Source organism: Sphaerodactylus townsendi, linkage group LG06, assembly GCF_021028975.2.
Source record: "Sphaerodactylus townsendi isolate TG3544 linkage group LG06, MPM_Stown_v2.3, whole genome shotgun sequence".
NCBI lineage: Eukaryota > Metazoa > Chordata > Lepidosauria > Squamata > Sphaerodactylidae > Sphaerodactylus > Sphaerodactylus townsendi.
In genome coordinates this window covers 118,044,237-118,188,415 of record NC_059430.1, presented here as the reverse complement: position 1 = coordinate 118,188,415, position 144,179 = coordinate 118,044,237, and the positions used below count along the sequence as shown (strand labels likewise).

Here is a 144,179-nt window from a genome sequence, read left to right as displayed (position 1 = left end):
GGAGGAGGAGGAGGAGTTTGGATTTATATCCCCCCTTTCTCTCCTGCAGGAGACTCAAAGGGGCTTACAATCTCCTTGCCCTTCCCCCCTCACAACAAACACCCTGTGAGGTAGGTGGGGCTGAGAGAGCTACGAAAAGCTGTGACTAGCCCAAGGTCACCCAGCTGGTGTGTGTGGGAGTATACAGGCTAATCTGAATTCCCCAGATAAGCCTCCACAGCTCAGGCGGCAGAGCTGGGAACCAAACCCGGTTCCTCCAGATTAGATACATGAGCTCTTAACCTCCTACGCCACTGAAACAGAGTTTACCAAGGGGAGAGAACAACGGGATTCTGATCCAGGCCAGGCAGGAGAAAGCAACTCCTGATCCCAGGTCTGCAACAAAGAACATGCTTGGAATGATGCTGTAGTTGAGATACCTATGTATTAGAACATGTTCTTATTTTCTGTTTTTCAATAAAATCTTTGGAAAACTCAGTGGTTTTTGAGTATCTGGAAAAAAGAACCCAGGATTATAAAACAGGCATGGACCCTCACATCCCTGGTCTTGTGACAGGGGGTGAGTGCAAACAAAAGGGGGAATTGAAAATGTTTTACAAACGCCTTAGGAGATTTGTGCGGAATGAGCCTACATCTTCTGAAACATTAAGTAGGGTTGCCAGTTCCAGGTTGGGAAACTCTTGGAAATTTGAGGATGAAGCCTGGAGAGGACCAGGGATCTCTGTGAGGTGCGACCCCATAGAGTCCACCCTCCAAAACAGCCATTTTCTCCAGGGGATCTGATCTCTGTTGTTTTGATATCAGGTGTTTCAAGAGATATCTAGGCCCCACCTGGAGGCTGGCAAACCTAGTTAAGAGTTCACCTCCCGAGTACAGAGAGATGGTAAATACACACATTTCCCCCCCAAAGTGGGATCAAAAGTTCACACCGCTTGAGTTATTGCTGGAGGTGCAAACTACACACAGCACAAACACTCGTGAAACCCAGCCCAATAAATCCAAGATGGGATCAGCAGAGGTGTGAGAGGCTGCCAATAAATAGACGTAGCAAGAGAGATCAACAGTGCATGTAAACATCTAAAGAGGGACCATTGCTCTCAGTGGCAAGCAAGAGGTGTTGACAGCAAATTCCACAGTCTCCCAGGTTTTCAGGAGCAAGAGCTCTGCATTATCTGAGGAAGTTCGGCATGATCCCATTATGACCCAACAGCAATAATGGATTCTTCTCAAACTGCAGGTATTAAACCTAACTTTGGACCTAGACATGAAGCTTTCTCGGTGGTTGACAGAGCAGGAGCTTGGGGGCACACATTATGTGCGCCATGATGTTGGTTCCTGGAACCCCAAACGTGATGTAGGGCAAGTGTAGGAACTGATGGAAACTCTGTAGTAAAACCAGTGGCAGAGCAATACAGATTGCCACGAAGAAGCCTGTCAGTCTTAGCAATTGCGCCTCACCTGTGGAACGACTTCTTCCTTAAGACTTGCTCAGCACCTACCCTATAGTCTTTGCGCACCAGACCAAAACATTTCTTTTTACCCTAACTTTTAATTTAGGGGTTCTGAAAAAAACAGGGGTGCCTCTTTTTATGCTCCACTTCTACACTGAGGACTGTTTTTATTAATGCTTGTTCTAATGGGAGCAGCAGTGGCGTAGTGGCTAAGAGCAGTGGCTAAGAGCAGGTGCACTCTGATCTGGAGGAACCGAGTTTGATTCCCAGTTCTGCCGCTTGAGTTGTGGAGGCTTATCTGGGGAATTCAGATCAGCCTGTACACTCCCACACATGCCAGCTGGGTGACCTTGGACTAGTCACAGCTTCTCGGGGCTCTCTCAGCCCCACCTACCTCACAGGGTGTTTGTTGTGAGGGGGGAAGGGCAAGGAGATTGTAAACCCCTTTGAGTCTCCTACTGGAGAGAAAGGGGGGGATATAAATCCAAACTCCTCCTCCTCCTCCTAATGTTGCTCTAATGCTGTTTTTATGTCTCCTGCTTTGTCACTTCAGCTTCTGCAAAGCTTACTTCTGTTCCCCACCGACTCTTCCAAAGCTGGTGGGAGAAAAATGAGGGTACAGCGGCATCGCATTGGTGCACGACATCATTTCTGATGGAAAACCAGAAGTGATGTCATTACAGCAGGGTGATACTCCAGGATTCACCGCAAACTTTAGTAAACAGGTCAGCCTCAGTTCAGTATAGAAAATTCTGTTGCTTTCATGACTTGATGTGATCATTTTTTTACTTCATGAGCCATTCCAAGCAAGTCTCTGAAGAGGCAGCACATACATTTTCCTGAAGGCATAAAATAAACCTAGCCCAATTGTCTTCTTGTTGCCAATTACCGCTGTTGCCGAGTGTCATTCTTATACACAATGCAGCCTTCCATAGAAACGTTCAGGCTGTGTGTTGCATCTCACTGTCTTTTGAGCACACTGTTTACAATTGTTTGCCCTGTGTTCCATATGTATATTCTGAGGATGCCTTTCATGCTTCTGAGGAAATGGGAGGGAGCTAAAACATACCTTGCATTACAGTAACTGCATCAGTCTGTGGCTACTGCTCCATTTGGGTGGCTTCATACTGAGGAATGATGACATCCAAGTCTACCACCAATTCTGGGAGGTCAGCAAGATCTTGCCCGGTTAAGTGGATCTGCAGGAAAAAAAAGTATCCTGTGAAGACTTATAATGGGCAACAGTAGTGGTGTTTCTAGTCAGGGTCCAAGGAAGCCCACTTCATTCCCCAATCCAACAACGCTCCGGCATTACTTCTTTCTTTCAAACAAGGGGACTCGGATTCAAAACCTTACTTAGAAATAAATCAGATTGGGTGCTGTGAGGAAGTCGGTTGTGCTCTCCTTCTCTCTCTCCTCTCTCTTTCTGTTTAGCCAACCCTGCTGGATCGTTGTACGGATAAAATGAGCTTGCCCCATGTTCCAGACCCCTGGGCTTTTAATAAACAGCCTGGCATGCTGAAATTAAAATGTCCGTGCTTTCCTTCTTCTGTTCCTCCATGACAGATGAAACTGAGCTTCAGTCCCTACATTTCAGTGGATCAGGCTGAGGTTAACAGCACAAGAGCAGAGCCAGTAAAAAAAAAGAGTTGGCAAATCCAGCACACAGCAACCGTGAAGCAGAACTTGTGAGGCTGAACATGTTTCAAAGCCCAAACACTTTCTGATAAAGACTTTCGGAGACCCAGGTGCAAATCCGTACATAACAGACATGTCTGCACACCCAATAGGCAGATTTTGCATGCAAAGCGCAATGTTGATCATTCTCAGTTTGGGTACACACAAGCGGATAAGTGGGTTTTGGAGGGTACATGTCTGAACATACAGAAGCTGTACATATATAGTACAACGGGCACATGTATGTCCTACTGGGGGATCACAGTGAGCGCACACTCCTCTTATGTGGAGTTAAGGCCCCAACATTGGACATCTGAAAAGCCACCTTCCATAAGAAATAGGTTTTCAAGTTAACTGTCAATAGGGACAGATAGTTAACCAGCTTTCACGCCAGGGGCTCGGATTTGCAGATAGGTCTCAGCCATGGTGGCATCTTTGGGATGGAAGCGAAAACCAGCATCCCTCAAAAGTGGGGTCTCTGCCCCCACCCATGCCCCTGCTAACCATTTCTTAGCAACTCTCTCTAAAGGCTTCCAAAAGGGGGAAAGGAAGAGGCTGGGGGGGGGGAGGGGGGTGTCAGACTGGGAGGTTTATTCCAAGCCTGAAATAAGTGCCAATCCTTTCGAATGGGGATCCATAGAAAGAGCAATGGATCCCACCCCCCCCTCCTCCCCAAATCATACATACGCTTCTTCTCTGCTGTCCCGTGGGAATGAGAGATAAGCAGGTGGCTTTCAGAGAGATATCCCCCCGCTAAAGCACCTACCTTCCTAGGATGGGGTCGCTGGTCCTGGTCCCTTGCGTATAGAGAGAGACTTTTGCTAGCGCCCGATCCTACCCTCCGATGTCCCTCTCCAGCCCTGTGCGCAGCTGATCCCCTCTTGGCGCGCCCCAGCCTTTGCGCCTCCCCAGCCAGACACCTCGGCCGGCAAAACGCGCTCTGACAACGCGGCTCCAATGCTACTGACTGTCCAGGGGCGGGGCTAGGAACAAAGTGGGCGGGGCTTAAAAGAGTCGTGCGAAACTGAATGGGGCGCACCACGTGCCCAGCCGGATCGGTGTCCTGCTCGCCAGCAGCCGCCTCTCTAGGAGAGGGTTTGGGGAAAGGCGAGCCGGAGCCCTGCCCTGGATTTGCAGTCGTGTCTTCATGCTTCCCTTTTCTCCCCAAGCTTTAGTCTCCCTGATCCTGTCCTGACGTTCGACCACCACCGTTCTTTACCTCTTAGCAGATCTGTCCCCACATGCCAACTCCCCGGGGAAGAAGGTGGAGAGGAAGCAGCCAGTGCTCTTGGGGTTTCTTCAACTGCACCCTAAAGGTGGAGGCATTCCTCACCACCGCAAGTCGCCAGAAGTTCAGTTTCACTAACGTGGTCATCTTTCATCTGACCTGGCTCTTTGCCAGCGGTCTGATTGAGAAACAAAACAGGTGCATTTCTCCTTGCCTGGGAGTTGCCTTTAAATTTTCCCCGCATCGAGCACCCATGCAAAGCAGGGGACCTGGAAGGAAAGGGGGTGACCCTCTAGAAGTGAATGTCGGAAATCAGCCTTTGAGCAGGCAAGACCATATAATGAAGTTCTCTAGAGAGAGCTCTGATCTGGGTGGCCCAAGGTAGCCACACCTGGTTAGTATTTGGATAGGAGCCTTTTTAGAATATGATTTCTATAACTCTGTTGGCCCTCTCTTTTCACTTATAATTTTAATCGAGTTCTTTATCTGCTTTTATATTGTGGTTATCGTGTTACTACAAAACATTTAAAAAATGAGAAAAAAGTATTTGGATAGGAGACCCCCCCAAGGAAGCCCAGAGACTTTACATAAACATAGACAATATCAATGAGAGCCAGTGTGGTGTAGTGGTTAAGAGGGAGGAAAAAAGTTTGTAAGCTGCTTTGAGACTCTTTACTGTTGAGAAAAGTGGATTATAAATCCAAACTCTTCTTCTTCAAACCACCTCTGAAAGCCTGTTGAGCTGACCCCCCCTTTTTTTCCCCTATCAAGTCACAGCTAAATAATGGTGATCACGTCAGGATTTCAAGGAAAGAGATGTTAAGAAGTGGTTCACATTTCCTTCCTCTGCATAGCAGCCCTGGACTTCCTTGGCGGTCTTCCATCCAAACGCTCGCCAGACTGACTTTTCTTAACTTCCAAGATCTGATGAGATCAGGTTAGGAGGAGTTTCAATTTATACCCCGCCTTTCTCTCCTGTAAAGAATCTCAAAGCAGCTTACAAACACCTTCCTTCCCTCTCCCCACAACAGACACCTTGTGAGGTAGGTGGGGCTTGGAGAGCTGAGAAAGCTGTGACCAGCCCAAAGTCACCCAGCAGGCTTCATGTGGAGGAACAGGGAAACAAATCCAGTTCACCAGGTAAGAGTCCGTCGCTCATGTGGAGGAGAGGGGAATCAAACCCAATTCTCCAATGTAGAGTTCCCTTCCCTTAACTACTCTCAGCTGCAATTAATGTTTGATCTTGCAAAGTTGCCTGTAGCATTTTGGAATGAGAAAGCAGCATAAAAGTCCTGGATGTATAGAAGGATTGGTCGTAGTGTCACTAGAGTTCATAGTAGGATTAAAAGTTTCAATGGGTTAACTTCCATTTCACACTCTCCGACGGAAAGAGTAAACTCTCAGACTGAAAAGCCTGAAACAAGGGTCTCACCATCTGACTCCACACACACTCCAAGGTTGATTCCGCACTTGCGTTATAGCCCTAAGTTCGAGCTGTGTTCGACCTAAGTGCTCTGCACAACCACTGGGATCGACGTGGTTTTGTACCAGCTTCACCCCGTGTAACGATCAAATTTCTGACTCCAGTTGGGAACTACTACTTTTTCAGGGAACCACGCTCGAACTCAGCTCGATTCCAGTAAAGTGCAGAATCTCTGGTGCCAGGAGTCCCCCATTCAGCCAATCACAGCTGAGTGTTTCGGGCATGCATACAGCTGGCCAATCAAAAAACGCCACCTTCGTCCCTCCACTCCTGTGGCAGTTTTTTTTATAACGTGTGTGGGGATAGATGGAACATAGCCGTAGAACAGTAGCCAATCGGAACGGAGCGGCGAAGAGGCACAGGATGATTCCACCCTCCGAGCTGGGATCAAGCTGGTTGCAGTGGGGAACAACAATGGCTTTGACCTAGGTTAGTACCCTTCTCAGGGAACTGGGTCGAACCTATTTTACTCATGTGCAGAATCACCCCAAGAGAGCCTACACCTTATGCCCAGTGATGTCTGTACATGTTCAGAGGTTCATTCCCCTTTATTTCACTTCGCATTCTCTGAGTATGTGTGCATTACTAAATCACTGCCCAGAAGCAATCTTGAGGCTTGTGTATACTACTGTACCAGAAAGCTGTGTTTTTCTCCAACTGGGTTCCTGACGTGAAGACAACACTATGACTCCTTTGAGGTCATCAAAGGGCTTCTAGGAAATCATCACCAGACATGTTGGTCTCCAGAGAGCTGTTAATTCAGGAGACTGTTGCTTAAGAAGGAAGACTGCTTCATAGTGTCTGAAAATGCACAGGTTGTCCTCAGCCAGGAGTGAGCCAATGAACCTCAAAGTTCAAATCCCGAAGTCTGTTTGGAAGCCTTTTGTCCTAGCTCTCAGTAATTGAGAGCTTTGTTTTGGTTACTGAATGTTGAAGGAAACAACATAATTTCATATTAAACTGCACATCTGCCATAGATTATTTCAGAATCATCATATCCCAGCCGTCTTCTAGATACCTATGCAGTAGCTTTGTTTTTAATCCAAAAACATGTATTATTTATCTAATACCTTTGTTCCGAGAGCCAGTGTGATGTCATGGTTAGAGTGTCAGACTAGGATCTGGGAAACCTGAGTCTGAACCCACACTCTGCCATGGAAGGTTTCTGGGTTCCCATGGGTCAGTCACACACTGTCCCACTCACCTACCTTATAGGCCAGTGGTGGTGAACCTTTGGCACTCCAGATGTTATGGACTACAATTCCCATCAGCCCCTGCCAGCATGTAGTCCATAACATCTGGGGTGCCAAAGGTTCGCCACCACTGTTATAGGCAGAGGTGGGATCCAGCAGGTTCTCACAGGTTCCCGAGAGTAGGTTACTAATTATCTGTGTGTGCCAAGAGGGGGTTACTAATTGGTGATTTTGCCACATGGTTTTTGCCTTAGTTACCCCCCTCCTCTCAGCAGTAGCAGGCAAAACTTGAAGCAGTCTAGCAGGAGGTGCACCGGTGTGCGTGGCAGCCTGCGCCTGCGTGCATTCGTTTCCCGCCCAAGGACCGGCGCAGCAGCTGTGTCCTTGCCACAGCCCCGCCCAGGAATGCCCCGCCCCCGGAATGCCCGGCCACACACCCGGCGTGCCCCCGCCCAGCCCCATTGGCGCTACACCACAGTTTGAATCCCACCACCATGGGAACCTGTTACTTAAATTTTTGGATCCCACCACTGCTTATAGGGTTGTTGTGAGGATACCGCTTCAGTTCTCCACTGGGGAGAATAAAGTGGTATAAATGAGACAAGAAAATAAATTAAATGATGTTGCTCTTCTCCACAGAGTCTCAAAGAGACACACACGGTTTCCTCCCTCTTCTGTGTTTCCATCACAAGTGCCTCGGAAAGTTGGTTAGGCTGTGTGTGTGAAAGGGTGGGGGGAGAGAGAGAGAGAGAGCACACATCAGGGCCAAGGTCACCCAGTGAATTTCACAGCTGACTGGAGATTTGAATTTCATGGCTGACTGGAGATTTGATCTCTCACATTCAACACTTTAGCCATACTGGCTCTCCTAATTAAACCAAAATGTAGGAGGCGTAGAATACGGAACAGAATGAGGCACAGGGCTGTACAGAAGCTGAACTGGGCAACCTTTTAATCCTTAACGGTTGCCTGACAGATTGGTATAATATCGGCTGGTTGGCAACGCTAATGACTTAGTTCATTTATAGGTGCAGATGTGAGGATGTAGCAACCACTTAGCAGCAAGAGTGGGCCCAGAGCATAGCAAAACAGAGAGAGCGTGGCTCCCCGGAGAGGCTTCGGAGTGGTTGAAAGCGCCACCTGCAAACTTTTCCAGAAGCCACGTGCCCCCTCTAGCCCGGACAGCCACTCCTGTGCCAATATTTGTGCCTCTTTCCTGTTATGTCCAGTAACTTCCTCAATTAAAAAAAACCCTCAATTCCCAGCTCCGAGCAACCTTTTGACTCTAGTCCACCAGCTATCTCCGTCCTTCCCTCTTTTTTATAGTGTGTTCCTGATAGAATTAATAACATGCCATAAACGACGCATGGAGAGGGAAATGGTTACAAGAGAGCTACAGTTCCCAAAGTAACATAGCCTTGAGTTGATGGCACACAAGGAAGGGAGGAACAGGAAGTATCTTAACCATTGTTTCTCTGCCTAATGCATTGTGTCTCACTCTTTAGGCTGATTTGGCTCCCAGAAGCATTTGGCTTCCAGAAGCATTAGTAACAGAATGCTGATACACCGCTGGCATTTATTAGAGACAAAACTTGATGCAATGTTGACTCACTCTGGTTGGCCGGTTTTTTGGAGACTATTATTCTCCATGCAGCGGATAGAGGGTGTGACCGGGCTTCTGGTAACAGGGACACCAGGGGAGAGGGTATGGCGAAATAAAATAGCCCTGGTCCAGGTAGACCTGGGAGAGCCTGAGAAATCCACCTCCATCCTCTTCTCATGAATGTAAAAATTGTCTTGCTGGATCAGACCAGTGGTCCATCTAGTCCAGCATTCTGTTATGCACAATGGCTAACCAGTTACCCGGGAGGACCAACCAATAGGGCTTAGAGACCAAGAACGTTCGCTGATGTTGCCTCCAACTATTGGTATTTGCATATAGAGACCCCCTTTGCATATAGAGACCCCCTTTAGTAGCCATGGCTGGTAACCACAGATGGACTCTGTGTAATGTCCTTTTAATGCTATCTTTGCCAGTGTATGTTACTACACCCACTCACAGTGAATGCCATGGTTGAGTTGCTCATTGAGTGAAGAAGTGAAGAAATGGAGAGCCAGCATGGTGTAGTGCTTAAGAGCAGGTGCACTCTAATCTGGAGAACTGGGTTTGATTCCCTTATCTGCCATTTAAGCTGTGAATGCTTATCTGGTGAACCAGACTAGCTTGTGCACTCCAACACATGCTGGCTGGGTGACCTTGGGCTAGTCACAGTTCTTTGGAGCTCTTTCAGCCCCACCCACCTCACAGGTTGTTTGTTGTGGGGAGGGAAGAAGGGAAAGGAGATCGTAAGCCCCTTTGAGTCTCCTTACAAGAGAGAAAGGGGGGAACTTTACTTATACTGAGGGAAAAATATATATAAACAAAGCAACACTTATATGTTGATATATTTACAATTCATCATTTGGTTACAATTTGGTTATCATAACAAGCATAGTTTATAATATTAAACCTTCAATCAAAGGCTTTTACATAGCTTTACTTAACAGAACATTGAACGACATCTTTCCTCAGTCAGAGTCAGAGAGCTACAGTCCCCACCTGTCACTTTTAGAATGTTTGCTGAGCTCTCCCAGAATTCTGTGCCTGCTGCATGCAAGACTGTCAAATTTAACAATTTGTATCTTGCTGGATCTCAAGGAACCCAGCTTTCTATCCTGGTCAACCAACCATAAATCTTAGTTGTGGCGTAGTGGTTTAGAACAGGTGCACTCTAATCTGGAGAACAGGGTTTGATTCCCTTCTCTGCCACTTGAGCTGTTGAGGCTTATCTGGGGAACTATATTAGCCTGTGCACTCCAACACACCCAGTTGGGTGACCTTGGACTAGTCACAACTCTACAGAGCTCTCTCAACTCCATCCACCTCACAGGCTGTTTGTTGTGGAAGGGGGAAAGGAGATTGTAAGCCCCTTTGAGTCTCCTTACAGGAGAGAAAGGGGGGATATAAATCCAAACTCCTCCTCCTCCTCCTCCTTCTTGAATTGTTCAAACATCAACTTTGTTGGCTGTCCCTGAGTTCTAGCATTATTATTTAAAAAGTTATCTCTGTTGGCTTTCTCTTTCTGCTCCATGAGTCTTTTGGGAAATCTCTATCATGTCCCCGCCCCCCCGGAACATCTTCTCAACCGAAAAAGCCCCAGATTCTTTCATTTCTCCTAGTAGTGGTACTCCATTCCATTCATCATCTTGGTTGTTCTCTTCTATCCTTTTCCAATAGCCTTTTCGAATACAGCAACCAGCCCGGCATCTAGTATTCCAAATGTCCTCATTTGTAGATCTCTACGGATCATGCTGTCTCCCTGTATGAGATCTGTAACCTCAGGCCTTCAGAAAGAACTCAAGTTTCTAGGAATGTGCAATTGTTTATTTTAGCCCCTTTCTTGATTTGAAGTAATGGGAAATTAAGGCTGGCTATGTTTTTTCAACTAAAAAATGGATTAGCTTCCTAAAGAAGGGAATTTTTTTCCCATTAAGAATTGGCATGTTCTTTCTGTTATTTTCCCAGGGTTCTTTGACAGCTCTCAGCAGCACTAACTGTAGTATTTGATCTCCTCCCATACCTGCATATCCATTTCTCTAGTGAGAAGAAGAAGAAGAAGAAGAAGAAGAAGAAGAAGAAGAAGAAGAAGAAGAAGAAGAAGAAGAAGAAGAAGAAGAAGAAGAAGAAGAAGAAGAAGAAGAAGAAGAAGAAGAAGAAGAAGAAGAGAAGAAGAAGAAGAAGAAGAAGAAGAAGAAGAAGAAGAAGAAGAAGAAGAAGAAGAAGAAGAAGAAGAAGAAGAAGAGTTTGGATTTATATCCCCCCCCCTTTCTCTCCTATAGGAGACTCAAAGAGGCTTACAATCTCCTTGCCCTTCCCCCCTCACAACAAACACCCTGTGAGGTAGGTGGGGCTGAGAGAGCTCTGAGAAGCTGTGACTAGCCCAAGGTCACCCAGCTGGTGTGTGTGGAAGTGTACAGGCTAATCTGAATTCTCCAGATAAGCCTCCACAGCTCAGGTGGCAGAGCTGGGAATCAAACCCGGTTCCTCCAGATTAGATATACAAGCTCTTAACCTCCTACACCAGTGCTGCTCCTGTGATAACTAACTTTGTTGTTTTTTTGTAACCCAGTTACTTCCCAAAGGAAGAGTATCTTTTTACTACTGGTCTTGAAAACCCTTCTCCTGTTCTTCCTTCTAAACATGCTCAATGCATTCTCCATGGGGAATATTTAGAGTGTTCTTCTGCTTCACCTAGAGGCAGAATACAATTTCCCTTCTTTGGCCACACAAAGGGTTTTGCAGATACTCAAAACCCTGATTGCTATACCAAGGACTGGATAAAAGGTTTATCTTGTTTTATACTCTCTAGTGGCCCACTATGGACTGGATTGGGTAGGTCTTGTGGGGAGGGTCCTTTTTTCCAGGAATAGTCACAGCTATCTGGTGCCATTTCCTCATGGAAGGTATATCCTGTTTGTGAAAAAGAATGGGTTGGTATAACGCTGGAGAGGATAGTTCCTCATTGAGGTCTAGCAGCTTGAGATCAGGACTTGAGTAAATACTTCATTCCCCATAATAAAAAAGAGTTGTTTTACCCCAGGCCTTATTTTCATGTGTGGGATGTTGTAGGGTATGAATGTGGTTAGCACATTTATTTCCTGTATTGCGTATGCTTTTTAATCCATTTTTTATTATTGTTGTACTGTTGTCTATGCCAATAAAGGCTTGCTGCTACTATGTGGTTAGCAGATCCTTTCTTTCACATCTAATGAAGCAGTCTTCCTTTTATTTCACCAAGCAGGAAACTAAAGTAATAAAAGGGGCTGTTTTCATCATCTGCTAATGGGCTCTTGCAGTGAAGAAGGCCCTATAATTATGGCTCCAAAAACCCTCCAAAAACCCAACCATTTCTTAGAGTAGGTTAGAATGCCTGATTTTCTCCAAGTGACTTCAGTATGGAGGAACATTGCTGCCCTTGTGCCTGCATGGTAAATTAAAGACGGCTTAGGCAAAATAATTTCTGAAGGAAGAGTAGTGCGTTTTGGAGAATTTCAGCCTCTGCTACTTCTTCTGGAATCCAAAGGGCCTTCCCTGTGGTGGCCCTGGTGCTTTGGAACACTCTCCCCCTAGAGTCCACCAGGCACTGACTCTGCAAGAATTTAGGCACCTGCCAAGACCCCCGCTGTACCCAGAAATATGATTCCTCCTGGGTGGTGCCTCCCCACTCCTCTCCCCAGTACACCTTTTTATTTGGTATCTGCTATTGCCATACTGGCACTCCATTGATTCAGCCCCAGATTAAGTTTTTAAGTTACAAAACAGAACATTAGATCTTTGAAAGGATTGGTGCTTCATACTGGAGCTGGTCAGAATCAGACACGATCAGGGCAATCTGAAAAATGAAGCATTTCAAAATGTTGCTTTTGGACCAGAATTCAACCCTGGCAATCTACTATTCAGAGAAGAAGAAGAAGAGTTTGGATTGATACCCCACTTTTCTCTCCAGTAAGGAGTCTCGAAACAGCTTACAAAACTCCTTTCCCTTCTTCTCTCCACAACAGACATCTCATGAGGTAGGTGGGGCTGAGAGAGTTCTGAGAGAGCTGTTACTGGCTGAAGGTCACCCTGCAGGCTTCATGTGCAGGAATGGGAAAACAAATCCAGTTCACCATATAAGAGTCCTTCACTCATGTGGAGGAGTTGGGAATCAAACCTAGTTCTCCAGATTAGGGTCCACCGCTACACCACACTGACTTTTCCAGTAGACTGCCTTTGCATGTTCTCATTCAATTTAGAAAGTACCAGAGGGTGCAGTAGTCCTTGCCAACTAGAGGGAAACTCTGTGGTTCATTAAAAAAAACTGAAGTAATGAATGGGGTTGTCCTAGGCTAATCTAATGAGGTCAGATCATTCAAGAGCAGCAGTGGCATAGGAGGTTAAGAGCTCGTGTATCTAATCTGGAGGAACCAGGTTTGATTCCCAGCTCTGCCGTCTGAGCTGTGGAGGCTTATCTGGGGAATTCAGATTAGCCTGTACACTCCCACACATGCCAGCTGGGTGACCTTGGGCTAGTCACAGCTTCTCGGAGCTCTCTCAGCCCCACCTACCTCACAGGGTGTTTGTTGTGAGGGGGGAAGGGCAAGGAGATTGTCAGCCCCTTTGAGTCTCCTACAGGAGAGAAAGGGGGGATATAAATCCAAACTCTTCTTCTTCAAGATAAATCAGGCTGGCCATGGTGAGTAGTTGGGTGGAACGCCACCAAGGACTTCTACATGAAGGTAGGCTCTGATCATCTCTTGCCATGAAAATTTCACGAGGAGTCACCATGAATTGGTTGAGATTTGATGGCACTTTACACACAGTGAAAGGAGTGGAGAGTGTCAATAAGCAAAGTGAATAAAGTTCAAATCCTTGCCACCCAATGAATCATCTCTTCTCATCTACTCTGGAGTCTGGTGGCTCAAATTTGACCTCTTAACTAGTGGGACAAGTCCAAGAGAACAAGAATCAATATCCAAGACAGGGGAGCTGTCCAACCAGGGCAAGAAGCAGGCTCCAGGCCAACTCTTTGAAACAGCACAGGAGCTGTCCAATCAGAGTTCCAGGTCTGTAGCAATGTAATGCTCTAAAGAGATATGTTGTGAACCGCCCTGAGCCCTCTGGGGGAGGGCGGTCTATAAACCCAATTAATAATAATAATAATAATAATAATAATAATAATAATAATAATAATAATAATAATAATAATAATAATAATAATAATAATAATAATAATAATAATAATAATATTATGTAGGAGCAAACCTCAGACAGCTGTTGAAGAAAATACATGTAGTTCTCCTCCTGGACCCAATTTTAGCCCTGTGTTCGAAGAGCCCCTTATCCAGACACTCCTTCTTCTTTAGAGATCTGTCCTTATCTTAACCTACTGCATCTGTGTATGGTTCTCCAGTTGCACAGTGGCAGATAGGAAGGCGCTCCAAAGGGTGATCACTACTGCGCAGAGGATTATCGGCTGCCCTCTCCCCTCCTTGGAAGAACTCTATAATTCCCGAAGCCTAAAGAAAGCCCAAAATATTCTGAGAGACCCGTCTCATCCAGCACACTCTCTTTTTGAACTGTGTTACCATCCCAATGGCAGAATGATACAGGTCCTATAAAAACTAGGACAAAGAGGCTTAGAGACAGCTTCTACTCTAGAGCTGTGGCTATGCTGAACTCCGGGGCTTCGTGTTGATGTGTTTGGGGCTGTGTAGGGATGGGTGGAGGAAGGGGAAAGTGAGGATGGGGTATGAGTCTGAAATTGTGTGCATCGAGGAAGGCTGCTGTAAATTTCATTGTGCGTGCACAATGACAATAAAATGCTTATGCTTATGCTTATTTCCCCGTTCAGACAATAATTCACTTGATGGGTTCAAGGATTTTATTGAAGACATGAGAAAGACAGCAGAAGACAGTTCCGGTGAAAGGGCGCCAAAACTGTTGATCATATGTTGCAGCAACTCTCCACCCCCACATGTGAATGAGGGCAGTAGAAAGAGTCCAGTCTGAGAGCTCATCCCAGCCACACAGCTCCAAGGCCAGGGAAATAGATAAGCGGCACCTGCAAAAAGTTAAAGCTCTCCTCAACAATTCCCCCTCCCAGCAAATGGCAATCCTGACACTCCTCTTCTATATAATAGCCAAAGAATAGTGCTTTTGGAGTAGTAAATAGGTTATTCTATTCATGGACCCACTTGATAAGGCTGTGTTCACTGTAACAGGTTAGACATTTTGAGGTGGGAAATGCCAATATTTTCAGTCCCTTTTAAAGATTTTGTGTATAGTCAAAGCACTGTAATGATTCTGACAATTGAATACAGAGTTTGGAAATGGCATACACATGACCAGTGGTCGTTATGATCTTTTGGGGCTTTGGCTAATGAATGATTCCAACGTCACACAGCAGATGGTGCTGTTGCAGTAGTTTTGATCACGGTGTGGTGCACAAAGGATTCTGGGAAATTCCTGCAATTCATGTGCAGCCATTTTTAATGGAATTTTATTTCTGATGAGAAAAGCCAAAAACATCTGGGAAAATCTGTACATAATAAGTTACCTGGCTCCTGTGCTCCTGAAATGTGCCCAGCAAAACATGAGCAGGTGGGGAGTCTGTTCCCTGCTACAAGCTATCCAATAGACATGAGTGATCACAGAAATTGATTCAGTGGGGCAGCTTCTTGATTCAATGGGGCAGCATCTATGTGACTGTACTTTATACACCACTAGCGGGGCCCAGCCATGCATTGCTGTGGCAATTGTCCTTCTCATCACAGTCCGCAACCAACACAGATGTCCATGCAGGTCCAATGATCTGCAGTATAGCCTTTTGGAGTGGTCAAATGGAATCCCTTTTTCCCTTTTCAATGCACATCTTATATGGTGCTGTCTTGTTTTTTTAGTATAAGGTAACCCTTTCCATTCCACAACGGAACTGTCCAGAGTGCGAATCCCGCTGTCCATGAGGCTGGTTGACACGCACTTTGAGGAGTCCAGGCTTCAGGTAAAGAGGCAAGGAGACTGGGAGCAAGCAGGCTATCCCAGTCTAGAGCAGCAGAGGCAAGGAGTGGTGAGGCGCTCAGATGAGGCCAGCTCTCTGGGTTCTTGAGGGGCCGACGATGCAAAATGAAGAGCCAGTAGTGTTGAGCCAGTTAAGCCCCCACCCTGTGAATTTTCTGCTTAGAAGAAAAGTAGGAATGAAGAGCTCAGCTCGCTTTTAGCAAAAGAGAGCTGTGGTGAATATGGGTGAGGAAGTGGGTAAGTGGTGGTTGGATGTGAGGGAGGGCAGAGTGGGGTGTGTGAGGATGAGCTGGATGTGCATGTGAGTATGTGTGTGTTGTGTAGTAGTAGCAGTGGGTGAGGGCACAGACAATGGCCAAGAAGATTACCCTGCGTCCTGAGGGGGGGGAACCCCACCTGATGTCTCACACGGCAAAGTGTGTATGTGTTTCACTTCCACTCATATTACCTACCAGTATTACCTATTTACTGTTTTCACTGCTCATTTCTGGCCATCTGTGCGAACATTCTAAGCCCTCATACCAATCCCTCAGGCCACAGACAGACATGCTGCACAAACATTCTAAGGGTGACAGTTAAACACAGCCAGCTTCATGGCCTGGTGCGCCAGCAAAAAGACATTTTACCTGGCTCAGGTATGAACTTTCAGCGATTTGAAGGTCCGATTAACAGGGAGGAACATCATGTGAAAATTTGGGGGCGATCCGTCCAGCCATTTTGGCGTTAGGGCATGACTAACAAAGTCACTGTTAGCTTTATATATATATATATAGATTGGCAACACAACCCACCAATCAGAGGCTATAATATTGTGCTGAAGAGAAACAATAAGAATAGTGGGGAGCTTTCCCTGAAGGTGATTTACTACGCAGTATGCGATTGCACATTTCAGAACTAACCTGTAACAAAGTGCTTTCAGTTCTCAATGCAACAATTACAGGGTAAAGCACTAGGATCACATTCAGCTTTCATTTGTCGAATACATGACAAGATTACGGGATTTGGGGATTCTGAACCCAGTTAAAGTCCTGCTCCTAATGTATTGTCAACAATTTTCATGGCCAGAATCAACTGGCTGTTGTGGGTTTTCCAGGCTGTGTGGCTGGTAGTTTTTGATCCTAGCATTTCGCCTGCATCTGTGGCTGGCATCTTCACAGACATGTCACGATAAGCTGTGTTTCATTCTGTGGTATTTCATAGTTTTTTCATCAGCTCTGCTTGGAGAAGAGGACCTTGGCCAGATCCAAACAAAGAGGAGAAATTTCCTCAGGTCCTTGACAGCTTTTATAAATTAGAAGTACAGAAACTAAAACGTAGTGGGTTATGCTTTTGCCAACATACTACCCACCCATATACTATGGGTTTAGTTTATACTATCAATGTTTGCATAGGATGTCTATATCCTTATGGCTGTTGTTGGATTGATTGATTGATTGATTGATTGATTGATTGATTGATTGATTGATTGATTGATTGATTGATTGATTGATTGATTGATTGATTGATTGATTTTTATTATTTAGACTTTTATACCGTCCCATCCCCGAGGGGCTCCAGGTGGTGTACAACATAAAATCTCAATACAAGTATAAATATAATTAAAACCTTTAAAAAACAGCAGTAAAAATAACAAGAGGCATCCGACAAACCCTAATTTTAAATCCTCTCCAGGAGGGAGGAAGTGGCGAGTCCCATTAGGTGAAAAGAGCCTAGATATTAAGAGCCAAAAAAGGGGGGGCACCTTCAGCGGCTGGTCCCTCCAAAGGCCCGGCGGAACAACTCCGTCTTACAGGCCCTGCGGAACTCACCAAGGTCCCACAGGGCCCGGACAGCTGGAGGGAGAGCGTTCCACCAGGCTGGGGCCAGAGCCGTAAAGGCCCCGGCCCGTTTGGAGGCCAGCCGCATCATTTATCTACTGTCTTTGACATCGCAGAACACATCATCTTGTTAAAGCATCTGGAGGCAGAGACAGGCATGAGGGGTTTATGTTGGACTGGTTGAAGCCATTCCTCATGGACTGAACCCAAAGAGTTGCCAGTCATCAGCAGTGTGGGATGTTCAATTCATCCCCCATGCTCTTCAATCTTTATGTAAAGGCCTTTAGGTCTAATCATTTGTAGTTTTGGGATCGGCTGTCATCAATATACAGACAATACATAGCTATACATATCCCGATCCAAATCTCCTGATGATGAAGTAGAGGTCCTCAGCTAGTGCCTGGCAGCCGTAGTTTAAATACCGTAGCTAAGAGTGAACAAATTGAAACCTTGGTAAAGATAGACATAACACTGGTTGAGACCAGAGGTGGGATCCAGCAGGTTCTCACCTGTTCCCGAGAGTGGGTTACTAATTATTTGTGTGTGCCGAGAGGGGGTTACTAACTGGGTCTGCTTTTCCGTTAGAAATTCCATTAGGTCCAAAAATCATAAAGTCCTGTTGTTTCCTATGTGGCTGGTTAGTGAAGGTAGAAAACGGGATCATTCTCCCTGTTGGGCTGTTTTCAAAACATGTTTTAGAAATAGGGTAAAGTTCTTTGTTTAAGGAAAGTCTCCTTCTTTTTGAGATTTCTAGAAACAAGAATTAAGTCTTTGAGAAAGTATTAGAGTGATTTGACAGGCCAGTCCAATTAGAGGGAGGAAGTAAGTTGTTTCTGTTGGCAGTAGACGATAGGACTTGCTATAATGAGTTTAAATTATGAACAGAAAGATACCAGCTGGAAATAAGGAACTTTTTTTTACAGTAAGAGTTTTTTACAGTAACAGAGAAATTATTAATGCCCCACCCCTGGAATACCCGGCCACGCCCCCGTCGTGCCCCATCCAGCCCCATTGGCATTACGCCACTGTTTGAATCCCACCACCATGGGAACCTGTTACTAAAATTTTTGGATCCCACCACTGGTTGAGACATACTGAAAGACAATAAGTGGCCCACTTTCATCTGATTTTTGCTGATTGGATTAGGAGTCTTGAGGACTCAGCATTACTGCTGGAGAAGCAAATGCAGTTGCCCCCCAAAAGGGTTTGATTCCGACTCAGCCCAGCTTGAAAAATGGCCCTTTACTTTGAAATAGCTGTCTTGACCATCTGGATCCATGCCATGGGGACATCGAGACCAGACTCCCATAATCCACTGCACACTGGTATCCCCTCAACATTAATTCAGAAACTCCAGTTGGAGCAGAATGCTGCTGCTCGGCTGTTATTGGGAGCTAAGTGGAGGGTGCCTATTACTCCCATTCTTCAGTCAGGTTACTAATGCTGACTGCGTTACTAATCAGTTACTAAGCTCGATTTAAAGTATCGGCTTACAAAGTTGTTCAGGGCCTTGGACCCTCATATCTGTGAGAATCTCTTCCCCTTGTGCTCTACCACCACAGCTTCACACATTTGAGCAGGGCCTTTTGCAGGTTCCGAACTGTAAATGGGCACAATTGTCTGTACCTGTTCCTTCTCTGTTGACACTTTGTGGAACTGCTTGCCTTGAGAACGTTAAGAAGACCCCCGCTCTCCTGGCTTTTTGCAAACCATGCAAAACTGGATTATTCAGGAGAGCTTTTCTGCACAGCCAATAGTGCAGCACTGATACAAAAGGCTTTACAAAGTTATTTGAACAAAGTATTAGGAGTCATGGTCTAAACCAGTGTTTCCCAACCTTTTCGATGTCGTGGTACCCTTGACCTCGCTCTTCATATCTCAGGGTACCCTTGAGGTTCGTTAGATTTTTTTTGCATTTTTTTTAGGGTTTTTTCCGTTTTTGGCCTGTAGGTGGGGGGCGTGGCAAGCAGGGTGAAGGGAAGGAAAGCAGCGTTGATAGCCACGTTGTTCGTTTGCCTAAATTTGGCATGGATTAGGGGGATTTAAAGGGAGAGTTCCCTTTAAATCTACCCTCCCAATCCATGCCAAATTTAGGCAAATAAAACAATGCTGTTTTTCAAAGTTGTTTAAAGGGAGCCCATGAGGCTTCCAACCCCAACCCCCCCCCCTTCAAAATCCATTTGATTCTGGTGTGGGAGGGCAGGTGGTAGCATTGTCAGGGTACCCCTGAGACGTGCTCATGGCACCCCAAGGTACCACGGAACCCTGGTTGGGAATCACTGGTCTAAACAACCACATATAATTTTCTGTAAACTGGATCTTGTGTAATTTTGCATAATCTAATGTGTCACGTTAAAACTTATGCTTTGCTTTGGTTCCATTTTTTAGATTTCTGGTTGGTTCTAAAACCCAGATCCTGTTTCATTGTCTCCTGAATGTCCCATTTGGTCAGTTTTATTGACTCATAATGTGTCATCCCCCTTGAGTCCCAGTGGGAAAGGCGGATGATCAATAAACAAAATGTTTGGCCAGGACTAAGCTGCCTTCAGGTCCTCTCAGCTCTCAATAAAAGTGCAGCATCTTGATCTCAAAGCTGGAGCCACATTTGTCCAAGAGTGGTCTCTGAGATCCCTCCATCAGAGCTTATTTCTGTGTGGTTGCAGTCTGTGTGGGTTGTAACCAGTCAGACCCATCCTCCAATGGGGGCCATGAAAACACAAAGACTGGCATAAAAAACTGCTCCTGACAAAAAGGGATGTTTCTGAGGGAGTTTGGGGTCCATATTGTGTGCCCAGCTTGGACAGCATGGACATACTGTGTGCCAAGCTTGGACAGTTGACCGCTGAACTTTTCCCCTGGCCCTGAGGTGAGCCTGGCTGGTAATGGGACCAGTTAATCTGTTTTGTGTCACCTTAAGGCAGTGATGGCGAACCTATGGCACGGATGCCAGAGGTGGCACTCAGAGCCCTCTCTGTGGGCACATGCAAACAGAGTGCCCCCACACACACACGCACATCTAGGCTGGCCTGGGTTGCTGGGCTCGATTATTAGCACTAAACCTAAGACCTAGTTTTGGGGAAGCAGTGTAGGTAACCCTGTTAAGCACTGTTAAACCCCACTGATTTTCATGCAAAGAACTAAAGCGTGATCCTTTATCTGGGAGTAAGCTCGCTTGCTGGAAATGGGGCTTGCTTCTGAGTAAACTCTCCTAGGGTCGTGATTCTCCCGTTCGAAGAATTGCATGGTTGCTTCAAAGCAAAGCCACCTTCTACCACCAAGCTTACTCCCGAGTAACGCACGCCTCCGCGCCAACCATTTTTTCTATACTAAAACCTCAGTATTCAGGTTAAATTGCCATGTTGGCACTTTGCGATAAATAAGTGGGTTTGGGGCTGCAGTTTGGGCACTCGGTCTCGAAAAGGTTCGCCATCACTGCCCTAAGGTGATTCATTCAGTGCTTCAAGAAGACCATTACTTACCGTCTCTGCACCCATCCCAGTAATCAATCCGTATTCGAAAGAATAGTCCAGGCATTCTGACAACTCATCCCATGTTTTTGTTGGAACCCCTGAAAAGCAACCAAATCTTTGTCTCTGGCTCTCCTGCCAGCTTACCTCATACCAGCTCATTTGGGATAATAAATATTGGCTCTTTAGCCATTCATTTTGTCCGTCTGTGTGTGTCTTGGTTCCGTGTATGCAGCCCTATTTGTTTGTGGTCTGTTCCTTTTGCTCCTGTTAATGCTGGTTGTTTCTCTCTTCAGCACTGCTTTCCTTGGACAGGCTGATAGTTATCAAGACTGATAACTATCACCAATTCCTGAAACCCCATCCAGCTTCCTCCCTTTCTCACAATCAGCTCTTACATGCTTCATGTGCATATGTTCATTGCTTGAGTTATATTCCTTCTTTTTATTACATAATTATTTAATAAAAACCCCTTTTAACTGTACAACTACCTGCTTATTTGAGAGTTTTCACCCAGGATAATCCTGGAATCCAGAGGTTATAGATCCCAATTATCCCCCTCTTGTCCTTTGTCTCCAGCAAATTCCCCAACTAAAAGAGATATTTCCTACTTAGTGTAACAGTGTGTTTAAATGAAAATTAAAGGAATACCAAAATTAGGATTCCTGGCGGACAAGCTCCCTCCCTTGCTCCTCCTTCCCTTTGTGGACACCCTTGCAAATGAGGGTTGCCAGATCTGGATTGAGAAATTCCTGGAGATTTGGGAATGGAGTTTGGAGAGGATGTTGGACTGGTTGTGAGAGGGAACTGAAGCCTGGAACAAGCAAGGTTTGGGAAGTGAAGGGATTGCAACAGGTACCGCACAGAATACAAAGCTGCCATTTTCTGTAGGGGAATTGATCAATAGTAATTTTGGCCCCTTCTGCACATGCCAAAAAATGCACATTCAATCCACTTTCACAATTGTTTGAAAGTAGATTTTTGCTTTTCCGCACAGTAAAATCCAGCTTCAAAGTGGATTGAAAGTGCACTATTCTGCATGTGCGGAAGGGGCCTTTGGGAAATCTTCAGGCCCCATCTGGAGACTGGAAATCCTGTTTCTTGGGAAAGGTGGAGGAGAATCCTTTGTAAACCTTTCCTGGCTTTCTGTTAAAGAACCAGCAATGATTTTTTTTAAAAAAAAGAAAGAAAAGCAATCGTGTTAATCTATTGAATGCTCTGTAATCAGTCACCATCTGCATTAAAACAGCACGCAAGGATCCCTTCTTAAGAAATTCAGCAGCTTTTTTGCCCTTGTTTTTAAAATCTATCATTTCGTCAACTTCTCCAAGGTTTGCAGAGTCTGTATTTAGGATAACAGCTTGTCTGATGTATTGTCAAAGGCCTTCATGGCCAGAATCAACTGGGTGTTGTGGGTTTTCTGGACTGGATGGCTGTGGTCTGGTAGTTTTTGCTCCTAACATTTCACCCACATCTATGACTGGCATCTTCAGAAGCATGTTACAATGACAGCCTAGGCAATCGGCCAGGTGTGGCTTAACCTGGAGGAGACATTAAGAAGAAGAAGAAGAAGAAGAAGAAGAAGAAGAAGAAGAAGAAGAAGAAGAAGAAGAAGAAGAAGAAGAAGAAGAAGAAGAAGAAGAAGAAGAAGAAGAAGAAGAAGAAGACGAAGACGAAGACGACGAAGACGAAGACGAAGACGAAGACGAAGACGAAGACGACGACGACGACTTTGGATTTATATCCCCCCTTTCTCTCCTGTAGGAGACTCAAAGGGGCTTACAATCTCCTTGCCCTTCTCCCTCACAACAAACACCCTGTGAGGTGGCTGGGGCTGAGAGAGCTCCGAAAAACTGTGACTAGCCCAAGGTCACCCAGCTGGCATGTGTGGGAGTGCACAGGCTAATCTGAATTCCCCAGAGAAGCCTCCAGAGCTCAGGCGGCAAAGCAGGGAATCAAACCCGGTTCCTCCAGTTTAGATACATGAGCTCTTAACCTCCTACGCCACTGTGAACAGCTTGAACTTCTTCAAAAGTGATACGGGTTCCTTTAAAAATCATAGAAAGCAGACAAAGAGGGGGGAAATGAACACATGAAATGAGAATTTTTTTTAACTGACTGGCTATCTTATTCTTCTGTCTCTCAAGTTGGGCATTATGTAACCCTCAATTTGAAACTGCATGTTTCACATATATACAGGATTTTGCTCACAACCTAATTGATGTACTTTTTCTCTAGCCACTGGTTTGATGTTCCGTGCACCTGCTTGTTTTGTATATTGCAATACACAATTTTGTATTAAACTTTATATTGTACTGGGCACCTAGCAATGTGCGGACGCGCTGATTGTTTCTTTTCTGAGAATACAATTTGCATTTGTTTATTTGTGCCTGTTTGGGTTCAAGATATTTTGTTTATTTGACTTGTTCTGCTGCTTGGAGGCTTCGTTTGTATGTTGGCTCAGTCATATGCCTCTGAAGATGTCAGCCATAGGGGCAGGCAAAACATTAGGAGAAAAACTAACAGCCCAGGACCCCGCAGCCTGGAAAACTCACAGCAGCCAATCAACTGTTTCTTTGTTGAATGTTGTACAAGAAATCCCGGCTCTGGCTTTCCCTGAGGGTTCCAATGGAAGACTCTAACCAACACTGGCCATAAAACTGCATTAGCAGCAGAGGTGGGATCCAGCAGGTTCTCACAGGTTCCCAAGAGTAGGTTGCTAATTATTTGTGTGTGCCAAGAGGGGGTTACTCATTGGTGATTTTGCCATGTGATTTTTGCCTTAGTTACGCCCCTCCTCTCAGTAGTAGCGCACAGAACTTGAAGCAGTCTAGCAGGAGGTGCACTGGCGTGCGTGGCAGCCTGCGCCTGCGTGCATTCGTTTCCCGCCCAAGGACAGGCGCAGTGGCTGCGTCCTTGCCACAGCCCGCCCAGGAATGCCCCACCCCGGAATACCCATCCACGCCCCTGTTGTGCCCCGCCCAGCCCCATTGGCGCTACGTCACAGGTTGAATCCCACCACCATGGGAACCTGTTACTAAAAATTTTGGATCCCACCACTGATTAGCAGTCATCGACCTTGTCAGAATCAACAGATCCCAGAATGATCAGTTGTCACATCAACAGTAGTAGACAAAAGCTAAAGTGCAAGTAGTCAGCTAGGAAGGAGCTACGGCTCTGTGGTAGAACATCCAGTTTGCATGCAGAAGGTCCCAAGTTCATTCCCCGGCATCTCCAGTTGCAAGAACTAGGTATACTCCATCTCAGAAAAAAAGATGCTAGTGTGGTCAGTTGAGGTGCAGCAGTCAAGAAAGTTGTATGCTTCCGCATTAGAATATAGTCCTGAACGAATATGAGAATTACCATTCATTTTTACATGCTACCTTTCTCAAAACCATTATTTTGTGCATTTTTGAACATGGTAGTTTGATACCAGAGCACTCTAGTTCATCATTTATAGTTATTTCAAACTTTCAAATAGATGGAGGAGAGAAAGGCTGGGTAGGCACTAGGCCAGTGGTGGTGAACCTTTTGCAATCCAGATGTTATGGACTACAATTCCCATCAGCCCCTGCCAGCATGGCCAACTGGCTATGCTGGCAGGGGCTGATGGGAATTGTAGTCCATAACATCTGGAGTGCAAAAGGTTCACCACCACGGCACTAGGCCCAGGCAGAGCATTTTACAACAAAGAAGATCCAGAATGTTTAGTTCTGTAGTGGAGGAATAGACAATCCTATTAACATTCTTTTTCTGAGACAAGACTCCGGGACTCTGGAGAGCCACTGCCAGTCTGTGTAGGCACAGCTGGCCTTGATGGACTGATACTTTGATTCAGGGCAGCTTCATGTGTTCAAACGCATGCCGAGATCCCCATTGCAGGCACAAGCTAGCTGAGGATTGTAGAGGGCAAGTTCCCAAGGATTTCCCCTTACATCTCCTTTTGGATGCTGGAGGGGAGAGGTCTTTTGTGTGCAGACCAGCCCAAGCTTTAGGATACAATTCCTTCCATGGCCTTGGCTGATTGTCCTTACTCTCAAGTAAGGTGCTCATCCCATCAGCTGACCATAACAAAAGCCCCATAAACTCTGAAGTTTTTCCTTGTGAGGTAGAGCGGAGCTTTCCGGAGACTATGAGGACCACTCGAGGGCTACGAAGATGGAGATCCTTCAACCCCAGAACAAAGTTCTTATGCACAACCTATGAATGTCTCCAGAAATGCTACCTCCTCATGCCTGTCCTTTCGATCGTCAGCTCCCTCATATTCGAGATGGATGATTTGTCAATTCCGGTGGTGTTGTCTCCCTCAGTTTCACAACAGGTCAAGCACAGCCAGTAACACCGTGGCATGAAGGCCTGGATTTTGCGGCCCACGTTGGCAAAGCATTTGGCAAAAGTCTGCTGGATGGCAGTGGAAGAAAAGTAGAAGATAGCTGGGTCCAAAGAGGCGTTGAGGGTGCTCAGGAGCAAAGCGTACACTCTCCAAGGCGGGCTGTCGTTCTGGATGAAGCCGACAATGTGAGAAATGTTGTACGGTGCAAAACAGATGGCAAAATTGAGCAAAGTGGCCACAGCCAGACCCACAGCCCGTTGCTTCCTGCGGGTCTGGATGTTGGGCAACGAGGACAGGATGCGGATCAAGTTGACATAGCAGAAGAGGGTGATGAGGAATGGGAGACAGAAGAGACAGACGCAGATCTCCAGTCGGACGGGGAGGAGGATCTGGAGCTGGCTGGGGGAAAACTTCTCGTAACATTTGGAGATGTTGGAAGGAGTGGAGTCGGTCTGGTTGACGCCGACCACCCGGTATTGGACGATGTAGACGATGCTGCAGTGGGAACAGGCCAGGAGCCAGAAGAAGACACTGGCCACCACTGCATAGCTGGGCCTGCGGTTCAGCTTGTATTTGATGGGATAAGCCACCCCCAAGTAGCGCTCCACACTGACTCCGGTCAGGAACAGGGTGCTGATGTAGATGCTACTGTAGTAGCAGAAGCCAGTGAGAGGGCAGAGGAAGTCAGGGAGCAACCAAGACATGCCTGAGGCAGCCTCCACCATCTTGAAAGGCAGGAAAAGCAGGAGGATAATGTCTGAAATCGTCAGGTTGAGCAAGAGGATGTCGATGGGGGTCGGCTTTTGGCGGACTTTCAGCAGGAATGTGTACATCGCCAGAAGGTTGGAAGGGAGGCCAGTCAGGAATGCAAAAATGTAGACTGTGAGGACAAGGGTGTTGTGTGGCAACAGATCCATCTTTTAGATTCTGCAAGAGAAGCAAGGGATTGTTACAGTTTGCAGTCATCCGGGATGTTGATTGGGTAGTCCCTCAAATTACCAAAGTTTAAAACCCCGATCTAGTTCCTCTTAAACTCAAGTGCTCATTCACAAATCTACCTCTAGGTGGCGATCTCCCTCTCCAGTTCAGACTTACTAGACAGGTGAGCGTCTTTGTACCATGTTGAATAGTCTCCCTATAAGATACAACAATATTTGAATTAGTGTAGATAGCTATACACAAATGCAATGCACTGTTCATGGCAACAGTGAGAGCAGTGAGTGTCAAGGACAACTTGACATGATGCTGGAGATCCAGGATCAACTTGGAGATACAGGGAGATTTATTTAACTGTATTTGTTTAAAATATTTACATCCCCCTCCCCACAGACTCAAAGCAACTAATACAGCAACACGTTGCAAAGATACCAAGATAATATAGCAATGCATCAAAAAAAATTCTGCAGATTGAAAAATGCAATCAGATTGCTTTCCACCAAATCAAATCAAATCATCGTACACTTTTCCTAAATGCAATTAGCTTGAATCTGATCAATGCACTGTAAGATATATCTGATCAATGCACTGTGGGATACCCTTGCTGGTATCAGTATAATTTCCTATTATAATTTCCTATTCCTAGCAGCAGTGGCGTAGGAGGTTAAGAGCTCGTGTATCTAATCTGGAGGAACCAGGTTTGATTCCCAGCTCTGCCGCCTGAGCTGTGGAGGCTTATCTGGGGAATTCAGATTAGCCTGTACACTCCCACACACGCCAGCTGGGTGACCTTGGGCTAGTCACAGCTTCTCGGAGCTCTCTCAGCCCCACCTACCTCACAGGGTTTTTGTTGTGAGGGGGGAAGGGCAAGGAGATTGTAAGCCCCTTTGAGTCTCCTGCAGGAGAGAAAGGGGTGATATAAATCCAAACTCTTCTTCTTCTTCTTCTTCTTCTTCTTCTTCTTCTTCTTCTTCTTCTTCTTCTTCTTCTTCTTCTTCTTCTTCTTCTTCTTCTTCTTCTTCTCCTCCTTCTTCTTCTTCTTCTATACTATTAGGGATGATTTAAATCAGGAAAATGGTGGGGGGGGGAGCCATCCCTCTCCCACCGACCTATTTATGGAGCTCCCATGACCCTTGGTCCAAAAGTTAAAAAAGGAATGGAAGACACATAAAGAAATCTTTGGCTTAGACAAAAAAAATCTACTTGTGGCACACATAGAAAGCTAGCTTGTCATGGAAGAGACTGAACCCTTTTCCCTGACCTGTTAATTTTCCAGATGCAGGGTGATTTGGTCAGAAACATTCAGTCATCTGAACTACCTTCAGAGGAAGACTGACCTTTTCATCTTCTGGTTGGGGAGCACTGGGTCATCATATTCAGAGTTCAAGTCCCCAGTTGTGATCGATGAGATCGCCTTGAATTTATCAGTATTTATTTAACTCTGCTTCCTGTTCAGATAGAGAGAGGCTGCTGGGGGAGTGGGGAGGAACCGGAGCAGGAAAATGTGCCTAAATTGCAGTATTAAAAACTGTGAGCCAATATATTAGGCAAATAAGAACCCTGGAGCCAAATGGGGGAAGAGCCGACTTCTCAGATGAATAAATGCATAAACAAAAGGATAAGCAAATTCCAGCCAGTAAGACAAAAGGACGGCAGTTCAGAGTTACTGGACAGGATCCAAAAACTAGAGAAACTAAATCTCTGAACCCAAAACAGAGTTTAGACTTGCTCCTCTAGGAACACCAGTCCAAAAAGCCATACAGTGGATAGCTTTTGAAGGATTCTGCTGATTGGAGTAATGTAATCAAAATTTCCATGGGAAATTAATCTGTTTGGATCACCCAATAACATGTGAACCTACCTTACACTAAGCCTGACCCTTAGTATATCAAGGTTCGTAGTAACTACACTGAGGATCAGTGGCTTTTCCAAGGCCTTCCACATCACTTACTGATCTTTTCAACTGCAGATGCCAAGGGTTGAACCCGGGACCTTCTATATGTTTAGAAGATTCTCTACCAATTAGCAGGCTTACCGCCACTGCCACCACCCCTGTGCTGGGTAAACCCCTGCCCACAGCTCATGTCCTCTGCCCTCAAGCAACTGAGGAGCAGGAGGGGGGACTGCTGGACAATGCTTTCCATAGTGACACTCCAGGATTTCCCCCGTTTCTCTGTGGCCTTTCCATAGAGATTAGGGGAGAGTCCTTGTGCTCTAACTGTAAGTAGTAGTTCTTGCCTCAAGGACACAGGTTCCTTGTGTTGTGTCTGCTGGTCCTACAATGCAACAGAATGAGGTCAAAGGCCCCCTTATGGGGTAGAAATAATAATAGAGGATCTTGTCCATTCATTTGTAATAAGTCCCCCCTAGGCAAACTTTTTTGGAGGATTTTCTAGAATGAATAACAACGGGAGACTGAAAATTTACCTTCTGGCTAATACATGCAAATAATGTGACTCACACTTCTTTTGCATTGGTCGCATCATGGCACGCATTAGAAAGAGATACACTGCACAAGTTCTGGGAACCATCTTATCTAATGGTTCATAGCCAAGCTTATCATCTGTTGAGTCTATTATCCATTCATTTGCATTGTGTTGTACAACTTCTGGCTGATTTTATCTAAGAATCGAGATATTACACATATGCCTGTGTTGTGAGCATTGCTTCCATGTCTGGCCATTTTATTTATTTTAGCAGAATTTTGGAGCACCTTTAAGTCATCTCTGATTTTCAAGTCAGTTCACCAAGTCAGTTCACATAGCAATTTTAAAGGTCTCTGATTCTATCTTCTTAAAACAGTGCATAGTGTTTAAGAGGGATGTTGCTTTTCCCTAGAAGTGCTGACATAAAATGGGTTAGATCCAAACAGCTGCTTCATTGGGTCTTGCCTATTTCCCCTTTTTCATCTCACATGCCTTTTGTTCGTGCTGATTCCATGATTCTCAACATAACCTTTCTTTTTGTTGTCCAAGAGTCCCCTCTTTCCTTTCTATTTGAATGCAAGCCAAAATAACCCACCATAGCATACCCTGGGTCTAACTTGAAGGTCTTCCAGATCAAGCCCAATGGCTCTTGAACCTGTGCTAAAGACCCGCTCACCTTTCCCCTTTTAACTTCACAGGCTTACTGTTAAAAAAAAAAGAATGCTGGTAATGAGAGGTTGCAACAATATATCATTAGAATGTTAGCTTATGCAATGACTATCACTCATTTTTTTAAGGTCCTCTAAAAGTTATCCAGTGGCACAGCAGATAAAATGTCAGCCATAGCTGCAAGAAAAGCCAATTGCACTGCTAGAGCAGCAGTGGTGTAGTGGTTAAGAGCAGGTGCATTCTAATCTGGAGGAACCGGGTTTGATTCCCCGCTCTGCTGCCTGAGCTGTGGAGGCTGATCTGGGGAATTCAGATTAGCCTGTGCACTCCCACACACGCCAGCTGGGTGACCTTGGGCTAGTCACAGCTTTTCGTAGCTCTCTCAGCCCCACCCACCTCACAGGGTGTTTGTTGTGAGGAGGGAAAGGAGATTGTAAGTCCCTTTGAGTCTCCTACAGGAGAGAAAGGGGGGATATAAATCCAAACTCTTCTTCCTCTTCTTCTTCTCTTCTTGCACTGTTAGGAAAGAATACAGTGAAGGAATCCGCCAAACAACCACAGATGGATCGACAAACATTTGAACGGATCCATTGTCATGATTGGCAAACAAGAGAGAAGCTAAACTGGCCGTTCGAGCATCCCTCCTTGGAAGGGCAGCAATAATAAGTGTTTGTTGTGATGGTTACATTTCAATGCTGTCTTTCTCTGGTGTTTCATGGCATCTGCTTGACAGCAACTTTATAAGAGGTTTTCAGTACTATTCATCAGTAAGAATGAGACCGCCATTTGTCCAAATGGCCCACTGTTGTCTGGATTTAAAGGGCTTAAAGGAGAAGCAAGGACCAAAAATGAACCAGGTGGACGTAACTGTTTTGTTTTCTGAATGTCTATATTTTCCTCCACATATTTTTGTAAATCCATGGTTAAGCACAGGAGTGACCCAAAGGCCAAGTATTGTTTAGATCTAAAAGAGGCAGGGAAAGTATGATTCATAATGGACCTGGTAGAAATCACTAAGGCTCATTCCGCACACGCAAAATAATGCACTTTCAAGCTGCTTTCACAACTGTTTTTGCCATTCCGCACAGCTTCAAAGAGCCCTGAAAGCAGCTTGAAAGTGCATTATTCTGCGTGTGCGGAATGAGCCTAAGTGTTTTCTCATTTGAATGCAACACAGTCTTTGCCTTGGATTTTCCAAATGTTTATGTAAATCAATAGTTCTTTGTTAAGCACCAACTGGTCTGTTTGTTTGCATTGCTCTCCCAACATTGAGATATTCCATAGGGATAATCACAGTGCTGTGTGGGAGAGAATATATTCTCCATGTTAAATGAAAGTTTAATGCAAGTACTACACAACTTGCATTTAACATGATACAGACAGCTGTGAATCACCCACCGGCTGCGGTTGCCTCTGGGGGGTGGGACGGGTGAAGCCAAGGTGACCGCTTCTGCTTAACTGAGGGCGGAAGCGAAGCCCGGGCCATGTTGGGCAAGGGCTGACGTCACCAGGAGGGGAGGGCGGATTGACTGTTTAAAGGGGAAGCCCTCCTTTGTTCTGGCCATGTGCTTCGGCCAGCCAGCGATTTGCCCACCCACCTCTCCGTAGGTTTATTCGGTTGTTGCATCTTTTCTGTCATAGCCATTCAGCGGTGGCGCATGGGTAATGATCTGGAAGTGCCGATGGCGGCAAGAGGCAACTGCCCCACCGAACCGGCAAATGGGGATCACCTCTTGCCAGGAGCGTCCGCCCGGCAGAGCCCTTCAGCGGAGCGAAGTCCAATACAGGGCATCCTCCCATTGGAGCTTCGCTATGAAGCAGACAGGCCAGATCAAGACCCATGCTACGCCTCACGCTTCTGTTTTTTGGTTGGCTAATAAAATGGCTATGGCCAAAATGTTTATCCCAGCAAGTGTCCAGTGTGGTTATTGGAGAGGATTCACCCTGGAGGTTCCCACCCTCAGAAGACAACTAGGATTCATGGGGGGCATGGTTTCACAAGTATGGTATAACAGCAGGAGGGGCTTCATCGTTCTCTCTCTTTCACCCGGGACACTTTCACTAGCAGAAAAGAGATGTGGAGGGCAAGCTGTTTGGAGGGTGAACTTGATAACAGTAGACTCCATGGAGATCCCTCCCCTCCCCTTCCCGTCCCTCCCCTCCCCTCCCCAACCCTGCCCTCCTCAGGCTTCACCGCCAAATCTCCAAACATTTCCCAACCTGGAGCTGGCAAACCTATTGGGTTCCCACAACCCAGCTCAAGTTTAACATATTATCTAACCAGATTCTCTACACGCTGTAAAAAACCTACAGAGTTCTATACTTCAATATGCTACTGGAAGCGCAAAAGTAAACCAGCTATTTTTGTACTAGTCAATTGTACTGGAAACATTCTGCTTTATCCCTGCTAGTGACCTGGGTGCTCTTGGGCCTGATTTCCCCCGACCTTTCTACCTCTGGGATCTTTTCCCTATTACTGTCTCTTTCTGCAACTGTATTGTCTTCAGTGTAAACAGCGCGTGGGCGAAAAAGGCACGGCTGTCACACAGCAGAGGGGATTATTTATCCATTAGCGTCTCCGAGGGATAAATCATAAGGCAGGAATAATGCAGGCCCTTGGGGGGGAGAGTGAACACGCAGGAGCCGGAGAGTAAACAGAGCCATAGTCGAGCCTCCACCCCCACTCTCTTCCAAATAAAATCCCTGCTTGTAAAAATTGTTCACGGGTATGTGGCCTCTTGCTGTTTTTAGATCCTTCATGAAGTCTGTCTCTGTTCATGCCTGGATTACATTTTCACCTGCTCTTGACAGGGCAAGAAACAGATGCCCGTTGTGTCGTTCAGAGGCATGTAGGACTAACCTTGCCAACTCCAGGTGGGGCCTGGAGATCCCCTGGAGTTGCAGCATTGTCCCCAGTCTACAGAGATCAATTCCCCTGGGAAAAAATTATTGATTTGGAGGGTGGATGCTGTATGGCATTATACCCTACGAAGGTACCACTCCAGGCTCCACCCCCAAATCTCCAGGAATTTGACAGTGTTATACTCTGTTTCGCATAATGATGTTAGTTTGGTCAGTTGAGGTTGAGCAGTCAAGAAAATGGTATGCTTCCGCATTGGAATAAACGAATATGAGAATTATCATTGACTAGCAGGAGAGCCCATTTCAGAATGCAATGAAAAGGGCTCTGGTCAAGGCGTGTGTGGGGAAGAGCGCAGCGGCCTTCCCTGTCCCCCCAACCACTCTCCTAACAATGGCACCGACTACCCACCATTAAGAGAGGGAGATGCCAGGATCCATCTCAATTCTTCAGAACCTGTAAGACAGAGTTGCCGTCCGAGGGTGGAACCCATTCCGGATGAAGTTCCTGTCCAATAACTATACCCCACTTTTGGCTGGGGTAAATCAATGGGCCATAGCCATTCTTTATTAATCAAGCAGAAGTGTGAGGCGTAGCATGGGTCTTGATCTGATCATATAATCATCACAGCGAAGCTCCTGCTGGCGGATGCCCCATACTGGAGCTTCACTCCAGTAGCCCCTTGCCACTATCTGCTGTGCGGTCGCTCCTGGCAAGAGGTGCTCCCCAGACTCCCTGTTCGGCAGGGCAGTAGCCCCTTGCCACTATCTGCTATTCCCGAGGGGAAGAGGTAGCTCGCTATCGTGTTTCCCCGAATATAAGACAGTGTCTTATATTAATTTTTGCTCCCAAAGATGCGCTATTCCTTATTTTCAGGGGATGTCTTATTTTTCTGTGTTCTGTTCGTCGGGCATGCTTCCAAACAAAAACTTTGCCATGTCTTACTTTCAGGGGATGCCTTATATTTCGCACTTCAGCAAAACCTCTACTATGTCTTATTTTTAGGGGATGTCTTATATTCGGGGAAACAGGGTAGCTCCCTTCCCCTGGCCTTTCCAGATCAATACCCATGCGGCAAAACCACGGATGGCTATGACAAGGTAGCATGCATTAACAAAACCAAACAAAGTTAGGGAGAGGTGGGCGGGCAGATCGCTAGCCGGCCCAAGCACATGGCCGGCACAAAGGAGGGCCTGGCCCTTTAAAGGCTCGGGCCCACCCACCCCTCTTCTTGATGTGGCCAGTGGGCAGCCAGCACGCTGACGCTTGCCCTGGCCCAACATGGCCATCCACCTGCTTCCGCCCTCCTTGAGGCCGGAACAAGAAAACTCCGCCGTGCCCACCCTAAGCGGCAACTGCGGCCACTGTGATTCACAGCCATTTTTTACTTCCTCAAAGCCTATGGTTCGGGGCAGTGATGATATTTATCCATCTCCATTTCCCCCTTCCCCTTTCTCTCCTTTCGTCTTCTTGAAGAAGGAGGAGGAAGAGGAGGAGGAGGAGGAGTTTGGATTTATACCCCACCTTTCTCTCCTGTAAGGAGACTCAAGGTGGCTTACAAACTAAGCTTGAATAGGAATTGGCATCCTAATTCTTGCTTGTCCCATCTTCCTTGGGCTTTATCTTAGGATACTATAATAGTTGTATTGATTTTATTAGGCGCTTAATGTTGTAAAATGCTCTGAGCCTATTGGAAGAGGGAAGAGCCATCTAGAAATTCAGTAAACAAACAAACTGTAGAACACATGTTACAGTTGAGATAGCTGAACAGCAACATTATACCTGTAGACCTTTTCTGCTCACTTTGTTTCTGTGCCAGGAAAAGCTTCAGCCGAAATGCTGGAAGTAGTTCAAAAACGAATGCATGCCGCATGTTAGCTTTGCATAATGGGACATCAGGTTTGGAAAATATGAAAATGTTATTTCCCTGATCCATGGAGGCTCTTGGCGTAAAGAGGCAAACTGTAGCCTTGGGCAAAACCTGAGTTGGATGCCCCCCCCCCATGGGCGGCCACCCCAGCACGACCCCAAAAAAATTTTTTGCACCAGGTCATTTCTAAATCATCATTACATTATAGAAAATGCCCCAATTCACAAATCTGAACATAGCAATGGGCCATGCCACACAGCGGAAATAAAAAATGCTTTTAAAATGTTTTTATACTCTTATTGATGCATCCCAGAATTGCATTGGCTTTCTTGGCTGCCATATCACACTGCTGACTCATGTTCAGTTTGTGGTCTACTTAGACTCCCAGATCCCTTCTGCGTGTCGTGTTGTCAAGCCAGGTGTCACCTATCTCATATCTGTGCATTTCTTTTTTTTTCTGCCTAGGTCTACAATCTTACATTTATCTCTGCTGAAAATCATGTTGTTAGTTTTGGCCCAGCTCTCTAATCTGCCCAGATAATTTTGAATCCTGCCCCTGTCCTCTGTGGTATTCTCTGCCCCTCCTAATTTGGTGTCATCTGCAAATTTGATTAACATGCCCTCTATTTCATTCTCTGATTAACACTGCAACACTGGGAAATGTGTTAGCTTACACATGTTGGCCAACATCCAGTTAAAGATCACACCTTTATTTTAAGTACAAGAGTGCTAACCAACCTCACCTCCTGTGGCTGGAAACCCGCAACCCCCAGTTTGCCCACAGAAAACAACTCTTGATAAGGATCACCCTGAGTATGCAAAGTAAAATTCTTTCTCTCATTTGGTGAAAACGGGTCCTTCCTTGTATTGATGTTTGCTCATGGTCTTGGGGGTTACGGAGTAGTGGAATCATTCATTATTATTATTATTATTATTATTATTATTTTATTAGACTTAATAAACCGCCCAGCCCCCGAAGGGCTCATGACACAGAGAGAACGAGACAGGGCAGAGGGCATGCCATCAACTCTGGAGGATACTTCTGAACATTCTCAGGAGACATTCGCTAGGGATTACAGAGTTCCACATTTCTTAGGCTCATTCCGCACACGCAGAATAATGCACTTTCAAGCTGCTTTCAGGGCTCTTTGAAGCTGTGCGGAATGGCAAAAACAGTTGTGAAAGCAGCTTGAAAGTGCATTATTTTGCGTGTGCGGAATGAGCCTTAGCCTCCTTTCTGAAGGGGAACCCAGGCAGTAGGAATTCCCCATTTGTTCATTCCCCATTATGCACAGAACAGGAGTAGGGCCGTAGCTCAGTGGAAGACTGTATGCTCTGCATTCAGAAAGCCTCAGGTTGAAAGGATCATGCTGTATGATGGGAAAGACCTGTACGGTAGACCTTAGAACACTATGTCCAGCTTGACCACAATAATGACCTTCATACCCAAATGATCTCAGTAGAAAACTGCTCAATTGATGCATGTGCAATTGGCCACTGCTTCTAGATCCTTCAGCACATTTTGCATTTTTCTTTCCTGGGTCACCATCAACAAAACACAGCAGGACCATAATTCTGATGTGACCATTTGCATCAAGCATCTTATCCTGTGGGGGATTTTTACCCCTATAGTGGCGTAGGAGGTTAAGAGCTCATGTATCTAATCTGGAGGAACCAGGTTTGATTCCCAGCTCAATTGCACCCCTGACAGCAGGCACCCCCCCCCAAATTTCCCCAGATTCTCCTTTTAAATCCACCCCTTTCGGCATTGATTTAAAGGGAGAATCTGAGGTCCTCAGTTTAGAAGAAGAAGAGTTTGGGTTTTTATCCCCCATTTCTCTCCTGTAGGAGACTCAAAGGGGCTTACAATCTCCTTGCCCTTCCCCCCTCACAACAAACACCCTGTGAGGTAGGTGGAGGTGAGAGAGCTCCAAGAAGCTGTGACTAGCCCAAGGTCACCCAGCTGGCGTGTGTGGGAGTGTACAGGCTAATCTGAATTCCCCAGATAAGCCTCCACAGCTCAAGCAGCAGAGCAGGGAATCAAATCCGATTCCTCCAGATTAGAATGCACCTGCTCTTAACCACTACGCCACATTGAAAGTGATGCTGTTTCAGGGTGGGGGATAATCCACCCCAAAACAGCATCAATTTCAATATTGCTTTAACTGGGGACCCCAGATTCTCCCTTTAAGGTGGATTTAAAAGGAGAATTTGGGCTCTCTAGTTTAAACACCATTGAAAGTGATGTTGTTTGGGGGTGGATTCCAGCATCACAGCGGCTGCCTGGGGGGTGGCGCAAAACTCAGATTTTGCACCAGGTTCCATTTCCCCTCTATGCCTCTGCCCAGAGGGGAGGGCAGAAGGAACTGCCAGCTGCCGGCTGGGAGCCCAGCTGGTGGGGGGCAGGGGAGGGCAGGGCAGGGGAGTCTGCCGTCCCCGGCCTTGGAGAGCTGCTTTTATAACCGCTAGGGCTTGGGGAGGCGTGGCCATGCCCTAGGGGTGGGTGGGGGTGTGGCCCCACCCCCAAATCCCCCCCCCATAAAAATCTATACCTACGTCCCTGGAGGAGGGAGAGATGGATAGTTCTCAAAAGAACTGAAAGTTACAGCAGGACGTTAGTGGTGCTACTCTGGAATTAATTTTAGAAATGCCTCTAGTTAAACCTGAATTCAGGATGAGTCAAATGCAGTGCAGAGTGAAGTTTTGGAACTAATGGAACAGAATACAGTGGGAGAACTTGCTTGTTCCTGTAGCTGGAGAAGGACAACAGCAGTTTCCTACAAAATTCTGCTCTTCAGAAGCACTGGGTTTGGTCATAAATATGGGTATGTCACAGTTGCTGATCATGTGTTGATCTACAGTGAAATGTGTGAATGGACCTGCATGTATACATTTTATTCCACCATTCTTCCAAACATCACATAGTCTCTCCTGTTTTTCTTCCTCACAATAACTTTGTAAAGTAGACTAGGCTGAAAGAGAGTGTTGAGTTGCAGGTCACCTAGGGAACTTTATGGTTCAGTGAGGTGGTTTGCCATCACCTTTTGCTACAGAGTCTTCTTTGGTGGTCTCCCATACAAGTATTAAATGTTATTTAGCTTCCAAGATCTGACAAAATTTGACTATACCATGCTGCCTTCGCTTCCAAGCTCTGACTAGGTGCTATGAAAGCCCTGCCTCAGTTTGATGGCCTACTAACATATTGATTTGAAATCTAATCTTCAGATTTTTAAATCAAAATCAGATGTGGGCGTTCATAGTGCAGCTCCCTTGATTTTTGCCAGCTGGTCAGCAAGGCCCTTCCAGATAAAAGAATGAATGAACCGATCGATGATGCTGGCACAAAAAGTACCAGATACTCTTCAAACACTCTCAGTGGTCCAGAGAGAACTTTCCACTACACAACAATTTAAAAAATAAGATGGCCTAAAACATTAATAAAAAAGAAAAAGATGTGCCTAAAACAAGTGGTGAAAGTTATGAATTGCCGCCAAATTAACAAGGGCCTAAATCTGTTCTCCCGCTTTGAGATTGAGGCCCAGCGCCAACTTTCCTGTTACCTCCTCCATACCATGACTAGCGCTGATGCTGTTGGAAGCTAATGGGCAGTTATGGTACTTGAAATTATGAAACTGTGCAACTTGTATGGCCTTCTAGTTTCTTTCCTGCCACATGTGGCTATCAACATCTGTACTTTCAGCAGAAGGTCATACCCAGTGAGGGATGGCTCTTTGGCAGCATTCAAAACATCCGCATGACTCAAAAAACCTAAAAGATCCCTTTTGCTTCTCCAGGTGTTTTTACTCACCCTCCTCTTCCTCTAAATGCCTTTCCTGCACACAAAGAAAGAAAACTGAGAACCAGACGAGGGAAAGCTGGAATGAGGCACCGTGACGGGTTCTGCCGCACATACCTGTGACAGGTATTTTCCACCTGTCAGACTTCCCCGAGGTTATGCTCAAAGTCTGCAGGTGCTGCCATAGAAAGGAAATTAAAGACAAAAACATGCTCGAGGAAGTGATGACTAAAGTCAATATGCAACACGCCATGAGTATAATGGTCCCTTTGTAAATCTAACCATTGACACAAAGCTCAAATACATCCTCAAGGAGGGACACCGTATTTGTTTTGGTTTAGATTTCTGCTCCAGCTAGAGCCATTGTGATCATTTCTTAGCACTGAAAAGAAGTGCACTGATGTTCCATCTCTCTCTCACACACACACACACACACACACACACACACACACACACACACACACCCACACACACACACCATCCTTTGTACACCACTGCTTGGCAGCCAATGGTTTAAATATGCAGTGAAATCAGTCATATAAATCAGTCATAAACAAATGGTGTCTTTTTAAGAAAGTTGCTACTGTTCAGTGTTCTTCTAAGTATTCCTTACTGACGTTAGCAGCTGCCAATCGGTTTGGGGAGGCAGTGTTTTTATATATGCATCTTTTGTGGGGAGGGGGAGAACCGGGCAAACTTAAACATAGAAGAAGAGTCCTGCTGGATTAGACTAGTGGTCTATCTAGTGGTCCATTGTGTCTGACATGGTGGCCAACCAGGAGGCCAATAGTAGAACATAGAGGCCTGATTTGCCTTCTGGCACTGATATTCTGAGGGTTATTGCCTATCAGTGTGAAGATTCCCTTTAAGCACCATGGATGGTTTGCTCCTCTATGAATATTCTAACCCTCCTTTTAATGCAGTCTGTGCCCATTGACATCACTACATCCTTTGGAAGCAATTTCCACATTTTAATCACTCGTTGAGCAAAGAAATGTTTCATTTTGTCCATCCTGAATCATCGGTCTGTCAATTTCATTGAATGCCCCCAAGTTCTAGTATTTTGGGAGAGGGAGAAAAAGTCCTTCTCCCTGGTCCAGGGGCGTATGTGCCAGAGGGACAGGGGGTATCCTCTGTCCCCAGGCCCTGCCCATCAGGTCACATGGGGGGGTGCAAAATCACCCCTTATGCTCAAAAGCCTGCTGCGGGTCTGCAGGGCACCCCTTGAATCGAGGGGTGCTTGGCAGGCCCACAGCAGGCTGCTGGCTCCCCCACACACACACACACACACTTCTGGTGGGCTCACAGGAGGCTCCTGGCCTGGCACCAGCTTCTGCCAGCCTCCCCATCTCCTAGTGATGTAGGTATATATATTTTTATGTGGTGGGTTTGGGGGTGGGGCTCAGGGGGGTGGGGCCATTCCTCCCCAAGCCCCACCCCCAGCCGGGGATGGCAGTCTCTTCTGCCCCTGCCCCCTCTCCGGCTGGGCTTCCAGCCGGCAGTCATCTCGACCTCGGAGAGCTGCTTTTATAAGCACTGAGGTCGGGGGGGGGCCTTGGGGAGGCGTGGGAAAATGTATGGATTGAAAGGGTTAATACCCTCTTTCCCAGGACCTCTTTCCTGATCTTCAAAGCAGACACCTGCTTTGAAAAACCACAAAAGATCTTAATCAGTGCTTTCCCACCCTGCCCTGTAGCCCACTCCAGGAGTTGCACATGAGGTTGCCCAGTCAAGGCTGATACTTAAATCCTGACAACTCATTGGTTCTCTTTGGTGAGTGAAGTGACACATACAAGGTGGCTGCCATTCCAAGCGACAGAGAACCATGTAACCTTATTGCCTATACACTAAATAAGAGAAAGGGAACCGGCCCAATTCTTGCTGCTGGAATTTGTTTGGGAAAAACAATCTAATGGATTTACTCCTGATCATATGCCCCCCACCCCACCCTTCCACCAAGCCTTCCAAGTGATGATTCATCTGGAAATTCTGGAGCAAAAAATTACAGAGGGTTAAAATAATACAAAACCAACATTGGTTGGAAACCTTCCCAGAACTAGAGTAAAGTGGTTAAGAGTGGCGAACTCTAATCTGGTAAACCAGGCTTGTTTCCCCCCCTCTTCCATAGAAAGCCTGATGGGTGACATTGGGCCAGTCACAGTTCTCTCAGAACTCTCTCAGCCCCATTTACTTCACAAGATGCCTTTTGTAGAGAGATGAAGGGAATGTGATTTGTAAGATGCTTTGAGATTCCGGAAACTAGAAAAAAACAGGGCATAAAAACTCCTCCTCCTCCTCCTTAATGTAAGGGTGGGGGACTGTTCCTCCTGCTCAAATTATGGTTCTTGGGTGGTTCTGACTCAGAGAAGCAGCTCTGTAAACATTAAAAACAATGCCAAAAAGTTCATTTGTCAGAATGGTTTAAGTGAAAGGAAACCTATTATTATGGATTATTATTATTACGGGATCCCCATTATTCCTTTTTTTTATGTTTGTTTATGCATTCCTCGCTTTGAGTATTTTTCACAGACTTTGTTTAAAGAAATCCATTTTATTATTCATCAAATCTTTCCAGATATGATCAGATCTCTCAGTAGATGTTTGGCAATAGGCATCTCCTTTTAAGGCTAAAATTATGTCAAGAGAGCAAGTTATGAATTGGGATGAAATTGATTTCTGTTCCTCTCCTTTTCTTACTCATGAACTCTGTTCCTCTCCTTTTCTTACTCATATCATCACCAACCCAGCGTCAGCTCTCTGCTATTCGCTAATAGCTTTATTGGTGCATTTTATTGTGTATACATTTGATTTGCTTTTGATAGGCAATATGTGCAAGATTTGTACATGTAATGTGTGCATCGCACTGGTTTGTTGATGCACAGGCAACACTGAAACACGCCTATATGTCATGGAAAGGAACAGGAAGCTGAAAAAGCCATCAGAATTAAGAATTATGACAAGTTATTCTGCAGACACACAGAAGGGCTCATAGAAGGTAAAGTGTTAAGTCCCAATGATGTCATAAGCACAGTCTAATAATCTTAATGCCTCGGCCCTTCCATTTGCAAGATTCATAATTCAGTTTCCTCGCAGGCCAGTTTGACTCCTACAATAACTGAATAAAATGACCATATGTTAAGTTACTCAATATATATAACGTCTATGTGTTAGGAAATGGGAGTGTGTGTGTGTGTGTGTGTGTGTGTGTGTGTGTGTGAGAGAGAGAGAGAGAGAGAGAGAAAGAGAGAGAGAGTATATGTGTGTGTGTGTATACTATATATGTATGTGTGTGTATATATTACATGTATATGGATTATATATATATATACACACATACACACAATCTATATACATGTAAATTTTGATGGTGTATATAGGCATACAGCCTGCTGAAAGGCTATTAGATCTTTTATGCCAAATAAAGGCTAAAGAAAGAAAGCTATTAGATCTAGCTGTCATAGGCCCATGCTTAACTATATAACCCGTACTGAGATTGTGATAATGTGTATATACAAGTTATACAAGTTAACTGGCTGCTCCCAGTGGTAGCTATGATATCAGTGTCTGTGCTTATAAGCCAGTGATGGCGAACCTATGGCACGGGTGCCAGAGGTGGCACTTGGAGCCCTCTCTGTGGGCACACGCACACAGAGTTCATCATGTGGGGGGCGGAAAATCACCCCTCCCACACCCCCACACACACTCACATCTAGACTGACCTGGGCCACTGAGCACAACGTGCATGCACAGCAGTGAGCAGGGAGGACTCGGCTGGCTGGCCTGTTGCCTGTGCTCCAGGTGGCTGCTGCCGGGGGCAGGGGGGCGCAGAGGAGGCAGAGATGCTAGAGAGGCACAGAGCGGTGAGCGTGGGACTTGCTGGAGGCTAGAGCAGGCTGGCCCCTGCTCGAGCGGGTGGGGCGGAGGAAGAGGGAGCCAACCGTTTTTTTTCTAAACTAAAACCTCAGCATTCAGGTTAAATTGCCGGGTTGGCACTTTGCGATAAATAAGTGGGATTTGGGTTGCAATTTGGGCACTCGGTCTCAAAAAGGTTAGCCATCACTGTTATAAGCAGTAACTATAGCTGTTAGAATTCACACTCTCTAGGACCCCTTCTGCACATGCAGAATAACGCACTTTCAATCCACTTTCAATGCGCTTTGCAGCTGGATTTTACTGTGCGGAATAGCAAAATTCACTTACAAACAATTGTGGAAGTGGATTGAATGTGCATTATTCTGCATGTGCGGAAGGGGCCTAGGTGGTGATTCTAAGATGCAATAGAGACATGTCGATCTTTATGGATTTTAAGGGTAAAGGCTGCATTTCTATCGGTAAAATATACATGTATGTGCCAGAGGCCTTTGTTGTGGGCTCCTGAAGTTGAACTATTTTTTTCTTTGGTGATGGTGTTCCTTTTTTTGCCATGGTAAACAAATTGTGGTGGTGGTACCCTTCTTTCACTTTCTGTGGTGCCCCCTTAGTGCCGTAAGCAGATGTTTATTATGCTTGATGGTCCAAGGCTGGTCTACCCTTTATCTGAAGACTTCCATCAAGGGGGAATTTACCCCTCCCTTAGGTAACTGGTTTCTTTCTTGATTCATGCTTACTATTAGGAAGTTCCTTCTTACTCTTTTTAGGATTCTACCATGCTGTAATTTTGGTCTGGCATTCTGGCAGAGAAAAAATCTTTGCACTCTTCCACATGACAGCTCTTCTGGTGTTAGAAGAACACAAGAATGTTTCCTGTAGGACCAAACCAAATGTTACATCCACTGCAAGTTGGATTGAGTGTCCTCACATCCTTTACAGACAGACAAGATATTGGGAAAACTGATGTTCCCAAGCATTCTGGGGACAATTCTACACAAAAAACTTAGCAAGAGCTAAGCATGGGCCAAGGAGAAACAGTCTCTCCCCCTCCTCTACCTGTTTTAAACCTGTTTTCTCATGTCAAAGCAGCCACAGAGGGGCCTCATATGAAGAAGAGGAGAAGAAGAATTTGGATTTATACCCCACTTTTCTCACCCATAAAGAGTCTCAAGACACTTTACAAACTCCTTCCCTTCCTCTTCCCACAACACACATCCTATGAGGCAGGTGGGGCTGAGAGAGTTCTGAGATGACTGTCATTAGCCCAAAGTCACCTAATAGGGAAACAAATCTAGTTCTCCAGGCTGTTTCCACACAGCCAGTGGCAGCGGCGCCCCACCGGCTTAAATGAAGCCAGTAGGATGTCAGGACTGCTTGCACGGTCCCACAGGGGCGGCTCCACATGGACTTACCTTGCCATCCTGTTCAGCTCCAGGCAGCACTGCGCGGCAGCCGCCCATGCTGTCACATCCGACCCGGGGGGTCAAGAGAGTGAGTAATGAAGCGTGTCTTCTGTGCAAACTAGGCCAGAGGCTGAACAGAGATGTAATAATCCCTTGATCACTGGAGGGGGTGAAAGTGCCGTCCTCACACCGGTGTGGTTTGCACCATACCGGCCCAAAGATGCCGCTTTTGGAAAACCTCGCTCAGGGTGCTGTTTTCCGCCCGTGCGGAAACAGCCCTAGATAAGAGTCTGCTGCTCATATAGAGGAGTAGGGAATAAAACCCAGTTCTCCAGATGAGAGTTAATCGCTCTTAACCACTATACCACATTGGCTGCTTCATGGTGAGGATCCACATAGTTAATATATCAGTTCAGGTTAGCTGCTTGGTGCCCTGTATAGTGGTAGTGTTACTTGTAGTATAGGACCCCTGTGTAGTGTAGCATAGGAACTGTCAGTGCAAAGTTTAGAAGCCTCCAGGTAAAATCTTGCCATGACCACAATTGGACATGCTCCTGGGAGATCGATGAACCAGCCCTCCTTGTATTTTTATAGGAAATTTGAGAAACCTTTTTTTATTGGGTAACTGGTGCTGGAGCAAAAGATTTTAACTTCCTTTGCCTGAACAATTGCAACAGTCAAAACTGCTCCCCTTGGACTTTTAAACCAGGGAGAGGGGATTCTACATCTTTGAAATATAGCGTGATTTTGTCAGATCTTGGAAGCTAAACAGGGTCAGTACTTGGGTGAGAGTCCACCAACGAAGGCTCTAAAGAGAAAGGCAATGGCAAACCACCTCTGCTTCTCCCTTGCTTTGAAAGCCCCCTTCTGGGGCCACCATAAGTCAGTTGCAAAGTGGCATCACACACATACAATAACACAAACCTTTTCTGTTCCTGTCTTCCCCCATTCCACTGCTAATGATACTACGCAAAGGAGAGGGGATCAGCAAAACTGTGCAAGGAAATTTTAAACCTGCTTTCCCTATTGATTCCATTCTTAACCAGAGCCCACAGGTATTGTTTCTCCCCAGAAGTGCCAGAAGACACATTTCCAGAATGCCCAGAGTTACACATCTAGCCTGACTTTCAGTCACAGACTTACTAGCTGACTTTACAGTAACTATACTCCATTCTAGCATCATCAGCACCCATACTCTAGATATTCCAACACTGACCTACCGTACACACTTGGTGTATTGTCAAGGCAACAGAGATAACATACAGAAACCTCTCTGAATGCTAAAAAACAATTAAAAACAGAGGTGATGCATGACTATGAAAAAAGAGCATCATGAAGAAATGAATGCTACTCGCCTCTCTTGTGAGTTCAGCCTTCCAGCTCCTCGTTCGGCGGTCACTTCCACAAAGGAAGAAAGAGAGAACAGAAACTTGGATAAGTCTAGTCACCTTTCCTCTTCAGGCTGTGCTCGGTTACCCTGCACCGGAAGAGAGTTTGAGATACCTGCCTACAGAAGTGAAAGCAGTCATAGTCTTATGTTAGCTCTGTAATGGGAGGAATAAGCATAGCAAGGAAACAGCCAGCCTCCCCAAGTAGTAAAGGGTTTTTTTCAGGAGGAAATTAACTCATAGGAGGAGGAAGCATCCAATTTCAGAGCGAAGGGCACTGCCCACAGACTTTCGAATGGGCTTTTCCAACTGGAAATGTCCTTAGCTCACGCAGGGGCTGGCCCCTTTCCTTTCCCCGTTGTTAATAGTTCTATGAAAGCTATAAAATCATAAAAGAAAGTTGAAAGTGGATGCGAAAGTTCTGTCTCCCCCCTCTACCCCCCAGTTATAAATGAACAATTAATGACACATTAGATGAGGTTTGTACATTGCAGGCATAAAGGGACTGGATAGTCATTCCAGCTCCCAAGGGAATTATGGGAACTATAAGTCTGCACTAGCAGAGAATTCTCTGCACTGTCACCAAACCAATAATTCCCAGAATTTCTTGGGAAAAGCCTCTCTGCCTGCCTCTCTTTCCTCTCTCATATACATGCCCGTTTATCTGCATGCCCTTCTGGATATACTGTACTATCAGTGAGCATCATCCTGACCTGGTTAGCAGAGTCTACTCTGGTTAGCACTTGGTTGGGAGACTGCCAAGCAGGTCCAGGGTTGTTATGCTGAGGCAGGCAATAGCATGCCACCTCTGTTCTTCTTTCGTCTTGAAAGTGGTCACCACAAGGCTTGGAGATTTGGGTGCAACAAATACCATATTCAGTCTGATTCTGGGCACATTCGGGCCAAAATCAGCCAAATATGCCCTGCCCGAATATGAACGAATCCGAATGCAAGGTATTCGGGCTTTTTTGGCATTTTTGGTGTTTTTCGCGTTTTGACCTGCAGGGGGTGCATTTTTAGAGCTTGAAGCACCAAAATTTCAGAGTATCATCCAGAGACTGTCAAGATGATACCACCTGAGTTTGATGAAGTTTGGTTCAGGGTGGCCAAAATTATGGACTCCCAAAGGGGGCGCCCCATCCCCCATTGTTTCCAATGAGAGCTAACAGGAGATGGGGGCTACCCCTTTGAGGGTCCATAACGAAACATGAAAAAAAAACCCAAACATATAAAAAATCCAAAGGGCCCGAATTTTTCGGATATACCCAAATATTCGAATATATCCAAATATGTTATTCGTCTTATTTGGACATACAGATAATTTTATGCCGAATAAATCCGAATCTGAATTTTTCTGAATTTCTAGGGTATTGATCAAGTCTAGTCACCACAAATCAGTGAAACCCATGAGACTTTTCAGAGTAAATTCTCTGCCATAAAAACCTAGATCAGATTACTGTAAAATATCAACTATGTTCCACAGAAAGATGATAATACAGTCAGATGAGGTGCTGTGGTTGAGAAAATTGTATGCTTCCACATTAGAATATAGTCCCGAACCAATATGACAATTATCATTGATTTTTAACCACTGTCTTTGTCAAAACCATTTTTTGTGTATTATTGAACTTGGTGTTTTGATATAACAGCATTTATAGTTAATCGAACAACTTTCAAACAAATGGGGGGAACAAGGCTAGGTAGGCACTAGGATCCTTCTACAACAAAAAGTTCAGAATGCTATGTTCTGTGGTGGAGAAATATACAACCCAACTATCATCTTTCTGAGCAACAGAAAGTATAGCTGCAGTTGAAGCCGCTTGCTATGCTTTTGGACTGACTGGCTGCTGGGGAGAATCTAGTATTGAACAAGGTGGACCTTTGGTTTCATCCCGTAGAGGTCTTCCTATATGCTTATGCCAGTCTTCAAGGGAGTGCACATGTTGTAACAAAATTCCACTCTACATGTAAACTGTAACAAGTACATTCCCAAGGCTATGCAGCTTTGATCAGTGTGGTGTAGCAGTTAAGAGCAAGTAGACTCTAACCTGCAGAACTGAGTTTGATTCTACACTCTTCCACATGAGCAGCAGACTTCTAACCTGGTGAACCAGGTTTGTTTTCCTGATCCTCCATATGAAGCCTGCTGAATGAGCTTGGGTCAGTCACAGTTTTCTCAGAACTCTCTCAGCCCCACCCACCACACGGGGAGGAGAAAAGAAAGCAATTGTAAGCTGCTATCTGACTCCTTAAAGGTGGAGAAAAGTGGGGTATAAAAACCACTTCTACTTCTTCTCTTAGTGGTCACATATTTTGTTGCTATACATGTTCACTGGGCTATTCTTCACACAAGAAGGAATCATTGCTTGTTCTATAGCCAGCATGGTACAGTAGTTAAGAGTGTAGGAGACCAGAGGTTTGAATCCCTACACTGCCATGAAAGTTGAGAGACCTTGGGCCAATCAGTCTCAGCCTAATTTACTTAACAGGATTGTTGTAAGGATAAATTGGAGGAGAGGAAAACATTGTAGACTACTTTGATTTCCTTTGAGCAGAAAGGCAGGGTACAATGAAGTCAACAAATAAAAATAAATAGTCCGGCAATATGCTCATTTGACGTTATATTGCTAATTATGCTCTTCTGTGCGCTGTGAGTTTTAAAGGCAAAGATGTTGCTCTGTTCTTCCTGTGGTGCATTCTATGTGACATGAACTGCTATATGGATCTAATTCTGGCATTTTTATCTCACATAACTTTAGCAGGAAAGAAGACCACGGCTTATGCCCCCAGATGATCTTTCGATTGATTACACAGTGGGCAGAATTACCCTTTCAAATCTGACAAAGGATTGCATGCTAGCAAGTAGTCCTTTTTGCATGTGTCCTGCAACAGGCTGAAAAATGGAATTTTATATTTTAAAAACCTGGTATTGGATCTCATGCCCATCCTTGTGGGGAATGCCACTGGCTGGCCTGAAAGCCAGACTTAAACCTTGAGCTGAAAGAGGAGGAGATTTTCAATGGAGATAGAAAAGTACAGATTAGAGATGAACATCAACGGTCAAACCCAATTGCCCTGGGTTATTTTAATAACTTCAGTGCAGCTGTTTTGATCACAAAGTATACGTGTTCAGTAATATTCAAATCTGGCCATATTTCTGATGCCTAACTGTTTGTTTATCACATTTGCAGAAGGCAAGAGAAGCAAGGGGGAGAAAAGCGATTTGACGGGTGGACTTCCAACCAGAAGAATTAGCAGATGTTCCCAACAGAGAGGATAATTTCTCTCTGCATGTTTTCCACTGCCCAATAATTCAATGCATTGTACACATGGGCTTAGGGTCGAAAGCATTTTTGTTTGCTTGCTTGTTTGCCTGTTTTTTTCATCTTGTGTTTTTTGCTCTGGTCCAGTGCTGTACCTGCCTGCCAGAGGCAAACATTTTGCTTGCCACTCTGAAGGCAGGCACAGTAGTCTGGGAAAGGGAGACACAGAGGCAGAGGCTAGCCACACTAAATTATCCTCTCTGTGACTAAAGAAGAAGAAGAAGAAGAAGAAGAAGAAGAAGAAGAAGAGGAGAGAAAGAAGAAAAAGGAAGAAGGAAGAAGAGAAGAGAAGGAAGAAGAAGAAGGAAGGAGAGAGAAGAGGGAGGAAGAGGGAAGAGGAGGAGGGAGGGAGGAGGGAGGGAGGAGGAGGAGTTTGGATTTATATCCCCCCTTTCTCTCCTGTAGGAGACTCAAAGGGGCTTACAATCTCCTTGCCCTTCTCCCCTCACAACAAACACCCTGTGAGGTAGGTGGAGCTGAGAGAGCTCCGAGAAGCTGTGACTAGCCTAAGGTCACCCAGCTGGCGGGTGTGGGAGTGTACAGGCTAATCTGAATTCCCCAGATCAGCCTCCACAGCTCAGATGGCAGAACTGGGAATCAAATCCGGTTCCTCCAGATTAGATACATGAGCTCTTTAACCTCCTACGCCACTGCTAAAGAAAAGGTTACTGTAGTCCTCACTCTCAGTATTGAGGATTATTAACGACTAATAGTTAATTATTATGCTATTTAAATTTGTCAGAAGGTATTTGTGTATGTAAAGTACTGTCAGGTTGCAGCTGATTTATGGCAATCCTGTAGGGTTTTCAAAGCAAGACACTAACAGAAGAGGTTTACCATTGCCTTCCTTTGCATAGCATCCCTGCTATTCCTTGCTATTTCTTGATGGCCTCCCATCCAAGTGCTAACCAGGGCTGACCCTAAGAAGCTTCTGAGATCTGGGCCATACAGGTCAGAACCAGAGATATCTAGATAGTGTTTAAAAAAAAGAAAAATAGGATTTTAAACATTGTGAACAATGACGCTAGAGTCAGCCACAGAAGATTCCATCCAAAACATGCCAGGGACTGAACTTGGAACGTTCTGAAGACTGAACCTTCAAGACTGAATTTGAAACAAGTATTCCAGCACTGAGCTATACCCAGTCTCCAAGACCAATAGACCTGGGGGTGCGGGGGTGGTGGTGGTGTAGTTCAATAGCAGAGCATCATCTTTGCTAATGGAAGGTCCCAAGTTCTATCTCAAGTTAAAAAGATCTCAGCAAGGGTTGGAAAGACCTTTCTTTATCTGAGATTCTGGATGTCAAAGGAGACAATATTAAACTCGACAGAACAATTGACCGGCTCAGTGAAAATCAGCTTCATACGTTCTTGGTGTCTGAGCCTAATTTGTCCCTTAATAGACTTTTGGGGAGAAGATTCCTTAAACATTTTTAGGTCATTTCCTCTGTTGAAGAGAAATATCTGAACCCCTGCCTCCTTGTACAGCAGTTAAAGCGGGAGGAAGGGTGAGGTCTAGAGTTGCCAACTCTTAGCTGGGTAATTTCAGGAGATTTGGGGATACAGCCTAGGGGACGTCAAGGTTTGGGGAAATTCCCTTTTCCAGGAGGCATTGGGAAGTGAGTGTAGCTGGAAGAATGGTGGAGCACTAGCAGAGTCCAAGATATGGGGGCTCTGGCAGCTGCCCCATCTCTGGAAATGTCAATGGTGGCCCTGCCATAATGATAAGGTCTGATCTTGCAGGCTTCCCCTGTGAGTAGGTTCCAGGTGGAGTTTGGAGATCTCCCAGAATTCCAGCTGATCTCTAGGGGAACTGACCTCTGTCATCTGGCAATCCTATCCGTGAGATTCAAGCAGTAAATTAGCTCAGTTGCTGGGTTGATAACACCATTCTCTGGGAAACTGTATTCAAGGCAGCCCTCTTGCCTTTGTTCTTTCACTGAAATAAAGGAGATTTCTCTCTCTCTCTCTCTCTCTCACACACACACACACACACACACACACACACACACACACACACACACACACACACACACTGTCCATCCGAAACTGTCTCAATGTTTCCATTGACCAACCCACACAAAAACCGGCAGGCTAAATTCGGATTCCTGGGCTGGGGTCAGTGTCATTCGCTTCCCATCCCTCGTCACCCTGCGGAACCTCAGCTGCTTTGAAGCTAACGATTTTCCTGGCTTCTGAAGAAGCAGCCAGAGCCAAATTCAGTGACTGTATATGCAAAACATCTGCAGTGTTTACATGTCATCTGGTGGCAGCTCCTGACTGCTGGCCAACACTGGAACAAATGTCTCCAGCAGGGGGCACCCTCCCCTTCACAGAAGGTCTCTGTCCAAGTGTGTGGATGAGTTTGCCATGCACAGCCAGGATCAAAAATAATATTTCCTTCCAGCTGTGTCTTTTTGTTTCTTTGTTCTTATTCTTAGCCTCATTGCCCATACATCTGCCTGACTGAAGTCAGTCTCTTCCATACCTGTCTTCCACTTCAACTGTTGATAACCCATACTCTTCCAAAGGAGGAAGGGGCTATGGCTAAGTGGGGAAGCATCTGCTTGGCATGTAGAAGGTCCCAGGTTCAAATCTTGACATCTCCAGTTAAAGGATCAGGCAGTAGGTGACGTGAAAGACCTCTACCTGATACTGTGGAGAGCCACTGCCATTATCAGGACATAAGGTTGCTCTCTCCATGGCACAGGTGTCAAACCAGCAGCCCTCCAGATGTTATGGACTACAGTTCCCATCATCCCCTGCCAGCATGGCTAATTGCTCATGCTGGCAGGGGATGATGGGAACAGTTCATTGATAATAATCTTCTCAGGAAATATACACAGACCATCATTTGCAGTGGTATTCAAGATGCCAATGCACCTGATCAGGTATATCACTTAAAACGATTATTTTAACCCGTATAGAGAACTGTAATGGGAACTGTAGTCCATAATATCTGGAGGGCCGCGGGTTTGACACCTGTGCTCCATGGCAAGCGGCCACTTCTAGCGCAATTTTTAATTTGCTTCATTGCCAGAGCGGGCAGATTTGCCAGTGAGCACAATTTTGCCCCGGACATCTCCCCTCCACCCACAACCAGCCTTCCCACTCCCTCCCACTGCCATTCACACCTTCCCCTTCACCCCTCCCCAAATGGTGACGGCTCCTTTCTGCTTCTCTTAAATGCTCTGATATCAATATATCAATACAATAATAACAGACAGTTGACTTTTGCAAGGAACAGTGCCAGCAGCAGGGGGGGTTGGCTTCACCCTACCTCCCCCCCCCACACACACACACACTTCCATCATCCCTGACAATCAGGAAGGCTTTTAAAAACTTTATTTCAGACAACCCTTGGTGGAGGAGCTGGTTGAGGGTCATCTCCAAACAGATGGCACATTGGTGAGTGGTGGAGGAACCAGGGATGGCAAGAGGAGGAACCAGGGACGGCAAGAGAAGGAACCAGGGACAGCAAGTGCACACTCCACCACCACCACCTGCAATCCATCAGAGGTTCACATCTATCCCACCGGTAGCTGTTTCCCTTCTCTCTTTTCTCTCCTCTCTCCTCCTGCAGCAGGGCTAGGCTCCACAGCCCAAGAGCCAGGGCTCCAGCTTGTCAGAGAGCGCATCAGATACCAGCTCCCCAGTGGTGGGATCCAAAAATTTTAGTAACAGGTTCCCATGGGGGTGGGATTCAAACAGTGGCGTAGCGCCAATGGGGCTGGGCGGGACACGACGGGGGTGTGGCTGGGCATTCTGGGGGCGGGGCATTAATAATTTCTCTGTTACTGTAAAAAAACTCTTACTGTAAAAAAAAAGTTCCTAATCTCCAGCTGGTATCTTTCTGTCCATAATGTAAACTCATTATAGCAAGTCCTATCGTCTACTGCCAACAGAAACAACTACTTCTCCTCTAACTGACTGCCTGTCAAATACTTAATACTTTCAAATACTTAATTTTGTTTCTAGAAATCAAAAGAAGGATACTTTCCTTAAACAAGGAACTTTACCATATTTCTAAAACATGTTTTGAAAACAGCCCAACAGGGAGAATTATCCCGTTTTCCACCTTCGCTAACCAGCCACATAGGAAACAACAGGACTTTATGATTTTTGGACCTAATGGAATTTCTAACAGAAAAGCAGACCCAATTAGTAACCCCCTCTCGGCACACACAAATAACTAGTAACCCATTCTCGGGAACTGGTGAGAACCTGCTGGATCCCACCTCTGCAGCTCCCTGTGCTCACTGGCAGCCTATTCCACTCTCTGATACCAGCTGTCAGCCCCATCCTACAGGTTGGCTTCTTCGTCCCCCAGTTACTCCCTGATAGCCATGCCCTGTCAGAACCACCTCTGCTTCAACATGCTTGTCTTCACCCACAGCGGGTAGCTTTGCTCTCCCTGGTTCATCCATCCCCTCCTCAGAAGCCTTTGCACTATCTCCTACCTCCTTGGGGCACCGAAGAACCACTTCAGGGACTGGCAGGAGTCTGATGAGAAATGCTGTGCAGAGTGGCAAAGATGTGCAAGGAAAAGGGATGCCGTCAGAGCACCACCATCCCCATCCGGGTGTCCGCAAAAAAAAAAAGAGGAAGGGGGCAAAATCCAACCCACAGACAAGCAGACAAGCTTTTATTTTAAATCAAGCCAGAGAATGTGGGGGAAGGAGAAAGGGAAGGGAATATCAGCTCCAGTATTCAGACTTCCCAGTGTGATGAGATCTCTGTCTTTAAGGCTGTTAGAGGGCAGAGTTAAGAGAACTGGGAGAAGCTGAGGCTGACAGACAAAATGCACTGCAGGTTATGGGCTGCCTCCTCACATGGGGGAAAACGCAAAGAGAGCCCACTGGAGGCCCATTGCGCAGTAAAAAGCCCTGAGGTAAGCGTTCCATGCATAGTGGGCCCAAAAGACACATGAGGAGAGGTATTTTTAATGATGAAATGAACTGGGGCTAGATGCTTTATAGTGCTTTCCTAACTCAGTTATGTAAGTTCTCTCCTGTCATGAATGTTCTGTTGCTGGGTCAGCATGGGGTATCCCAAGAGGCAGGTACCCATTCATTTCATCCCCAGCATCTCACCACTGGCCTACATTGCCCAACCACCTTTCCCTGCCCCATCCCCACTCAGAATCAAGGCCACTATCCCCCCCACAACTCTCTTCTCTCACCAGGGGTCCTTAAAGACATCCCATATAATCTATATAAATAAAAAGCAAAGTGTCCATTTGTTTCTTATCGTTGCTCTCTGAAACTACTGGACCAAATGCTGTGAAATTTTCAGACAACGTTGCTCTCTCATCCGAGCGTGTTTTTCACCTTCTCACGTACCTCGCCTATCTCACCTGGCCAAGGTAAACCGTCCTTTCCCACAAAAACAGCGCCATCTGGTGGACGCTGGGCCTGCCGGTAGGACTGTTCTCTTCTTGGGTCAACAGTTGTCATCTGAACTGTTGTCATCATTCTGAGGTAATACCTCATCATTCTGAGGTAACATGCAGGAATTAGCAGAATTATGCGTTCTGAGGTAATATTTTATTCAGGGAGAGGGACAGGAGGGGAGTGCAGCATCATTGGCAGAATCATAAAACCAGTTCACATATACATAGCCACTGTACATATTTGCAGGGGCGGGGGAGTAAAACTAGCTGAATACATTCATTCTTTAGCCTGTGCTTACAATGATTACAGAGAAGAATGCTGCAACAGGTTTTCCCCCTGTATGGCAAGTAATCAGAGAGTACCTTGGTTTTTCTGCAGCATGGTATTTAGTAAAAGCCTAGCCATAGCAGTCCACACACACTGTATTCTACTGTATTTGTTCTTAACTTTTCCGATAGGGAAATGTTCCCAGTTTCAAATTGTAAGGAGGCCCTGCGAGTTAGGCCATAAGAGCATTCTCCCCACCATGCGCTGCATGGCCTGCTCTCCGTGCCATTTACCTCACACATAACTGGGAACTGTGGGCCTTGGGGATGGAGACACAGAGGTCAGGAAGCTAGACTCTGTCTCCTTTCTCCAGCCGCTTATCTCAGTGCAGCCACAGTCACCCACCACTTCTTCACATGATCACATGGCTGGATGTGCGTGACAATTTCACAACACACATGCGCACACTAGGTTTTAGGTAATATTTAGGTAATATTTAGGTTTTAGGTAATATTAGGTAAAGTGATTCTCCTACACCAGTGGTGGCGAACCTTTGGCACTCCAGATGTTTTGGACTACAATTCCCATCAGCCCCTGCCAGCATGGCCAATTGGCAAAGTGCCAAAGGTTCGCCAAAGGTTCGCCACCACGGTCCTACACTGTTTGAACATCATCACCCCATACAGTCCAACACAGTGAACACTCTCACAACTACCCTCTCACCCTCAGTCCACCAAGCACTTGGACAGATGCTAACTCACAACAGAATACCTGTCTACAGGGACTCCTACTCCCTTCGGAAATTTGATCAGCCAGAGCTGCAAGGCTCCCTTCACAAGAAGCCACGTTGGCAGACAACCCAACTCATGCGGGGAGAAGGGAGCTGGGCAGGTAGTTCTAATCCGAGATCTCTGAAGTAACATTGGGTTTGTCCTGACCTTTGAGGAGTGGTTAGATAATGGCTGCTGCCACCAGGCTCTGCCATTGCGTACTCCAAGGTAAATTAGGTCTGAACTGTCAGTGCCAGCCTGTGTTGTACCATCCCTGAATTCTACTAAACAAACTACAAACCATAATACAACATTGTGAATCCAATCTGCTGTTGAAAGGGGAAAGAGGGGTTCTATTTGACCAGCCCAAAAGGCTATGCTGGGGATCATTGGACCTGCATGGACATCTGTGTGGGTTGCGGACTGATGAGGAGGAAATTTGCCACAGCAACGCATGGCCGGGTACCGCTAGTGTATACATAATTTCGCTCTCAGACCACTGTAAAATGTCAATGAAAAGGGCAATAATTTCATTCCTAGGTGCTGAATGGTAGCAATGATTATTTCAGCAAGTAGGTTCCATTTTTCTCTGAGATGCCGTTGAACTCTTGCACAGCTCATATCGATTATGCAACAGAGCTAGGCAGGGCAACTGAATACGCATGCTGCATAATTCAAAGCCTTTGTACCCATTGTGTCATTCCTTCAAAAACCTTATGACAATCTCTCCCATAAGCCTCTGGTATCTTGCACGAAATAGGGAATTTCCAGTAGAAAATATCTTGGAAATACCATACCTGAGACAAAGACTGTTAACCACTGGCATGTATCAATGACGTCAGTTACTCTAGAGCAAGGGGTAATACGGTAATCCACTCTGGAACAGATCCAGGAAAGTTAGGGATGAGGGGGGTTGTTTGTTTGTCTCTCTTGCATGAGTGAGAAACTAATCTGATTAATTCCAGAGCAGATTTGGGCTCTTCCTCCTGAAGCTGAAGGGATGAAGCTGAGTGACACAAAAGGAAACCACCGAAAGAGAGAAACGAGATCCAAAAATAGCAAGCAAAACAGACGAGATGTTTCACAAAGAGGTTGCTTTGTGGTGCAGACAGATCCTATCCTGTTTGTGGTGCAGTTGAGCTGCATTTTGCCATCATTTCATTGGTAAGAGAGCTTCGAAAATGTGAAGTCCCCACGGCAGCTCAGAAAGGAGTCGTCAACATTCACAACCAAACTTTTGACAAAGATTTCCCCTCAAAGAGCATTGTCTGGAGTCGTCTCTTTGTCCTCAGTGTGTGTTTTTCTTTGGGATTCCAGGCTCTTATGACACCTTCACTGGGCCTACACCTGTATGAGGAAATGAATGGAATAACTTCTGTAATAATGAAGGGTGTGGGAGCTGGCTTGTTTTCCATATTTGGCATCCGTGCAATGGCGTCTCGCGGCCAGTTCAACAGCTCAAGAGGAAATAAAATAAATGCTTCAATTAATAAATAAACCCAGGGGAGGACAGGGGGAATTTTTGCACGTGGGGACCCAGGCAAGTCCATCTATCAGCATATGAAACTACCTCAGTCCACCAGTTTCAGTATCATCTCTTCTGCCTAATGGTGGCTCTCCAAGATCCCAAGTTATCTCCCAATATCTGAGATCTTTTAGCAGCAGCTATTGAAACTGAACCTGGGGTCTTGTACTTGCAAAGTTCATGGTCTTCTCCTGAGCCACCAGAATCTTTGGGCGTTTCCCCACTCTGCATGATCCCCTCTATGCCGCGTGCTGCTCTCAGCACGCGGCATCCCTGGCGCGCGCCCGGGCGTCCCCATGACTCCGCACTCTGCGCGGGGTCATCAAAAGGCACCTTTTGCAAGAGCGCCAGGGATGCCGTGCGCTAAGGGGGCGCAACAGCGGCAGCGTCGGGGCGGCTGCGCTGTCACCGCCCCTCTTGTGGGGAGTGCCAGGGGACCCCGCGCTACTTGCACGGGGCTTAAGGTAAGTGTGGAAAGGCCCTCTCTCTGGTTTCCTAAAAATGAATGAACATTTAAACTGGGAGGGAAAAGACATTAAGAAAGGACCCAAAAAATACTGGAATGAATCATAAATGGATGCCAACAGTTCATTCATTGTATTGTCAAAGGCTTTCACGTCTGGGTTCAACTGGTTCTGGTGGGTTTTCCGGGCTGTGTAGCCATGGTCTGGTGGATTTTGTTCCTAAGATGCAGGCGAAATGTTAGGAACAAAATCCACCGGAGCGCGGCCACACAGCCCAGAAAACCCACCAGAACCAGTTCATTCATTATTGCTTGCAGCCTTGGTGTCTCCCCAAGGCTCCCATCTTATCCCAATGAAGCTTTGGTGACGTACCCCAAATCATGCTGCCTAGACCTAAAAAGGTAAAGTTTCCCCTTCAGTCGTGTTCGACCCTGGGGTACCACTGCAAGCAGTCAGCTATTGTGTTTTTTTAATATGCCAATAAAGGCTTCCTGTTCTGTTCACTGCAAGCAGTGATTTCATAGGCAAGCCGTTTTTGTGGGGTAGTTTGCCATTGCTTTCCCTGGCTATTCTTAACCTCCTAGCTATGAGCTAGGTACTCATTTACCGACCAAGGAATGGATGGATGGCTGAGTTGACCATGAGCCCGCTGCCAGGATAGCTGACCCACAGGGGGCTTGAACTCCTGACCTTGTGAGTGGCAGTGCAAGCACTTAACCACTGCGCCACGCGGCCTAGACCTACCCTACCTCAAATGGCGGCAGAAGAGTGGGATCAAAATGTGGGTTTCCTTTTCAACTAGGTTTCCATTTCAATGAAAAGAAAATTTGAAAAGAGCATGGTCATCTTTAATACAGTTACTCTAAAGCGAGTCACCTGTAATGCGTGCGTCGCGTGCGTCGCGTGCGTCGCGTCGCGTCGCGTCGCAGGTCGCGCGTCGCGTCAGTCGCGTCGCGATGCGTCGCGGCAAGTAAGGCGGCGCGTCGCGTCGTCGCGTCGCAAGGCGTGCAAGATCGCAAGTCGTTAGCGTGTGTTTGCCGGGACAGTACTGGAATTGAAGATCACTCTTTGAACTTTTGCTTCCAGATGCTTGGTATTTGGAAATTGACAGGAAAGATAATGAGAGGGGTGGGTGGGTTGGAACATGGTTTTCCCCTCACTGTCTTCCATCATGGTTTGATATCAGATCAGATATTTTGAAAATCAGCCAATTTATTTATTTACATTATTTTTTATCCGCCTTTCTCACAGGATCTCAAGACAGATTACACCAAGTTAGTCAGCAAAAGCAATAAAATTGGACATTCAAGAGCCATTGCATTAGGTTGTTAGAAGTCTGGAACCACCAGAATTAACTGAGGCACAGCATATGTATTTATATGACTCACTAAGGAGTACAAGAATTACATAACAGGATCCCAATTACAAAAAACTATAAACAGTCCCTAATCATTTACTCAAGTAAGTTTGTGAAGCATTTTGTACAATACAACCCTATTATTTTATTAGAATATCTGCATTTCAATTTCCTTTGTCTCTGAGAAACAAACCCATAAGAATTGTCGAAGCCTACCAGACCACGGCCACACAGCCCAGGAAACCCACAACAACCAGTTAAACCCGTAAGTCTTTTTTTTACAGTGCGGTTTCTCTTTCTCACAGTTGGCTTTCCCCCACCCACATGAGAACATGTTTCAACATTGTTGTTGCATCAGTTACATAGTGCACAGCATTGAATGGTGTGAAAACAACAAAATGGTGGGAAGGGATTAAATGAAGAAACTGTGGCAAGAGTGGTGTAAAAATAGTGTATAAACTGAGGAAACTAGAGAAACATAATCATGAGGAAAACCAAAGAGCAGAACAAAAACCAGGGACTATATACAAAATCCAAATGCAATAGAAGACCATGTGAGCTCATCCCTATTTTGGGCCCGTTATGCACGGAGCACTACCCCTTGCAGCTCTTTGCCCCGCAGTGCCTTTACGGTGGAGTCTCCTCTCATTTTCTTGTTTATATGCAAGGAGGTACCCCAGTGTTTGTGGTCCCACTTCCAGGTCACTCCCCTGTCCAATATGTGTGGGCTGCTGCCATTCTTTTTTAAAAAAAACATTTTTAGGGAAATGCCAGCCATCGATCCTTGCAAGGGGAGGCCATTTACCCACTCTTCGCAGGTATCAATGGTTGGCATTTCCCTAAAAAGAAAAAGAACAGTAGCAGCCTCTCAATACTGATATAAGGAATATTGATATTACATTTAAAGTAGGCTGACCAGCCGTCCCACTTTTGGCGGGACAGTCCCGCCTTAAAACAATTTGTCCCGCGTCCAGCGGGTTTTTTCAAGTGTCCCAGTTTTTGAAAGGCTGCCGCACTGCCTTCTGGGGTGCAAAGCAGTGCGACAGCCTCCCGCGCACGCAGCCACGCTGCGGAGCCGCCGCGGCCTTCTGGGCGCTCCCGTTTCCACACCCTGTGACAGGGGCCGGGGAAGCGGGGCTTAAGCGCCCCAGAAGCGTCAGGTGCGCTTCAACAGCTTGCCAAGTACGCTGTACCACCCACCCATCCCGGTTCACGAAGGTGACCATCTGGTCACCTTACTTTAAAGGGCAAAAAAACCCCAAAACAGCCATCTTCATTCCTGGCTTGAACAGGGGAGCAACCCAAAAAGAGTGAAACCCAGAAGGGAGAGGAAATATTGGGGTTTCCCCACTCTCAGTAACCATGGAACTACCAGGATCAGTGGCTCTGTAAGTGTTAGCACGTCTATACAGAAATCCTTGTCATGAAGGAAACCTTCCCTAACTGTGTAGCAGAGCAGCAGTATAACCGATCCTTTGATTCATCTCTGCCAGAACTTTTGTGTGTGTGTTACTCAAGTAATAGCCACTAGGGCTGTCAACCTCCATATGGGGTGTGGAAATTTCTGGGAATTACAACAGATCTCCAGACACTTAGGGTCAGTTCTCCAAGAGAAAATGGCTTCTTTGGAGGGCGGATAATATGACCTTATACCATGTTGTGGTCCCTCCCCTTCCCAATCCTTGTCTTTCCCAAACTTCAATGCCCAATCTCCATGAATTTCCCAGTCTGGAGTTGGCAACGCGAATAGCCACATGGCTATAAAGATGGACAGACGGACGGAACCACCAGAGTAATAAAGGAGGACACTTATGGGACAATCAGTTAATTTATTTCCTGTATACTTATTTCCCAACCATCAGCAAAGTCCCTGGATGGGGCACAACCACAATCTTTCCCTTGTACTGGGGATCGAAGATCAAATGCCTTGACATAAAGGTGCCCCCATACTAAAGATTAAGGGGAAGATACACCCACAATAATGATAAGAGAAAATTTGTACCCACCAGGCTGAAGACGAAAAAAATCACAAGGAATTTTATAACATCATAGCAGTGTTGAAAAATTTTGTACTTCTATTGTACAAAATTGCTTTGAAATAATTTTTCCACACTGCTATGATGTTATACAGGGCTCCTTGTGACCCCACAAGATCTTCAATCTGGTGGGAACAAATTTTGAATCTTTATCGTATTGTTTATAAAAAATGAGAGCTTTTAAAAAAAGAAGTTTGTTTTATACCCCGTTTTTTCTCTATTGAAAAGGAGTCTCAAAGCAGTTTACAATCACCTTCCTTTCCCCTCCCCGCAACAGACATCTTATAAGATTGGTGAGGCTGAAAGAATTGGCCCAAGGTATGCCATATCACATGTAGCTTAGCCTCCAGTAAGTGCTAGAATTGGCTGAATCATGTCCTAGATGGTCGATAAGCCACAGCAGAGCGTGTGGCTTATCAAAATAAGGAAATACAGTGCAAGAAGTAAGAAAAAAAGTTTTGGGACAGCAACCAACTCTGTGGAATGTTGAAAAATTCCAGGGCATGACTCAGCCTGATTCAAATGAGTGAGGACTAAAAATACAACCAGGTGAGAGGTGACATAATTTCTTCCCCAGGGATATGAAATGCATGTCGAGTTCCTAAGTTGTGGTATCTTTTACTGCGGTTTTATGTGTATGTTTGCCTTCTCTTCTAAAACAAACCCAACAAAGAATGGCAAGGAGCTGTCAGTCAAAATCACAACCTGGTCCAAGACTTTCAACACTGTCATTTACTCATGGATGTTGTGTGCCTCCGTGACCTCCAGGGATATTTCACAGAGGAAGCAATGGCAAACCACCTTTGTTTAATCACATTCCGTGAATGCCCCACCAGGGGTTGCTATGTCAGCTGTGTCTTGACAGCACTTTACACACACATGCACATAAACAATCAAATATGGAAACATCAATTTCAAGGAACATCAAATGCAGGAAAGAACCAAGATTCCCTGGAATAAATAGATCTTTGTTAAGTCAAAAGGATGGAAAAGGCATGGTATAACCCCATCTCAACAGATTTCAGAAACTAAGCAGGGGCTGTACTTGGATGGGGGGTGGCTGCCAAATAAGACTGCACAGAGGAAGATGATGGCAAACCACCTTACTTGTAAATAGTGAAAACAAACAAAAACAGAGGAGGAAATAAAATTGCAGAACAGTGGCCCAATCCAGATGCCAAGGGCTAGGGTTGGTCAATACTAAAAAAATTCGGTAAAATTCGGATTTGGGTATTTGGGGGCATAAAATGAGGATTTGTAGGGCGTTTGAATCCGAATCATAGCCGATTCGGATATGCCCGGCGAAAATTCGGGTAAATCGAAAAAATTCGAATCCGTTTTATTATTTTTTTTGAATTTTTGGTGTGCTTTACACGCTTTTGGCCTGCAGAGTTTGCAGGTTTAAAGCTAGCAGCACTAAAACTATCATCTGGAGACTGTCCTGTGATTCTGCTCCCAAGTTTGGTGCAGTTTGGTTCAGGGGGGGCAAGTTATTGACCCTCAAAAGGGAGTGCCCCATCCCCATTGTTTTCCAATAGAAGCTAACAGGAAATGGGGGCTACACTTTTTTAAGATCCATAACTTGGAACCCCTGAACCAGAAGCTTCACCAAACTTTGTGAATTATCATAGGACAGTACTTGCATTAGCGATACCACGAAATTCTGGTGACAGTAGCTCTAAAACTGCACCCCTCATAGTCACCCAAAGAAATTTCCCCAGATTCTGTATTGCTCTGTAGTGGCTGGCTGGCTCCATTTGCAGCCAATGGGGAGATTTCTGTGGGAGAACTGTGGAGTGCACATTTCTCATGGTAAACCCCTGAAACTTTCAGGGTGATGGCTTTCAGGAGAGTTCTCTTTATGACACCATCCAGGTTTGGTGACCGTTGGCTTCAAGGGGTTCAATGTTGTGGAGGTGGGGTCCGTCTTGCCTTTGCCCTATAAGCAAAGTTCCTCAAACCTGGATGGTGTCATCCAAGGACCTCCTCAAGATACCCAGAATGCCTGTTGTGACTGTACCTTGATGATGTGCACCCCAACTCCCTCCACCAGAAAATTCCACATTGACAGCTTGTGCGGGAAGTCACTGCAGAAAAAAAGAATCTTGAGCCCGGGAGGTTACAGGGGGGGTGTGCAGGGCATATTTTTAGAACATGTATCGGCACCCAATATCAGGAATTATCCATCAGGAGACTGTCAGTCCTGATGACATTCCCAAAAGCTTGTTTGAGTTTGGTTTAGAGGCCAAAGTTATGGACCCTCAAAATGGTAGCCACCATAGCCTTAGCTCTCATTTGAAACAGTAGGATAGAGGCCTACCCCGAGGTCCGCTTTGCCCCCCCTGAACTAGAAACTGCACCAAACTTGGGGGGGTGTCATCAGGGTTTGACAGTCTCCCGATGATACTACGAAAGAGGCTGTGCCACTAGCTTAAAAAATCTCGGTTTTCATGTTTCAAACGCCTCCCGCACATGAAGCCTGCTGGAGTGAGTGAGCGGTGAAACACCTAAAACCAGCATTTTAAAGCTGGTGACACCTTTCAGGGAATATCATCGGAGACTGTCCTGATGATAGCCCCAGTTTGAAGCCGTGCGGTTTAGTTCAGGGAGCCAAAGTTATGGACTCTCAAAGGTGTAGCCCCATCCCCTGTGGCTACCACTGGAAACGTGGGGATCAGATTGCGCAGCTTTGACGGTCCATACTCTGAACCAAACTGCACCACAAACTTGGTGGGCTGTTGTCGGGACAGTCACCTGATGATACCCCTGACAATGGTGGTGCCGATACATCTCAAATCGTCCCCTGCAGGCACCTCCCCCAGAAATTCTGCCCAAGATTCTTTGTTCTGCATTGGCTTGGCTGTATTGCTGTCAATGGGAATTTTTTGAGTAGAGGGCTGTGAGGTGCACATTTCTGAAGAGTATGGTCACAAGAGCTTTCAAGGGTATCTTCAGGAGAGTCTGGATGACACCATCCAGGTTTGGGGAATTTTAAACCGGGGGGCCCCAATTCTATGGGACCTGGTGCAAAGGGTGGGGTCCATCTCCCACTGCCCCTGAAGTAAAGTTCCCCAAACCTGGATGGTGTCAATCCAAAGTCTTCTGAAGAATACCCTATGAGACCTGATAGGTTTACCTATGCAAAAATGTGCACTCCACAATCCTCTATCAGAAATTTCGCTATTGACAGCAATGCAGCTGAGTCACTGCAGAACAAAGAATCTTGTGCAAATTTCTGGGGGGTGCCTACAGGGGGGGTGCATTTGTAGATGTATCGGTAACCAATATTTCAGTGTATCATCGGGAGACTGTCCTGATGATACCCTCAAGACTGGTGCAATTTGGTTCAGGGGGGCCAAAGTTATGGACCCTCGAAAGGTAGCCCTCATCTCCTGAGTTCCGATTGGAAAGAATGGGAGTTGGGGACACCCCTTTTGGGGGGTCCATAACTGGCCCCCTAAACCAAACCTCACCAAACTTGGGGGGTATCATTAGAGCAGTCTCCTGATGATACCCTGAAATTATGGTGCTGATATGTTTAAAAATGCGCCCCCTGCAGGCCGAAACGTGAAAAAAACCCCAAAAAATAAAAACGCAATTCGGCTGGTGATCTGAATCCCATGGATTCGGATCTGTTAGGATTCGGACAGTTCAGATTCGGCCCCTCCTCGTCCGAATCCGTCCGAATCAGTGCAGATTCGGTAAAAATTCGGATTTGGACTGGCCGAATCTCCAACCCTACCAAGGGCTGAATCGGCTTGGGTAGGTTGTGAGGCTAGTGCAGGTCAGTGGCAGCAGATTTGCCCTCTCCAGGGCACTTGCCCCAGCAGAGGGGCAATCACACATGGGCAGCACCACCCATGGTGCCACATCAGAACTCTCATGCCTCCACTGGCCCCATCAACACAGTGGGGCATTACAAAGGCATTCCAGGGGGTGGAACTGACCTTAGTTGGCTTCCACCCTGGGTTTGTGGCAGTTACACCCCATCACTGGCCCTTGGAGGGCTTTCTGGCAGTGTGTTTTTGCATTTTGCATTCTCCACTCTGCTGAAAAGACTTCCGGAGGTGGCAGGGCAGTGTCTCTGCCCCCCCCAAGGGTTTTCAATTGACCTGCCAGTAACCAATAAGGTTGGGGGGAAAGGAGGGATCAATATATAGGATTATCACTGTCAATTACCAAACCCTCCTAGAATTAAAATCCAAAATCTTTAATCAAGTTATAAATATTAAAAGTTGTGCATCACAAAACAACAATAAATGATGACACTTGAGTCAACAAGGCCCGTAATTGCGACGGGAGCAGGGCACTCGTTGAACTCCGTGCACGGAGCGTGCATGGCTCTGGGCGGCTGTGCAGCAGAGCCTTCCCATCCAGCAATGATGTGCGTGACGCACGGGGCAATGGTTGGAGCACACTCCCTATATAATAGGCAGTACAAGGTGGCCTCATGTTGTATGAATGTTGTATCAAAGGAAACAGATTTTTTTCCCTAGAGGTATTAAGCCTATGTATTGGCCATTCATAGACTACATTTTCCTTTTTATTCATCTTCCAAAGCTGCTTACAGTGATTCCCATCTCCTCTATTTTACTCTCACAACACTGCGAGGTAGGTTCGACTGACAAAGTCTGTCCCAAATCATTCAGCTATCTTCCATGAAACAAGTGGGAATTTGAACCCAGGTCTTCCAGATACTAGTCTGACACTCTTAACTACTACATCACAGTAGCTGTCAATGTCCAGAGACTACAGTGGCATACCTTCAGTAATTGGCATCCACAGCAAGTACTGAACATGCAAACTCACCCCCCCCAATTCCCCCCAAAATTGCATCCTGTCTTGCATCCCTGAAACTGTGCCCACTCTTGCCTACGTCTCTGAGGCCCTTTCTGCACTGGTCAATAAACCTGGGATAACCTTGGGAAAAAAAACTGTGTTGGGCTGGTTCCCGCCCCTAACAAGAGTCTAGCCTGCCCCTCACCCACGCTTTCGGCCACAGGGTTGGTTAAACAAGAATCACATTATGTGCAATTCTTTCATTTTAATGCATCTGACAGGCACAGCTGAGCGAACGGCTGCGGCTGTGAGCCACGTTAAAACAGGAGAATCTCACATAACACAATTCTTTAAAAAAAACCCTTCCCCAGCTCCCATCTGCAGAGCCATGCAGGGGAAATGGGCCATATCATGGCCTGGGGGGGGGGTCAGTACTGCCTGGGAAACAAGAAAAAACACAGAAAGATAAACAAAAAACGTGCCTCTGTGTGAAGGTGTGCGCCCTTCCCCCGCTTTTATTGGCCTGTGCAGAAAGGGCCTGAGTGAGGCGGGCCTGGCAAGTGACAGAGCTAGCAGGGTGGCCAAGCAAGCAGCAGGGCAGCAGGGCAGGTCAGCAAGTCAGGCCAGGTGAGAAGGATGGGGCAGGTGAGCAGTGGGCCAGCAGAACAGTTTGGCTGGGTGAGTAGGGCAGGCAAGCTGTGGGTGAGCAAGACAGGATGGTTTGGTGCTCGGAACAGGGAGCAATGTGGCAGCCTGTTTCTTGCCCCCCACCAGGCCCTGCTTGCTCCTGGGAGGGAGGGCAGGGGGGACCAGCCAAACACCCTCCCCTTGTGACCCTTGAAAGTGGCATCTGGGTTGTCTGTCCCCCCTTAGATACGCCATTAACAGACTGGTTTAGGGTTCCTCACACTTGCTTGACCTGGATGGGAAAGGGAGGTAGAACTGAGCAAACGTCATCCAGCCATTGGATGATATCTCTCAATCATTTTCTGCAGCCTTGGCGCACAACAGCTATCTCCCAGCTCCAGCTTCTGAGAGATTCCTATTCAGAAAGGTTGGAGACAATGTGAAACAGCATTTTATCTCAGCCAGTCCATTCAGAAAAGCACAGTGGTTAATAGTATGGAAAACTGATCATGGGTGGCCAAGGACTGGTCAATGTGACGGGCAGTCATTCAGTATGAAGAAAGAAAAGCATCACAAGAGACTGATTGAGAAGATGCCACTTTTTAAAGCCTTACGCAACTCGGCACTAAATAGTTGTGACTTCTGGCTGGCTAGGAGACTGGTGGTACAGAATGCTGTTTCTTAGCCTTCGTGCAGTCTAGCTGAGAAGCTCTTGTTGAGATCGAATGACCTCTAAGTGCCTCCTGCCCAGAACTCTGTACTTCCCAGTCCTGCCCAGCCATTTCCCAGCAAGAGACTCAAACGAAGGATGGAAACTGTGAAAAAAAAAAAAGGATCTGACGTTTTGCCTAATTGAAGCTGGTTGCAAAATACTGTGGTTCTTAGGAAGGTTTTGTGAACGACTGAGTAATCCCCAGACAGGAAATGCTGAAAGTGGCCTGCGGAGCAGAGAGGAAAATGAAAGGATCTGTTATCGGGGAAGAGGTGAATTTCTGAACCAATGAAGGGGAACACATTTAGAGTGGGTTCCAGATTACATTTCCCAGCAGCAGAATGGAAGTGACCTCTGGAGACTGGAGATGAGTGCCCAGAGTGCCCAGAGTCTTGGGACTAGTCAGTCTTGGCAGCCTTTGTGGAGTAGTGGATAGAGGGTTGATTAGGATCCTAAAAGTCCTAGATTCGAATTTTTAAAAATTTAATATATTTAATACATTTATACCCCACCTGTCTCCCCAATGAGGATTCAAAGTAACTTATACCATTCTCCTCTTCCACATTTTTTCCTCACAACAACCCAGCATGCTTCTATAGCACTAGTGGGGATTCAAACCTGGGTCTTCGAAATAATATAGTCCCACAAATGCTCTGGAGCCTACTTTAAATGTCTAATAAAGGTTGTTGTTGTTGATAATATAGTCCAATACTCTCACCCACTATATCATACTGGCTGTCACTGTACCACAAGGATCCCCGCTTCTCAGCCTGCCCTACCTCACAGGGTTATTGTTATGAGAGAATGGAGGAAGGGAGATTAGATAGATAGATAGATAGATAGATAGATAGATAGATAGATAGATAGATAGATAGATAGATAGATAGATAGATAGATAGATAGATAGATAGATAGATAGATAGATAGATAGATAGATAGATAGATAGATAGATAGATAGATAGATAGATAGATAGATAGATAGATAGATAGATAGATGGATGGATGGATGGATGGATGGATGGATGGATGGATGGATGGATGGATGGATGGATGGATGGATGGATGGATGGATGGATGGATGGATGGATGGATGGATGGATGGATGGATGGATGGATGGATGGATGGATGGATGGATGGATGGATGGATGGATGCACTCTGGTGTTGCCTAGCTTTTCAAACATGAATACTTGAACACTGGTTACCAGAGGCACAAACTAAATGTGATTGTAGGGATGTGTGACCAGTTATTACCATTAATTAAGCTTCTTTTTAGCTGGTTGTGGGTTTTCTGGACTGTGTGGCCATGGGCTAGTAGTTTTTGTCCCTGATGTAACTCTGTTTCGTTCACCTCATCCCCCCTCCAAAAACAGATAGCTCGCCATACAATCACTTCACACTGTGGCATGGAAAGAAACACAACTTCCTGTGACGTGCCTCTGAAGATGCCAGTCATAGTCGCAGGTGAAACGTTAGGAGCAAAAACTGCCAGCCATGGCCACACCGCCCAGAAAATCCACAATGGCCAGTTGATTCCAGACATGGAAACCTTCAACTAAACATTCTTTTTAGCTGTTAATACTCTGCTTTTTAGATGTTTACAACCCTCTCTTTACCCCAATGGGAATCCAAAGAGTATTGCTACACTGGACTCTCATTGTCTCTCCCTCTTGGGTATGAAAGAGAGAGTAGCTGACCCAAGGTCACCAAGCAAACTTCCATATCAGAAAAGGGTATGGGAAACATCCCATACTATAGTCTAACACTTTAAGAGCCACAGTATTTTGAGTATGGAGGCTTGCCATGTCCCTTATTTCCCTTATTTCAAGGAATGGTTCCTTATTTTGGTTTAAATAAGAACACCCATGGAGCAAAGGCCCTGATTCCCAATTACAATTTACTGTACCACAAGTATGGTATGTTCGAATAAAGTTCTGATAATGTTCTACCATGCTCACGACATGGTCTTCTTATGGTCCCCCGATGGGTTCCTTCTTTTGAGCCCCTTCATGACCCATCCCTCTTTTGAGGAGACAGATCCTTTCTGTTACTTCTTGTGTAGTTCCTTCCTGACACTACACATGCTGTTATTAACTGGCTGGCAACCTGACAACCCAGAGATCAATACACTATATAGCAGTCTCTCCAAATATACCTTGGGACCTGGCACTAGTAGGCATAATGCCTTTCATTAAAAGACTAATTTCCTCTTGCTGCTTTCAATCAGCGCGCCTGCGTAATTGCCAAAACACCCAGGCGAGCTATCTTGGAAACAGACAGACCAGTAGTGTCCAAGGCAAGATCATTCCACTAGCACAAGCAAACCAGCTGCCACACTGGCCAAAACAAGACAAAAGAACTTCAGTTCCACGGTCCATTTTATCTGCAGCCTTTCCCTTGAGGCAACCATTTTACAACTGGAAAATAGGCAGAGGTATGTATTGCATGGCACAAGAACCGAGTTTGGATCAGACCTTCACCTAGTGGGTCACGACCCACAAATGGATTGCAGTCCAGTCTCATTTGGGTGGCATCAGTGTCAACATTTAATGTTAGATTGGGTTTGTTTATTTGTTTTGGGTTTTTTTGACATAGTAGGAATATGAGATAAAAGACAAAGGGTAATTATTTTCATAGCCTATGAAGTCAGTCTATCTATTGCAACACTTCCTGGTATTCTGTGCTCCGTTACACTTACTGCTTTGATTTATCTCTGGTTGCTTTGATTTATTGATTTCAGCAACTTTTCCTTGCATGCTCACTTTATCCTTTTCATTCTGGTCCCTATTTTAATCATCTTTTTTTTAAAAAAAAAAAGTGGTCCTACCGTGTTTTTCTGAAAATAAGATGCGCTATGTCTTATTTTCAGGGGATGTCTTATTTTTCTGCTCCACAGCTGCATGCTCTGGTGTTCTGTTCGACGGGCATGCTTCCAAACAAAAACTTTGCTACGTCTTACTTTGGGGGGATGTTTTATATTTAGCACTTCAGCAAAACCTCTACTACGTCTTATTCTCAGGGGATGTCGTATTTTCAGAGGAACAGGGTATTATCTGTCTATTGTGGGTTTTCCAGGCTGTGTCCTTAAGGTCTGGTAATTCCTGCTCCTAATACTTCACCTGCATCTATGGGTGGCATCTTCAGAGCCATGTCACGGAGAGATGTGCTTTCTCCCTGTGGCACAGATGTGCTACTCTCCATGTTCCAACTATCCGTTCAATAAAGTGAATATATACGGATTAACAAAGAAGAAGAATTACTATTTGTTGCTCAGAGCTTGTTGCATCAGAGATGGATTATCACAAGGGCCAGATCCAATACCTTCCCATCGGCCATTACAAAGGGTCATTACTTATCCATCCCTCTCCAGGGTCGGGTTTGTCCACACTGTAAAAATCAAGTGGAGACTCTTGCTCACATTATTCTTGACTGTCCGAGATATGTGGGCATTAGGAATTTCTCTCCCAGGCTGGCCCTAGACAAATCTGAAAGTGACTCTGACTGCTCTGTTGTGGAGCTTCTGTTAAACAACACAGATGTCATGCTCTTGGAAAAAGTAGCAAAATTTCTTTTACAAGTGACAGAACTTTCTAAGTAATGTATACTGCTATATACAGTCTTCCTGTCTGCGCTTTGAATGTACTCTTGATTTGTATTTCAAAAATGTCTGGCAACGCTCTAGAACCTATTTTTAAATGCCAAATAAAGGTGGTTGTTGTTGTTGTATATTACATTGTTTTTATGGGTTGGATCCTACCAGCTCTTCTCCTGGAGCAGGGTGTCAGGGGGATAGTATCTATATGTGATTGAGATGCATTCCTAACTCCATGTAACTGAACAGAACAACAAATCAATGCTGCTGAAAGTTATTTGTAACCAGCCTGCTATATGTCTCTGTAGTTTATGTATGTCTATAATAGCCAGTGTGATATAGTGGTTATAGTGGCAGATGAGGACTGGGGAGATACCCCCCCCCCCCACAAAGCCTTAAATCTCACCAGGAGTCCTTGTGCCAGCTACTTTCTCTTAGCCCAGCCATTCTCAACCAGGGTTCCGTGGTACCCTGGGGTGCTGTGACCATGTCCCAGGGGTACCGTGGCAACACTATGCCCCCCCTTCATTTTTGTGGTGTCTCCCACCAGCGCAAGAAAGGACATGGAGCTGGCCCATGGGGCATGGCCTGCCACAAGGTCAGCAGCCACCACCACTCCCAGTGCTTCCCTTCACCTTGGGAATGGAAGGTGGGGTGTGTGGCAAGCAAGGGCAATGGGAGGGGAAGGTGGAGGGTGGAGGCAGGGGTACCATGAGATATGAAGAGTGAGGTCAAGGGTACCCTGACCTCAAAAAGGTTGGGAAACACTGTCTTAGCCCATCCTCCCTCACAGTTTTTTAGGAGGATGAAAGAGAAGAAAGGAGAATCACTTTGACCTCTCCAGGGGATGAGAGGGAGGAATATATCATAGATAGCTCACAGAAATGTGTATTGTTTCCATAAAATGGTGAGTCATTTCCCCCCTCCCCAATCCTGGGACGTTCAATGTGATGTGGATTCTGAAAGGTTCCTGTCCCCACACACTCCAAACTCTAGCAAATCTTCCTTGCAGAGGAATGTCGAAAGTGTACAAACATAATGGATAGGGAAGCCCAGAGAATCATTTCAGAGTATTAATCAAGAAATTGGCCACCATTTTCAAAAACATGGGATCCTGATTATTCAGCAGATAATTCGGTTTGCACTTCGGAGGGCAAGGCCCACCCATCCTGAGGAGAAGGGAGGGATATCAATCTTTTTTTCTTACTCAGATAGCAACTTTATTGTACCTTCACTTCCACTTTTGAATTTCTAATCAGTGTATCAGTACAGTAACCTTTATTAGGCATCTAGTGACTCTTTAGAAGTTAGACAACACGCACAAATATGATTCTGCTGGAGAAATCTCATATATCTCTCTGGAGATGGTTTGAGAGGAAATGTGTTGGTTCATGCTCTGGTAACCACCCATCTTAGCTTGAGGTCAAACAATATGTTTAAATAGCCGGCTATCCTACATTTCCCAGATATAATATCAAAGTAGAGGGGGAAACACAGACTCCTTGCTTTGCCAATTAAAAGTTGATATTCCTGGTTGAATAACTGCTCCTCAATATGATGGAGGATCTCGTTGGGGGAAAGCATGCGAAGCTGGTTCCATGTAAAACCCAGGAAAAAAATATTGGATTCAATAAGGACCCACCAGGCAGACTGCTGAAGTTCAGGAAGGCAAGACAGATAAGACTGTTTGAGTTGTGAAAGAAATATAGCCAGACCCAAAATTTAGTAAACCACCATGACCTTGTTTCCAGGAGATGTTGTCCTGCCTCAAAGCAGAGGACAGCATAAAGTACACAGTGGGGGATGCCATATAGTTTGTAGAGGAATCTGGATTGAATTCGCTCCATTCGCTCCAATGAGATATGCCAGGCATCAATCCATAGGGAACCCCATAGAGAAGTTGTTGAGACACCTTGGAGTTAAATACCCTTAGGGTTGCCAGTATGAATCTGCCACCTTTAGAAAAAATAATTTTGCAACAGTGGCAGAGAGAGTTTTACAGCCCTTAACTACGGTCTCCCTATGCTTGATCCAACTAGCTTTGTGGTGAAAGTTGATACCCAAATGTTTGTAAAACTTGACCTGCTCAATAGTGTAACTACCCAAATACCATTTTTTGGGTTGAAAGTGCTTGAGAAGACCAAAATCTTAGGCCGTTTCCGCACGGGCATTAAATGGCGACCTGGAGACGGCAAAAACGCCCTCGCACCGCCCGCCCGGCCTGAAGCCGGCGTTTCCCCAGAGCGCTTCCCAGCGCTCTTTTGGGGGAAATGCCGCCGTGAAGCCGCTGCCGAGCGAACGACAGCGGCTTCACGGCGCCTCCCCCACCCGGCACTTACCTTGTCCCCGGGCATGTCCCCGGGCTGGAGCAGGCGTGCAGGGCCAGGGGGCGTGTCCCCAGGCCTCGGTGACATGCCGGAGGCCCGGGGACATGCTGGGTCGGCCGGGCGCCGGCGCTCCGCGGTGCCGGCTGCCCGGCTGTTCCCAGGACCATCCATGCAGACGGTCCCAGTGTCGTCGGGTCGGCGCAAAATGCGCTGACCTAGCCGTTTCCGCCTCCATGAGGAAACGGTCTTAGATTTAAGTGGGTTGATTGATAACAGATTGTTAGCACAGTATTCACTGCATTTAGACAAAAGGTGGGGTTAAACCAACCTTGGTGCAGGATAATAGGAGCACATCATCTGCATAGAGTAGTATTGGCAGTGGCACATTTCCCAGGGTAGAACAATTTGAATCAACAGTTCTTAGAGTGGGAGCAAGTTCATTAAGAAACAAATTGAACAAAACAAGGGCCATAACACATCCTTGTTTGACTCCTTAAGTTACTAAGATTTTAGTAGTCCATAGGCTGAAAGGCGGACATTTCACTTGAAATGTGGTGCTAGTGTGCAAGGCTTTTATAAGCACTAAAAGTCTAGGATCGATACCCAAGGCCTCAAGTTTCTGCCACAGAAGCTCTCTTGTGACTAAGTCAAAGGCCTCTTTAAGATCGAGGAAAGCAGTATAAAGACTGACTTTGGCTCTCTGAATATATTTAGAAATAACCATATTTAAGACCATACAATGGTCTAAGGGGGAAAGCCCTTTCTTGAAGCCAATTTGTTCTGGACCCAGGATCCTGTTCACATCAATCCAGGATAAGAGTTTATTCAACAGAAATTTAGCATAAAGCTTACCAGTTATTGAGAGAAGACTAATGGGTCTGTATTGGGTGGAAGGGTATGGTCTCCCCTTTTAAATATAGGCGTTACAATGGTATTGGTCCATAAGGAGGAGACAATGCCAGTACTATTGACTGAAATGAACAATAAATTTCTAGTCTTCAGGGAAAAGAGTAAGCATGACAACATCTACTAGAATCTCTTCCAAAATAAAAGTAAATCCACTTCCCCTTCTTGCTACATTCCGTACTGTTGCAGCTTCCTTGTCCAAATTTAATGCCATTTAGCAAAACAAACCTAAGGGAGGAAAATGTTTGTCCTACTCTGACCTTGGGACAGTGTCCTTGTTTCTCATTTTATTCACTCTGTCCTCCCAAAAACTGGGAAATAGAGCAGGTTGCGCAGCGTGACTGACCCAAGGTCATTCATGAGGAAGTCAACGGGCTTAGAAAAGAGTCACTTTGCTTAAAATGGCACTACCAGCAAGCCAAATGGCTAAATGCAAATCTCAGTCTGGATTGTCAAGGGCCAGCACCCTAACCCAAATAGCACAGGCTCAAAATAAATTGTCGCTCAAGCTCCGAGATGATTTCTTCGAAGTACTCCCTCTTAGGGTGTGGTTAGTTGTTTCATTGGCACGCCTATCGATTCTTCTCTGCTGCTCTCCCATTCAACCTGCCTCCTTGAGACGTTTTCCTTTCAGAGGGACTTCTGTCTGATTCTGGTAAGCAGTTGGGGGATAATTAAGGGTATAACAAGGGACACATGATCCCATCTTTCCTGTTAGTTAAGTACCCACACACACACATATCAGTTTGCCAGTGGCTGTTCCAAGGGGGTGGAACATCTAATGAGTTTGGGACACAATAGAATTGGTGGTGGAGGAAAGTGTCGTCAAGTTACAGCTGACTTGTGACAACCCCGTAGGGTTTTTAGATAGTTGCCACACACTGGGCGGTAAACTACTGTTGATGTCATCCCTGACTGTTTTTTCTATTATTAAGAAGAGGGTTGGTTGCCTAACACCTCCACTTCCTCCATCAGGCCAGATGCTGACCACACTTTGGCATATGAATGTATCACATTTTTAAAAAAAACAGTGCTTAGAAACCTACTTTAACAGTTGCTTTTAGAAGACAGAAGGCAGCATCATTTGCAGAAGCCTGTGATTCATCCTTTTCCTTGCAAGACCAAGCGGAGAGGCTGTCAAGTAAGATATGTAACCGCTGCAAGAATTAACATGCTTGTTCTAATTTGAATGCATCTAGCTATGAGTTGGATATTTAATGTTTGGAGCTGCGGCTCCTTCTGCACATGCAGAATAATGCACATTCAATCCACTTTCACAGTTGTTTGAAGTGGATTTTGCTATTCCGCACAGTGAAATCCAGCTTCAAAGTTCATTGAAAGTAGATTGAAAATGCATTATTCTGCATGTGCGGAAGGGGCCTACATTATACCAAGTTTGACCATTGGTCCTTCTAACTTAGTGTCATCTGCTCTGATGGGCAGCACATCTTCTTGAGGTCAGGCAGAAAAAGTCATTCCCAGCATTTTTTCTGGAGACTTTTTACCTGGAGATGGGAGTGACTGAGGTTGAAACCTTTGGAATGCAAAGTAGGTGCTGTACATATGGAACTACATCAGAACGTTGGGTCTTTCCAGCTCAGTATTCCAGCTAATTTTCTCTGATTAGCAGTGACTCACCATTGGCAGTAAAAGTTTTTCCCCCCCTAATGCATGGTACCTGAAGCCCTACAGCTAGAGATACTAATAATTTAGTCTTGGACTTTCTATGTGCAAGGATTATGCCTTACCCTGGGGTAAATGTCTCTCTCTGCAACTAATCCTTTTCTTCTCTAGCTTGCCAGCAAGAATTAAATTTTGCTCACTGGAATTCCCAATTCAGATTCTAATGTGTACACTTTTACCCATCATTTCAGCTTTCCCTTTTAAAATCTGACCATGAGGAAGAGGTTAAAATCATTTCATTCCCTCATTGCTCAATATCAAGGCAATCGTCTTGGTTTGAAAAGTTGAGACCCTGAATCTTTTAGAGATGTACACATAGATTGTATTTGGATTTGGGTTTTGGTTCATTTTGTTTGTTAAAACTTTTGGTTCAGGTTGCCCAATATCATTGTCTCTTGGGTTCAGGAGGATAATTGCATTTTTGGTCCCATCTACAATAATTTAAATAGGAAATGATGGGGGAAAGAGCTCCCATACCTAATAGTGGTAAAATTCTCTGGGATTGTATTCTCATTCATTGTTTTTTGAATGAAGAGAGTAGAAGGCAAATATTGACAGATGATGACATACGTGACATTGGAGATAGACAAGTCCAACATAGGATATCTCATGAGATCAGCAAGCCATATCTAATAGTGTTAGATCCAGCCAAATACATCAACTGTACAATTTCAGGCATATTCACTTGCTCTTCCTCCAAGGAAATATATACCATTTGCATGTTGTCTCTCTGCTCTCTGTATGAAACTATTCAGTCCTTATGCAAAAGAATAAATAGACATAAATTTGCCATTAAAAATCCCAATAGTCAGGAAGTACTTAGGGAACATTTTAATGTTCCAGATGTTCTGATCTTAAAATGATTATTGGACAATAAAGGAATTTAAAAGGCAGAGCCCAATGTGAAACTGCTGAATCAGAAGTCATTACCAAATTCATGACAATGTACCATTCTTGATTACTGGGGAGACGGGCTTCCCAGATAATTATTGGTGCTAATATCTTACACATCCCACCTTTTCTATGCATTAACTGCTTCAGATGATCTTCTGCATCTTCATATTACATCTGCATATATCATTTTCTCCTGCACTAAATTTTATGTTTTGCATATCAAACCATACCTTGGAGTATCTCATACTGTCTTGGAGAGAACTTAATGTTGTTTAAATTGGATCTTATTTAAGTCCAGCCTATCTTTGTAGCATACCTGGACACCCATCCACATTTCTATCATGTATAAGCTTGATGGATATATGCCTGATGCATGTGAATAAGTGAGATCTGCTGGAATAATATTGTAAGGTGTTGCTTGATTTCTTTGTTGTTTTGGGTACTAGAGACCAACATGACCACACCTCAGTAGTAATCATATTAGCAATAGGCATTACTTAAGCGGTAAGATGTAGTGGTCTGTATTCCTGGGAATCTTGCAGTTCTCTCAATTAAGTTACCATATGGCAACCAGAAATGTGGTTTGGCTATAATAACCAAATTTTCCTTACCATGACTAACCATGAATGAGTGTGATGGGTATTCTACATTGTGTTCTCTGTTCACATGTGTTAATGACAAGGAATCAGCCAACTAGACCAATGATCTATGAAGGGAGTGACATTGAACATTACCCAGAATCCTTTGCAGCACACTGTGGCTTCATGACAGATGAACTAATGTTGAAAGTGTTCTCTGAAAGTAAAAGAACTGTAACTGTCCCTGTATATGATGTCTTATCACTTGACTTTTCTTGTTTTTTTCCCCATGGAACTGATTCAAAACTTTTCATTTGTCAGTCAGTGGTGGGAAAAGAGTACAAAGGTGTTCTTCCCTTGAGCTTTGCCTTAAGAATTAAAGAACATTCATATATTTGTGTTGTGTAACAGCTTGATTATTGATGTATATGTCAGTGATCTTTGGTTGGAAATAAATTTATTTGGGGAAAAAAAAGAATTAAGGAACATGTCTCCTCTCCTAGTTTCATATCTAATTGTCATTTCCTTCCCTTACAGAAACCGACAGGATGACCAATCTGGTGGTTCTTCTTGTTATCTACATCATCACCTTCCTGATTGGCTTCCCTTCCAACCTCCTCGCCCTCTACACATTCATAGTGAAAGTCCGTAAGAAGCCAGCCCCCATAGACATCCTCTTGCTCAACTTGACCTTGTCGGACCTCACTTTTCTGGTCTTTCTGCCCCTCAAAATGAGAGAGGCTGCCCTAAACAATGAGTGGCCTTTTCCCAAGGCCCTCTGCACTGTGACCAGCTGCACTTTCCACAGCACCATCTACATCAGCACCCTTTTCCTCACGGCAATCAGCGTGGACCGCTACCTGGGGGTTGTTTTTCCCATCAAATACAAGTTGAACCGCAGGTTGGTCTATGCAGTGGTGGCCAGCATCTTCATCTGGGTGCTGGTCGTTTCCCACTGCAGCACGGTCTTTGTTGTGAGTACCCTGCGCAACAATTCCATACCGCCTTCCCAGGACACTTCCAAACATGTTGTATGCTTCAAAGAGTTCAATGAGCGGCAGAAGAAGATCATGTACCCCTTCCGTCTCGAGCTCTGCATTGTCCTCTTCTGCATCCCTTTCATCATCACCTGTTTCTGCTATGTCAATGTGATCCGCATCCTGGCCTCCCTGCCCAACGTCAAGCCACGAAAGAAGCAACGGGCCGTGGGCCTGGCTACATTCACTTTGCTCAACTATGCTGTGTGCTTTGGCCTCTTTAACATCTCCCACATTTTTGGTGTAATATATTATGAAGACCCGACATGGAGAGAATATAGCTTTGGCCTTAGCACCTTCAACACCTGCTTGGATCCTTTCATCTTCTTCTTCTCATCCAATGCCATGCGACGAAACGTTGGGGCCTGCTGGGCTGGCATCTGCAGTAGATTCCGATCCATTATACCACGCTGCTCTTTGCCCTGCTGCAAGGATTCAGGGGACCATGATGAAGGGGGAACAGCTGTTGGATTATCTACTTCAAGCGGACTGGGCGGGACTGGTGTATCCACTGATTCCTCCAGTGACCATGTTGCAAAGATGTGGGAGGTCAGCGCATTGCGCCCTGAGCAAGAAGCACACGGCACCAAGTTCCAAAGACAACAGACGCACTAGACTTTAGAACACATTTTTGTGAACAGGCGGCAACCTCTAATTTTCTTCACGCCAGTTTTGGATGTGAAATTGCGAATTCAATATTGCAGGTTGAATAACATTGGACACTTGTTTGCATATCATTAGTACTTTGGGGTGGGTTTTGTCTTGTTTTTTGCAGGCATCGCGTCAGAGATTGTTTAAATGCATGGGGTTGTGTTCTGCTTGCAGATTAATTGTCCTGCGATGAAGGTTGTACAAACTGGACCAAAATTCATTTCAGTGAAATGTAAAAGGTAAAGGGAGTCCCCTGTGCAAGCACTGGGTCGTTGCTGGTCCATGGGGTGATGCCACATCACAACGTTTACTAGACTTTGTTTACAGGGTCGTTTGTCATTGCCTTTCCTCGCTGTCAGTGAAACGGCCATCTAGCCCAATGACTCTGGAGGTCTATAGAGCAAAACCCTTTTCCTTCTAATTATATAGACCCCTTTTTTGGCTGGAGACTTTGCTGGTTTCTTTCTTGTATCCTCTTCTATAAGCTCCTAAATGCATTGCAAATTCTAATTTCCTGCTGTAACAGGGTGCAGTCAAATTTCTCCTGTGGCTTAAGTAGCTACAGTAAAATCTAAACCATTTTTGTTAGCTTGTGAGTCCCTTCCAGAGCTCTTCAGACTCCCAAAGATCACCTTGGAATAAGTCAACCGAGGATAAGCTGCTGAGTTCAGGGTTTAATGTGTCCTCCTCTTCGACTGATATACCAAATGTTAAAAAAGAAGACTTTGGAATCAGCAGGCTATTAATTTAGACGCCAAGACACATTGTTTTCCCACTCCCATTTTGGGAGGCTTCTCAGCCTTTTTTCCCCCATTTGTTAAGTTATTTTACTTTTCTAACAGTGCCATTTTTGGTCAACTTTTCTTCTTGGCTACAGGAAATGCTTTACCACTTGCAGGACTGTCAGGTCACTGCAAAGATATTCCCCTCCCCCAAAATTCTGCCCTTGCGGTAGAACTGTCATTAGAACTTTATTTCGTTTTGTATTTAGCTTTACTTGTATTCATCTGTAAGAGATTAAATATATATATTACTTTCATTGAGCGGATTCGCTTGCTGTTCACATGAATTTCATCGGTTATGTATCTTGGCTGGCAATGATGGGCATGTTACTTTGTCTATGGTAAGGTTTATATTTTGGGTCCTCAGAATTAGATAGGCATATGTTAAATATCTCCCCTGGGGTTAAGTGCTACTGAGGCTGCTTCACCAAACTGCCCAATGCACAGGTGTCAAACTCACGGCCCTCCAGATGTTATGGACTACAACTCCCATCATCCCCTGTCAGCATAATACTGGCAGGGGGTGATGGGAACTGTAGTCCATAACATCTGGAGGGGCACGAGTTTGACACCAATGGCACACAGGGACTCTGATTTTGAAACGGGAACAAGAACAATGAAATATCTCTGACTGACACTACATTACACAATCCAGGGCTGCGTAATGGTTAGAGGGTTGGCTTAGGATCTGGGAAGCCATAGTTCAAATCACCATCCTGCTGTGTACGTTGTCCTGAAATCCTCAAAATGAGGGAAGAATTTTATGACAGATTTTGGAGAAAAGTTCTCTGGTTTCAGCTAATAATTTCCATTTGTCTGAGATTTTATAGATGGTGTTTCAACCAGCAAGGGAGTTTCGGAAGTACTGCGAAATGAAGAAGGGGAGGATGGTTTTGCTTTTATTTTAGAGGAAACTATAATGATGATTTTCGTCCCTGCAAATCACCCCACCCCTGGCTTGCAGAAAAGTTGCCAACTGGTTGAGAAAGAGAAAAGGTCAATCAATACTGATGGCCACGCAAATCCTTTTATTGCATTTGTTCTGGGGAGGAGGGGGGGCTAAATGTAGTTCTATCCTAATTTTGAACTGCAAAAATGATACACAGTAATCAATTCCAGACCACCTTTCCAGTTCAGGGATTTGGCAACCGCCAGGAAAATTTGGAGACAGAGACTGTAGAAAATAGCGTCATGTGATACCGTGATGATACTTCTATTTGCACCTGGCAGCGATTCACAGCACCAGTGAGGCTCTAGGAATCGACCAAATCTACATACTAAAAATCATACAGATCCGGGACATTCCAAGAGCATTGTGTGATGCGGTGATGTCACAGCATCAAGTGGTGCCACTTCCAAGCCCCACCTCATTTTTACTCCAGCAATACAGGAAGTGGAAGGGGGAGGTTGTGTGGGAGAGCTTGGCCTTTGTGACAGGAAACTTAGGAGCCCTATCAGAGGCTGGTTTAAAAGCTGGTAACTGTATTGTTAGGATGCTCAGGATAAGATAAGAGGGGCTGATACCAGGCAGGGATGTAGGTATAGATTTTTTTATGGGGGGTTCGGGGGTGGCCATGCCCCCACCTACCCCTGGGGCATGGACATGCCTCCCCAAGTCCTGCCTCCAGCCTCAGTGCTTATAAAAGCAGCTCTTCAAGGCCCGGGGGTGCAGACTCCCCTTCCTGCCCTCCCCATCCCCCCACCAGCTGGGCTCCCAGCTGGCAGCCGGCAGCTCCTTCTGCCCTCCCTTCTGGGCAGAGGCGTAACTAGGGAAAATGGAGCCCAGTGCAAAATCTGAGTTTTGCGTGCGCCCCCCCCCCCTCCATGGGCAACTGCTGTGATGCTGGAATCCACTCTCAAACAGCATCAATTTCTATGGTGTTTAAACTAGAGAGCCCAAATTCTCCTTTTAAATCCACTTTAAATGGAGAACCTGGGGTCCCCAGTTAAAACAACATTTTATCCCCGACCCTAAAACAGCATCACTTTCAATGTTTAAACTGGGGACCTCAGATTCTTTCTTTAAATCCATGCTGAAGGTGGTGGATTTAAAAGGAGAATCTGGGGAAAATTGGAGGGCACCTGCTGTCAGGGGTGCAATTATTAAGCTACCAGCACCAAACTTTCAAGGTATCTTTAGGAGACTCTCCTAACTAGGTTTGGTGAAGTTTGGTTCAGGGGGGTCAAATGTTATGGACCCTCAAAGGTGTAGCCCCATCTTCTATTAGCTCCCATTGGAAACAATGGGGGATGGGGGCACCCCATTTGGGAGTCCATAACTTTGGACCCCCTGGACCAAACTTCACAAAACCTTGGTGATATCAGTAAGAGACTCTTATGATGATACCACCCAGGATTGGTGAAATTTGGTTCAGGGTATCTAAAGTTATGGACCCTCAAAGGTGTAGCCCCATCTTCTATTAACTCCAATTGGAAACAATGGGGGGTGGGGCACCCCTTTTGAGAGTCCATAACTTTAGACCCCCTGAACTAAACCTCACCAAACCTGGGTAGAATCATCAGGATGGTCTTTTGAAAAATCCCTGAAATGTTGGTGCTGCTAGCCTAAAAACCACGCCCCCTGCAGGCCAAAAACCAAAAAACACTAAAAATACAAAAAACGCCAACAGGGCGGAGCTTCGGACATGTAATGGGGGGTTGAACCCGAGAACACCCCCCCTTGCCTACATCCTTGATACCAGGTGAACCTATCATCAGACAGGAGGATCATTTCAGCCAGGATCACCTACCATGCCCTACCAGTCATAATCTTGGTATCATGTATTTCCCAGAATCATGGAAAAGATAGATGCTGGTCTTGATTCAAGGGTTTGACATCAAGAAGGTCTGCTGAACACATGGCATCATTCTTCTCTTTCTCAAATTAAGAGCACAGACTAACTTGCAAATGTCCCCACCCTGACCTCATCACTTTATACCCTGTATTGCCCTGAGTTTCTTTATTTTAACCTCATTAACACTGCCCCAAACTCATGAAGTCTTGGACTCTACCATGTTTAATGCCATCAAATAATTTCCAACAGCATTGTCCATCCCTGGGTGTGGAACTTTGCATTGTCCCAGGAAGTCCCAAAAATCCATAGCTCTTTGTGCTTGGAAGACCCCTGGCATCTGATGTCCTTTTCCTGTGAGAAGCGCTGGCCGTTTCTTTCACTCTCTCTTTGGACCTTTTCACTCTCAGAATGGTAAATGTTGCCCTCTTCATTCCCTAACCTATTTCCACCGTCACTCAGCACTTTATTTCTTAAGTCTCTTAATTCTGTGTGCTTGTATATATTTTTATTATTTCCATTTCTTAAGAAAATCATAATTTCTTTTATTACAACCCTGGTTTCATGTGATTCTATTTGGGATCGGACTTCTGTATATATAGGTGGAATTGCCCTATCCACCTGTCATAGTGCCAGTCTGTGTTCAGTCTGTAATTCCCCAACTATTAAAGGAACAGACAAGACCAATTCAGGTAACAGGGCTTGGGAACCCTAATATACAAAAGAATTACTATTCAGCTAAAGTAGGTTAGATAACAAAATGGACAAAGGAGGATAAAGATACAGAGCTAACTCTAATAGAGCAATCCTTTACATCATTACCACTGAGAGTCTGGACTTGACTGAATAAAAGGAGGGGAAATCACTATTGCATCATGGGAAATTCTGTAATTAGTATCCTAGATAATGCCTGGACAAAGTTAGAGTTAAATTATCGCCTGGAATATCTTCTGTTATAAGATCCAAAGACGTTGATCAGCTGAACAGGGAGGGAATTTTAAAGTTTGGGAAGGTCTGGGGGTTTCTGATTATAAATCTTTAGTTCCTAATGGGCAAACAGTTATCACCTTTGCAGACATAGCATCCTTACAAAATGGACAGATTCCTTGGTTCCTTGGCTGAAGTTTCTTACAAATGCTACTAAATAAAAAGGAAATAAGAACCCAACTGGCAGGGTTTGAACAATCAGCACTAGCTGGTGCAAGGAATGTTATATTAAAGATCTATAGTTATGTATGGCTGATAGTAAACAGCAAGAAAAAAATAGCAAAGCTCTGAACAAAAGATTTGAAAGCCCTGGTAATTCCAGAGATTTGAGTGTTCATGTTAAGAAGTGGTTAATTTTTTTTTTGTAAACCTCTCTGCCAAAGAACATTTGACAAAAATGCTATACCAGTGGTACCTGTCACCCACAAAATAGTCATGGTTGAATACTAGAACATGATTGTTATGATTATCTTTCAAGGTGTAAGGAAAGATTTGCCATTATCCCCTAAGGTTTTCTTGCTGAGTCGCATGCATTTCATTCTGAAAGAAGACCATGAATTTGTGCTGAGGGCTGTAACATCAGTAAGGTTATAACTTGCCCAAAGTTGGAAGAAAAATATAATCTCAAAGAGGGAAGAGTGGTTAAAGAAGCCGACATAGCGTATTCAACTGCGTAAACTGACATCTCGTTTATTGACCCCAAGTCCGAAAAGTTTAAAAATAGAATGTTTTTCAGTCCAGAATGAGAAGTTATTTCGAACTTGTATATTTTGATGTCTACGTATTTCGTAATTTGTGTTTTAGACCCTTTTAAAATTTGATTTGTTTTAATGACTTTTTTTTAAAAAAAGTTGTAATTATATGCCCAATGATGACCAAGTGCAATGATTATGGTTATGTATACGTCCTTGATTTGAACACATGAAGCCACTGAAGATTGATTGAGATTACTGGACTATGCAGGCCAGTACTGTCTGTTTTGACTGGCGGTTTGTCTCAGGCAGATGTCCTTCCCATTGCTTCTCACAAACTTTTATGTTAAAATGTAGTTAATACTGGATGAGGAATACACTTCTGGATAACACTGTGTGTGGACAAGATCTGGGGATATAGGTGGACTGAAAACTGAATATGAGCAGGCAGTGTGATGCAGCATCAAAAAAGGCTAATGTTATCTTAGGGTGTATCAACATCCACAAACCTCCGCACGCTTGACTCGCCTGTCTCTCAGTTTCCACAGGACCTCGGCACATATGGATAATTGGACACAGCATCCTCCACTGGGCATCTCGCTACGCAGCATCATCTGGATGGGGATGGATCTTGGGTCTTCCGCCAGGAAAATCGGGTTTTGTGGTTTGACCTCAGAGAAATGTGGTGGGATGCCCTTCTGCCCGTGCTACAGGACAAGGTGGATCGCTTGGGAGCTCCTCATGCTCCCATCATACATCTCGGGGAGAATGACTGACCTACGTGCCAGCGGATTACACTACTTCAGGATGTTGCCCGGGACCATGCTGTTTTGGTCCAAACTGCTGGAGAGGCGCAGCAGACGGGGTGCCATCTCTCCAAAACAGGTGGACTTGGCCAGGATTAACACCTGTCAGGCAGTTTCAGGTTTTGTTCAGTCAAAAGGGGGCAGATGCATAGCTCATTGGGACATTTCACACAAACTGGGCCCCTTTATAGGGCTGAGGGGTTCACTTATCTTCCTAGGGCATGGACTGTTGGCTGCATAGCATATGTGGTGAATTGTGTGATTGGCTCAAGGTATAAATGGTGTTTGGCAGGAGCTGGAGGCCAGCTCTCTGGCGGATTGTGCATGGGGGACTGATCTTTAGCTTGGGGTCAACGGGTGAAATACCCGCTTTATTGGAACCTCCTTATGAGGTTTGGGGTGGAGCAAGCCAAGAGGTCACCTGCCCAGACGTGGGCTTCTATGGCTTGTGCCCCGGCAGCAAAGAGTCTTCAGGAAGTGGCGACCGCCCATCTGGAATCTCACAGCTGCTCCAGCGTGTGATAATTTTTCAGCAGCAGGCATGCTGTAGAAAAATTTAGGTGTCTGGGGGACAGCAATCGGGCTGCCCAGTACACAGATCAGACCCCCATGCTGCGCCTCACGCTTTGTTTACCTTGAACCAATTTTTGTTAATAAAGGGGCTTTCCCCACTGACAGAGTTGAACTGGTTTCTACCTAGGTTCGCCTCAGTGAATCCCCACTGCCACCGAGCTCAACAATGTTTTGTCTCAGTCCCCCCCCGCCCCAGAACTGTGACATCCTTGTCGCAGTTATGAACTACACTTTTCTGCTGGAACAAGGTCATTACTGCTTCGAAGCTTCGAAGTGGGGAAGCATCGAAACAACATCTCATCCGTTCAACCAATCACGCAGGCGGCTTTTGGCCAATGCAGAAACGGGAGGAGAGTCATGAAGCGAACGAAAGCATGTAACTGTAAACTGTAAACTGTAAAACTGTAAAAAAAAAAAGCGGCCCCGTTTCCCGCCATAACACAAGTGCCAATCACGATCGAGGAGCAAAACAGGCACCAAGAAGATCCCGCCCACTTAGCTCGGTTCCAGGGGGCCAACTCAGTTGCTCTGGGGACAGCCTGGAATCGCCCTCCACTGAAGGGAACCGAGTCGACCTTAGCTCCCCTCTGTAGTGGGGAAAGCCCCAAAATGGCTATGGCCAACTTTTTTTCCACACAAGAAAGTATGGTGTATTCACATTATTCATGGAAAGGCTAGGAGGGTTTTTAGCTACTTCCCCAAAGCAGCAAATTCCCCTGAATCTGCCAGGCTCTTCAGCAAGTTCTATGGTGGGAAAAATCACTACCATAGACTTCAATGGGGCTTTCTGTTATGCCCAGCTGACTCTGTGGTGGAGGTTTCAATGGGAAGCACTCTGGTAGAGGTCTTGCTCTGGGTGGGGGCATTTCCTGCAGGGCTGATGGTGTGAGTCTCCTGAAAGGAACCAGCCAACTTTGCTAAAGTTTGTGGGGGAGGAACATGCTGTGGGCACCCAATTGAAGGTGAACCTGATGCCCACAGCATTTGCCCCTCCCAAATAAACTTTAGCACTTTGGGGGTCCATAACTTTGGCCCCCCTGAACCAAAATTCATCAATCTCAGGTGGTATCATCAGGACAGTCTCTGAATGATTCCCTGAAATGTTGGTGCCGCTAGCTTTAAAAATGTGCCCCCTGCAGGCCACAATGTGAAAAAACACCCCAAAATACAAAAAAATTTAAATTGACCCAAATTTTCGGGTATATCCAAATATCTTATTTGTCTTATTCAGGCATACAGATAATTTTATGCCCAAATAAATCTGATTTCGAATTTTACTGAATTTTTAGGGTATTTACCAAGTCTAGCCAATATGTTCCTCATTCTCACTCAGCATTGGCTTTTGAGATTTGCAACTTCAGAGGCCTTTGGCCCAGGAACAGCTGGTTGTTGACTATAGTGGTTGCAGAAGTTCAACCAACTGGGAAGGTCTCAAAGAACCCAAATACAGATGCATTAAAAGAGTCTGCTGTATCTGAAGTCCACTGGCCATAGGGCTGATGTGATCGTCTATTGGGAATTGAGGTTTCCCATGGTGAAAGGGCAGAAAAATAGTCCTAGATAAATTCAAAGCTTTGGAAAGGTGTTTACTACTTGCCATTTCTCAATTGATGCAATGGATAGCTGTTGTTTGCCTCGCTTCTCAGTAGAAAGAAGGTGCCCTCTGCAGGAAAAGAGACAGAGTACAAGCAAGTAGCATTCTCTATGAGTCTGTGCAGCAATGAGAGCTTAGAACATTTTAATAGGGGAAAGGATGGCATTGCAAGTGCACGGAGATGAACTTTGTGGCCTTGTGAAAGAATTACATCAAACTGGAGGAACTCTGGGTAAGAGACTCATGAGTGGGTCAATCAGAAAAGCACAAACAGGAGGTTGGAACAGGCACAAAAGGAACCTATCACTTAAATGTATTGTTGAAGGCTATCGCAGGCAAAATCAATTGGCTGTTGTGGATTTTTCAGACTTTGTGGCCATCATCTTGATGGTTTTAGCTCCTAATGTTTTGCCCACATCTGCGACTGGCATCTTCAGAGGCATGTCATGATAAGCTGTGCCATATCTTACTATGACACGCCTCTGAAGATGCCAGATACAGACAAGGGCGAAATGTCAGGAGCTAAAACTACCAGATCACAGCCACATAATCCAGAAAGCCCACAATAGCCAGCTTATTACTAAAATTATTAGCTGATGAAGAGAGCTTGCATCTTAGATCTTTGAGTACACTGATGCATATAACCCTTGTTCCATGTTTGGAACTATCAAGCTAAAAAAAACACAAACGTTTGAATTAAAAACAAAACTGGGTTAAGCCATTCAACACATGCAGATTTTACGGCATCCAAGATTTGCAAACAGGGGAATACGAAAATGCCCCCTTTCCCTTCTTTTTTGTATGTTGCTGTGAGCCTTTTCACTCCATTTACCCTGCTAGTACTTTTTGGTTTCCTTGAGGCCCTTTCTATGCCATCAACATGCAACTAACACTCAAGATGCATTCCTTTTTGTGAAGCTAAAATTCAACACAAAACATGAAATGGAATGAACAGTTTTAAAAAACACAGGTTTAATTTGAAATTTAGCTAAATTCTGCTTTTGGCATTTGGAGAAGGACAACAAATGATCAAATCTATTAGTTCCCATTTTATGATTCTATTTGCTTCCATCCATCAAGACTGTTAAATCATGGGATACTAATAAAATACTAATAAAATTTGTGAATGGCTGTTCAAAAGGAATAACCTTCACAATACTGAGAAAAGCATCTAGTGCGAAATTTTCCATTTGGCACCCTAAAGTCAAGAAAAACAAAATCTATTCCTGCTTTCCTGATACCTAATTGAGCTCTCCAATCCCTCCTTAAGAAAGGCGTTTACCAACCTTCACTTCCTATTTTTTCCTACTGAATATCTCCTTGGTAGATACCAAAAGCTCTTAAGGGACCAGTGTCTCTCTGCCCATGTGGCTTCAGCCAGAAGGCTTAGCCCATTATATCTTATGTTGCCCCCTTTATGACATTATTCAAGGTAAATACCTCAAGCAAATTTTATCTGAAATTAATGGTTCTGATAATGACAGGTTGCATTGTGAATCTACACATCATGAATGTCCGTACTAAAGTACAATCTAGGATAATTCAAGAAAGTTCAGACACATCGCTGTAGCAAAGAGGTTGTGAACCATTAGAGCAGCCATCTTTTGAATCAGCCTTGACCTGTAGCTGTCCCACATACAGCTGGGTCATCTGAAACAACGTGCATCTATTTGTACTGAAGTCTAAGACATTAAATACTTCACGTGCCGATTTTTGCAGGTCTGGTTTCTGGTAATGAGACAGGATTACTGGTATTCGCACGCTAAGAGTGTATCTCTAAATCCATTGTCATGGAAATCAGTACTGGCCTCAATCTTTTTTCTTACCCAGGTAGCAACCCTATTTTATCTTTCTGTCGCAGGCTTAAATTTCTACCCTCTGGCGGAAAGATGCGTAAGCACAATAACCACTACTAAAATCTTCTCCACAATAACAGCCAAACCACTTCCCCCTTCTTTCCACATTCGGTATTTTCACAGCTTCCTTTCCAAATTCAACACCACATAGCAAAGTGAATGCAAGGGAGGAAAAATATTGGTCCCACTCTTCTCTGAGGCGGTAGGGGGCTGTGTACTTGGTTCTCATTCCATCTACTCTGTGCTCACAATAACTCTGGGAAACACAGTGGGTAGCAACAGCATAGCATAGGAGCAGCAGTGGCATAGTGGCTAAGAGCAGGTGCACTCTTATCTGGAGGAACCTGGTTTGATTCCCTGCTCTGCCGCTTGAGCTGTGGAGGCTTATCTGGGGAATTCAGATTAGCCTGTGCACTCCCACACATGCCAGCTGGGTGACCTTGGGCTGGTCACAGCTCTACGGAGTTCTCTCAGCCACACCCACCTCACAGGGTGTTTGTTGTGAGGGGGGAAGGGCAAGGAGATTGTAACCCCCTTTGAGTCTCCTACAGGAGAGAAAGGGGGGATATAAATCCAAACTCTTCTTCTTCTTCTTCTAGCTGACTCAAGGGCACTTATGAGGAATTAAGTGGGCTCAGAAAGGTGTCACTCTATATAGGATGGCACTGCCAATGGGCCTTTCCCCACTTACCTTAAGCCCTGCGCTACTCTCCTCAAGTAACCCCCTGCACTCCCCACAACAGGGGCGGCGACAGCACAGCCGCCCTGACACTGCCGCTGTCACGCCCCCTCAGCGCGCCGCATCCCTGGCACTGGAGAAAACGGTGCCTTTTGATGACCCCGCACAGAGCGCGGGGTTGTGGGGACACCCGGGTGCGGGCCAGGGATGCTGCGCGCTGAGAGCAGCGCACGGCATAGGGGGGGATCCTTGTCAGTGGGGAAACGGCCAATGAGACAAATGACTGAAGCGAAATCTCAGCCTGGATTGTCAAGGGCCAACACCCTAACCTCGATACCACAGGCTCAAAATAAATTGCTGTGCGGGTTCAGTGCAGATTTCCCAATAAATTATTTAATGTATGCACTCTTAGGGTGTGGTTAGATGTTTTCTTGGCTCACCTATAGATTCTTCTCTGCAGCTCTCCCGCACAACCTGCCCCCCTCGCTCAGATCTTACCTCAAACTTTGATAAACAGTTTGGAGAGATAATTAGAGATTATCCAATCCCTCCTCCAGAAAGTTGATAGCTGGGGAGACACATACACCCTTACCTGTTAATTAGTTCCTGGTTGTAAAGCCTCCCACCTCCTTGTCATAAGTTTACCCACAACTGTTCTAAGGGAGTTGGAAATCTAATACATTGGGGACAGGATAGAATTAGATGTTTAGAATGAGATGTTTGCAAAACACTGGACTTTTACAGCGCAATCAAAATAGCTCTCCTCCCAGTCTCAGAGGTAAATTGTCAGTAATGCCTTCCTAGTTCACTTTTCTAGAAGGGGGTTGGTTGCCTAACATCTCTGCTTCCTCCACAAGGCCAGAGAAGGCGGCAACTTTTATTGCACCACATAAATACATCATGTGGTTTTTTTTTTTAAAAAAAAGCCCCAGTGAATGGAAACTTGCTTTTAACAATTGCTTTTGGAAGACAGAAGGCAGGTTAGTCACACCATCCTCAGAAGGCTGTGATTCTTCTACACCTCGAAGCACGAGTGGAGCAGCTGTCAAGTAAGATTTGAAACTGTGTCTAGAACGAGCATGCCTTTTCTATTTTGAAATGCTTTTTTGCTATAGAGTCAAAGCATTCCCATTAGATGAACTGGTGGCAGAAATTGCCATTGGCTTTCAGCCAGCTTGTGACAAGTCCCCTAGAAGGTTTTCCAGGCAAGAGATATACAGCAGAGTTTTGTCATTCCCTTCCTCTGTGTAACAACAAGTCCTAACCAGAGCTGACCCTGCTCAGCTTCCAAGATCAGATGAGATAATAAGACTTAATCTGACTTCATTGATATGCATGACAGTCAAGCGCCCCCCAAAATATGGGCACAAGAAGACCATTAGGGCCTCAAGTAAAGTGTGCCCCATAGAGGTTTTTTTCCTCCTTATCTCTTCTAAGTATCAAAGCAAATTTGTTTTGTCAAATTAATTTTGCGGAGATGATCAAAGACTTTGTAATTAAAAAAATGCAGGAGAAAACTTTTTGCACTATAAAGAATGTTTTATGTAAGTGACAACAAACATTATTTTGCATCTTTAATCTGCGTATCTTCAAGGAATAATAGGTGTGTTGTTTCATGCAAATAATGGTATTTATTCATTATATATGGTTTACTATTGTTTTTATTTTGAACTACATATACTGCATATGGGGTATCATAATCTTTTCAGTGCTAAGGGTCTTTAAAGGTTTTAATCCAGCCCTGTGCACAGGGAACGTTTTTCGATCTTTTATAGGGTAGATAGTCCTTATCACTTGTCACTGTTGGTAGTGGTTCTCTTTGGGGTCAGGCACAGAAAAGTCTTTCAGAGATCTCTCAGAGACCTGCTTCCAGAGATCTTTTACCTGGAGATAGTAGTGATTAAGGCTCACGCAAAGCAGATGCTTTACCATAGAGTTGCATTCCCATCCTGGATTATATGAAATGGACTTCTCCCATGTCAGAACTTCAGGTCCAACCAGTTCAGTATTGTCTTCTGTGATGAGCAGTGTTTCATCGTTGGCAGAAAATGCTTTCTATGCTAGCTGAGGTCCTTCACTTGGAGATACAAATTTAATCTGAGAGTCTTCGCATGCAAGGAATGTGTTCTATTCCTGGGCCATAACCCCTCACCATTAGACTGAACAGCAGGCTATTGGAATGTGCATTCGGATACATGCAGTACTGATATATATCCAAAAAATAACTTATTGGTATTTTCTAGATGTATTCGTGTCTCCAGATAATATTCAGGATTGTTCGGAATGCCAAAAAACGAGTCCTGAAAAATCCCAGAAATATTCGGCAGTAACTAGAATAGTATACAAGTGATTTAAGGCTCTCAAGTCTGATTTTTTTTCCTGTGTCTGTGTCTTCCTGGATCTTAGTATCTGTTTGCCAAATTGGATTGGATTGGAATTTGTTCTTTGAAATTGGTTTTCATTCAGAAATACCTACACACTCAGAAATACCTACTTAACTGTACAACAGTCATTCATAATTCCTTCTCTTTCACTGATCTTTCTGTGTTCCAATCTAATCCATTCATTGTTGACCCAAGCAGTCTGTGTGTATTTGCAGCACACAATACAATCAAAAGGAAAAATGGGTGTAGCTGTGCACATTTCTTGCATAGTTAAAATACTTCATTAGGTGTTCTGCCTCTAAGGAAATGCCTTTGTACTAGATGTCGACTTTAACTGCTAGGCATTCTTCCTGGATATTTTCCAAAATGGACAAATATTACCACGTTGAACCCTCTACTCTGTAAATCACCGTGCATTTGCAATTGGGATACTACCTCCTTGCAGTGCAAACGTACAAACTCCAGTACAATTGGTTGTGGTGGGTTTTCTGGGCTGTGTGGCCGTGGTCTGGTGGAACTTGTTCCTAACTTCTGTGCCTGCATCTGTGGCTGGCATCTTCAGAGGTGTATCACTGAGGGAAGTTACACACTGTGTCCACTGAGGTGAAACGTTAGAAACAAGATCCACCAGACCACGACCACACAGCCTGGAAAACCCACCATATCCGGCCGTGAAAACCTTCGACAATCCAGTACAATCCTTTACGGACTTAAATATTGCCAATGAAAGTGTATGCAAACAAATCACTCCAAATGTGTACACAGTTTTGCAATGATAGGCCGTTTCCGCACGGCCAAAAGCAGCGACGCGATGGTGCCAAATTGCGGCATCTGAAAAAAAGAAAGCGTTCACACAGACGAAGCGAATGCGAGGCGTCCATAGCCCGCAGAAATGTGACGGTTACGCGCACTGAAGCGCTCTTGAGCGGCGTCTAAAGCGTTAAGCGCCTGGCGCGCCGCGAAGCCGTGCAAACCCGGCGTCATGCCGCACTTAGCAGTGCAATGGACAACGTGACTGCCCTGATGTGCCTGCCGTCCCCATCTGTCAGTGCCTCCCCTCCCAGCTACTGTCAGTCCCAGTGCAGGGGTCCAGGAAAGGTGCTTGGCCATGCAGGGAAAGCACCAGGGACAAAGCGTGTGTGTGGGGAAAGGTGACCCAGCGGCCGTCTGGCAGTCGCCATTTTGAAGACGGCTCCCTTAGCGGCTGTTAAGCGCGAGTCTTGTCGATGCGTCACAGGAGGAAAAAGTGGTTTTAAAGCGTTTTCCTGAATCTGGCGTCTTAGCGGTTTAAGCGTTCAGCGGCGAGCGAATCGCCTCCGCCCGCTTCTTGGCGTCGCGAAACGCTCTCGCTATGGCGGTTCTTTTACCGTTTCCACGACGTCATATTTCGCCCGTGCGGAAACGGCCATAGTTTTGTCAGGGAAGATAAATAAATAAATGCAGAACTGTTTTACTTCCCGGGAAAAACCCTCCTGGTAGCTCAGTCTGTTTTGCCTCGACGCTGTTGCTTATTGTATAGTGCAGTGGTGGCGAACCTTTGGCACTCCAGATGTTATAGACTACAATTCCCATCAGCCCCTACCAGCATGGCCAATTGGCCATGCTGGAAGAGGCTGATGGGAATTGTAGTCCATAACATCTGGAGTGCCAAATTCGCTTCCTGCAACTGAGTAGTATTATAATCTCAGCGTCTTGCTGGAAAGCACCATTCAAAACCAGCTTCTGCATTCCTCAAGACTTCTAATGCATTTTGAAATTGAGATTTTAAACTATCAGGTATTGCTCTGTTTCTTTCCACCTCAGTCACTCTGGCCCTTTCCGCACGGAGGCGGAAGGGCTTGGGTCGGCGTTTCTGACGCCAACCCGACGACGCAGGGACCGTCCGCATGGATGGTCCCAGAAAGAACCAGGAAGACGGCGCCGCTGGGCGCCGTCGCTCAGTTGACTCACCTGCTCTCCGGCCCTCCGGTGCGTCGCCGGGGCCTGGGGACACGCCTCCCCTGCCCTGCGTGCCTGCTTCCGTGGCGCAGAGCAGGGGGGCGTGTCCCCAGGCTCCAGTGGCGCGCCAGAGGGCCAGAGAGCAGGTGAGTGAAGGCAGGGAGTGGGGGGGAAGCGCCAGGAAGCCGTTGCGAATGGCGGCCTGGGGACGGCGTTTTTGCCGTCCCCAGGCCGCCATATTCCGCCCTGCGGAAACGGCCTCTGAAATTGCTCTTTATATTTCAAATTGTTGTCTAACCTCCCGATTTATCTAAGTAAATCACTTAATTTCTAAATCTTGTTTCCTCCTAAGGTTTTCCAATTCCTCCATTTTATTCTGCAACTCTTCTTTCCTACAGAGATCTGGGGAAACTTTCGTTGGGCTCCGTGTTCAAATTACTTCTTGAACCTTTTCTTTTTCTCTAATGGGGGTACTTTTCCAGACTTTTAGCTTTGTGGCAATCACCACCACGTCCTGCAAGTTTTACTGGTTGGTAGTGGGATGTCCCTGAGAAACAAGTTTGAGGTGGAGGGTATTAAAAGAAGTGTTTGAATCTAGGTTGGCAGCCTTTTTGTGTGCACAGATCCCTATTTTTGCCTTTGCTTTGGGTCTCCACCAGCAGTCTGGCACAAATTCAGTACTGACCCCCAGCTGGAGCCATGCGGACCCTGGGTAGCCCTTGTATAAGTCACCTAAGTCTGGGGATGCATCTCCAGAGTCCCTGCCCACAACTTTGTCCACCTATCTCAACCCGTGCAATTGAGCTACCTTGGTTTCAAGGAAATTGAATCTCTCCTTTTGAGCTAGGCACTCCTTACACTAAGAACAAACCCATGGCTTTTGTTCAGCAGGCAGCCATACATGTGATGCTCCATGAAATGCAACCCCTGCTGGCTCTCTGCCTTCGTAACTGGTTTTTATTTATTTTTGGTCTGCTTACTCTGGAGAAAAAAAGTGATAAGTGCCCTGCTGTCTATTCCCTGTGCTGCTGCTGCATCGGATAAGGATCTAATGCCCTGCCTTCTTCACCCTGCTGAAACAAGAACAAAGTAGCACACTAGGGCTGAAACGCTATCAATCACCATATAACAAATATATAAAGTGTGTATGTCTTTTTAACTCATTATCAAAAGTGTAATAGCATTCACATACATCTTATCCATTTGAATTACAACCTGTAAGATCTGTCCATCTATACACGTTACAAAGGATATAGACACCAAATAAAGACATAGATGTGTTGCAAACATATCCTATAATAAATACATCATGCCAGTAAAGTGCAAATCCAATTGCTTTGGAGTGGGGAAAAAAACCTGTGGGGTCACCTCTGCCATAATATACAATATCTTATTATAATATTCATAGGTTATGTGTCCATTTCACAATGTGTCCATTTCTGGCCCCATAAAGTTCAACGTGCCTGATGGAAAAATAGTAGATGGGCTCTATATCAAAGTCCAAAACCAATATGTGACCATAGATATGTTGCATTCCACAGTTTATGCATATATCACCCACATCGAAATGGAAATTGAACAGGACCGATGTCCTCTCCAAACAATAGTCTTTCCAAGCAGGGACTGACAAGCCAGAACAGAGAACCATGTGCAAACCCCAACACAGGTTTATTTGCGCTTTCGTCTATCTTCTTCAGTGCATGAATTCTCCCATATTAAAGATGCCAATCAGGGTTCTGTCAGGGAATATACCATGCTCATATTCAATGTATGCAAGCATGACTGAATAATATGAATTATTTTGTAATATGTGCATGTTAATAAATAGAATATCCAGCAACTTAATTATTTGTCAGTGAATTATTCATAACCAGCCAGATAGGCTGCCACATGCAACCTTCCTGTAATGTATAGAATTGATCATTCTTCAAATTAATAATAATCATATAAAAAACCTTTTGTAGCTAACATCTTATAATTTATAAATTTCAGTCATACTTACATGTAATCATATTGTATTGGATACCCCTCAGGCTTTTCATCGTATGATGCCGGAGAGAAAAACCCACAGACAAATAGCCTCTATAATTGGAAACACCTGTGAAAGTGACTCAAGACACTAGACTTCCCTTAAAGGGCTAAATTTTTTGTCAATGAATCATAGGTCCTATTTGCAAATAACATGCTAAGTCTAAATGTATAATCAGACCTGTTACATGACTGTTCAACTGATAAATCCACCTTGCTTCCTGCCGTAACAACTGTCTCCTAAATCTATCTCTTTGTCTGACAATTGAGTCTGGTATACAACTAGAAATGAGAAATCTTTCTCAGAGTGCTGTTTTTCCATGAAGTAGCTGACAATGTGTCAGATCCTCAGTGATGGAAACAACAACTTGTTAAGAACAGTAGTTTATTCAGCATCTTGAGAACAGCATGGGAAAGCCAGAACTGACTTTTCCCCGCGCAAACCAACAGTAATATCAGTGAGGGTGCACCCCCCCCATGTGAACCAAAAGCAGAAATATGCAGACAGTGAGATAAAAATGCAAGTCCGTTAGAGTCGGCCTTGGCCAACAGCTGCTGGAGAAAATGAGCAGAAACACACTACATAATATTCAGCTAAAATCCCTTCCCCCCAAGCCCAAAGTTCCAAGTGGCCCCAGCACCCCATAGGCATCTTGACACAATGGGAGTTTCTACTTTTGGAGTCTAATATTACTTATGTGCTCTAAGAGTCTGACTCTGAGGGATCTTAATGTCATACCTATGTATATGAACTTACATTTGCAAATCAGCATGCAAACACATTGCTTTCTGTTGCTATTTGAAAAGTGTTGTATGGGCCAAGTATGGTTGGAATTTGGATCCTTTATTATTTTTGTGTTCATTGATCTATCACACATGGAGCATCCTCACCCTGCTGACAAGTTAAGATGGATTCTCAACTCTTTGGGCTGCTTCTTTTTATGCCAAGCTGCTTCTCCAACTCTTTGTCACTGTGAGTCAGCTTGCACAGCTCTTAACAGCATCATTGAACAATCACTTAACAACGCCACCCAAAGCGAATATCAGCTGTGCTGTTTCAGGCTCGTTCACTTGCTCATTGTTTGGGGTAATGTACTCCATATGTTGGTATTGACTCTCTACTCTCTGCATCAGCCCCTATGCAAAAGAATAAATAGACATAAATATGACCTGAAATATCATAACGTTCAAAAACTACCTGGGGAAGATTTTAATGTTCTCAGGCATCCTGTTGCTAATCTTAAAATTAAATGTAACTTACAAAGGAACTTCAAGGGCAGAATTCAATGTGAAACTGCTGAATCAAAATTCATTATCAATTTCAAGACAATGTACCATCCATGGACTACTGGGGAGCTGGATATCCTGGCTCACCATTGACACTAATATTTTACATATCCCACCTCTTACCTATATTAATTACCTCAGATGTACCTCAGTATCTTCTTATTATATCTGCTTATCACATTTCATTGAGCACTAGATTTTATGTTTTGCCTGTCAAACAATATCTGGAAGTGTCTCAGACCCTCTCTGAGAGAACCAAATGTTGTTTAAGTTAGATCTTGTTTAACTCCGAATTTTCTTTATAACATATTCATCCACATTTCTGTTCTGCATATTAATAAGCCTGATGGATGTACACACCTCATGCATCTGATGAAGTGAGATCTGCTGGAATAAATTTTATTATGCATTAAGATGCCACTGATAGACTTTACAGTGCCACTCAATTCTTACGTTGTTTTGGCTGCTAGACATCAACATGACCACATCTCTGTTATAATCATATTAGCTATAAGCATTTCTTAAGCTATAAGATGTATTTCAGCAGTCTGTTTTCCTGGGAATCTTGCAGTAGACTCTAAATTAATTTACCATGTGACAACTGGAATAGTGGTTTGGCTATAATAACCAAATTTTCCTTACCATGACTAACCACGAATGAGTGTGATGGGTATTCTACATTGTGTTCTCTGTTCACATGTGTTAATGACAAGGAATCAGCCAACTAGACCAATGATCTATGTAGGGAGTGACTTAGAACATCACCCAGAATCCGTTGCAGCACACTGTCACTTCTTGACAGATGAACTGATGTTGAAAGTATTCGCTGAAAATAAAAGAACTGTAACTGCCATGGTATATTTCAATTTCAATTTCAATTTATTACAGTCAAAGACCAGCAAATTACAGTCAGGGATCGACAAATTCTATACAGCAAATTATTATTTTAATCTAAGATTGAACAAATGGGAGTGCAGATAGGCCGAAAGACAATAAGTAGGCAAACCCACACATATATGAATAATTTTAACTTGAGTGACTCATTTTAACGCTAAATTATGGAATGGATTAATTTTTACGCTAAGTTATAGATCAGATTTATTTTAATGCTAAGTTATGGATTGGATGTATTTTAACACTAAGTTACCGTATGTATGGGACAAGTGAAACAAATTAGGTCTCAGTGTTGATTTTAGGGTAGTTTATATATTACAATTACACTGGGAATTACAATGTTGAGAGTGTGTATAGAATTTGTTGATCCTTGACTGTAATTTGCTGTATAGAATTTGTCGATCCCTGACTGTAATTTGCTGGTCTTTGACTGTAATAAATTGAAATTGAAAGCCATGGTATATTATTTTTTTTCCCATTTATATCCCACCCTCCCCAGTAGGGCTCAGATGTCTTATTACTCGACTTTTCTTGTTTTTCCCATGGAACTGAATCAAAACTCTTCATTTGCTGGGACCGTCATCCAGTGGTGGGAAGAGTACAAATGTGGTCTTCCCTTGAACTTTGCCTTGAGAATTAAGGAACATGTCTCCTCTCTTAGTTTCACATCTAATTATCATTTCCTTCCCTTACAGAAGCTGAGAGGATGACCAATCTGGTGGTTATTTTTGTAATCTACATCATCACATTCCTGATTGGCTTCCCTTCCAACCTCCTCGCCCTCTACACATTCGTAGTGAAAGTACTTAAGAAGCCAGCCCCCATAGACATCCTCTTGCTCAACTTGACTTTGTCAGATATCATGCTTCTGGTCTTTCTGCCCCTCAAAATGAGAGAGGCTGCCCTAAACAATGAGTGGCCTTTCCACAGGGCCCTCTGCACTGTGACCAGCTGCACTTTCCACAGCAGCCTCTCCGTCAGTACCATTTTCCTCACGGCGATCAGCGTGGACCGCTACCTGGGGGTTGCTTTTCCCATCAAGTATAGGTTGAAACGCAAGCTGGCCTACGCAGTGGCGGCCAGCATCTTCATCTGGGTGTTTGTTGTTTCCCACTGCGGTACAGTCTTCGTTGTGAGGTCCCTGCGCAATGATTCCATACCGTCTTCACAGCTCCCTTCCAACCACGTCGTATGCTTCAAAGCGTTCAATGAGCGGCAGAAGAAGATCATCTACCCCTTCCGGCTCGAAATCTGCATTGTCCTCTTCTGCATCCCTTTCATCATCACCTGTTTCTGCTATGTCAATGTGATCCGCATCCTGGCCTCCCTGCCCAACGTCAAGCCGCGAAAGAAGCAACGGGCTGTGGGCCTGGCTACATTTACTTTGCTCAATTATGCTGTGTGCTTTGGCCCCTTTAACATCTCCCACATTTTTGGAGTAATACATTATGAAGACCCGAAATGGAGAGAATATACCTTCGCCCTCAGTTCCTTCAACACCTGCTTGGATCCTTTCATCTTCTTCTTCTCATCCCATGCCATGCGACGAAACGTTGGTGCCTGCTGGGCTGGCGTCTGCAGTAGATTCCGGCCCATTATACCACGCTGCTCTTTGCCCTGCTGCAAGGATCCCAGAGATGGTGATGAAGGGGGAGGAGCTGTCGGATTATCTTCGTCAAGTGGAATGGGAGGGATTGGCGCATCCACTGAATCCTCCTCCGGTGGCCATGCTGCAAAGATCTGGGAGATCAGTGCGCTGAACCCTGGACAAGAAGCATACTGCACCAAGTTCCAAGGACACATGGCAAATTAAACCAGAGCAGGCTTTTGTGTAGAGATGCTGAATTTCTTTGTCCCAGTTCTGGATTTGTAGTTGTCAATTCAAAATTGCATACTGAATATGATTTTGTTGTTGTTAACATTCGAATCTAGTGGGCATATTTTGCTTGGGATTTGCTTTTTAGACATGACACGAAGCATGATTTCATTCTGCTTCCAGCTGACCCATAGTATAATGAAGTTTGTACAGGCTGGACCTAGCTTCATTTCAATGAAATGACCCGGTCTGAAGCTGTATTGCAGAGCTAGTGTTACATGGTAGTTAGCGTGTCGGCCTACTTTTTGGGAAACCATTGTTCCAATGCCCATTTTGCCGTGTGTGCTGCCCCGAATTCTTCAAAATGAGGGCAGGATTTTTAAAAATGTGAGACAGATTATGAAGGAAAGTTAACCTGTGTGCAGGTAACATTTTCTATTTGTCCAGCATTAGATAGGTGCTGTTTCATATCAGCAAGGAAGCTACAAATGTAATCATAACAAAGGGGAAGGGGTGTTTTGCGTTCATTTCAAGGGCAATAACAGTGGTGGTTTTAATCACTGCAAATCACCACCACCACTCTGGATTTCAGAAAGGTTCTACCTGGTCGAAATGGGGGAAAGGTCAATCAATGCTGATTTCCATGCAAATTCTTTGTAACTATTTAGTCTCCGGGTGGAGGCTATATGTAATCCTACCCAAATTTTAAACTGCAAAAAAGAGCAAGTGAAACTTTTCATGATCTACAGATAAAAACAATCACTTTCTGACCACCCTGCTGTAAACAGGACAGGTTCATGGGCTTGGCCACTCCCCAGGAGCATCTGGGGGTGGAGACATCAGAAAACAGCATCATGTGATACCATGATGTCACTTCCAGTTGTGCACATGGCAGTGGTGTCACAGCACCAGTGGAGCTATAGGAATCTCCCAAATTGCTATAGTGAAAATCATACAGATCAAGGACATTCCAAGAGCAATTTGTGATGCTGTGACATCACCGAATCAAGTAGTGCCACTTCCTTCCACCCCATTTTTGCCCCAGCTGTCCAGAAAGAGGTGACTGGAGCACAAAATGTGGAGGGGGTGGAGGTTTGGGCTCTGTGGCAAAAAACTTGGGAGTCCAACAGGGGTTGATTTGAAAGCTGGTAACTGTAGGTATGGCTTGTGCTTAAAGATCAAGTCAAATTATCACAGCTATGTTGTTACCCGAATTGGTCTGGGGTTTGTTCCCATTTAACTTGGGGGAATTAGCAGGAACAAACCTAGCAATGCAAGAGGATCAGCCTACAAGATCTCCACCAAAGCTTTCTGGAGTTTTTTCCCTTAGAAGACCACAGAAAACCAAGATTTGAAGCTTTAAAATTTTATTTAAATGTAAAATAATAATCTTACACATGCAAGTGGCAAAATACAGACAGAGAGGGAACATTGAAGAAGCCTAAGTTTTGGAAAGAGGTGGAGGATATATGGGAATAGTACAAGTCATTGTCAAAGGTGTGGCAATTACCTGATCAGCACAACCTACCTGAACCAAAGGTAGTCCAGAAGACACTGGGCAAGGGGCTTCTGTTTGGACAGGCTAGATATCGCAAAAATTGACCCTCTGGTGATGCTAAGAGAGCCATTTTTCCAGAACAAAGCAAGGTTTCGGTTCTCAGGAGAGAACAATACTGAGGATGACAGCTCAGATGAGTTAGAGCAGGGGATGGTCCAGTTCTTGATTAGATTTAGGTGGAGTTGATGAATTTACAACTCCAGTGTATTCCAATTCAGACTAAGGTTGGATAGTTGCTGGTTGTTTTGCATATTGAAAGGGAGTAAAGAACATGTCAACTTCTACTGGAATCAAAGTCCAGACCTAGGATTTAGCATCCATCTTAGCCTGTACTGTCCATGACTCCAACATGGATGACTGGTAGGGCACTGTCAGGAAACAGCCCCCCCCCCCCCCCGGTCTTGCCATGGACCTGTTTGCCAACAGTGCATATGTTCTTCATTTAAACACATGAAGTCACCTTAGTTGGACTGAGATTACTTTACTTTCAAGGTCAGTATTGTCTGTTCTGGTTGGCAGCAGGACTGCAGATTTTTTTCCCATTGTCTTTCACAAACTTTTAACTAGATACTGAACCAGGGAGTTTTTCAGCACAAAGCAGATGCTCTACCACTCGGACTTTCCACATAATAGTCTAAACTGGACTCTGATATAGCTGTTCAAGCTGCGCTATGTGAATTCGCGATGGAACCTTGTTTCTGGAATCCCATTCTGGCAGTGAAGAAAATATTACAAATGGGAGAATGAGAGTTCTTCGCATCACAAATAGGGATCTATTGTGTTTTTATAGTCTTTAATCTGCTATTTTTAATTTTCCCTTAGGCCTCCTTCCCCTTTAATTTCCCCTTCTTTTAATATTTACACACTTATCCAATTCCTCTTATGTTCCCACACCTTTTTGTGTTCCCAGTTTTCATCTGCCAGTAGGTGTTTTTAGATATAAATTTACAATTTGAATACATGATATCCTTTTAATTGTAAAATCTTGTTTACCTTATGCTGGTCTATGCTGGTCTATGACCGTAATAAAGATTGATTGATTGATTGATTGATTGATTGATTGATTGATTGATTGATTGATTGATTGATTGATTGATTGATTGATTGATTGATTGATTGATTGATTGATTGATTGTATGAGATATGATGGATGATTGGTCCGATCAATCAGCACTCTTCATATGTTCTTGGATCATGTGATGGATCTCTGCCACAGCCAGAGACTATGCACACGTAGCAATGGAAAAGATGCACCCTGCCTAAAGCATAATGGTTAGTTTGGCTGCAGCATGGATACATATTTTGCACTGGCCTCCATCTGAGCTTTATGATAGCAGACGCCAGTCATCCTGGCTCTTAGAACCTTTGTAATCTGTTTTCCTTGCACCTGGTTGTATTCCATTTCCTCTGTATTCTCCAAATTTCCACCCACATCTCTACTTCTCGTCTGTCAAGTTGCCCTGGGAATCGCTGTACTTTCTAACCCACTTCAATTCAGCAAAGGAGGGAAGGGCGTTTACGAAGGGTTCTGAGCTGGTATGAGCACATTGCAAGGAAATGGCTAGGTGGGGAATCTGTTGGGCCTTTCAGGGTTAGCACTTAGAGGACTTTGGTGGCTGCTACTTGTCATCTTAATGGCAGGTGAAGCTGAGAAGTAGCCTCCTTCCTGTTAGCACTTTGCAGACCAGGCAGATTGGCTCACGTAATGCTCTTTTGGGAACTGAGGTATCCTGTGTTGAAAGAACAGAAAAACAGCCCTTGTGCAAACCTCAGCTTTAATGGTCAGAACCTTCTCCTTTCAGAAGAAGGATGGTGCCCTCTGCAGGAGCAGAGGCAAAACACAAGCAAATAATATGTCATGGGCATCTGTTCTTCAGTGAGCCTGTACAGCATTTTAATGGAGAAAAATATGGCATCAGAGGGACAGATATCAAGGAGCTGAAACAACCCTCAAAAGAGGCATAAGCATTTTAACAAGGCACATAAGGAATGCAATCCACAGAGTGGGAGGTGAAAGTGCTCTGGAGGCAGCAGGATGCCAGTATTCATGCAACTTATAGTGTCACTGAGCTACTCACGTCAGTGCTGAAGAGTGGCCTGGTAGTGCCATATGCAGGCCCCAGTGCAGTGATTCAGTGGCGCTATCCAGTCATGCTGACACATCTCTGGTGCAGTCACCAGTGCAGTGCAAAAGGGGGCATTCTTGGGAGTGGGACTGACATTAATTGGCTCCCTGAACACTTTTAGCCCAGGAATGCTCACGGTTGCCAGTACAAAGCAAATCACAGTGCTGCATTGAAGGTCTGAGACACACCTGATACCCAAAGTGGCGAGAAGTCTCTCCCTTCTAGTGTGGGGAAATTAACTGGAGCAGATTCTTGGCATTGCAAAGGGCCAAGCAACACGGGGTTTTGACAGCACATTTATACGAGAGTCAGCTTTCATATAGAAACACACAGGAGAGTGGATCAAAGTTTAACAAATTTTGTTAAGGGATAAAAATGGGGTACACAAGCACACAATAAAACAGCAGAACACACACAGTCCTGGGATATAGACAGTTGTTAGGGGATAGATGTGGAATAAATAGGGGTAGATGGGGAGGGACAATAAAAGGTATAGTCACCTGACCTTGGTGTAGAATGATCCAATGAACAGAACTGAGCAACCTGCACTTAGCTCTGTGGAACAGTATCACACAGAGAGAGTTGTCCACAGGTACTGAACACTGTCTATTGGGAGAGTGGGCTTCTTATAGGGAGACACGGACCTTCAGCATTATGCAGAGTGATTTTAAATCTCCCTAGACAAAAGGTATTTCCTTCCCTTCCTGGGAATCACAAGAGACAGACATTAACCCTAATGGTAGGTCATCAGTCTAATGGGTTGAGACATCAGCCTGATGTACCCAGGGAGGTTAGCTGAAAAGATTACAGCTGTGACAAAATGACAGTGCAAAGTGAGGTGGTCATTAATTGTATTAGAGAAAGAGTACAACACTAATGAGCACATTAATGCATCCTTTGTCTTCTCCTGGTTGTATGGTCCAGGGCTGGAGATGAGAACTCTCTTCTGGGCACAGTCTTTTCTGTAGACTTAATCCTGTCGGGAAGGGTGTGAGAGAACATTATGCAAGTTGTTTTGGTGGGAGACAACTCCAGACAAAGTTATTTTCCTTGTGGGTACCCAAAACAGGCTTCTATGTTTTGGAACTGCTGTTGGGCATCTCAAGGTTGGCTGAGGTGGTAGAGGTGCAACTGTATTAAAAATAGGGTCTCTCAGTCCACCATAGATCAGTCTGGCAACACTCCCCCCAGCACAGTCCCGCAATACTCCCCCCCATCACAGTCCTGCCTACATGGCAACAGCCAACCAAGCAGCTGGTCAATGGGGAGCCAAGAAATGCTGGCCTAGCACCCTCAGTGTCAGTCAATAGAGAGCCCCTCTCCCCTCCATGTCTGTTGGGACAAGGAACACCCTAGCAGGCGAGGTGTGTGGCCTGGGACATTGTCTGACAGCTACCAGATGTGCAGACTTTTCATGAACAACCCTGGTGGTGGAACAAGCACTGAGGATGACTACATGCCATCAGTCGGACACTTTGCACATTGGGCCAGCACTATGGATAATGGGGTGACATTGACTACTATGGGGCTAATACTAGTAACATTAACCTACCCAAGAGAGCATAGTCCACACCCTGTGTGGATGAGCCATCTCTCTCAAGCTACTTTTCAGGTTCAACAGCTGCATAGCCAGAACCTGATGGAGAGGAGAGTCTAAGACAGGTTGTTACCTTAGACAGATAGTCTCCACTTTACATGGGAAAATTAACTGCAGACTTAATTGACAGGAGGTAACTGAGATCAATAACCAGGTTAATCCTGATGGAAACTCTTGAATAAAGAGACAACAATAATAACAGATTTTATTAATAAAATGAGGTCAAAATTGTATATTGTGGAACAAGTGACACTGGAGATTTTTGATATAATAACAAAAAAATAAACTGTGGCAAGATAAACAGAGCGAAATTTTGAAGATATGGACAATATATGCCGACTGGATGAAAGAAGCTGGAGTCAATGAAGAGATATGGGAGAAGAGATTACAAAGAATGAACTTACTGCTGTTCGTTTGATAAAATTATGCAGAAATATGGGGGGAGGGGAAAAAGGGGAAAATGTATTGTTTGAAAACGAATGAAGAACAGTATTAATATAAAAAGGAATATTCAAATGATACAATAAAAATTGTATATTGTTTGATTATATACACTAACATAAAACACACTCAAGAGCAAACTATAGGAAAAGGAGAATATAGGAAAAGGAGAATATAGATCTCTGAGGATGAGTGATATTTACCAACCTAGAAGAGGTGAGGTCACCTGAAGGCAGCACTGCAGAGAGAAATGGCCAGCATTTTCCACAGCAATGGACAAAGGTCCACACAAGATCCAAATCTGCAAGATCCAGATTCAAATCTCCACTCGACCATGAAAGCTCACCGGGTGATTCTGTGTCAGCCAAGTCTACCTCACAGGGTTGTTGTGAAACTACGATGAAGACTGGGAGGACAATGTCGTAAGCCATTTTGAGTCACTGTTGGGAAGGAAATTAGGGCACAATTATATAAAATAAAATCATGAAGTATAATCCAATATGAGATGCCATGTGTAGAGAGGACTTGAGGTTGACTGGGGCTGGGGTGGGGGATGAGGCTTATTTATGAAGTTTAGTCTTCAGAAATCAGAAGATGGAACCTTGCAGAGTACGCTAAAACCTAAGGTTACCTGCTGGTTGCTGCAGTGACTTTTGAGAAGGCTGACACCTCTCGACCACAGCCAACACACAGTCCAGGAAGTGGCATTTCTGACCACAAAGCACTATGTTTAGCTCACATCTCTTATCTTTATCTCCTCTTCTGCCCTAGTACACAAACAAAACTAGAACGGCCCTTTTATGCTCAGAAATGTCATGCATGGGCATATTCTACCAATGCTGAAAGACCATCAACACATCCCTTGCTCAAATCACCCACTCTTTGCCCTATACTACACGAATTGATTGCCCTACAAAAACATGTAGCTAAATATTTAGTACATTGTTATCCTGTCCTTCCTTGGGGCTCAGGTGACCTGCATAGGTCCCCCCCATCCCCCATGTTATCCTCGAACAACCCTTTGAATTAGGCCGAGAGTGCATGACTGGACCAAGGTCACTCAGTGAACTTTGTAGCAGAGCGGGGGTTTGAACCTGATTCTCCCACATCCTTATCCAGCACTCTGACCACTACACCATGCTGGCTCTATATAATAGCTGCTTTAATCAGGTCTAGCCTGCAGAACCTATAATGCAGGTTTCCCACAACATAGTGCCAATGAGACCATGGCACCTACCATGATTTCCCCAGCACCTATCAGGCTGATCTAGTGGTTAAAAGCAGGTGGTCTCTAAATTAGAGAACCAGGTTTGACTCCCCAATTCCTCCACATTAGCAGCAGACTTTAATATGGTGAACCCAGATTGTTTCCCCATTCTTCATGAAGCCTGTTGGGTGACCTTGGGCTAGTGAGTCACAGTTCTCTGAAACTCTCTTAGTCCATCCTACTTCCCAAGGTGTTTGCTGTGAAGAGAGGTAGGAAAGGAGTTTGTAAGCAGTTTTGAGACTCCTTATGGTTGAGAAAAGTGGGGTATAAATCCAAATTCTCCTCCTGCTCTTCTTCTTTTCAAAAAGTGAGAGGCTTGTAAACAAGTCTCACTTTTGATTGTCCTCATTCAAATAAAAGGTTTTACCTCAGCTGCCAAGCAACTGCAGCCACTGGAGAATTCAAAAAACTGGGAAGAATTCCTTAGCACCACTGCACTCCCATTCACCCAGGCCTGAGCAACTGTAGCCATGAGATGTTTTTTCCAAAGAAGAGAGGGAAATTGGATCAGAATCTCTTAGAATCCAGAAATTCTGGGCTGTTGTATGAGGGGAGATAAGGATTCTGAAGTTCACTCCCTCCTTCTCCAGGCTTGGCTTTCTGGCCTCTCAGTAGCTGGGTGATGCTTTCAATACTAATCGTGACAGACCAACGGCCAGACTGTGGTTTGCCATGAAATTCATTTACTAAGTGAGGAGGGAGTAGGGATGCTAGACTTCAGGTGTGACATTCATATTCCCTGGAATTACATCTCCTCTCCAGACTATAGAGATCAGTTCTCCTAGAGAAAATGGATGCTTTGTGTCAGGCTCTCGAACGTGGAAATAACAGAGACTGTAGGAAAGTCCTAAAGCAGTTTATTTCTAACAACGCATACAGTAACAATAGAAAGCTGAATCTAAGCTCTCCCGCTTAGATCCAGAGATTATTTTATTATTATTATTATTTATTCAATTTCTATACCGCCCGATCCCCAAAGGGCTCCGGGCGGTGAACAACATAATATATAAACAATAAGCAGGAGCAAATCCGGTACAATACAAACATAGGCTCCGTCAATAAAACATAAAATACATAAAAACAGCGGCTAACAAGAGGCGTCCAGGCTCAATTTAAAAACCCACCCCAAGAAGGGGGGGACGGCAGGCCCCTCAATATGAGGAGCTCTGTTGTACCAGTGCCTAAGCAGGAGCAGTGGGGGGGCACCATATCAGCGGCTGGACACTCCAAAGGCCCAGTGGAACAACACAGTCTTACAGGCCCTGCGGAACTCACCAAGGTCCCACAGGGCCCAGACAGTTGGTGGGAGGGTGTTCCACCAGGCCGGGGCCAGCGCTGTAAAAGTCCTGGCCCGTGTGGAGGCCAGCCGCATCATTGAGGGGCCGGGGACCACCAGCAAATTGGCCTCTGCTGAACACAGAGGCCGAGTAGGGACATATGGGGTGATGCGGTCCCGAAGGTACGAGGGTCCCAGACCGCATAATGCCTTGAAGGTCAGAATCCACACCTTGAAGATGATTCGGAATTCAAACGGGAGCCAATGCAGCTGGCACAACACAGGCTGGATATGCTCTCTAAAGGCACCTCCTGTGAGCAGGCGCGCAGCTGCATTTTGGACCAGTTTTAGTTTCCGAATCAAACGCAGGGGAAGGCCCGCGTAGAGTGAGTTACAATAGTCTAGCCTGGAGGTGACCGTTGCATGGATCACGGTGGCTAGGTCCGTTTGAGAGGAGAGGGGGCCAACCGCCGGGCCTGACGAAGATTGAAAAATGCAGTCCGGGTTGTAAGGGCCACCTGGGTCTCCATTGAAAGAGACGAATCCAGGTGGACCCACAGACTGCGAGCGGAGGAGGCTGGCGCCAATGAGGCCCCCTCCCACACCAGCGGCTGGAAATCCCGAGCCTCTCCCTCACGGCCCAGCCATAGGATCTCCGTCTTCGATGGATTCAGTTTCAGCCTGCTCTGCTGCAACCAACCAGCTACCGCCTCCAAACAATGCTGTAGAGCCGCAGGGGCGGCAACTGCTCCCCCCTCCATCAACAGAATGAGCTGAGTGTCATCGGCATATTGATGATAGATCAGCCCAAAACTCCGTACCAGCTGAGCAAGTGGTCGCATATAGATGTTAAATAATAGCGGGGATAGTAGTGCCCCCTGGGGTACTCCGCAATAAAGCGGGCACTTCCGAGAGGCTTCATCCCCACACCACACTTGCTGGCTCCGGGCCCGGAGAAACGAGGCAATCCACTGAAGGACAGTGCCCTGTACCCCGGACACGGCCAGGCAGTGGGTCAAAAGGTCATGATCGACCATATCAAACACTGCGGTAAGATCTAACAAAACCAGCAGTGCCGATCCACCTCGGTCCAGCTGCATACGGAGTGTATCTGTGATGGCGACAAGAGCAGTCTCCGTCCCGTGCCCAGCACGGAAGCCGGACTGGAAGGGGTCAAAGGCCGATGCGTCATCCAGGAAGCCCTGAAGCTGCTCCAACACCACTCTCTCAATTACCTTCCCCAGAAACGAAAGATTCGAAACGGGGCGGTAATTGGCCAGATCGCCAGGATCTAATGATGGTCTTTTCAAGAGTGGGTGGACCACTGCCTCCTTCAACCCATCTGGAAAGACTCCTTGCTCAAGGGATCCATTGATGATGTTCAACAGATGGGGTCATAGCTCCGCCTGGCAAGCTTTAATGAGCCAGGAGGGGCACGGATCCAGAGGACAGGTAGTAGGTCTAACAACAGCCAAGGCCCTGTCGACAGTGGCTTCGGAGAGCAGGGAGAACTGGGCCAAACTTGGGCCTGAAGACGGCAAGGGAGCCTCCAGTTCACTAATTGTAGATAATGTGGTGGGGAGGTCCTGGCGAAGCGACGTGATTTTATCGGCAAAAAAGCTCATGAATGCCTCACAGCTAATAACCAATCGACAATTTGTAGACCCTTCCGATAAGGAGGTCAAGGACCGAATTATACAGAACAATTGAGCCGGGCGGGAGCTAGCAGATGCAAGAGAGGAGGAGAAGAAAGCCCTCTTCGCCTCCTTCGTTGCCATCTCATAGGCTTTCATAAACGTCCTATAAGATGTTCGCGCAGCGCCGTCACGAGATCTCCTCCACACTCGCTCTAGTCGTCTAAGCACCCGTTTCATATGGCGCAGCTCCTCGGTATACCAGGGAGCCTGCCGAACACGGGGGCGAAGAGGATGCCGGAGGGCAACAGTCTCGATGGCATCGGAGAGCCGGGAGTTCCAGTCCTCCACCTGCTCATCGAGCGTGCCGGTGGGTTCAGGGTCCCGCAGAGCATGCAGGAAACCAATTGGATCCATAAGTCTCCGCGGGCGGGCATAAATCTGCCCCTCGCCTAGACGGGGTTGACGCGGCAAGTCCATCCGAACCCTCAAGGCATAATGGTCGGACCATGGCACTCTATCTATAGAGGATATGACCATATCAACCCCCAGACCAAACACCAGATCCAGTGTGTGACCGGTCTCATGGGTGGGGCCAGAACTTACCAAGGAGAGGCCCAGTGTCACCATGGATGACACCAAGTCCGCAGCCGCTGTACATGAGGCGGCGTCGACATGGACATTGAAGTCACCCAAGACAATAAGTCTGGGGAACCTCGGTGCCCAGTCCGCCACCACCTCCAGCAGCCGTGGCAGACTGTCCCTCGGTTCGCTAGGCGACCGGTACACCAAGAGGACAGCCATCCTCTCCGAGGCCAACCACTCCAGGCCGACACACTCCAGGCCAGTAATCTCTGGAACGGGGGCAGCCCTGAAGGGAATGGAATCTCGGATGAACATTGCTACACTGCCCCCCCGGCCCTGTGTTCGTGACTGGTGGAGGCACGCGAAACCTGGTGGCACGACCTCGCCTATATCCTTCAACACCCCCCATTTGTCCCACACCAAATGTGCCTTACAATTTCTACAACATTTGCACTACAGATCTTCAAAGAACCTGGGAACCGTTCGCACCTTCTTGCAGGAGAGCTGGCGCCAGGGAGTTGCCAGGATAGGAAGAGGGAAACAGAAAAGCAGTTACAGGAAAACATTAGCAATTCTTACACAGCAAGACATCTGGGCACTGACAGGCTTGGTCCTGACACTTTGGAGGATGAACTCTCTGGTACTGTACCCCACTGTACTCCACCCACAAATCTCCAGGAGTTTCCCAATCTTGAGCTGGAAACCTTATCCCCCAGTGGTGGCCAGGGGGGACTTGACAATCCAAATTTGGAGGGTGGCCATCATGCTCAGCATTCCACCAGCAAATATCCAGGAATTTCCCAACCCAACGCTGGCAACCCTAATCTCAGGTCACCTTTTTGGTTTGACACCCCATTGGACTGGAAGAACTCTGCAATAGGGTAGGAGAATGTATATGGCTGCTAACTTCCAGGTGGTGCCTGGAGTTACCCAGCAGCTGAGCTTCACCAGTAGTGCCTCAACTCAGGGTCCCTTGCTGACCAAGGAAAGAGACAGAGTGAGGCAAAGACCAGGCCTTGGGCCCCAACAGCACTTCCTTCAGGAGAAGGTAACCCACCCTGAATGGCCAGACTTTCCTGCTGATTTAACCAGGGTTTGGTGGGTTGGAGTGCCAACTTACAATGAAACAATGAGGGGGGAATCTTACTTTTTCCATGGCAAAATGCAAAAGCAAAATACACTTGGCTATGCTCTGACAACCACTGATCACATGCCTCCTGTATAAACAGAACCAACAAGCCCATCATATCCAATGCAGAACCAGTGAATCTGAGTAGAACTACAGGTCGACATGGTAAAGCCAACAGAAGCAATTTCAAACCAGAGAATCCTGGCAGAACTTAAGCAAGAGGTCACCTCTGCAAGCCCAGCAGAACCAATGATCATCCACAGAAGCCCAGCAGAACCTGGGAAAAAGTGCAGCTACGCAAGTCCAACAATCCCTTTTGCCTGTGACAGCTATCTCCTTCACTCTTCCCTCCTATTACCTGGGAAATTTTATGTAGTCTCACTGGAGTATAATACCATCTGTGGAATACTTTTAAAAATTATTTTTGGTTTATTGAAGCTGTATATTTATTATTCTTTCTTCAAATGTCTTCTCCAGTGTGATGAGGCATCCACAATCTTGTGCCCATTTTTGACTTGTTTGGATTTGGTTTTATAATTTAGGAGTAATGTATAAGTTTTTTTATTAATTTCTGATTATCTTTCAACAGAGCCTTCTCCAACTCATTTTCTGTTATTTGAAATCCTCTTTTTTTGTCAACTAAAAGATTCTTGATATTGTAGGTAACTGAGCCATTGGCAATGTTCAGTTTGATTAATTGTTTCCATTCTTTCTTTTAGCTTAACTTCTCCATTTGTTGTCTTTAATAGATCTTTATATCTCAGCCACATATCTTTTTTTCTGCAAATTCCCTTATTTTCAGTGACTCAACCCTAGAAATCCAGTTTGGTGTTTTATCATTAAAAATGTATTTGTATTTATTCCAAATTTTCACGAAGGCCTTCCTAATTAAATGTGAGTTAATCATTATTTATTCTTTATATTCTCTTGCAGTTATCAAAAATGGCTTTTAAAACAGCTTAGAGGGATGTAGTAACAAATAGAAAAGATATCAACAGTAAATAAAAATTTTATGGGGAAAGTATACTCAGCTGAGCCTGATCCAGATAAGATGCCAGGGCATCTTGTTGAAGCTCAAACAGTCACAGCTTTCACAGATGATGCTGCAGCAGATCTCTTTTGGGTCTTTCCAAAGCAGGCAGTTGACTAAGTTCACATGCACTGTCAAAATATTGTCTGGTGCAGGAAAGAAAGATCTTTTGGCCTTTCAGGGGAAGCAAAGGAATGAGGAGGCTTTAAGCAGAGACAGCAAGGAAAAAATTACTACCAATCACCAGTTTACCTAGCAACTGCTTGAGAGAGTAGGAGGAATTCACATTTAATTACATTTTTAACAGCATGCTTTTCACTTTGCTTTCTCAGAACGTCAATAGTGTATTAGATCATTGCATTTACAAGTCCCAGCTGATGTTCGGCAGCATCACCGACAACTACTTGCTAATTCTGGCAGACTGAGATACCAATTCAGGCTCAGCAAGCAAAGGCTGCTTGAAAAACTGCACCTTGACCAAAGCCACAACCAGGAAGTGGTCCAATCGTTCTTGCAGTGTGCAGAACCTATCTAGTTTCACCTTTTCCTACCCTTCTCTGCAGCTGCTCAAAAGCACAACACAAAATCAGAAAGTCACAATAACATAAAGACATATTATAAACTTTGTCCAGACCACCCAAACAATGAAAGTACAACCATATATCCTGATGAAGAAACAATTATGGGGATTGTCCTACTGCCAAACAAAACATTATGCTAATTCTCCCATTAAAATGGATTGCCCTGTAAAAATAGCTATATCCATTTACTCCTGCTTGCAAAACTATGGCATGACATGCCAACAGCAGCCAGAGATTGCTGCTTGCTGGGTGTTGGGCCCCTTCCCTGTTTTTGTAGTTCCAGGAAAGCAAAGCAAACTAATGGCATTGAGGAATCCTTGCTGATCCACCAGATGTGGATGGTAATTAGCAGGTGATATGGTTTAGAGAACTGATTTTGCCCATGGTTTGGCTCTTACCACCTTTTCATTGATGCAGAAGGCAGGCACAGTGATCGCAATGAATTCCCTTCTTATTTCTCAACCCATCTGCCTTTAACAATTGGTTCCAATGGTGGGATTCAAATAATTTAACAACTGGTTGTTGATAAGCACCATTTTAACAACCGGTTCTGCTGAATTGGTGCGAACCTGCTGAATCCCACCACTGAACCAAATTCATGATTTTGTATGGGGGGATTAGATGACTCAATACGGATAATTTCGAAGTGAAATGGACCAATATATTAAATAAGTGCTCAATGGATCTGATGTTATTGATAATAGAGACTGCATTGGAGGAGGAGGAAAAATTAAATAATGAAATTTTAAAAAACAGAGATGAACTGAATAGCACATCCACTGCAGACATGTTTAGGGATAAGCTGGGAGAGATAGAAAAGGAAATTAAAGTGTTTAAGGACAAACTAATTGAGTTCAAAAATAAAAAAACATTTGAGAGATTATGAGAATAACAAAGTTTATCAGTGGCAGTATGAGACCACACCAAAACCGAAGAGAGCGACATGGGGGGACAGATACAGCTCGTCTGAGAATGAAATGACAGATAAGGAGGAAGGACAGGACCTTACTAGATCTATGGAGAGGGGAAGGACAGATAGACAAATGTTAAATAATGAGAGGTGTACATCTGACAACGAGAGGAAAAGGGGCGCACGACCGAGACAACAGACTAATTTTTTCAAGGGTCTTGGAAAAGCAAGAAGAAAACCTAGTGGTGAACCTATCATCTAAGTCCTTGACATTTGAGTAATCCTGTATATTGAATTTGGGACTGGGATATGTTATTACACCTAAATACGATGAGTACCAGACCAGAATATATCTATTTAAATTCATTAGACTTGTAAAATTAAAAGCTTTTTTCAGAGACACACAATTGAATGACTACATTGAAAATGAAATGGATAAATTTAAACCCAAATTGACCTTTACACCAATGATCCAGGACCCTAATATCTCTACTTTCAAGAGACTGATTCTTAGACACTTAGAACAATTGGAATCTAGGAAACAGAGTATAAAATCTTTTCACAATTTCAATAATTGTGATATGGAAATATTAAATAGGTTCATGTCAAACCCTGATATTATTATCAAAGAGGCTGACAAAAGAGGGGTGATAGTTGTTTTAGACCGAGATGACTATATAACAGAGATAAACCAACAATTACATAATTCCACAACAATTGCATAATGCCACTAAAAGAAGATCTACGGACCATATTGTGTCCATGATTAAAATAATTATTCAGGAAGCAGTCCTAATGGGTTGGATAAATGAGACAATTGGCAAATATCTAAATAAGACATACCTTAGAACCATGCTGGTGAACCTTTGGCAATCCAGATGTTATGGACTACAATTCCCATCAGCCCCTGCCAGCATGGCCACCATAAATCCACAAGACCACCTCCAGGTAGACCTATAGTGTCTGCCTCAGCTTCTGTATTAAAACCCCTATCCAATTACATTGATTCGTTCCTTCAACCCTATGTTAAATGCATGGGTTCATACATTAAAGACACAGGTGACTTAATATCAAAATTGGAAGGTACAAATTGCCAGAAGGGGTCAGTATGGACGTGGAATTGTTGTACATTAATATCCCTCATGACGAAATTAGGAATATCATACTGAACATTTTAAGTGAAAGGGAGGTTTCCACTCCCCCAGTTCATTTCCTAATCAATATAGTAGAAACTATACTTTAAAAAAAACCTATTTCAGATTCAACAATGATTATTATATGCAAATTAAAGGGTTAAGTATGGGGTCAAATTTTGCACCTAGTGCAGAGAATTTATATATGGATTGCTTCGAAACAAGTTTTATAATGAACCTCCCAAACAACCCTTTTCAAAAATATATACAAGTCTATAAGAGATACATTGATGACCTCTTATTTATTTGTAAATGCAGGCTTGAAATTGAACTCTTTACAAATTGGCTAAATGAACGTCATCCATCCATACAATTCATGGCGGTCACAGACACAAAATGCATCAATTACTTGGATACCACCATAAACATTAGCCTACATATTTTCTTTGTCATAAGCCCACAGATAAGAATCATGCTTTACCACTCGTACCATCCACAACATTTACAGGATAACCTACCATATAGTCAGCTGTTGAGAATAAAAAGGAATGCTACTAAAGATGAAACATTTCAAGCAGAAGCTGGGAAGTTATTGCAACAATATTATTCAAGGAATTATCCAATGCCGGTGCTTCGGAGGGCTTGGGAACATAGAAATTTATTGCTATGTCAACAACTATTAGCACCAAAAGAAAAACAGAAAATGGAACCCAGAATGAGATGGGCAATTAACTATACTCCTGTAGCACAGGAGATTAAAAATATAGTTATGAAACATTGGTATCTTGTATCGAACATTCTTGGTTGCCAAATATCACTTCAAATAGAATTTAGAAAAATAGTCAATCTTAAGAAGAAATTAGTGCATCTGGATTTTAGACCTGCAATTAAGAAAACCCATCCATTTTAGGACATTACAAATGCGGCCATTGTAGTATGTGCACTCAATCCCATAATACCAAAATAATTGTTGATCCAGGCACTAAATATAAATGGCAATTACAACAATTCTCAATGTGCAATACGACTAAATGTGTGTACTTCTTAAAATGCACATGTCAACACATTTAAGTGGGAATGACGACCAGATCCCTCAGACTTAGACTTTTAGAACATGCCTCAAATATCAGAACAGGGAAGGAGGAAGAACCTTTGGTCCAACATTTCAAACAGGCAAGTCATACGGAAAAGGATTTCACCTTTGCTATCCTATACTACTGTAGTCAGTTATCTGACAAATGGGTAGATATAAAAAAAACAATTGTTACAGAGGGAAGCAAAATGGATTTTCAGATTTCAAAGCCATTTAAATCATGGGTTGAATAGGGACCTAGATTTATCATGTTATTTATGAATCAGTGCCAAGTTTGAATCACATTCCACTTCCTCCAACCATCTGTATACAGCCCTAACAACCAGAGCATAATGCTGCTCAGTGGGCATACACTGATGGAGCACAGACAGGCCTGTGATGTATTTAATGGGATGTATAACACCCAGGTGATGTGAGGTTAAATATGCTGAGGTACATACTTTCATAGAAGAAGAAGCTGGTAAGAGGGCAGAGGGAAGGCAGAAGAGGCCAGGTGGGAAAAGACCACCACCATCTTGAAGGGCAGAAAAAGCAGAAGGATGATATCTGAAATGGTCAAGTTGAGCAAAAAGATGTCTCTTGTGCCCCTTCCGCACACGCAAAATAATGCTTTTTCAAACCACTTTCACAACTGTTTGCAAGTGGATTTTGCCATTCCGCACAGCTTCAAAGAGCACTGAAAGCAGTTTGAAAGTGCATTATTCTGCATGTGCGGAATGAGCCTTGGAGTTGACTCATGGCGCAGTTTCACCAGGATTGTGTAGAAGGCCAGGAGGTTGGACGGAACACCAGTCAGGAAGATAAAGAGGGAGACAGCAAAGACAGAGTTCTCTGAGGCTGTCTTCCCAGCTTCTGCAAGCAAAAGAAGGGATCATTAGCTCTTGAAACCAGTCAGGATATTTCTTCCCTACATCTTACAGGAAGATCCAAGGTGAAAAATTCATTTGTGATCTTCTCCTGTTTTATCAGGAAAGGTTGTTCTGTCCCCCTTATGATTTCAATTCTGTTCCATGGTCATAGGAAAGAAATAGTTAACCAGTCATTTGAGACATGACATACTTTTGGTAGTTTTCACACTTCCTGGCTTTGCCAAGCAATTTCTACTAGGTTATCTGCCACAGAACCCACAGGTTATTATACAGGCTGCTGGTTGATGTTTTAGGGCATCTATTTCATGAGGAATACTGAGGAGGCTGTGTAGCACCCAGTTCTCAAATTAAACGTGAACAGACTTCATAGATTCCTGCAGCAAAGCATCACAAGAGAAGCTGTGTTGTATAATCAAGCTGTCCTTCAGGATCTTCTCTTTCAAATCTGCTGACTAGTGGCCATTGAAACAGAACCATCAAAAAAGTGGGCATATACTGACATAAACACAGGGCATCAAAATATTAAGGGCACGTATGCTATAGGTGAAACCGAAGCTAGCATCGGCAAATGCGTCACTCAAACCACATCAATCTTCCCCCGATTCAATGCAGACTTTGCTCACTGGGACAACTGTGGGTTACCTTTTTTGGCTCAGTTTTACTAATAGACGCACCAGTGTCACTTTCCTCTATTCTAAGTGCAACTTTCCACCGCCTGTTCAGTAAATGCCGTAATGAGCTGGGATGGATGGGGATTGCCCAGTATTTCTCTTTGCATGGTAATTTGCTTGGGCAAGCATTTGAAAACACAACATCTTTTTAGTAACTGCATGAACCACAGGCTTCAACTGTAAACCAAGCTTCTTAATCCAAAACATACAAAAAATGGATTTAAAAAATACTATGCAAAGGACACAATCCAGAAAATGTGAAACACTTTGAAGCTGTCTCAAGCAGGTTTACTGGAGAGATTGATAGCAGAATTGAGTGGTGCTACTCAGAGTAGAACAAGTGGTCTTGTACAGCAAACCCCCACCTTCATGAAGAAAAACTCCACACAGCTGTTTCTTTCAAAAGAAGGCTTTTACCATTGAGTTGCTCTATGTACAAGAAACTATATACAACGTAGAATAAGCAGGTATATTAAGCAGTCCAACAAAGTGCTTCGCCATGCACTTGTTTCCCTAAGGAATACAGACACAGTACAATACAGTTGCTTATATATATGGTCCCACCAATCATTGGAAAGGTCACTTGAATCTGGTTATAACCGGTTCTCTAGCTGTCAGATCATTCCTTTCTTGCTGACTCATACCTCTGCTGGATAGGATATGATCACCATGATCTAACTGTCATGACAGAGGTAGCATTGAAATTTTCTAAACAAAGACCTATTTATTTCAAGGGGAAACGTATACCTATATCTTTCCTGGAATCCACAAAGAGATTTAAACATATTGAGAATTGCTTGAATCTGGCTCCAAGCAAGTGATTTAGAGAGGTACAGTAATTTCTTCTTCATGGCCGGGGTCATGGCGTGATACCCTCTGTGATGTGGAAATCCACGTAAAACATTTTTGGCCCACCCTTTATATCAGATGGCTGATTTTTTTTCCTTCATGTTAACATTAAAAAAAGCAATTGTGTATATTTATGGTATTAAAAGATAAAATATGTCAATATTATACAATGCTACACATATTTTTGATGCATTTCTGAGTTTCTAAACTTTTTCTGTGTCGTCTGCTGGTCGTCTCGTAATGTCTGCAACTTCTGCAAAACTTCCAAAAAACTTCCATTTAATTTCTCATACTGATTCACCATATATCCAAACTGTGATGGGAAAAGTCACCAAGTGGAAGGGATAATGGTATACATAGAATGTCCTGCATTTATGTTCATTTAACCATCTATTTATATTTCTCCTTCCTTTATACCACGCCTTTCTCCCAAAAGAAGACTCAGGGTGGCTTACATTTTTTCTCCCTGGCTCCATTTTTATCCTCACACCAACAACCTCCTGAGGTAGGTTAGGCTGAGCGCGTGTGATTGTCCTAAGGTCAACCAGCAACCTTCCATGGCAGAGACTTTAAACAGGGTCTCCTGTATTGTAATCTGACACTCTAACCACTATACTATGCTGACTGTCTTGTTGTAGGTGAGACTGATAAACAAGCCACCCTGCTGCATGTCTGAACAAATTGTTGAACTCAGGATGATCTGGTGATCTTTGGTTTCAGTGGAAACATTCTGCAGTTTTTCAGAAACGAGGGCAATTGGCAATAATTTCATTTCAGCTACCAGCCATTTTGGCTTTTGTTGACAGTTTAGCTCTGTATTTTGTGAGCCAGAAGTCAGACAGCAACCTTCTCCCACTCCCTCCCTGCCCCTCACTGGCTTTGCCCCATTCATCTGTCCCCCTGAATGGAAGGCAGCCATCCAGTTCAACAGGGATTCATTCAAAAACAGGACCTTCATTGGAGAGTGGACAGTTTCCTCTTCAGCGCCATCAAAGCCTCTATAGAGCCTACCATTTTCTTCTCTTCCTCCGAGGCAATGTGGCAAACCTTTACTAGCTTTTATTTATTTATTTATTTATTTTTTAGGCTTTTATACCGCCCCATCCCCGGAGGGCTCTGGGCGGTGTGGAGTATCCTGTGCCACAAACCCCAGACTTTGATGCTGTGGTGCTCTTGGCCCCACCACGAATACACAGGCAACAAGGAAGGAGCAAACCAACCCTCTAGTTCAGACCTCCAGAGTGGAAACAAAGGAACTGATGCTGATATGCAAACTTTGAAAGACTAGACCCAAGACTTGGAAAACCAGAGCTCTGAGCATTCCCCAGCAAGTGCAATGCACAAAACACCAAAACAGCTCAGGAAGCACGGGTCCAAAACAATTCAAAATCTGGCATATCACCTGAGTTCCCCCATGCAAAATTAATGTTCCCATAATGAACGTGATTTTTTTCTCCGAATTCTATATTGAATTGTTTCTCAGTGTCAGCATGAACACTTCCTATAATGGACCAATGATTTTCAATTTCAGTCACCAGGCACTTCTCCACAGTGTTTGGGAGCGGTTTGGTCTTACAGAGATGAATAAGGCAAGTTCTTTGGCTGTCAAAAGAAGGGGGGGGGGCTTCCTTGCTGAGTTTGCCAGATCTAGCAGGTGCTAAAATCACAAGAGGCCGGAATTGAGGAGAAACCAAAGAGAAATGAAACAGAAGATTTTGCAGGGAATAAACCGTAGCAAAAGGAACCTGTGGCTGTATCTAAATAAAGTAAACCCCCCTCCTTAACAATCCTAGACAAATACTGAAGGCAATTAGAAAAGAGGAAGATGGAACATGAAATGGCTGGACTTGATATAGGAAGCCTTCAGTTTGCAAAATCTGATCAAGGCTGTTAATGATGGGGCATTTTGGAAGTCATCAATTCATAGGGTCGCCATAAGCTGGAAGAGACTTGGTGGCAATCACACACACACACCCAACAATGCTAATGCAAAAGTGTGTGATGTCGCACTGAACTTTCCCCCATCCATTTCATTCTCTGACATTTGCAGGGGAAACTTGAATATGATTATATCTGGAAAGGTCTTGTTATGATTATCACGGAGATCAGGCTGGAATAACTTTGTCATGCTATTGCTGGAAAGAGGTAAATGGATAACATCACAAAGGGCAGACTTTTATTGCCACGGTTGCTTAGACACAGTTCAAGTTAGGATCTCTTGATGGAAGTCCTACTGGTCAATAGTTTGATTATGATAAGTGATTTTTATACTGTAGCTCATTATTAGGGAAGATAAGAAATTAATCTGTTGTGATGATTATTAATTTTATGCTAAGCTCTTGAGGTGAAGGGCAGCATATAAAACTAACAGAATAATAAATACTATAGCTGGCGACGTTACTGTGTTTCTGTTTGTGCTGTGATTTCGTGATTCTGAGTTTGCTATTTGCGATGACTTTGAATCAGTGCAATAAAAGTATCTGGCCCTTTCCACATGGGCCAAAAACGACGGCCTAGGGGCGGTAAAAACGCCGGCCCCAGGCCGCCGTTCGCACAGGCGGCGCTGCTGCAACGCAGCGGCGCCGACCTGACAGAGCTTCCCCCCCCAGGGCGGCGTCAGGCCACCCTAAACAACAACCCTTTAAAGGGTTGTTGTTGGGGGGAAAGGGTCTTCCCGGCGGCGCGGTGCGAACCGCGCCTCCGGGAACACGCTGTCTCCCTGGCCCGTCCCACTCACCTTGTCCCTGTCGTCGCCTGCTGGCCGTCGAAGCCCCACCCACACTGTCCTCCGACCCCTGGAGGTCGGAGGACAGCGTGGGCGGGGCTTTGACGGCCAGCAGGCGACGATGGGGACACGGTGAGTGGGATGGGCCAGGGAGAAGAGGCGGCTCCGTGCGGAGCCGCCTGCCGTTTGCCGGCCTCTGCTGCGGCCGCTCGCATGCGTGCATGCGAACGGCCTTCGCCTCCACGCCTGTGGAATTCTCACCGGTGTGGAGGCGACAGGGAGGCCGTGCGGAAACGGCCTCTGTTTTGATTTGATGATGTCATTGTGTGCATCCTTAAATGGAGCATAAGGGAATAATGTAAGCTGCTTTGGATCCCCATTTGAAAGAAATGAAGTAAATAAATGGTGCGTTATTTCCTGGAGCAAAGGGTTTTGGACACTGTACTCCCAAGTGCACCGGGTCTGCTTATCGCTGAGTTTCGGCATAACCCTCTCCCTTCTTACGATCACCATCTTGCATTTCCTCAGCTCCAATTAGCCTTCATGTTGGATCATCTTAATGGAACATGACAGCTAACCTCTGGGGCAGATACTCACACATATGCCATAAACTTCCCTTGCTCACTGAGACAACCGGAAACCACTGAGCATGTGCGGCTACATTGTGAGTTTTATGTACCCCAGTGAGGAACATTAATTGAACTACTCCTTAAGAGGGCATGCAGTTTTCTGATAGGGAAATAACACACTACCTTCTAAGCGATCAGCACTTGCAAACAATGGTAGATAGGGTTGGTCAATACTAAAAAAATTCGTTAAAATTCGGATTTGGGTATTTTGGGGCATAAAATGATTTGTATACCCGAATCTGAATCATAGCTGATTCGGATATGCCCGAAAATTCGGGTAAATCCGAAAAATTCGGGTCCGTTTTATTATTTTTTGAATTTTTGGTGTTTTTACACATTCTGGCCTGCAGGGGATGCAATTTTAAAGCTAGTGGCCCTAAACTTTCAGGATATCATCTGGAGACTGTCCTGATGATTCTCCTTAAGTTTGGTGCGGTTTGGTTCAGGGGGGGCAAAGTTATTGAGTGCCCCATCCCCCATTGTTTCTAATGGAAGCTAACAGGAGATGGGGGCTACACTTTTGAAGGTCCATAACTTTGGACCCCCTGAACCAAACTTCACCAAACTTGGGGAGTATCATAGGGACAGTACTTGTATGATACCCTGAAATTTTGGTGAAAGTAGCTCTAAAAGTGCACCCCTCACAGTCACCCAAAGAAATTTCCCCAGATTCTGTGCTCTGTAGTGGCTGGCTGGCTGGCTCCATTGCAGCCAATGGGAAATTTCTGTGGGAGGGCTGTGGAGTGCACATTTCTCATGGTAAACCCACAAAACTTTCAAGGTGTCTTCAGGAGAGTCTCTTCATGACACCATCCAGGTTTGGTGACCGTTGCTTCAAGGGGTTCAGTGTTATGGGTAGGGTCCATCTCCCACTGCCCCCATAGGCAAAGTTCCTCAAACCTGGATGGTGTCATTCAGAGACTCTCCTGAAGATACCCTGAACATTTTGTGACTGTACCTTGATAAATGTGCACCCCACAGCCCTCCACCAGAAATTCCCCATTGACAGCAATGCAGAAGTCACTGCAGAAAAAAGAATATTGGGCAAATTTTGGGGGGTGCCTGCAGGGGCGCATTTTTAGACATATCAGCACCAAAATATCATGGTATCATCAGGAGACTGTCCTGATTACACCCCCCCAAGCTTGGTGCAGTTTGGTTTAGGGGGGGCCAAAGTTATGGACCCTCAAAATGGTAGCCACCATCTCCTTAGCTCCCATTGGAAACAATGGGGATAGGGGGGGCCCTTTGAGGGTCCATAACTTTGGCCCCCCTGAACCAAACTGCACCAAACTTGGGGGGTGTCATCAGGACAGTCTCCTGATGATACCCTGAAATTCGGTGCCACTAGCTTTAAAAAATCTGGTTTTCATGTTTCACCGCTCCTGCACATGAAGCCTGCTGGAGTGAGTGAGCGGTGAAACACACAAACCAGCATTTTTAAAGCTAGTGACACCAAACTTTCAGGGTATCATCAGGAGACTGTCCTGATGATACTCAGGCTTCCACAGTTTGGCAGTTTGGTTCAGGGGAGCCAAAGTTATGGACTCTCAAAGGTGTAGCCCCATCAGCTCCCATTGGAAACAATGGGGGATAGTTGCACCCCTTTTGAGGGTCCATACCTGAACCAAACTGCACCAAACTTGGTGGGCAACATCAGGACAGTCACCTGATGATACCCTGATAATTTATGCCGATACATCTCAAAATGCGTCCCTGCAGGTACCCCCAGAAATTTGCCCAAGATTCTTTGTTCTGCAGTGACTTAGCTGTATTGCTGCCAATGAGGAATTTCTGGTAGAGGGCTGTGAGGTGCACATTTCTGAAGGTATGGTCTAAAACTAGGTTCAGGAGAGTCTCTGGATAACACCATCCAGGTTTGGGGAATTTTGCTTCAGGGGGGTTTAATTCTATGGGACCCCAAAAGGGTAGGGCCCATCTCCCACTGCCCCCTGAAGTAAAAGTTCCCCAAAACCTAGATGGTGTCATCCAGAGACTCTCCTGAAGATACCCTGAAAGTTTTTTGGGTTTACCATGAAAAATGTGCACTCCACAGCCCTCTATCAGAAATTCCCTTTATTGACAGCAATGCAGCTAAGTCACTGCAGAACAAAGAATCTTGTGCAAATTTCTGGGGGTGTCTGCAGGGGGTGCATTTGTAGATGTATCAGTACCAATATTTCAGTGTATCATCAGGAGACTGTCCTGATGATGCCCTCCAAGTTTGGTGCAGTTTGGTTCAGGGGGGCCAAAGTTATGGACCCTCAAAAGGGTAGCCTCATCTCCTTAGTTCCCATTGGAAAGAATGGGGGATAGGGACACCCCTTTTGGTGGTCCATAACTTTGGCCCCCCTAAACCAAACTGCACCAAACTTGGAGGGTATCATCAGGACAGTTTCCTGATGATACCCGGAAATTTTGGTGCCAATATGTTTAAAAATGCGCCCCCTGCAGGCCGAAACGTGAAAAAAACACCAAAAAATAAAAACTCAATTCGGCTGGTGATCCGAATCCCATGGATTCGGATCTGTTAGGATTCGGCCAGCTCAGATTCGGCCCCTGCTCGTCCGAATCCGTCCGAATCAGTGCAGATTCGGTAAAAATCCAGATTTGGACTGTCCGAATCTCCAACCCTAATGGTAGAGATAGCTCAGGCCATTTCCACACGGCCACGCTTGGGGGGTGCGTTGACATATATGATGCCGATGCACCCCCCCGGGACCGTTCGCACGAATGGTCCCGGTAGGGGCGGGGAAGACAGCACAGCGCTGTGCCATCGCCCAAACGCCTTCCCTTCCCTCCGACCTTCCAGCGCATCGCCCAGGCCAGGGGTAACGCCCCCCTACCCTGCCCGAAATCTTTGGAGTCGCAGGGCAGGGGGGCGTGTCCCCAGGCCTGGACAATGCGCCGGAAGGTCAGAGGGAAGGGGAGGCATTCGGGAAAGGGGGGATGGCGCCTTCCAGCCGCTGTTTCTGAAATACCTCGTTTCTGAAATACCTCATTCGGAACAGCAGCTTCGTGCCACTTCGTGCCATGCGAACCCCTCCCCAGGGATGCTGTTTTTAGCATCCCTGGGTCGCTATATTCCACCCGTGCAGAAACAGCCTCAGTTTCTGCTAAGAGCTAAGAGGACACGTGACACAATTGCAATTTTAATGTTTAATGCCAATAAATGTTGTTGTATATCCGTGGTGGCGAATTTTTGGCACTCCAGATGTTATGGACTACAATTCCCATCAGCCCCTGCCAGCATGGCCACTGTTGTATGTAGATACAAAAATAAAATAAGTTGCGCATTGCTAGCCTGAAGCAGCAGTGACCACATCTCTGCTATCATGTGCAGCTTGGCTCTCAAAATGCTAAGCATTCTCATTATTAACTGCAGAGAAGTTGTTGATTATATGTGGTTTGCATAGCCTGTATTAGTCCAGATACGTTACATCACCTCCCTGCATTTTGCCTGCACACAGGAGGTTGGGTCCTATTAGTTTTCTGTAATTGGCTTTTTATCTTCCTCTTCTCCCAGCAATGCTTTCCGACCCCTCCCATTTCAAAGACTATGGTAGAGGCTCGGGGAATTACATGAACAAAACCCAAGTGAAATGGGTGGGACTACGAGAGGGGAATCAGTCCCTCCTGCACCAATGGGAAGTTGGTGAGAACCAAACCATGGGCAAAATTAGTCATCTAAACATCTCATTCACTAACCACCAGCCACACCAGGTGGATCAGCAAGGATACTTCAAAGCCACTGGTTTGCTTTGCTTTGCTTTCCTGAAACTATGAAAACAGGAAGTGGCCCAGCACCCAGCAAGCTGCAATCTCTGGCTGCCACCTACCATGTCATGCCATAGTTTTGCAAGCAAAAGTAAATGGATTTCAGAGAACCGACCCTGGTGGCCACCCATATATAACTATTTTCAGGGCAATTAAGTGTAGTGTTTTGTTTGGCAGTGGGACAAACCCCATGATTGCTACTTCGTCAGGATAGATCATTGATGACGAACCTTTTCGAGACCAAGTGCCCAAATTGCAACCCAAAACCCACTTATTTCTCTCAAAATGCCAACATGGCAATTTAACCTGAATACTGAGGTTTTAGTTTAGAAAAAAACTATTTGCTCTGAGGCGCACGTTACTTGGGAGTAAGCTTGGTGAAGCAACCGTGCAACGCTTCGAATGGGTGAATCATGACCCTAGTACCGTGTTTCTCCGAAAATAAGACAGTGTCTTATATTAATTTTTGCACCCAAAGATGCGCTATGTCTTATTTTCAGGGGATGTCTTATTATTCTGTGTTCTGTTCGTCGGGCATGCTTCCAAACAAAAACTTTGCTACGTCTTACTGTCGGGGGATGCCTTATATTTCACACTTCAGCAAAACCTCTACTACGTCTTATTTTCAGCAGATGTCTTATATTTGGGGAAACAGGGTAGGGTTTACTCAGAAGCAAGGCCAGCCTAGATGTGTGGGGGGGAGTGATTTTCCACTCCCCCTACATGACGAACTCTGTGCGCATGTGCCCACAGAGAGGGCTCTGAGTGCCTCCTCTGGCACGGGTGCCATAGGTTCGCCACCACTGGGATAGATGGTTGTACTGTCATTGTCCAGTACAGAGTGTGGTTTCAATAAAATGTATGAAATGTCTCTGAATTTGGCCAGCCAGCAGCAGTGGCGTAGGAGGTTAAGAGCTTCTGTATCTAATCTGGAGGAACCGGGTTTGATTCCCAGCTCTGCCGCCTGAGCTGTGGAGGCTTATCTGGGGAATTCAGATTAGTCTGTGCACTCCCACACGTGCCAGCTGGGTGACCTTGGGCTAGTCACAGCTTCTCGGAGCTCTCTCAGCCCCACCTACCTCACAGGGTGTTTGTTGTGAGGGGGAAAGGGTTGTAAGCCCCTTTGAGTCTCCTGCAGGAGAGAAAAGGGGGATATAAATCCAAACTCTTCTTCTTCCTGGAGGCCAGCAGGGGATGGAGGGGCTGTAGGGTTGCCAGATCCAGGTTGGAAAAAAATCTGAAGATTGGAGGATGGAGCCTGGGGAGGATTGGGACCTTGGTGGGTACAAGGCCATAGAGTTCACCCTCCAATGCATCTGTTTTCTCCAGGGAGATGGGTGTGATTCTGGAAGATCCCAGATCCCAGCTGGAGGTTGAGATCCTTCCCCGGAGCAACTACAGGAGAGAGCAGGAAGAGACACTGAACAGGCTCTGCAAGATCAGCTGTGCTTTTCACTTCCTGATTGTGGCTTTTGTCAAGATGCTTTTTTTTTCAAGCAGCCATGAGTGTGTAGTAGCATCTCAAATTTGCCAAAATTAGCAAGTGGTCACCAGTGATGCAGTGATGCTGTCGGACATCGGCTGAGACTTGTAAGTGCAAAGATGTAATACATTTTGGAACTTCTGAAAAAGCATGATGGAAAATGTGTTTGTGACAAATCTCATGAAATGTGAATTCCTCCTGACTGCTCATGCAGATTCTAGGGAAAGTAGTGATCCTTGATGGTGCTTCCTTGATTCCTTTGCTTCTGTTTAAGGTTACCAAGTCACTTTCTCCTAACATTTGCTGTTTTTCTTGCAGTGCACAGTATTCTTACTGAACATTTCTGCTCTTGAAAGGCGGAAAGAAGGCCTTCCGTTGGATCCATCAGTGGAAGGTAGTGGATTGCTGCAATTGTTCTTATCGTGGGAGACTGTGTGGACTGTCACTCTTGGACGCAAATAAGATGGGAAAGTCTCTAGAATAAATTCTTTGACAGATAGAGCTGGGCTGCCTTCACACGAGGTTTGATATTTCATTATTTGCGGACTATAATGATCCTTTGCAGCTCAGATGTCTTGTCCGCATAGGAAAAGTCAGTCTTAAATTATTGCTATAGTGTAATGATTGTACAGTATTCAACCATGTATATAGGTGTGGCCAAAGGTAGGTTGACTGCAAAATGTTAGTACAGTGGAACCTCGGTTTTCATTGCCTTCGGTTTTCATCGGTTTCGGTTTTCATCGATTTTTTCAGTGAAAAAATTGTCTCGGTTTTCATCGATTTGCCTCAGTTTTCATCGATTTGCAGGAAGGTGCAGGGGTTTGTGGAGAAAAATCACCCAGACAAAGTTGTTGCAGGCCATGTCTGCAACTTGTTTAATGACAATGTCTTGTCCCATTTCAGACAAATCTTAAAGAGGCGTCAGAAACAGACCTCTCTGGACAGCTTTCTGGTGCGACATTGGTCCACTGGCTCTGAAGCTGGTCCTAGTGTTATCGTTTGTTACTGTTTTCAGCATTGAACACTACGTTTATTCACCCAAAATATGTTTTTGGTATGTTTTTTTGGAGTGCCTAGAACGGATTAATTGGATTTATATTGATTCCTATGGAAAAGTTTGCCTCGGTTTTCATCGGTTTCAGTTTTCATCGATCCTTTTCGGACAGATTACCAACGAAAACCGAGGTTCCACTGAATAGAATATAGTCACAGAAAGATGGTTCAGAAAGATGTTTGGTAAAGGGATAGTACAAATGTGTAAGCTCCTACTAGGGAATTTCTAAACTGTTTGAAATGCCACATTTAAATGGTCATGCTCTGTTTCAGCTCTGTTTAGATTCTGCTTCTTTTCAAATTCTTGCAATTCAAATCATGTTGCGTTGTTCATTGAGAGCCGGCATGATGTAGTGGTTAAGAGCGGCAGACTCTAATCTGGCTTGTTTCCCCACTCCTCTGTATGAAGCCTGCTGGGTGACCTTGGGCCAGTCACAGTCCTGTCAGAACTCTCTCAGTCCCACCTGCCTCACAAGATGTCTGGGGAAGGGAAGAAAAGGCTGCTTTGAGACTCTTTATGGCTGATTCCGCACACGCAGAATAATGTACTTTCAAGCTGCTTTCAGGGCTCTTTGAAGCTGTGCGGAATGGCAAAAACAGTTGTGAAAGCAGCTTGAAAGTGCATTATTTTGCGTGTGCGGAATGAGCCTAAGGTAGAGAAAAGGGAGATATAAAAACCAACTTGTCTTAGTATCCCAGCCTGTTGCTCATATTGACTTTCATTTTGTACTCCATCTTGACTCTTCATGAGAAAGGCAGACTGTGGGTGAGCATTTGGCAAAGCTGAATTAAAAAAAAAACCCTCCCAAAATACATTATTACTATTTTTCAGAATGTTTTTCTGACAAAAATGGCGGGGATTTAAGGGAGCCAAAAAGTGGATTCCGAATAATGCCAAATTTTTTGACATTATTCGGGCCACTTCAGCCCTCCTACAATTTTTTTAAAATCTCCCCTCTCCTTCTCACTTACCTTAGCTGAGCCTTGGAGGCATCATGCAATGAACAATGGGGTGGGACTTGGTCAGGCCCAGCATTCAACTGTGTACACCATTACCTCTGAAATCCACATGAGCTCAAAGGCAGCAGATGGTGCTGAGTTGAACACTGAGCTCAGTTCAGCCCAGTGCCCAACTCTGTGCCACCTGCCACCTCTGAATTCCATGTGGGTCTCAAAGGTGGCAGATGTTCAGGTCCCACTGTGACTTGATGGCAGCTTTGTGCTGCCACTGCCTCCTAAATCCACATGGGTCTCGGAGACAGCAGGCAGCACAGAGCAGAGCCCTTTTCACTACCACACAGACCGATCATATAAATTGGAGATGCAGGGAATTGAAGCTGGGATCTTTTACATACTAAACAGGTGCTACATGGCTGAGTTATAACCTCTTCTGGCTGAGCTATGTCCCTTCCCCGACTGAGCTATAGCTCCTCCCGAACTTTGAGTTGCAAATTCATTCTTTGAGCTGCCTTGAACCACAAGGGAAGACTATATATGCCACGATCCCTTCCACATAATGGCGGTTAGGGGCACAGCGCCCCCTGCAATCTCTAAATCTGTATAAAAAATTTTGGCCCTCCCTTCATACCAGAGAAAAAGTCTGATTTTTTTTCTTTTTCTTTTAATGTTTAAAAAGAAATTGTATATATTTATGGTATCAAAAAGATAAAAAAATGTTGATATTATACAATGCTATCCATATATTTTAAGCGTTTCTGAGTTTCTCAACTTTTTCTCTGTCATCTGTTAGCCTTCGGGGCTTCCATAAAACTTCCCGAAACTTCCCATTTTATTTCTTATGCCAACCCACAATATATAAAAACCGCAATGTGGAAAGATGGGATGTGAGAGGGATAACTGTAAAAAGGTTTAAATAAGTAAATACCATATATACTCGTGTATAAGTCGACCTGCATATAGGTCAAGGCACCTAATTTTACCACAAAAAATTGGGAAAACTTATTGACTCACGTATAAGTCAAGGGTGGGAAATGCAGCAGCTACTGGTAAATGTCAAAAATAAAAATAGATACCAATAAAATTACATTGAGGCATCAGTAGGTTAAATGTTTTTGTCAATATGCAGGGTGGAGTGATTCTTTAGCATACTGGGACATTCAACAATGGACTAGTGGTCTGGTGGCCAGGAAGAAGCTGAGCCCCGATATCCTTGCAATGCTGACGCCACCACAAGGTGTGCTCAGCCAAGACCCCAGTGGCAACAAGATTAGCACTGTCGTGTTTCTGCCATTTCACAGAAGGTAGCTAAATTTTGTATACTGGTACACAACAAGCGTAGCTCCTTATTAAAACAAAGAGCTGCACTGTGTGATGAGGACTGTAATAATGCCTGAAGCTAATGTTATTTATTAATAGATTTTATAATGGATTTTAATTTATATTATATTTTTGTATAAGTGGAGTGCTATGTATTCACATGTACTCTGATTTTAAACTATTGGCTGGCCAAAAGGCTGCAATAATATCTATCTATCTATCTATCTATCTATCTATCTATCTATCTATCTATCTATCTATCTATCTATCTATCTATCTATCTATCTATCTATCTATCTATCTATCTATCTATCTATCTATCTATCTATCTATCTATCTATCTATCTATCTATCTATCTATTCCCCCTTAGATATTTTTATTCCCCCTTAGATATTTTACTCCCCCTTAGATATTTTTATTTTGTTTAGTATTCTTATGCTGTTTGGTGTGTTTATTAAGTATAATGATATATAGAGGGATAGTGCTGGAATACGGGAGAGAGATCTGTATTCTTGTTTTGTTTGTTTGTAGATATTTTGGAGTTTTTGTAATACATCTGGTCATTGACTGTAAATAAAGTCTTCTTCTTCTATCTATCTATCTATCTATCTATCTATCTATCTATCTATCTATCTATCTATCTATCTATCTATCTATCTATCTATCTATCTATCTATCTATCTATCTATCTATCTATCTATCTATCTATCTAGCACTGTTGCCGCAGCCCACATCCAATTCATGTGGACCTCATGGTAACTCCAGCACAAGGGAACCACTATGCTAAACTTGCTGTGGGAGGGACTGTTTTAAAATCACAGATCACTGTTATTCATATGGTTGTTATCACAATTCTGAACAAGGAAATTAGCCGCCTCAGGGCATAATGAGAAAAGGGTGGCGTACAGAAAAGGCGTAGAGAGCCAGTGTGACGTTGTGGTTAAGAGCAGCAGACTCTAATCTGAAGAACCAGATTTGATTCCGCACTCCTCCCCAGGAAGCCTGCTGGCTGACCTTGGGTCAGACACAGTCCTCTAAAAAGTCTCTCAGCCTTCACAGAGGCAGGCAATGCCAAACCACCCTGAAGGTCTCTTGTCTTTCAGTAGGACAGAGTATAGTACTTGAAAGGAAGACCATCAAACACTACCAGGATATCTAAGCAGAGGCAGACTAGAGCAGGGGTCTGCAACCTGTGGCTCTCCAGATGTTCATGGCCATGCTGGCAGAGGCTGATGGGAATTGTAGTCCATGAGCATTTGGAGAGCCATAGGTTGCAGACCCCTGGACTAGAGCAAACCACCTTTTTATTTTGCCTTGATAACCCTTGATAACAAGTCAGATGTGACGGCAGCACTTTAGACACACACATTTTTGTGAGGTGGTATGACAGCCAATTTTGGATAAGATTCCGTGAAAAATAAATAATGATTGCACCCTTTTCATACTTAAGGTTTGTACGGTGGGACTGGCTTGACTGAGAAGAAGTTGATGAGATGTGAGAGATGCTCAAAAAGACTGCACATCGACTCAGCCCGTTTGGATTCTTCCCCCAGAGTTAGGAAGCATCTCTGGATGTACTACGATATATTATAATCCCTTCCTTCCCTTGGAGAAGCAGAGATGAAGATCCTGGAAGTGCTGGACCTCATTGCCTGCCTCTTCATACTCCTGACTGGCCTCCCTTCCAACCTCCTGGCCTTCTACACATTCCTGCTTAAAGCATCCAAGAAGCCAACTCCCATAGACATCCTCTTGCTCAATCTGACCATTTCCGACATTCTCCTCCTCCTTTTTCTGCCCTTCAAGATGTTGGAGGTGACCTCCATCATGGTTTGGTCTCTTCCTACTCTCCTCTGCCCGCTCACTGACTACTTCCTCTATGGCAGCATATACATCAGTATCCTTTTCCTCATGGCAGTCAGCATGGATCGCTACCTGGCTGTTGCACATCCCATCAAATACAAACTGAAACGCAGGCCCATCTATGCAGTCGTGGCCAGCATCTTCATGTGGCTCCTGGTCAGCTCCCACTACAGTTTTGTCTACCTTGCCATGCACCAAGATTCCAATGGAAGCCTTTCCCACTCTTCTAATATCTCCGATTGCTATGACAATTTCTTCCCTGAGGTCATCTTCCCTCTCCGCTTGGAAATCTGCCTCATCTTCTTCTGGCTCCCTTTCATGGTCACCCTTTTCTGCTACGTGAACGTTATCCAGATCCTAAACTCCCTGCCCAACTTGCCAAAGCGCAAGAAGCAACGGGCTATTGGTTTGGCTGTGGCCACTTTGCTGAGTTTTGTTTTCTGTTTTGGTCCCTTTAACATCTCCCACCTTGTGGGCTTCATTCAAAAACAGGGACCTCCCTGGAGGATGGAATGTTTCCTGCTCAGCACCCTCAATGCCTGCTTAGATCCCGTCATCTTCTACTTCTCCTCCAAGGCAATCCGAGAGACCTTTACCAGGTTCTGGAATGGCAAGTGCCGCAAAATCCAGACTTTGCTGCCCTGGTGCAATGGGCCCTGCTGCCGAGGTCCTCCAGACAATGATGAAGGAGAACGAGCTGGACCATTCTCTAGTTCATCTCTTCAAAGTGAATACCAAGTCAATGTTGCTCAGAGTATTGAACAAAAAGGACCACTGCACCAGACTTCCAGGGAAAATTACAGTCCAAATGGGGGGGTTAGCCTCCCGGGGGGTGTTTGACATGGAACACTCTGTGAGAAGCAGCAATAATTATTCTCTCATCTGTCACTTGGGAGACAAATTTGACAGTTCATAAATCTCCCAGTTTTGTCCAGCTGGAGCCGCAAATGTTCCTTTTTAAAAAAAGGAGAGGAAAATGTATCTGTTGTTGCATCTGCTGCCAGGTTTGCATTTCAGAGATTTTGTGAAGCTTAAGTAATTAAAAAAAAACTATGTTCTCTGGGACCTGACTGAGCAAGGCTCATAGGCCCATTGTGCAGTTTCTGCTGCTGCATCCTCTGGGATTTCCCATGTGGCTCCCCGTTCTGAAAAAGCTTCTCACTGCGAAGCTTCCTCCATTTTGGCCACTGGTGGCTTTCTCCTCCTTGTAGCTCTATAGAATTTGTACTTCAGATAGTTTCAGGGAATTACACTTCCCATCAGCCCCTACCAGAATGGCCAATTGGCCATGCTGACAGAGGCTGATGGGAATTGTAGTTCCTGAACATCTGGAGAGCCGCAGGTTCCCTACCCCTGGTCTAAGGTAAGGAAAGGCTGTTCCACCGGGCCTTTGGTGAGGCTGGCCGCAGATCTACCACCCCCACCGAGGCTACCTCAGTTTTCCTTCCATCTCTTGGGCAAGTGGGCCTTGATTCCATCTTGGGTCCTTGGCTCTCCCTCCCAGCCTTTTGATCCGTGCCTGTCTCACCTAATTTGCTTGCTCTTTAACTCTTGCTATTTTAAATTTTAAAGAAATTCGCTGCTACGTGGAAATTTTGGTTTCAATGTGGTTAGTTTTAGTTATGGTATCTCTTTATGTGCTGTTATTGGAACAGTTGCATTGTGAGCCTCTGAGCCCCTTAAAGTGAGGCGCTCTATAAATCTGGAATTAATAATAACAAGCAGAAGAAGAAGCGAAGCAGCAGCAGCAGCAGCAGCAGCAAGGCAGCCCCTTAAGAATAATAAGCCTTTACAAATGTTCAACACGGTTTAATAATAATAGGGGTTAGGACCAGATATGAAGTTAAGAAGAAGAAGAAGAATAGAAGAAGAAGAAGAAGAAGAAGAAGAAGAAGAAGAAGAAGAAGACAGAAGCCCCCTGCCAGTACGCATGGCCTATGCGCAGGGCAGCTGATGGGAATTACAAGTCCATAACATCTGGATGTCACCACCGCAAGGCCTAGGCTTACTTGCAGGGCACATACAACAAAAACCCCTTTGGCTCTTCACCTCTGTCCCTGTACATTTAGCCATGTAGAGGATTTAACTCATTACTTTCTTTACTGTCCACTGTATCCATTCTAGGTTGAATCAGGTCATTCCGCACTCCTTTGGAACAGATGAAGAATGCACCAGTTTTTTTGCTGGCAGATGTAGATCGTTCTGTTACCCACTGGGCTGCCTCAACTAAACTAAGGAAGAACCACATTCATCCCAGCCTTTCAAAATAGATGTGTTATTTATATTTGTTGTAAGTGCTGTATTTTGCAATGTCAAGGTCTGTGACTACTTCACAAGGTCTGTGACTACTTCTTCAAGGTCTGTGACTACTACTTTATTTCTGCATCTAAGTGCAGCCACTCTCTGGAAGGAGGTTACCTGCCTCTGGGGGGAGGTTACCGGGGGCGGGGGAAGAGTTGGTCTATCAAAAACTCAAGAGATTTCATTAGTCCGTTGAATTTTCACTAGACCAGCTGCCTGAAAAAAAAACAAGGAGTAGCATAAGCAGCAGTTGGGCAGGCTGGGGAAGGTAGGGAAGAGTGATAAAACCCAGAAAAGGGTGACACACTGTTTAGCTTCACAGATAAACAAAGTGACAGGAAACATTGCATTTTGCATACATTCAAAAGCCATGTGGCATCTCCAATCATCCACACAAAGTGGCATTGGAAGAGGTGAAAAATGTTTTGTAATGAAAAGTCTATGGTGAAGAGAAGGTATGCTCATTGAAGGGAAGGTATGCTCACATGCAGCAGTTTGATGTGGCAGCCAAGAAAGCCAATGCGACTCAGGATTGCATCCATAGAAGTATAGTGTCTACATTGAGGGAAGTAATACTACCACTCTATTCTGCATTTGTCAGACCTCATCTTGAATACTGTGTCCAGTTCTGGGCACCACAATATAAGAAGGGTATTGACAAGATGGAACGGGTCCAGAGGAGGGCGACCAAAATTATAAAAGATCTGGATCCCATGCCCCGTGAGGAGCTGGGTATGTTTAGTCTGGAGAACAGAAAGTTAAGGGATGACATAATAGCCATGTTTAAATATTTGAAGGGAAGTCATGTTGAAGATGGAACGAGCCTGTTTTCTGCTGCTCCAGAGCCTTAGAGTAATGGATTCAAGGTACAGGAAAAGAGATTCCACCGAAACTTTAGGAAGAACGTCCTGACGGTCAGGGCTCTTTGACAGTGGAATACACTGCCTCGGAGTGTGGTGAAGTCTCCTTCTTTGGATGTTTTTAAACAAATGCTGGATGGCCATCTATTAGGATTGGTTTGATTGTGTCTTCCTGCATGGCAGGGGGTTGTACTTGATGGCCCTTGTGGTCTCTTCCATCTCAATGATTCTATGAAAGGCAAAATTGGCCATATTCTAAATATTTGAGCTTATTCTGGTGAAATCTTCAGTCATTTTAGGTCTCGTCAAAAAGAAGGCTGGATTTATAAAGTGTCTGGACTGTTTGATGACTATCCCCCCCCCCATGCCCCTGCCCATGCCCACACCCATGACCCCTCCAGCAAGTAGACAGGTGTTGCTTTTTCCCCCTTTTTCTTTCCCTCTCTGTTGAAATCATGTTTTATCTTCTCTACAACCTCTTTTTAATGAAACAGTTGGATTATATTTTAAATAGATGTTGAATAGGATGTATGCTAAACCGAGATTTTGATACACAAATTTCCAAAACTGAAAGACTGGAGCTATATCGAAAGAGAACTGGCAATGCAGGGGAATACCACTGAGGTTGGAAATCGAACATGAAGGATTCTGAAGTCATCTTGTGGTCTTGAGAAGAAACCACAAGGACATTTATTTTCTTTGGATTTATTTTCTTGGGACTTTAAAAAAAAGACTATTTACTAATACTTAGCAGCAATATAGTTATACATTTAAAAAAAAAATTATATTAATACTAATACATTAATATATCAATACAAATATTTTCTTATTATCTCCTTTCATTTTCCTTAGTATTCTACTAAACTTTGCTTGTATAGTTTTTTAATATAATGTAACATTTTTTCTTTCTTTATATACATTCCTTTTATCTTTTGTTCTTTCTATCATTCTTTCCTTGAATTTCATAAATTGAGAATATTAATAAATTACTGGCTCTTTTGGGTTTTCCGGGTTGATGTTTCACCCATATTTGTGGCTGGCACCTTCACAGGTATATCACCGTCTCACAGAAACACATCTCACCATGCATGCCTCTGTGGATGCCAGCCATAGATATGGCCAAAATATTAGGAGCAATTATTATGATGATAATCAAAATTTAATGTTATATCATTATGTATCACTCTCAATTGTTGTTATTATTATATAGTGTTTACTGCTTATCATACCACTGTTTATACTACATGTATATTTTTCTCTCTCTCTTTTAACGCAAATTGTAATTGCTCCTGTGATGTGGTTGCTATTTTTCTCTTTTTTTCTGTTCTGTTTATATTTATTCTAAAAAATTAAAATTATCGTTTTAAAAAACACCACTACACCAAGAATCCTAAACAAACACTCTTCACGTTGGCTCCAGAAGAAAATCAGAATGAATCTGAGCACATATACGAAATCTGGGTGGACTTTCTTATTTCTCAGAGCCAATTTTGAATGCACAGTTATGGAGTTACATTTTGATTGGGAAATCTTTACCTTAAAATTAAAAGAGGAATGCTTCAGATTTGGTAAGTTTAGGGTTGCCAGTTTCTGGGTGGAGACTGGAGATCTTCTGGAATTACGGCTGACTCCAGAGTACAGAGATCAGTTCCAGTGGAGAATTATATCTTTTGGAGGACACTCCTACAAAGCTCTACCACCAAATCTCCAGGAATTTTCTAATTTGGACTTGGAATCATAGAATCATAAAGTTGGAAGAGACCCTGAAGGCCATCAAGTCCAACCCCTTGCAATTCAGGAACACACACTCAACCCCCTGCAATGAAGGAACATACCTGGGGGGGGGGGTGTGAAATGCCCCTTTCACTGTATGTGTGCAATGTGCAATGTTCAAGTCACATCCAACTTGCGGAGATGTAGGCAAGAGACTAACAAAGGTCTTCTTCTGAACAATGTCTTCTTCTAAATAACCACCCTGATATTCCTTGGTGGTCTTCCACCCAAGTACTAACCAGGATTAACCCTGTTTAGCTTCTGAAATCTGACAAGATTAGGCTAGCTAGGTCACAACCCCTTTCCTTACACACAAACATTTAAAAAGGATGGAAATACATTAAAAAAGGATGGAAATACAAATACATATTATGTTCCTTCCTCCCATGGGGGAGGGAGGAAAGAAACTCATCCATCTTTCTTTCTTGGGACAGAAACAAACAAACAAAAACCTCATTGGGAAACCACAGTGGTTCCCTTTAACCTTTTCCATAGTTGGAAAGTATAACAAATGTTCTCTTGCCACAGAAAAGTTTGGAATGATTTCAAGCCAAGCTAAGGGTTAAAAGGAATGGTTATTTGTTCTAGGGGGCAGCTAGCTGTTGAGATTCCAGGCTTCATGCAGGATGAGGGCATGAGAGCAAACTGAGGTGGGTGGATTCATAGGCCACTAAAAGCAGCCCGAGCCTGAGAACTTTTGTTCCCTCCATTCCATGTTCTCCTTGGTGACTGTCTACAAGTAAGATGGCTGGTTAATTGTCCAGGCTTTGCTCCCATACACAGCTGTTTACAGAATGATACAAACTAATAAGAGATCCTAAAGCCCAGTAATTTACCATCTGGATTTGGACCAGAGGAAGGGAGGTGAAATGTTAACCAGGAATTAAAGCTCCTTGTAATTCAAACAATAGACATTAAACATTATGATGCACATTCCCTTGCTGTGAAAAAAAAAGCTTTATTCTATTGATTTGGCTGAACAGCAATATCTATATTTTAAAAAGTTCTTTGGAAATCCTTACAGGAGAGAAGAGGGAGGGAGGTATAAATCCAAATTCTTCTCTCTTTTTTCTTTTTTCTTCTTTCCTTTTTCAATTTTATAACAATATTTTTTATTTTCTCACATAAAAAGACAACACGCAAAAGAAAAAAAACATACAAAAAGGAAGAAAACACAACACAACCCATTACACATCATAAGGTGACTTCCAGCTATCTCATCTTTGACTATAGGTTAACACTAACTTCCATGCATACAATTAACATGTTGTTTCAGTAATTCTTTCTTAAATGTCTTCTGGTAATTACAATCTACTGTCTTCTTTAGATTTCAAACCCTGACACTACTTCTCTATTTGAATAGTTCTTCAAAAGGTATTAAGTAAAGGGTTTCCACTTTTGGGAAACTTTGGCCCCTTCCGCACACATAGAATAATGCGTTTTCAAATCACTTTCACAACTGTTTGCAAGTGGATTTTGCTATTCCGCACAGCTTCAAAGAGCATTGAAAGCAGTTTGAAAGTGGATTATTCTGCATGTGCGGAAGGAGCCTTTGTCCAAACTACTATCTCTTAATAATGCTGTCAGTTTTGCCGTTTCTGCATATTCTGTAACTTTCAGAATCCAGTCGTCTTTTCTTGGTATCTTATTGTTGCTCCATTTTTGTGCAAATAAAGTCCTTGCTGCAGTTGTCATATACATAAACAGAGTTCTACACTGCTCAGGAAAGTCTTCAGCTATTCTTCCCAACATAAAAGCCTCAGTTTTTTTTTTTCAAAATTGTTATTTTCAAAAACTTTTGCAGTTCCTTGAGTATCATGTCCCAAAAAGTCATACCCTTTTTACATATCCACCATATATTAAAAAGACCCCTCGTGCTGTTGACATTTCCAGCACTTATTTGACACACCTTTACACATCTTTGCCATTCTTTTTGTTACATAATTTTGTAACAATTTTCTCTCTGTAAATTTTAAACCTTTCTTCCACAGTCTCTCCCATAGTTCCATTAAAATATCATCATTTAATTATTTCAGATTTAACCATCTCATCTTCTGTATCCCACTGGAATAACATCATATACATTTTGGTAATCAATTTGTCATCATTTATATACAACTTACATTCAAAAACTGTCATTTATGGATTAAAACCAACTTTCTTATTAGCATCTTTTAAGTATTTCTAACAGTTGCTAATAATGAAACCAATTTCAATTATATCTTTTAAAACATTCATAGGTTTAAGTTCACATTATCTCAAAAAATCAACAACTCTCTATAAGTAGGCCATTTTCTTTGCATATTCACTTCTTTTCTGGCAAACACTTCAGCTGGGGGCAACCATAAAGAATTAACCCCTGCTCCTAACCACTACACCGTGCTGGCTCTCTTCCGCACGGGCCGTGTACAGCGCCCTAGGGACGGCAAAAACGCCGTCCCTAGGGAGCTGTTCACATGGGGGGTGCAGCTGCTTCACAGCCAAGCCACCCTCGCTCCTCCCCAGCGGTGCAAAGCCGCCATTTTCCCACCTTGCTCCCCGAGCGAGGTTTTTGGAAAATGGCGGCTTCCAGCTGCTACCGTGCGAATGGCAGCGGCTGGAAGGTGCCATCCCTCCCCCCCTTTCCCGATCGACTTACCTTCCCTGCGACTGTCCGGCATGTCGCCGAGGCCTGGGGACATGCCCCAACTGCCCTGCGACTCCGGAACGGTCGTGCAGGGCAGGGGGGCGTGTCCCCTGGCCTCAGCGATGCGCCGGACGGTCACAGGGAAGATACGTCGATTGGGCGCCGGCACTCCAAAGCGCTGTCTTCCATGTCGTTCCCGGGACCGTTTGCATGAACGGTCCCGGGGGGGTGGGTCGGTGTCATGTACGCTGACCCAACCCCCAGCGTGGCCGTACGGAAGCGGCCTAAGTTAGTTTTAACTACTCAGTCTGGCAGCTGTTCTCTGGGGGTCTCATATCACCTGCTACTTGATGGTTTTAATTCAGTGGTTCTCAACCTGGGGGTCGGGCCTAAGACTCACAGGGGTCGCCTAAGACTCTCTGCATCACTGTTCTCCATCTATAAAATGGATAAATGTTAGGGTTGGGGGTCACCACAACATGAGGAACTATATTAAAGGGTTGCGGCATTAGAAAGGTTGAGAACCACTGTTTTAACTGGAGATGCTTAGAATTTAATCTGGTGCTTTCTGTATGCAAAGCAGATACCCTACACTGAATCACAGCCCCCACCCATGCAATTAATTCGTTAAGCCCTTATCTTTCTGCCTACTTTTTGTGGTCTGGGCTAAACATATGCAGGTTTCGCAGGTGACACCCTAATTAGTTTTATTGAAATGGCCTTGATGGAGGCAGATGTTACACAGAGGTGGTGTGATGTAGTGGTTACCAAGTTGGAATGGGATAGGGACCCCCTGGTTCGAATCCTCACTCTGCCTAGGAAGGAAGCATTGTGGAGCCTTTTCCAAAGAACCTCAGTGCAAACAATTGGGAGGCTCTTCTTTTTTCCAGTGATAAAGCACATCAGTTCTTCCCAAATAGATTTTTATATGGAACCTAACGGTGACTCTTTATTTTAATATTTAACATTTTTCAAAGTACATATATACCTTTCAAAGTATATATATATACAAAGTATAAATGTATTAATTAATCCCAAAGCAATTACAAGTCTTTCTTGTGTCCTAGTTCGGCAGGTCTCCATGCAGTCTCCAAGGATGGGAAGAATCAGCATCTTCTACAGATGATCCCATGGATGGCAAATGTACCTTGTGTCCTCCAAAAGCCCTTGGGCCCCTTCCACACGTGTAAAATAATGCACTTCCAATCCACTTTCAATCCACTTTGCAGCTGGATTTTACTGTGCAGAATAGCAAAATCCACTTGCAAACAATTGTGAAAGTGGATTGAAAGTGCATTATTCTGCATGTGCGGAAGGGGCTTCTGATAGGCATTTTCCTAGACCCTGGGAAGGTCTTGCAACATATGACTAGTGCAGGAAATGTCACCAACTTATATAGCATTTTAGGGGAAACAATAATCAGAAAGCTTTCACGGCCAGATTCAACTGGTTCTGGTGGGTTTTCCGGGCTGTGTGGCCGTGGTCTGGTGGATCTTGTTCCTGTTGTTTTGCCTGCATCAGTGGCTGGCATCTTCAGAGGTGTATCACAGAGGGAAGTCTGTTACACACTTAACCAGTAATCAGAGAACCAACTTGTCTCAAAAATGTGAAAAAGGAACCAGGGAAGCATTGCCAGTGACCATGAGCTGACACTAGTGACGTATAACTTATGAATGAAGGTGGAAGGAAAGAGTTCCTAAGAAAATCCATTTATTTAAGTAAGTAAAACCATGTCCTATATCCTTCAAATTTGATTGTTCACCCCAGTGGAGTCTAATTTTATGGACATATTGGAGAACAGTTACTCCCAAAGCTAAAATAACAGCTGGCCTGCCTACTGTCATTCTGTAAACGTCAGAAAGATGGAAACATAGGAGTTCATTGAATTCATTTTTCTGGTTTCCTGGTTGCTCTGAAACATTTTATGAGCATACTACTGCCCTTCCTGTCTTGAAAAGAACCTTAAGGGTTTGTGGTATATGTGTAAATATGTTTGTCTACAGTCTTTTAGAAGATACCACATAGACTCATAGCTGGTTTCCAGTACGCTACAGTTTAGGGATTCATCTTATTGGAATCTTTTAACAAAAAAGTGATCAAAAATATTGAATTACTCTCTTGGGGGGGGGTTAATGCTGTGAATCTCATAAAAGTGATGTAGCTTAATTCGTCAATCTTACTCTGAGTAGATTATCGGGTGCATCATTTGCAGAAGGTTGTGACTCTTCCCCTTCTTGGAAACCAAGTAGAGACTGACCATTCTGGAACACAGGTAAGATCAGCATTGCTTCTGGAAGGAATTGATTTCAAAATGTGTTTGGGGACGTATTAAAATAAAGAGTCAACATCAGCTTCCAAAAAGCTCTTCTCGGGAAGAGTTTTATTCTTTCACTTGCGTATCATATAAGGTTAAGTTCAAACAGAATGTTGCCTGTATGGGAGGATATTTTTCAACCAACATCACTCTGAACTCTTCTACACTAATTTTGGGGCAAACATAGCAAATTCAATCCTTATAACCCTGGGATGTTTGGAACTAGAAGTGATGGAGTGGAATTGAATTACAAGGTTGAGCATTGGAATTTTGATTTAAAATAGCTTTCTTTGTGTCTGCTGAAGATAGGCATCAAACTGTCCCAAAAATACAGAGCTAAATTGCCAACAAAAGACAAAATGGCTGCCAACCAAAATGCAATTACTGTTAATTGCCATGATTTCTAAGGAGCTGCAGAATGTTTCCACTGAGACCAAAGATCACAGGAACATCCTGAGTTCAATTCTTCGTTCAGACATGAAGCTCTGTGGGTGACACTGGCTTGTTTATCAACCTCATCTACAGAAGCAGAGACAGTGCAGTATAGTGGTTAAAGTGCCAGACTACAATCTGGGATAACCGCACTCTAACCCCTACTCTTCTATGGAAGCTTACTGGATGATCTTGGGTGAGGCACTCACACTCAGCCTAATGTTCCTTACTGGGCTGTGGTTGTGAGGATAAAATGGAGATGAAGAGCTGCTTTGGATCTGCTTTGAGAAGAAAAGCAGGGTATAAAGGAAGGAAATAAAAGATGAAATGGATATCATATTTATATCCCTCTTAATTACTTGTTTGGAGCAAGATCCTGGCAACCATCAGCATATTTAAATCATTATGCAACCCTGGGAGAGCAATAGCATACTTCTCCCATTGGCTCCTACACGCACTCCTGGTGGACCTGCAAAAAGGTAAAGAAATTTTGGCGGAAAATTCACAAACAGATGCAAAAAATATTAGGGCAAGGGTATCAACTAAATATGGAAACCTACCTTTTGAGCCCGGTGATATCTGATTTGACACTTCCAACTGATTTGTTGAAACTTTTCTTTTATTTAACAGCAGCAGCCAGGATGTTAGTGGCTGCCAAATGGAAAACCTCAATAGTACCAACTGTGGAAGAATGGGAACATAAAGTTCAAGAGATGAAAATAAATGATATGATCACTCAGCAAATAAAGAAGGCTGATCAACCTGTAACATCTAAACAGAATCAAATGCCCACTTGGGCTATATGGGATAAATATATAATGGAAAAATATGCAATATAATGTCTACAGCAAATAACTGTATATATATTTGATCTTCTCTGGAATTTGCTAGGATGAATATGAGAAATGTGTTGATGACCACGGGTGTTAGTATTGAAGAAAACGCTTATCAATATCCAAATAGAATTGAGAAGTGAAAAAGGAATAGGGGAAGTCAGAGTATAGGGATAGATTCGTAATAAATAAGTATAGCAGCACAGTAGAATTATTGACAAATAGATGGTTAAGTTAGTTATATAGTGAGCCGTAAAGATGAGCGAGTAGAAATGATTAATGTTAGATACATAAATATACTCTAGTACTATTTTGTTAATCTATGGAAAATGGATCTATTTGTCATGCTGGAATATGGTTTTGTGTGTTATTATTGCAAATATTTAATAAAAATATATATAAAAAAAGAAATAAATAGGTCCGTCTATATTTAGAAAACTTCTATGCCATCTGTCCAGTCAACCTGGTGACTTCAAAGTGCTTTAAATTTTCTGGATTGTGTCCTACACATTAAAAAAATTGAAATGTGCCTTCAATGCTTGCCCAAGGAAATTAGAATGGAGACAAATGCTAGACATTTGCCTATTTTGATGCCATCTGCCCCAATTCATTGCAGCTTTACTACTTTGGGGGTGGATATCAACTATTTTAGTTGATAGTTCCATGGGGATGTCAACTCAATGCATGGCAGCTGTGAAAAAGGCAAACTCTATGCTGGGGATCATTAGGAAAGGAATTGAGAATAAAACTGCAAGGATTGTCATGCCCTTATATAAAGCAGTGGTGCGACCGCACTTGGAGTACTGTGTCCAGTTCTGGTCACCGTATCTCAAAAAGGATATTGAAGAGATAGAAAAAGTGCAGAGAAGGGCAATGAGGATGATTGAAGGATTGGAGTACCTTCCTTATGAGAAGAGGCTGCAGGGTTTGGGACTCTTTAGTTTGGAGAGGATAAGACATCTGAGGGGGGATATGATTGAAGTCAACAAAATTATGCATGGGGTAGAAATTGTTAACAGAGAGCCTCATACCTCTCACAATACTAGAACCAGGGGGCATTCATTGAAAATGCTGGGGGGGAAGAATTAGGACTAATAAAAGGAAACACTTCTTCACGCAACGTGTGATTGGTGTTTGGAATATGCTGCCGCAGTAGGTGGTGATGGCCACTAACCTGGATAGCTTTAAAGGGAGTTTGGGCAGATTTATGGAGGAAAAGTCAATGTATGGCTACCAGTCTTGATCCTCCTTGATCTGAGATTGCAAATGCCTTAGCAGACCAGGTGCTCGGGAGCAGCAGCAGCAGCAGCAGAAGGCCATTGCTTTCACCTCCTGCATGTGAGCTCCCAAAGGTATCTGGTGAGTCACTGCGAGTAACAGAGTGCTGGACTAGATGTACTCTGGCCTGATCCAGCAGGGTCTTTCTTATGTTCTTATGGAAAGGCCACAGTTCGATTCAGCATGCTTTAGATTTTCTGGATTGGGTCCACTCTCCCCACAACAGACACCTTGTAAGGTAGATGGGGTTGTGAGAGTTCTGGGAGAACCATGAGGACGCCACAATTTAATTTTGTGCTTTGAGTTAAGAGTTCTGAGAGAAGTGCGACTGGCCCATGATTACATTTTCTGCTGTGGGTTATGGAATAGGAAATTTGTAGTGCTGTTCAAGACTTGGACTATTGCAGTCACTAACAAAGGGGGGGGGGGGACTTGTCTTCAATGTTTGCGCAAGCAAATTGGTAAACAAATGCTGGAAAATTTCTACCCACTCCAGTTTATTTCAGTTTTACTACGGAGGGGGAAAGAGGAGGCCGCATTTAGAATAGAGAAGGGTGACACTTACTAAAACTGAAAGGAGTCTGAAAGAAGTAATCTACAAATATCCTCATGAGCAAGGGGGAGGACTGATGGTGATGAGAGTTATTCTACACACTGTAATTTTTTTTTAAATTATGGTTTTGTGCTTTGGATTAAGAAATTGGGAGCTTT

General features: G+C 44.6%; 5 protein-coding genes across 6 annotated transcripts in view; 3 read left to right on the top strand and 2 right to left on the bottom strand.

The window, feature by feature from the left end:
- Positions 1 to 4,029, bottom strand: part of LOC125435651 (free fatty acid receptor 3-like) — an 18,908-nt gene extending 14,879 nt beyond the window's left edge. Inside the window, exons 1-2 of the mRNA XM_048501933.1 lie at positions 3,895 to 4,029; positions 2,521 to 2,650 (exon numbers count right to left, since the gene is read on the bottom strand). The gene's annotated coding sequence lies outside the window, so the exon portion shown is untranslated. The remainder of the gene's footprint in view (positions 1 to 2,520; positions 2,651 to 3,894) is intronic.
- A 21,068-nt stretch (positions 4,030 to 25,097) lies between these two features.
- Positions 25,098 to 26,165, bottom strand: LOC125435236 (free fatty acid receptor 2-like). The gene has a single exon (XM_048501401.1). The coding sequence runs from the start codon at positions 26,163 to 26,165 to the stop codon at positions 25,137 to 25,139; it is 1,029 nt and encodes a 342-aa protein (XP_048357358.1). The 3' UTR covers positions 25,098 to 25,136.
- A 41,958-nt stretch (positions 26,166 to 68,123) lies between these two features.
- Positions 68,124 to 78,394, top strand: LOC125435636 (free fatty acid receptor 2-like). 2 transcript variants are annotated; one of them, XM_048501908.1, is made up of 2 exons: positions 68,124 to 68,152; positions 76,236 to 78,394. In XM_048501908.1, exon 2 carries the CDS (start codon positions 76,247 to 76,249, stop codon positions 77,348 to 77,350), a length of 1,104 nt encoding a protein of 367 aa, XP_048357865.1. In that variant the 5' UTR covers positions 68,124 to 68,152; positions 76,236 to 76,246; the 3' UTR covers positions 77,351 to 78,394. The 2 variants fall into 2 exon arrangements, with proteins under 2 accessions (XP_048357865.1, XP_048357864.1); XM_048501907.1 differs by lacking the exon at positions 68,124 to 68,152 and adding an exon at positions 73,620 to 73,684.
- Positions 78,395 to 97,384: 18,990 nt separating this feature from the next.
- LOC125434270 (free fatty acid receptor 2-like) lies at positions 97,385 to 98,502 on the top strand. The gene has a single exon (XM_048499423.1). The coding sequence runs from the start codon at positions 97,385 to 97,387 to the stop codon at positions 98,489 to 98,491; it is 1,107 nt and encodes a 368-aa protein (XP_048355380.1). The 3' UTR covers positions 98,492 to 98,502.
- A 32,306-nt stretch (positions 98,503 to 130,808) lies between these two features.
- Positions 130,809 to 131,891, top strand: LOC125435461 (free fatty acid receptor 2-like). The gene has a single exon (XM_048501661.1). The coding sequence runs from the start codon at positions 130,809 to 130,811 to the stop codon at positions 131,889 to 131,891; it is 1,083 nt and encodes a 360-aa protein (XP_048357618.1).
- Positions 131,892 to 144,179: the final 12,288 nt, after the last annotated feature.

Excerpts from the sequence above, each read along its gene's own strand:
- LOC125435236 (XM_048501401.1), bottom strand. The coding sequence starts at position 26,165 with ATGGATCTGTTGCCACACAACACCCTTGTCCTCACAGTCTACATTTTT.
- LOC125435636 (XM_048501908.1), top strand. The coding sequence starts at position 76,247 with ATGACCAATCTGGTGGTTCTTCTTGTTATCTACATCATCACCTTCCTG.
- LOC125435461 (XM_048501661.1), top strand. The coding sequence starts at position 130,809 with ATGAAGATCCTGGAAGTGCTGGACCTCATTGCCTGCCTCTTCATACTC.
- LOC125434270 (XM_048499423.1), top strand. The coding sequence starts at position 97,385 with ATGACCAATCTGGTGGTTATTTTTGTAATCTACATCATCACATTCCTG.